Genomic DNA, 133,435 nt, shown 5'->3' with positions numbered 1-133,435 from the left:
ATACAGGTCACTTCTCATAATCCTATAACAGCAGAGAAACAGGAGGAAGAAATTCTTGGCCATGCTGGATCCCTGCTTTCCTTACATGTAGATCTTGGTCCCTCTATTCTAGAAGATGTGTTGCAGATAATGGAAAAGGTGTAGATAGTGCTCATTTGGCTCACTTGACTTCTTGTAACACAAACCTTTTAAATCAACAGAAGAATAAGAGAAGTGACTGTGAAGTAAACAAAGCTGCATTATAGAATGATGAATACTACCTATTAAAATGCAAAACTATATAATGCCAAATATCTATAATTTTCATAGTGAACACACTGTGCCTCCATATTGCTTAATTCTCCTTGTGAATTGCTGAAATGAAAACGTGTTTGCATCTATATAGAATGTGTGATGCACTCCTTCCATATAATGACCTGTAAATTGATTAATAGAAGCAAAACTATGCTATGCTAGTGCCTTCTATTGTTTGGAACCACTAGTTATGCCATTTTATCATATTTTTTTTATATATTTTTTTATTATCAAAATTTGTAAACTTTTCTTACGATAAAATATACAAAATATGATGTATTCTTAAACCCCCTTTTGTTTTATTTTGCGTGTTGATTAAGGTTGTGTTTATATATTCATGCAGCAAAACTAGAATTTCTAATCAATTCCTTGTTCTAAAGTTAACTTGCATCTCATCGCTCCACCATGACAAAGGTTACCTAAAACAATTAACAAACTGGAAGACATAAATGTGGGAGTCCTGGAGTTAAGATGACTATTCCAATATCATTTGGATTAAGGATGCATTGAAGATAATTGCTTATTGGTTAATGTTATGTGTACTGAAATGTAATATTCAGAATTTTGAAAAACACAATTCCATTTAGTTGTTTACGTCCAAGAAGTGGTAAAATGCATTGATTTCGCTTTTCCTCTCAGTCCTGTATCAAAGTTCTCTGTTAGACAAAATTATTGATTTAATCTTAAATTATTGGTAATAGGGTTGCAACAACTAATCACTAAAATCGATAATAATCGATAATGAAAATCGTTGCCAATGAATTTCATTATCGATTAGTTGAATCGATTTTTATCGATTATAAAACAAGGGTTTTTTCAGAGCAAATGCTTAAGGTGCAGTTAGAGGTCAAACTAAGGGGAATCTAAATCCTGGAGGCAGTGAAGATTTACAGGGTTACTGTATTTATAAGAGTATTGTGTCTGAACAAGTCTGCAAATCTGTGAGTGCACTATGGCATATCAGGGGGTATACGGCATACCGGGGTATATAAGGCATATGTGGGGAGGGCAGTGTGGCATGTGTGGGAGGGCAGTGTGGCAAGCTTGGGCTCAATTTTGCATAACTGGGGGGCAGGGTGGGAAATAAAAACAAGAAATGCAAAAAGTTTTTTATTCTGCCGTTTGTTTTTAACATCCTACGTTACTTTATTAAATTATTTTAAATAAAAATTCAAAATAATCGAAAAAATAATCGACCAACTAATCGATTATGAAAATAATCGTTAGTTACAGCCCTAATTGCTAATATAGCCCCTGTAGTGCATGTGGCTGATTCTACTACAATAAAGTGTAGTATGTAAGTCAATTTATTAAATCTAGCTATAGTTTGTGCTTTTTTTTTTTCTTTTCATTTATGGAATTATTAGAGATATTTATGAGTCGTCAAATAAAGCTCTTTTACAGAAGGATACATTAAAGATTTTACTTCCTGGTTTCTCAGGTTGATTTGCTTTGAAGTTGTTTATGTTGCAGCTTTTTTGAGATGCTAAAATGTCAGGCCATGGGCTGTGCATAACTGACTTCATCCCACTTATGGTCAAAGAATTTGGGCACTTAAATTGATGTTAAAGGAAACCCAGTGGCAGGTTGAAATGCATTTGTTTACGGTTACCGGTAGTTACTTGCTGCCATGCACAATATGGCAAATGTATGTCTGTCTGACAATAAGAGCAACTTTAAAATCTCCCAGTAACTTATCCATGCATTTCACAAAGGCAGCTTTCCCCCCTGCTGTAGAAGATGTTGTCACTGTCACTTGCACAATTGTGTTTGTAAATGTATACTTTAGGTAAGTAAACACACAGTACTTAGCAAGTTGGACTGCTCTATGGCAGAATGCCAAAAAGGTGAGGGTTTTCTTCTATTTTTTTTTTATGTCGATGAATGGAAATCAGCACTACTGGTACTGCTAAAAAGATAAATTTTATGGCAGGCAGGAGGCTCCTCTTATGTATCTTTCTTTACTTTCAACAGCAGCAAAGGTAACATACAAGTTCGTTTTCAGAGAAAAACAAATGAACAGGTAGGTGTAACCAAATATGCATAGGTAGTCCATTAGCCAATCAGGTCTGGTAGACGGGTATAGTGGCAGTTGAACCTTATAGCTCCTCCTCTTTCTATGCTGCTGTTTGGAGTACAATTACTGTACTCGCCTTCATTGTTGTATATTTATGAGATATTACACTGATTATTCCTACATTTATTCACTATACGTTTAAATATCATTTATTATTGTATTCTCCTATTTTTATATATGAAGTTTTATTTTCATATAATTTATTTCTCTTACGCCCTGGGGCGCCTCGGGCATCGGCGCGACGCATCTCTCATTTCTATATTAGCTTCTAGGAGTTAATTTCACTTTGTCTCCCTTTCTTGTTTGCGACTGCGGTAGAAGTGTCCATTCGGATATTTCTGCCGCTCGCAAACGCCATATTGATCGCACCATTCCCCCTTTTTGTTTTCCCACCCATAATTTACATATTATCGTGGCAAGAAGGGCAAGCCCACTCAGCTGGTGATCAGCTGCTTTGCGTCCCCGCCCATCTTCCTCACAGTACCTCAGCAAGATAAACAGGTTCACCTGTAGCAATTTGCTCCAGATACTAGCAATTTGTTTCTATTTACCTAGCTTTCTCTACAGACTACCCATACTTTACAATTAATATATACGGGTTTTTTTGGCTCCTTATCACCATTATGGCCAATAAGGAAATAGGCAAAAAGACTTCTATTGACACTGTTCATTCTGCACATACTATTGACAGTGACAAATTATCTGAGTCACTTACTAAATCTGTTTCCTCTGCTTTTATACGGCCATGTCGTCCATGAAGGAAACATCAAAATCTACGGCAGATGCCATATCTGTGTCCCTTCATAGGGAAAGGTCATTTCACACTCCTGCTACCCCAGAAAGTTTCTGGTCTGCAGAGGAGTCATCCAAAGACTTGGCTAAAGGTTTTAAGAAACCTGACAAAGCCTCAAAAAACAGGAAACACTGCTCTGACGATCCTATCCATCCCACAAAGCTCACTAAACACCAAAACAAGGATAGAGAGCAAGATACAAATTAACCTCAGACCCATGGGTCCTAGAGACTGTCACCGGCTACAAAATAGACTTTTTCAAAACACCAATACAGATGTCTCTACCCTTTTCTCTAAAATTCTCTCTAGCAGAGGAAAATCCAATTCGTTTGGAGATTCTCGACCTAATTCAGAAACAGGCCATCACTCAGGTTCCCCTTTCTTCCCCTGGTTTTCTGAGCCACCTTTTTCTTGTGAAAAAGAAAGATGGCAGTCAATCTCTATTACGGTGTCAGGTACACGAGGTGGATCCAACAATGCAGGTAAGCACAGCTTAGAGAAAGTCCGGTACACAGTCCGAGGTCGAGGGCAACAGCAGGCAGCGAGGTCAAAAACAATCCGAGGTCAGGGCAGGTAGATCAGGTGCAAAACGGTACATAGGTCCGGGTTCATAGGCAGCCAGAGAAGAGTCGTGGTCGTTTAAACAGGCAAGAGGTCGGTACACAAGGCAGAGATTAAGCAGAATGAGAAACAGCACACCCAAAGCTATATAACGCTTAGAACGGGCAAAGACATGGAATAATAATGGAGTTTAAATAGGAGAGAGGTACTCACGTCATAGGCCGCGCCATTGCGTGCGTCGGGCGCAAACAGGAGCGTCGCGGCTGGCATCTCTACTCAACGGCGACGTACCCGCGGCGCGGGCAAGTGTACGTGCTCGAGGGGGCAGGATCGCAAGCCCTGTGAGTGGCAGCAGCAGTGGAGCCGCCGGCGCCCGGCGAGCCAGTGTGAGCGGGCGAGGAGAGAGCAGCGGCAGCGCGCGTGACCCAACGTTGACGCGCGTGCGGGACGGAGGTGGAGCTGACGGTTCCAATTCATCCTTCACATCAACATTTTCTTCAATTCATATGGGAAGGTAAAAAATGGCAATTCAATTGCCTTCCCTTCGGCCTTTCTTTAGCACCATGATGCTTTACAAAAATCTTGAAACCTGTCATAGCCCTCCTAAGAAGTCGAGGAGTGAGACTTATCTATCTAGACAATATCCTTCTAATGTCTCAAGACCTTCATACCATTCACCTCCATATGAATTGGACAATGTCATTATTGGCAAACCTGGGTTTCCTCATGAATGAGAAAAAAATCAGTTTTGACCCCTTCAAGGGAAGTAGAATTCTTAGGGTCCATCATCAATTCTCAGGAAGTGAATCTAAGTCTACCCTCAAAGAAATTAGAAACCATTCGGAAAGAAATCAGATCTATTCTCAACAAGGAGATAATCTCCCTAAGATCTGTGGCAAGGATTGTGGGTCTCGCTGCTTTTTTTCTCTAACTAACTTCTATATTACCTTTGCTGCTGTTGAAAGTAAAGAAAGATATAAGCATAATAGTCGCCTCCTGTCTTTAATAAAATCTATATTTTCGGACGTCCAGACGAGGAAAATCTGGAATTGTAGCCCCAATGTGACTATAAGAACGTAATGGAGCCATTTAATCCTAACTATAATAATTTCTCTGCTGAGCTGTTGCCTCCCACATGAATGTCAGTGAGTACACCCCTCATATTTTTGTGAATATTTCATTATCTTTTCATGTGACAACACTGAAAAAATTACACTCTGCTATAATGTAAACTAGTGAGTGTACAGCCTGTATAACAGTGTAAATTTGCTACCCCCTCAAAATAACTCAACACACAGCCGTTAATGTCTAAACCTTGGCAACAAAAGTGACTACGCCCCTAAGTGGAAATGTCCAAATTGGGCCCAAAGTGTCAATATTTTGTGTGGCAACCGTTATTTTCCAGCACTGCCATAACCCTCTTGGGCATGGAGTTAACCAGAGTTTTACAGGTTGCCACTAGAGTCCTCTTCCACTCCTCCATGATGACATCATGGAGCTGGTGGATGTTAGAGACCTTACGCTCTCCCACCTTCCATTTGAGGATGCCCCACAGATGCTCAATAGGGTTTAAGTCCGGAGACATACTTGGCCAGTCCATCACCTTTAAACTCAGCTTCTATAGCAAGGCAGCGGTCGTCTTGGAGGTGTTCTTGGGGTCATTATCATGTTGGAATACTGCCCTGCGGCCCAGTCTTGGAAGGGAGGGGATCATGCTCTGCTTCAGTATGTCACACTACATGTTGGCATTCCCCCAATGAACTGTAGCGCCCCATTGCCGGCAGCACTCATGCAAGCCCAGACGATGACACTCCCACCACCGCGCTTAACTGTAGGCAACACAAACTGGTCTTTGTACTCCTCACCTGGTAGCCGCCACACATGCTTGACACCATCTGAACCAAATAAGTTTATCTTGGTCTCATCGGATCACAGGACATGGTTCCAGTAATCCATGTCCTTAGTCTGCTTATCATCAGCAAACTGTTTGCGGGCTTTCTTCTGCATCATCGTTAGAAGAGGCTTCTTTCTGGGACGACAGTCACGCAGACCAATTTGATGCAGTGTATGGCGTATGGTCTGAGCACTGACAGGCTGACCCCCCTCAACCTCTGTAGCACTCATACGTCTATTTCGCAAAGACAACCTCTGAAACGGGGTTATTTTTCGGGTAGGGCTACACGACTATCCCCTTTACCTTCTGGTATCTTACGGATGTTTCATATAACTACTCCTGTCTCTTTGAAACCCCTGAGGGACTTGGTACATATACCTGTGCCTATGGCCCAGGATATTTTTTTCTACCACCAGTTAGTATACTTTGTATCTTCCCTGACACCTCAAGATGGTTACCGTAGACCCCTGACCGAATTTGAATTGCTATGCTCTACCAAGGGAGAGACTGCACACCTTTATACGCCATATTACTAGATCTACGTATTGTCTCAAAACCATACTTTTTAGCTTTGTGGGAAGCGATCTTCCTTTCTTATCCATCTTCCTTTCTTATCCATCTTCCTATGTATAAGATAATTTGTTCCATACATAAGGGGGCTGTAGCGAGTAAAATTCAAGAAGTGTCCTATAAACTCCTTGTCCGTTGGTATCGTGTTCACATGTTCTCCACCACTTTTTGCCTCACGTTCTTGATCTCTGCTGGCGATTCTTGGTGGGACCTGGCACATTCCTGCATATCTGGTGGGCGTGTTCTATGGTTGTGCCTTTTTGGAAGGTGATCGAGAAGGTCATTAGAGAAATAGCATAGCCAGATTATGTGTTAACCCTGGAAGCTGCTATCTTACATTACAGTATTCTCCCACCTAATCAGTATAAGAATTCTGTCATCTACCACGTATTGACTGCAGCGAAAGCGGTCATTCCCTGTTTCTGGAATATTAATATGGTGATTTGGGTATAATGATTCTGGTTTGATATGTGAATAATGTTGGGAGTATGATGATGGTCAGGGACAGCTCTACACTAACACACTATACATACATACATAAACACTCACTGCCCACTTTATTAGGTACGCCTTGCTGGTACCGGGTTGGACCCCCTTTTGCCTTCACTCTTCGTTGCATACTATCTACAAGGTGCTGAAAACATTCCTCAGAGATTTTGGTACATATTGACATGCTGCAGATTTGTCAGCTGCACATCCATGATGTGAATCTCCCATTCTACCACATCTAGTGCTCTATTGGATTGAGATCTGGCGACTGTGTGTAAGGACTTACCTGCCTCTCCGGTCCCGCTCTGTGGCCAGTCCCGCAACGCTTCCTCCTCAGACGGCTTCCCGGGCAGCGAGTACCACCGCTACCCGGTTGGTGTCTTCACCGCGTGGTCGGCCAACAGGTAGCACGACACCCCCGTGTGGTCAAAACATCTGTACATCTGTAACGTGTTCTTATAACCTCGGGTGACCTCTTAATGCAGGACACACCTCCACCTTTCCTTATTTAAACCTGGACTTCCTCTTCTGGGTCACCCTTGGTTGGTGTATTCTGCTGTTTTCCTGTGCGAGTTACTGTGACTATTTCTTCTTCTGACCCGGCTTGCTGACTTTGCTCCTGTTTTCTGATTTGGCTCCTGTTTTCTGATCATTGGTATTGACTCGGCTTGTTTGACTTCTCTTCTGGATTTGATTCGGCTTCCTGCTTTACTGGTTACCAGACCTGATTCTCGGTTCCAGCTCTCCTGGCTACTCCTGGTTCCTGTTAGCCTGGCTTACTCCGCCATCCGGGGTCCTCCTCATCCAATCGTTACACGGTGGAGGCCATTGGAGTATACTAAACTTATTGTAATGCTCAAGAAACCTGTTTGAGATGATGTGAGCTTTGTGACATGGTGGCCGCTTTATTGGCATTATCCTGCCGGAGGTAGCCACCAGAATATGGGTACACTGTGGTCATAAAGGGATGGACATGGTCAGCAACAATACTCAGGTAGGGCGTTTAAACAATGCTCAGTGTGGTCTTCTGCTGCTGTAGCGCCATCTGCTTCAAGGTCCGACATGTTGTGCATTTAGACATGGTATTCTGCATCCCTTGGTTGTAACAAGTGGTTATTTGAGTTACTGATGTCTTTCTGTCATACTGAACCAGTCTGCCCATTCTCCTCTGACCTCAACAAGGCATTTTCGTCCGCACTACTGCCGCTCACTGGATATTTTCTCTTTTTTGGACCGTTCTCTGTAAACCCTAGAGATGGTTGTGCGTGAAAATCCTAGGAGATCAGTAGTTTCTGAAATACTCAGACCAGCTCACCTGGCACCAACAACCATGCCATGTTCAAAGTCACTTAAATCCCCATTCTGATGCTCGGTTTGAACTTCAAATGCATTGAGTGAGTGAGTGTATATAAGAAAGTTGATGCACTTAACGGGTCTTCTTTTTCTTTCACTGCTGCACAGTGAAATTATACTGTTAGAGTAAAAGACTCCACCTGAGCAGCTTGTTGTTGTTTCCTGCTACCCTAGCTAGCCAATGCAGAGAATTATGATCCGTTATGACAGTGAAATCACGTCCATATAAATAGGGCTGTAGCTTCTGCAAGGCCCATACCACTGCTGGATATTCCTTCTCCACCACAGCATGCTACTTCCCTAGGTAACAGTTTTCTGCTTAGGTACATAATGGGGGTGCTCCTCACCTTTGGTATTAACCTGGCTGAGCACAGCCCCCAGCCCATAGTTAGAAGTATCCGTCTGTACCACAAACCTTCTGCTAAAGTCAGGGGCCTGAAGCACAGGGGAACTAGCTAAGGCCGCCTTGAGTTTGGTAAAAGCCTGATCGCATTGTGCAGTCCAGTCTACATGCTAAGAAGCTTTTTCTTGGTCAGGTCTGTGAGAGGTTTAGCTATGGTACTATAATCTGGGACAAATTTTCTATAGTACCCTGCAGTCCTCAAAAAGGACATAACCTGCTTCTTGGTCTTAGGAGTTGGCCAGGTATTGATTGCCTCTATCTTATCTGGCTTAGGGCATACGGCAACGGCTTCAGGATAACCAGTAGCAAAATCCACTACGGTAAGGATATACTGTTTCCTTGAGCCGCTAGGTATAGCGCTAGGCCCTTAGCCCAACCAGGTCTACTGCCACCCACTCAAATGGCTCTGCTATGATAGGTAAGGGCACTAGAGGGGCACGGGCAACATCCCCAGCCTTCCCTACTCTCTGACACACTGGACAGGAACAACAGAAGTTTGCTACATCGGTGCCCTTGGCAGGGCATCTTGGAGTGCATAAAACAAAATCCAGGCTGGCTCACAACTTTAACTGGCCCGGCATGGGCCAGCTTAAGCAAGTCTTTCTGGACTACAAGCTGTCTTTCTACTTCCCATGGTCTTTGTGGATCTCGAGCAAGGAGTTCCCGATATAAGATCCCCTCATCCCAGTACACCCTCTGTACATCGCTTTCAGTTACAGGCCGTTCTGCACGTTGTCTCATGCCTTCCAAGGACGGTTCAGTGCTCAGAGCAGCCAGGTAAGCCTTATTACCTCCCTCTACCCCAGATACTTCCAGAGGAGGCTTTGACTTCAAGTGTATTTCCAAGGGAGTGGTAGTTGGCATGGCTCACTGTAGGGGAGTTAATCCATTATCTGCTGATGGAGGCGTTAAGTTAGGATCATTTTCATAATTCCTTACTCCTCCACACTCCCTTGCTGCCTCCTAGGCAGCTTGTAAACGGGTCACTACAGCTATGGTAGGGGTACAGCCGGCTGCAACACTTTTATCTAGGGTACCAGACTGCTTGGGGGCATAATCTGATAAATCCACTCCCCCATCACCATGGGAAGACATTTCTGGTTTTGATACATTCAGGAGGCTATGTAACCCCTGCACCCCCACATAGCCACTACATTTCCCAGTATCCCCCAAAGTTTCACACAGTACCTCTGTTGGTTCAGGATTCCTCGGTACCCCTCCTGGGTCACAGGCGTTGTCCTCTGGGGCATAATGACAAAGCATTCAGCCCAAATCACTACCTAACAATACATTTACAGGAATATCCTCAGAGATTCCCGCAAACCTTTTCTCGCACCCCAATAGGGGTACACCCCGGCCATAGGCACTGTGGGGCACACTCCACCAATTCCTTTAATAGTCATAGTTTTCCCAGGGATAATACCCTCCTTGTTCACAACTTCTGGACGAACCAAAGTGCAGGAAGCTCCAGTGTCCAACTGTCACACTGCAAGTTGTCCCCTTGTGCCTCCTTTGGTCTAGCCACAAACAAAACAGGGGCAGCTCCCCCAGCTGCACCTCCATTTCCATTTATCCGTGGAGATGGCCTTTTAGAAGGGCAGGTGACACTGGTTACACCGATAACACCAGCAGGTATCCCCCTGGCCTAATGTGGCCCCTGCTCTGTTGGCTAGAAAAGGTGTTGGTGATGGTCTCCCTGCTGGCTTAGGAGTTGGTGGCTGGTAGGCTGCTCCTTTCCAGGTAGATGGTCCCTGTGATGCTTGTACCCGCTTGGTTGTTGGAGTACGGTTGTTGGCATAATTGTTAGACAGATCTGCCGCCTCTGCCGTGGTCTTAGGTTTTCTGTCCAGAATCAACTCTCGGGCCTCCGGACTTTGTGTCCTCAGGAACTGCTCCAAAATCATCACATCCTCTAGGGCCTCATCTGTAGTAACTTGTAGGCCTCCAGTCCATTGCCAGAAAACAGTCTGAAGCTGTCCCGCATATTCGGTACAACTTTCAGGGGTGAGATTAAAACTTTTTAACAAGGCAGATTTTGTAGTCCTGATCAACTTCCACTGGTAAGGAAGCAAACGCATCCAGGGCTTTCCCCTTCAGATGTGGAGTTAAATACTTTCCCCACTCTTCCTTGGGCAGCTGGTACTGCCGGCACACTTTCTCAAATCCTCTCAAAAACACATCCAAGTCAGTGTCCTTTTCCAGCATTGGAAAGTGTTCCAGGCGGGGTCTGTTTGCATGTCCATCCCCGTTAATGCTTTGGGGAGACTGACTATATTGTTTTAACCATAGAAGTTCCAGCTGATACTTTCGCTCAGCCTCTCGTTCAGCAGCTGCCCGCTTCGCAGCTCTCTCAGCAGCCTCCCTCTCTCAGCAGTCTTGTGCTGCAGAATCAGGTCAAGCCTTAGCTGAGGATCCACGCTCCCCAGATGTTTTAGTGCCACTTGTAACTCAAGGGGTTAACTTTATCAGGAAAGCATCAGTGATCCACAGGCCCTTCCAAAATCACATCTGCACCAATGACCTGCTCTGCACGGAGTTTATCATGTTCCAGGAGATCCAAAATCAGCTGCTCTTTGTTTTTGCCAAAAATTTGTATATTCCTTTCTTGACAAACCAGCTCCAGAGATTCTTTTGGCTGTCTTCGATATGCCTCCATAATGCAGTATGGTAGAGAAAAACAAAAGGGAGAGGAACAAACTGTTTTGCACTGTATGTCTGTAATTAGGCACTGAGTAATTTCTTTTAGTACTAAAATCACCAAAACGGGCAATAGAAATAGCACTAAAAAACGGACTACTTGCCAAGCCGTGACTGTGTGGAGGGCGTGGGCATGAAGGGGTTTATAGCGCCAGGCCTCTGGATTTACTAACTTCACCCCTTAATAAGGCATAAGCTACACCAAATTAACCCCCAAATCCTGCCTGTATCCCCCCAGGTAGTCTGCCACCACTCACGATTTTTATACCGGATTCGTGAGAAATCCAAATTAGAATATAATATATATATTACTGCTTCAGTTACCAGGCACCAGGCAGAGTAATTAAGGTTGGTGTGCAATTGTGCACTTTGGACTTTATACATATACATATATATATATATATATATATATATATATATATATATATATATCCCGTAGAACTTAATAACAATATGGTAACGTGTTATATCAATACTAGAGCCCGAGCTACATATCAAAAAGACTCACAACAAAAACATACATACAAGGTATGACAAAAGCTCAAAGAAAGAAATACAAAACACATCATAGATACACCTAAACATAATTGATAATGTTTAGCCTAATAAAAAAATATTTCCATAATAATCCATCATTTAAATCTCATAGGTGGAGAAATGAGAACAACAAAAATAGACAATTATAAAAGCTGCTACTTGGGGTCATAGGGGCATGTGTTCCTACCTTTAGATACTCAATATTCTATATTATCCTATCAAGAATGTGTAACGGTCAATACTTTCAGGCATCCAGGTTATTTCCCCCAAAGGGCAAAGAGAGAGAGAGAGAGGAAAAAAAACAACTGAGAAAATATAGAATACATATTTAAAAAAATAATCTATTCTAAAGCTATTTCTAGTTTTTCTAACCAGGAATCCCATACCGCTGATTTCTTTGCAGAATAGAAATATATTTTGTATAGTTGTTTTTTCCATTTTGATCTGAAATTTCAACTGTGAAATAACCCTATCCCATGGAATAGATTTTGTTTCCAAAGGCGGACAATCATTAATTTTACGGCAATAAAACAATGGATAATAAATTGTTTCTCCTTAACACTAAAATTTGGCCATTCCAGAAGTAATAAAGCAGTAACAGGGGATCGCTTAATAGTCTTAGATGTTAAAGTAAAGATAAGGTCATATATCTTAGAACACAGGCTTTTTACACCAGTTCCACCAAATGTGGACAAAATGTCCCTTTTCCAAGTTGCATCTCCAGCAAATAACAGAACAATTGGTGTACATCTTATTGAGCCTTGTAGGGACCAGGAACCAATTATTTTAAATTTTAAATTTAATTTCTGCCAAAGACAACAAATGAATAGTTATCGTAACATCAAACAGAGATTTGTACCAATTGTCCGGATCGATCTTAATATTTAATTCTGTTTCCCAAATGGGGATGGCAGGAGGAATTTTCGCTATCGCAGAATAAGCAAAATTAATTAAGTCCAGACTTTTAGTTAGCACTCTATTAACGGTGTTGCCTGTAAAGATTTCTGGGTACGTGAAAGAAACTTGTGATTAGATTTTATTGACCATTATCTATCTAAGATAAACTTTCCTCAGATCTCCCTAGAACAGAGAGCTGCTTTAAATGAAGAAATAAAGTCAGGTTAGCAATTTCTAAATTAAACAAATATAAAACTCCAGGTCCAGACAGCTTTACGAATTTGTTTTTTAAGACATTTAGCCAACAAATCCAGGAACCATTGACTACAGGCAAATTTCCTAATGAAATGATCAGAGCCAACACCCCCCTATCCTTAAACAAGGTAAAAAATCTACAGATATCCCTATGGCTAGGTTTCCACTTGGTTTTTTTTTAGCTAAAAACGCCCATAAAAACGCCAATAGCGCCACCTGGCGTTTTTTTTAGTGAAAAAACGCAGCAGCCAGATGTTAGCTGTTCTTCAATAGGAAATCGCAGAATGCCATATCCACTTGGCGTTTTTTTGTTTGGCGTTTTTTCAGTCCTCTTTGGCGTTTTTCTGCTTTTTTGGGCTCTGTGGCAGTTTTTCAAAATCGCAGCATGTTGACACTCTGGCGTTTTTTGCAAGGAAATCTTGGTGTTTTTCTCCAATAGAAGTCTATGGGAGAGAAAAAACGCCATGAAAAAGCCATGTGGGTTTATTGCCTTGGCGTTTTTTATGGCGTTTTTTCCACAGTTACAATGCAGAGGATGGACCCAGTATCGGTGTGTCCTACGAGAAATAGGCTGGAAACAAACAGTTTCACACAAAACAAAGTTCATATTGAATTTTACACCATTTGGAACAAACATGCCATTACAAACAAACATACGCGACGCATCAACTGGATCCTGCGTGCCAAAAGCAACAGCAAACAATTTGCACCATCATTTGGGGCCAATCTTCCTAGAGGAGCAGACATTCGGAATAAAGCAGGCCTTACAAACCACAGAAAAGTGACAAAAGGGTCCGCCGGGGCGTAGAACTCTACCAAGTAAATGACATCAGGTGGCAGATACTTGCCATTTATCCTAATCCCTTTTAGCTGGGTGAAACTTCTAACTTGTAAAGGCTGGAAAAACTGCCTAAGGTCAAAAAAAGCAATTTCCACAGAAAGGCTAAAACGCCAGAAAAAACTCCAGAAAAAAACGCCAAAACGCAGGAAAATGCAGTGGCAGTTTTCTTGGCGTTTTTCATCAAGAAAAAAAACGCAGGACAAAAACCCAAGTGGAAACCTAGCCTAAGAATCTTTTTGATCAAAATGTTGAGGGCTTTAATTTTGCACAGCTTGTTGCTTGTTATATTTTCTATTGCTTTTAGGGGGCACATGGCATTATCATTGAAATGTAAAAACCTGCAAAGGCTTTCATGAATCTGGGAATAGTAATAGTGAAATTATATTTGTGGAATGCCAGAACTCACTGTAGCATGAGCCTGAGTGAGTTGCCATATGTTGTAAGGGATACCTATTTATCACCAATATTTATAGAACACTCATAAGGGAAGTAGAAGGAAGAAATAAAGTGAAATGTGGGAATCTCAGTGATCACCAATCTTGGTGGTACTCAAGAACACGATCAGTGAATGCCATTATAGAAGGCAGCAAGAGGGCAACAGGTGCATTGCTCGAAGTATCAGACCATGATTGCATGGTCCTCAGATGTTATAGGGTGGGTTCATCTACCGGAGAGGTACAACGTTCAAAAGGCAGGATTACTAAAAAAAAAAAATAAACATTTTTGTTTTTAAGCTTTAAAATATTTCACAAAAAATTAAAACACTACACTGTCCCCAATTTTCCATTTCCCACAAAACACATTAAAACCCTAAACACTACCCCCTATTGTTCTGCAACTTGAAGTCCTCTTGAACATGGGCAATACAATGTATAACAATACCCTGTAAACATTTACCTTGCTACATGTGATCACTGCGATTGGTGACCACAATGAACATGTGCCTTTGATATTTAAAGCAATGCATTAGCTTACCCTACACCTTGAGCTGGTGGGTAACATTTACACAGTAGGGCACCTTCTGTAGGCTGTATCAGATAAGGGAGTGTAAAAAAGGGGTTCTGCAAGTGGAGGACATGAGCCAGGAGCAGTTAACACCCACCTATACTAAGACAGCCTTTTCTGCTATTTGTGGCAATAAGTCACCAAAGTAGAGAAATAATTCCTTGGTTTCTAGAGACGCATAAGCACATATGTTCTTAGCGAGAGAGTGGGAGTCGTTAAACAGCTTCAATGTTTTAGCCATAATGTTTAAGTTTTTAGAAAATCTCTGAGGTACATGTCTGTTTTAAGGAAAAAGTATTAATTTTGACTGATGCAATGCACTTATTGTGCCGATTATTAGAACCTGATTTGAGTGTTTCCTTAATGCAGAGTCAGTGGTTCAGCTTCCAACACTGAAGTAGGGACACTGCATGGTCTGTACAGATGCTGCTGGGGTGCCCCCCCCTTCCCTTCACAGGCCAGATCATTTTTTTTCATAACTCACCATAGAGCTATATTAAAGCACAGTTGTTAGGAGACCGTCTGACAGATCTCTTAACAAAATAAAGAGGCACCAGGAGAATTTGCAAGAGTTGTAGTTTGAGTTCATTGATGTTTAAACAGAGGTGTGGTTCTAACTCTACTCATTGTAAAGGGGCCAATACTGGGAGTTTTCTCCAGCTAGAACGTCTGAGCTTTCCCTGTATAATGTACAGTTCAATGTTCAGAAATCAAGTTGATTTCAGGACACATTTTACATGACCATCCAAGCTCTACCTGCAGAAGCAGTTAACTGTATACTTAATACTCTCTCTTTAGTAAATAAACCTCCTTGACTTCAGTATTTATTACGCAGGTCAAAGCCCAATGAGCCATCTCTCCTCCTCCTGTGTTCACTGGATACGGGGTACTGCGCTGTTATATTGTACTTTTGTTACTTTCGGCTGTTCATTTCACTTTGCTACTTACATCTAAGCTACAATGAATGTCCTCATGTAATCCTTACGTGGTAATGTACCGCACATACCTTCCATACATCTGGATATGTTTGTGATACATCTCTGAATGTACTTTGTTGTACAACTGTGACTATATTTCATTGTACTATTATGAATAAAAAAGACTTGAACAAAATTAAAGCCCAATGAGCCACTACATAAACTATACATGTGATGGGAGCACACCTCTCCCATTAGATATAAAGTCCTCACGCAATTTTCCTCTCCAGTGTGGTATCACCCCCTAAGACAGTAAATCACATCATTATTTTGTCCAAAGGTGGGTCCAATGCAGCAGGTTTTATTCCAATAAGAAACTCCTGGTTAAGACAGGGTGTACTTAAGAATTGTACCGTTGTAATCCAAGGTTCAAATATGGACACATACAAAGAAAAATTTAATAGTTGGGGTATCTGGTAGTTAACCTCTTTAGCTGTAATTTCCTTCTCTCATTTACTGTACCCACACAAATTAGTCCTGAATTTTTTTCAGGACAAAAGGGGTTTATTACATACTATTATTTTGATCATATCTAATATAGTATGAAACACATATGGTGAAAAATTGAAAATAATTTTTTTTTTCTATTTGAAAAATATTTTATTCATCTACAAAAGCTAACAAAAACAGTTCTTACAGAGAGCTTCTTTTTTATGTTGATACCTGGTGACACCTGGAGATAGACTCCTCCTCCATACCAAAGACAGGGCAGGGAACTGAGAAGGATCATATCTGCATATTCTCTCCAGACCAGTCTGGGACAACCAGAGTAACTAAAGCTCTTTTATTTCTGATCTTCTAGACGACCCTAGAAATGAGAGTAAAGGGAGAAGAAAAAAAAAACGTAAAATTCACTTGGGAGAGGGCATCTACAGCCAGATGATGATTTTCAGGATTCAGAAAAAAGAAGACAGGAACTTGCAAACCGTGTCTGGATGCCATGATGCCTTCTTTGCACAATCTGAACCCCTTCATCGCAAGGTTTTTCTTCTCTTTCTCCTGGATGCATGGACGCTCTGCTGAAAAAATCTGTTTGATTGTTCCTGATTCCACTGATGTGAGTTGCAGAGAGGGGAAACTGAGTCATTTTTTGCCCATAGACATATCCAACATACATCTAACGAGACGCTGATGTATGCTACTACTTTTTTTTTTTTGTTTAGAGCCCGAGGTGCGTGCTCCTTTGGTGCCGCATTCCGTGCATTTTAAGGCAGCAGAAGCCTGATAAACTATTCTAGATCTCCCCGAAGGGAGAATCCAGACAAAATTCCTTCCCCCCGAAGGGTAAGACCCCTTTGAACTTCAGGTCAATCCCCGAGAGTAGAGACCCCTTTATGGATAGAGGGAAGGGGCCATAAGGCTCCCTACACCTCCACCAACTAGCTCAAACTTTCACTGCGGGTGCGGTGTCCAAAAACGTGGTGCCAAATCAAAATCCAAGTGATGACCTCGCCATGATTCAATAACGTGAATTCAGATTCAATTCATAGGCACTCGTGGAAAAACATAGTGAATAAATAAGTGCCCAGCCATTCCTGGCCGTAATAAAAAAAAAATAAAAAAAAAATAGTGCTAATCCACAAGCCCATAAGGGTCAGGGGGAAAAGCGTGCATAGTAACAAAGCTTTTGGTGCAAATCGTGCACTCACAATATTTCACAGTGACATGCAAGCTGTGGGAAAAAAAAGCCACTCCAGCATACACCGGGGCAAATAAGCACCTCGGGCTCCCTGCTACCTCGACCCTAAGGCCAGAGGATCAAGTGTTTCCCCCCTTCCCATAGGGTACTACACTTGATCTGCTTGATTGTCCGAGTTTAGCAGAATGCCTTTAGTATGAACTTCCTTGGTAGTAGGAATCCCAAAATCAAAAGACTGTTTCACTAGTGGAGAGACAATTTACTGGAGCAGGGAGCTGAACCTGATGGTCTAAAGATGATATCTTCTTCCCAAAACTGAAGAATGAACTGCTAAAGATGTCTCATGTGCACCAGAGATCAGGCATATCTTGTGCTGTAATCTTCCCTATGGAAAATGTGTGATAAATTTAAATGAGGAAGCCCTGTTGGTGAAACACTTCTGGTGGACTGAATTACTCTGAACATTGTGACGTACAGACCAAGACCTGCTGCTGAGTGTGTGAGCTGGACTTGAGCTGGTGAGAGGCTGTTCATTTGTTGGACATGCCGGCCTGGTAAACTGCTCTGCAGTGTGTACCAACAAGCTCGGACATACACGTGGACGTGCCAGCCTGGAGCGCCATTATAAGTGCGGCTACACACATGCAAGTCAGGACCACATTAGCAAGGAGTCTTATACCCAATATAATTACTCCATATACATTCAAATGGAGCCCATCTTGTGAGTAATCATGTTAATCATGTAATAAATATATTTTAAGCATACAGATTGTGCCTATTGTATGTTCCTTTTGTTTTCTTCCTTCATTTTCTTCCTGAAGCCATTAACCCTAAGAGCGAAACATCAATTGAATCTCCCTATTTGAACGTTCGTTGATCTTTTTGGATGAATTATTTTGGATGGTTTTCGTGAACTGAGTAGTATTAGATTGGACGTTGCTAAACTTAAGTATTCATTTATTTATCTATTTTTTGAGTTGTTGATTTATTTAAATATATCACACATTTTGCACATGAGCATCTAGGAGATTATATGATTTGTTTTTTCATTTTGATATATATTGATATAGTAACAATTTTTTTGCACATATTCATAACTTATTTACTGTCATATATTTGTAGTAAAATATATATTTTTAGTACATAAATTTTTAGTAGTTGACTTTTACTTTAACTTGTTTGTTGCTACTTTTTTTTTTCTACATTTCTGAGATATGACTGCTCAGGGGAGAGACTGTTCTTGCTTGTATAAGCCAGTTCTCCAGACAATGAATGACTGAGATAGCCTGAAGTCATAAATGGGCAGCCACCACAAGCAGCTTCATAAATATTCTTGGAGTTGAAGCGAGACCAAGCAGAAGAGGCTGGAATTGCAGATTGAGAACGTCTGGACCCCAAGGGATGGCAATCCTGATAAAACATTGATAAGCAGGGTGAATAAGGACATGCAGATAAGCATCCTTGAGCTCTACTGATGCCATAAAATCCATTATCTCTAGAGTGGATTTCACAGTCTCTATTTTAAACCTTACATGCTTGAAGTGGCTGTTCAGGAATCTCAAGCCTATAATGAGAGGAAATCCCTGAGGACTTTGGAACTAGAAAATACAGAATAAACTCCCAAACCACTGTCTTGAAAGGGAACTAGAATGAGAGCCTTCAACTGAAGTAATTGTTAGATAGCGAGCAGGGCCAGATTAACCTAGGGGCTGATGAAGCTGCAGCTCCAGGCCCCTATCTGAAAATAGGCCCAGTGAGGGCTGGACTGACTGGGCCGATACGACCGCCAGGAAGGTCTAAGGGAGGGCAAAAGGGGCAGCTGCCTTGAGCTCGCAGCAACCATGGCTGCGGGCGACCCCGAGATCACTTCCGCAGGGGCCTGCTACAGTGTGCAAATAACGTCTCGAACTGCCAGGGATGAAGGAACCCAGCGGAGTCATGTACATCATGTACATCACATGACCCTGCTGCGCGTCTTCTTCCCAGTGGCGTCACTACAGGGGGGGCAATTGCCCCCCCAGGTTATTCCTTGCCCCCGCCGAATTTGGAAGCACCTGTGCTGCCTTAAATGTAGGGTGACCACACGTCTTGGATTCCCCGGGACAGTCCCGGAATGGGACTACATGTCCTGCGTCCCAGGCAGTTTCAATCCTGGACAATGCATTGTCCCGGATTGAGAGCTCTCCTTAGATGTGGATCTCCGTCAAACTGGCTCCACCCACCTCACTGAACGGGGCTGGCATTGCCCACGAAGGTCATTGAGCCACGCTGGCCAGCTGACTCAATTCTATTTCTATTTAAGAAGCCGCCCCCATCGATTCGAAATTCAATTGAGTCAGCCGGTGCCAGCGTGACTCAATGAACTTTGTGGGCGGTGCCAGCCCCTTTCAGTGAGGTGGATGGAGCAAGTTTGGCAGCGGGAACCCAGCAGAGTGCACTGTTTGGGCGCGTGTCTTCAGTCAGGTAAGTTGACAAAACTGGGGGCATGGTTGGCTGGGACAAAGATGGCTATGGGAAACTGGTGAGAAATTCTGTACCCAGTTTCCTATAGGCAGCTTTGTCACTAAATAGCTTCCCATAGTCCCATATTTAGTGACAACGATGCCTATAAGAAACTGGGGGCAAACTCTGTGCCCAGTTTCGTATACGCATCTTTGTTGCTAAATAGCTTCCCATAATCTTATGTCTGTATATCAGGTATCCTCAAGAACTCAATTATGCAACCATTGTGAATAATAAGATAATGTAGAATGAAGCTATTAACACAAACCATGTTGAATCCATTGCCAATCCAAAACCATTGTTGAATCCAGCTGAACTTTTTTTGTGTAATTGTTTTGTTGTGTTTTATTGTGTGAGCACTAAATATCAAGTGGTAGGGTGATGGCACACCAGCTATGTGATGGTAGTAACAGTATTTACTGACAAAGGTGGCTATGGGAAACTGGGGACAAAGATGACCACGGGAAGCTGTTTAGAGACAAAGATGTGTAATATAATGTGGGTGGGCTTTGGGGTGTGCATCCTGTGATCTATGCCTGTAATTTAGGGGGTTTTATATATATACCTAACCTGTAATGCTGTGGTTTTATGTGAATTTCAATTGATCTATACCCACAAAGCTGGGTTTTTGTGTTATTCTGTAGATCCATATCGGCTATGTTTCCATACATTATTTATGTATACCTACAAATACAGTCATATTTAATTGATCATTACCTGCAGTGCTGTTTCCATGCACTTATTTGATCTATACCCTCAGTGTTGAGTTTACATGTGATTTTCAGTTGATCTACACCTGCAATGCTATGTTTCCATACATTTTAATTGTATAACACCAGAAGGTAAAGAAATAAACACGAGATAGTGAACGTGAAAATGAAATAATAAAAAGGTACTTCCTCACAGTACTGCAGCGGCCCAGAATAACACTCCTCTTAGTGTTCAACAGAAAACAACGCAAGTATAGGCGCGCATGTACATGTGTGGGAAAAAAATAAAGAATAATAGTGCAATAAGGTTAAAGGATAAAAACTATAATATATATGTGTAGTGGGTGCACTCACAAAAGTACAGGTGGTCAAGGCTCTTTAGAAAAACATTTTTCTTTATTTCTTCTTCTTTCTAAAGGGTTAATATAAAAAGAGAAAAGGCCAATGGTGCAGTATTTTCCTGTGGTTGTTATAGGAAAGTTAGATTGCACTTACAAGATGGTTGATTGTATCAGGCACTTCAACTCAAAGTCCGGGGTTTAAAAGCAAAAATCCAAAGGAAAGTAGTCCTCGTAGGTAGTCCTCAACGCGTTTCGCCTCTCGGCTTCCTCAGGAGAACAATAATCGTTTCAGCTTTTTGTCAGCAATGAAAGTTTTGTGGTGTTCGTGGGGATTAAGCGTCTATTTATATGTCTAATGTCCGTGTTCCGTTCCGTTCCGTCCGTCGTCTGGCTTCCGGGTGTGTCGTCAGCACGCTTTCTCAGTCGTTGCCAGGCAACCAAGACGCTTTCGCGGTTCCTCCCTCCTGTGTCTCCGGCGTCTCCAAGCAACCGGGACGCTGCGTCTATTCAGTTTCTAGCTCCTCCCGATTGACGTACATTGGTCAATGTATAATGTGTATGTATAGAGAGATACATGTGGAGATGTTTAGGTCTATCTATAGAGAGACATGTATGTTATATAGGGATATTCATTAAGGTCAATATGTAGAGAGACGTGTATTATATTTTATGTAGTAGTTAGATAATTTAATTAATCATTTATAAAAAAATATTTATAAAAAAACATTAAGCAAAAAACCATAAGCAAAAATTGAGCCAAAAATAGATAAAAATAGAGATATTATTATGACAGGAGAAAAAAATAATATATCCTAATATTCTTTTGAATATGGCCTGAGATTAAATTATTATGAAATGATGAGATATTAAAAGATTTGAAACCTTACATCTTTAAAACCTTATTTAAAATATTATATTCATTTGAAAAATTTATGTATATAATTGAATCTTACTTTAAAATGGGTAAAAAAATTAATTAAAAATTATTTAAAAAAATTTTAAATTAATAAAAAAAAAAAGGGTTAAAAATCCGATAAATTAATGATACAATTATATATTAATGATCAATTTAATTATAAATGTAATAAAAAATTCATGGATTATAAATTAATAATAAAAAAATAATAAATTTATGGATTAAAAATTAAAATAAAATTATATATAAAATTGTAAAAGTCAGTATATCTAGATCAGTATTTAGACCACCCTTTTTATATGTTTTATATGTCGGAGACACAGGAGGGAGGAACCGCGAAAGCGTCTTGGTTGCCTGGCAACGACAGAGAAAGCGTGCTGACGACACACCCGGAAGCCAGACGACGGACGGAATGGAACATTAGACATATAAATAGACGCTTAATCCCCATGAACACCACAAAACTTTCATCGCTGACAAAAAGCTGAAACGATTATTGTTCTCCTGAGGAAGCCAAGAGGCGAAAACGCGTTGAGGACTACCTACGAGGACTACTTACCTTTGGATTTTTGCTTTTAAACCCCGGACTTTGAGTTGAAGTGCCTCTATACAATCAACCATCTTGTAAGTGCAATCTAACTTTCCTATAACAACCACAGGAAAATACTGCACCATTGGCCTTTTCTCTTTTTATATTAACCCTTTCGACAGAAGAAATAAAGAAAAATGTTTTTCTAAAGAGCCTTGACCACCTGTACTTTTGTGAGTGCACCCACTACACATATATATTATAGTTTTTATCCTTTAACCTTATTGCACTATTATTCTTAATTTTTTTCCCACACATGTACATGCGCGCCTATACTTGCGTCATTATAATTGTATACCTGCAGGATTTGTATGTCTGATTCTGCTTATTTGATCTATACCCTCAATGCTGAGTTCACAAGTGAATTTCAATTGATATATACATGCAAAGCTGGGCTTGTGTGTTAATGTGTTGATCTATACCTGCTATAGGCAGAAGGGTCTAATGATATATATATATATATATATATATATATAAATAATTGGCGGCAGGGGCTAATAGATATGGGCAGCAGGGTCTAATAATAGATATATATTGACAGCAGGGTCTAATATTAAAGAAACTGCCAGTTCAGCTGTTATTTTGAAGTCATATTTCAATTTGAAGTGATAAGTACTTATTATGTAGTTAAAAATGCATGTCTAACGCATATATGTGATGGGGCCATCACATAAATCAATAATAAAGGGAGGGGCTCGCTGAAGGCATTAATACAAATAGTGCTGGCTGAGGCATGAATACACAAGGGGCAAAAACCACTATGGGTGGTATCAACAACAATGGAGTGTGGAAATTCCTGGTGTGTGTGTGTGTTTGGTCATGTTTCCTGGCACTTAATTTAACAGTAGGGACTATTTCATTTTTACTTATCCAAAGATAAAACACCTTCCTGAATTTGTAATGACTTCAGGGGGCAAAACTTTCAAGGCCCAGAAATCATTTAGTGGAAAAGTTAAGGTATTGTGTTATTTACTCTATAATATTTATATCAAGGATTAGTCACACTAAATTGTGGCTTCACGCTTCCAATGTTGAATGACCAAGTATTATGTTAGTCTAATAACCAAAGTATAATTCCATAGCACATTGTTTTTGGGAAAAAAACATTTTTCACTGGTATGATTTTATGGTTGAAATTATGTTTCCCCCCCTATATATTGTTTCTAGAGTTTTCGCCACTGCTGCTTCCCCATGGCAGTAAAACAGAGGTTGTTAGCACAGAATGCGAGCAACACAGAAGGAAGCTGGGGGCCCCTGTGGAAGTCTGTGAGCGGCAGACACATCTGCAGTTCAGGTAAGGGGGTGTGGGAGGCTGTATGAATGAGTATCTGAAGGAATGACTGAGTATATGTGAATAAATATGTGTGATAGCATGGATGTGTAAGTGGGGGCATGGCACAGGCACGCTGTTTTTTGGGCAAGGATGCCACAAGCAGGATGTTTTTTGGGCAAGGATGCCACAGGCAGGCTGTTTTGGGGGCAAAAATACCATAGGGAGGCAAAGATGTCAAGTCCTATGCTTCCGATCTGGATGCCAGGGCTGATTTGATAATAAAGGGGGGCTGGCTAGGAGCAATAAGCAAGGGTGTGGGGGCATTAATTCACAAGGGGTGCTGGCTGGGGCATCACAAACTTTAACTAAAGGGGGCTGTCTGGTGGGATAAATATACAATGCGGGGCTGGCTGGGGGCATAGATACACAATGGGGGGGGGCTCGCTGGAGTGCATAAATACACATGGGGCTGGCGGCATCAATACACAAGGTGGCAGCTGGGGCCATTACACAAATCAATACAAAAGGGAGGGGCAGGCTGGGGGCAAAAATTCACATAGGACTGGCCAGGGGCGATATACAAGGGGGCAAAAACACAAGACATAAGCAGCGTAGAAAAAAATATATATATTTTTTAGCTTAGCCCATCTGGATGCAGGTGTCAGTGTGGCAGAGCCTGTCCTGGTGTGTGTGTTTGTGTGTCCATCTGGCAGTGCCTGTCCTGGTGTGTTTGGGTGTCGGCGTGGCAGAGCCTGTCTTGGTATGTTTGGGTGTCGGCGTGGCAGAGCCTGTCTTGGTATGTTTGGGTGTCGGCGTGGCAGAGCCTGTCTTGGTATGTTTGGGTGTCGGCGTGGCAGAGCCTGTCTTGGTGTGTGTGCTTGGTTGTCGGCGTGGCAGCGCCTGTCCTGGTGTGTGCTTGGTTGCTGGCGTGGCAGAGCCTGTCCTGGTGTGTGTTTGGTTGTCGGCGTGGCAGAGCCTATCCTGGTGTGTGTCTGGGTGTCAGCGTGGCAGAGCCTGTCCTGATGTGTGTGTTTGGGTGTCGGTGTGGCAGAGCCCATCCTAATGTGTGTGTGTTTGGGTGTAGGTGTGGCAGAGCCCGTCCTGGTGTGTGTTTGGGTGTAGGTGTGGCAGAGCCCGTCCTGGTGTGTGTTTGGGTGTAGGTGTGGCAGAGCCCGTCCTGGTGCGTGTTTGGGTGTCGGAGCCCGTCCTGGTGCGTGTTTGGGTGTCAGAGCCCGTCCTGGTGCGTGTATGTTTGGGCATCTGTGTGGCAGAGTCTGTCCTGGTGCGCGCGCGCGTTTGGGTATTGGTGCGGCAGAGCCTGTCCTGGATCAGTGGCAGTAAATTGCGGCTTCAGGAATCCCGTGTATGATGACAGTGTACTGATTACTCCTAATCCCATCATATACGATTCTATCTTGTATTATCTGCCGAGCTCTGATGTCATTTTTATCCAGTACACGTCTATTTTATTTATTTCCATTAAATGGCCACCAAAATCCTCAGCAGCAGGCCCATGATGCTCTTAATCCGGCCCTGCCTCCAGTGTGCATCAGTCAGCTTGTACCTACAGTGTGCTCTAGCCTTGTGCAGTTTTATTTGGCTAAACTTGTTTTAAATGGTTTGTGGACTGACACTGTTTTACTGTTTAGTAATTTAGTATTGACAGAATGACATATAAAAGTTGATTAAAAAAAATTTCCATTGCTTTTTTCATTATCAACAAATTAGCTTTTGCAGTAACGTTGAACCATAATTCTCGAGAAGTAATACTGTGAACCCATGAGTTGGATTGGATAAAAACCGCTGCGTTTGGAAGAGACGGAGCCTGCCTACCACTGGAATAATTGCGTTGAAATGACACAGGCTTGACGTCTTGTTGCTCTTTAGGGAAGGTATCTTCACTCTGCATGGGCATAATAAATTGAGTCTCTATTCTTAGGGCTCATAACTAATTTTCCCTACGGCCCTTCTTTTTTAGCACTTATCCCCAGTAGTCTTCTCAAGCAGGCATTGTAATCTTCTCCAAATATAGATTTGCCACAACCGGAATATTAAGATTTGAAAGTTGGTTTCTGAATGCATTATCCACAGCCCATGTTTTAAGTCACAACACATGTTTGGCTGCCACAAATAAAGTCAAAGCTCTTAAGACGTGAATAGACTTAATAGAGGCATCAAATAGATAGTTCACTGTAGTCTACAAGTCTAATGTAGTATTCTTAGACACTCTCATAACAGCCACGTCTACTTTAGGAGTGCTCCATAACCGAGTAAGGTCTTCGTCGAAAGGGAAAGGATATCTAGTTCTCATAGAGAGATTGATTCTGTTATCTGAATGGTTCCACTCCTGAGTAATAATGTAAGACAGGACTGGAAAATAAATTAGTATTTAAACTTTAACTTGATCCAGAAAATCCAGCTCAGAATCAGAATCCTGCATAGTGAGGCAGATCAGGAAAAGTAGCAAAGGAGTGAGAACTGTCTAAAGAAACAGAGACCACGGGAGTCATTTTCTACCCCCAGCGGGTTTGGAGTCTGCCGCAGCCTTAAGACGTGAAGAACGCAATTTTCTTCTGGCATCCTCCAGAACATTATGGCAACCAGAACATTATGGCAACCAGAACAGAGCATAGCACATGTTTAATCTTCATGGGAGACACTTGGGGCTGAACATTAAGTGATGCAACAGAACCAAACACACCAACACAACTTACATGAGCCGTCGGAGACATATTAAATAGGGAGGCAAATACAAAAAAAATACAATGTGCAAGCAATCAATAAGCTGCAAAAGCTGTGTGAAAGAGGACCATAGCTGGATAGAACACAAAAATTAGGCTTGGATCGCACAGATGGGAGACTGGTAAGTCGACTACCCTTCACCGGGGGTTGTCCAAGGAACCAGACCCTCCCTAAGCTAGTTTGAGCAGGGCCCTCCTCACCTGTTGTCTCAGTTAGTCAATTTGTTATGTTACATACTACTTGGTGTATCCTGTCTACCCACTGTACAGCGCTACAGAATTTGATGGCGCTATATAAAACAATAAATAATAATAGAGCCAAAGAAGAAAAAAAAAAAAAAAGGGGCAGAGAAAAAACAAACAAAAAAACACAAGTTATTCAAGAGGGTAGGGGTTTTTATGTTAGAGACCTGCCCTATCTCAGGTATGGAGGAGGAGTCTATGTCCAGGTATCACCAGTGATTGCAGGTAAAACCTGCTTAAATAAATTTTAACATTTGTCTTGAGTTTAGAAATACATAAAAAAACATTGGGTAGGTTATAAGGCAAAAGTACATATTGCTATTTAAAAAACAATTATTTTTCAAAACTGGTAATTCCTCCCCCATGTCCTATTTGGGGCATTGTTGAAGCCAATTTACCCCAACAAACCATATGTTTGAAAACAAGGCACCCCAGGGTATTTCAGGTGCTAGTATTTTAACTCTTTTCATGCACTTCTACCAGCCTTTGTCAAACTTTGTGATGGTGATTGTTTGGTATTTCTCAAACACCCCCATATGTGTTTAATACAAAGAAAAAGCTCAGATTATTGTGCCTGGAGTACCCCTAAAGATTGGAAGACTACAGCAATGACTTCTCACACAATATAGCATGCAAGGTCATAGCATAAATAAAGATTCTGCCAATGGTGTCAATAAGTGTGAAGACACAGTCAAAATGCGGCCTTATTTCCAACAATATGACACTCAGGGCATCTAACATCATCAGTGGATATCATCACCATATTTGGTTCAATGTTTGGCTGGGAGACGCAACGCTGGAGTGCTGTTAAGAAAGAAAACACAGCAGCCTGTGCACATGGAAGTAACCAGGAAGAAACAACAAAAGGAGTGGGGGCAGTGAACCAACCAGTGGATCACATGTTGTACTTCTGCAAGGACCAAAAGTTTATTAGACCAAAGTTCCAAAGGCTTACACCATTGACATTACACATAATTTAAATAAACTGTTAGTTTACTCCTGCCCACAGCAGGTTGCTGCAGGTTAGTAACAGAGTTCCCATCTCTGCTGATCAGTATATGCCAATAACTTTTCTACAGTTTTGAAAAGCACTGTGAAGATGCCTGAAGATGCTGGGGCCACAGCAAAATTGTTTGTTTTTCCTTTGCGTGTATATAACTAACGTTTCAATAACAGGAAAGCAAAGGTAAAGTTCTGACAATAGGTGGAAACTAAGAATTGAAGTGCTACCTCAAAGCAAAGTAGTAGCTCTTTCCTACCTCAAAGGCAGCTCATATAATTTTAGCAATATATGTGATCCTTAAGAGTTGAATTTCCCACAAACCCGATGCAAATTTCTATTGCATTCCCACCTCAATATTCCTACTGGAGTGGAGTGCATACAAATCCCACTGCTGTAACAGAATCTAGCTAGAAGAGAAAAGGTTTAAAACAGTCAAATGTTAAACTGCTAGATTTAGAAAACAACCCACTACTCTTACTTTTATAGAAAAACAGATTTGTGAGGTTTGGGGGGAAAAAAAGCATGAACACACTTCTATGCATATAACTGAAACAACTGATCAACACCCTGTCCCTCACATGTGGTAACATATATATGTGTGTTTACTATAAACCATTTTTAATGAAAACAAGGGATTTTGAACTGGGAGTTTGTCCCATGTTAAGTTGCAGCCCCTATAAGCTTTTCAGTAAATAAATGTTCTGTAACATGGCTCATTTATATTGATAACCTCCATGTTTCTTCTGGGTCAATCTTCTATTTTATCTACCAGTTTCTGTGGTTATGATTGGCCGCAACAGAAAAAGAACGTGAAATCTACAAACGTTCAGGTTTAATTTGCAAAATGTTGTCTGAGACCAGTAATACATGTTTTTTTTTTTTTAAAGCAGCGGGCTTTGTAATGTTGAAAGAATTCAAGAACCAATCATGACAGATGCGTGTGTATGTATTATATATTGTATGTATATATATATATATATATATATATATATATATATATATACACATACATACATACACACACACACACAAAAACGCTTGAACTAAATTTCAATGTGGAGCAGTTAGCACAGAAACCAGTGGAAGATTCCTGCTGATCATGCTGCCTTCTTGCGCTTGATTTTAAAAAGGAACTGTCACATCTGAGAACACCATAATATACAAGAAAATGCCAATTGCATTTTTAATGTTCTGTTTCTGAAACAGATGTAAATACCCCAGCTGACATCACATTTGCCTCCACAAAACGACAACATTTCACATGATCCCTTAGCAATCTGTGTGAACTCTTACTTTCAAGCGAGTATGAACATTTAACACACTGTTTGTTCAACAAGCATTGCATCGGATGATAATGCACATACCTCCTACACAAGAGATTCACAACATTGTGAGAATAGCAGTGAGGAACCACAATTACTTGAGAAGAAAATAATTAACATGTAACTTCAGAAAGATGGCAAATCTCACAGCACAGAAAAATAGCCATAACTTTAAACTGGTATTAAAATGAGAAAATCTTGTTAACAGGTGAACCAATTAGAACGGAGGATAATCTAGAATGCGGCAGTTCCTTTTTAAATAAAACCCAATCAGTTCCTACCAAGTTCTCTTTACGACTGGTCACAGGTTACTGCACGCTCATGAAAACACAACAGCTACAGGAGATAGCTGGGATTTACTTAGGTCTGCTCATTATATATATTTATATGACATAAGAACAGACTTTCTAAACCATCGGTAGTGACAGAAGGGCACAAACAAATATGTGATTCAATGAACGGAGCATGAGTTTTGCGGCTCTTACACTCTTCAGTACATGGATTAATAAGTATGCTGTTATTTAGAAAAAAAAAACTATTCTGAAGGTTTGTTTTTTTTAAATCAAAAATAAACGAAGAAAGGAATATATTAATGTGTCGCTTAGATAATTGTGGTTGTTGGGAAAAAATAGCAGTTTGCTTTTAAGTTTTTAAAAACTGGCATAAAAACACCATTTGGAGTGAATATTACACTTGTTTTCTTAGCATGTGCGTTATTTCATGCATTTTGATATTTCAAGTGTAAACAGAATGCTAAACCTCATCGTAAACCATCAGATCGGCATGGGTATCGAAAAAGAAAAAACTACACAACACATCAATAAGTCAGAATATTGTGGCAAAATTAAGAATGTCGCTTTTTCAAACACCAATGACATCATTCACACACAAACAAAAGTAACTTTTGAGTGGTCAGTAACGGACACACAAACACAGCTTTCCCTGCAGGTGAGGTGGTGGTAAGATGCCATTTACCAGAACATATTTTCTACAAACTGGTAATCCCCTAGTAAAAGGACTTCTCAACTAAAGTAAATTTTGATTCCTCATGGCACAGAATTATTCTTAAATTCAAGAACACATTGTTACAGACTTCATAGCTGGTATGGTTACTACATTATCCAGAAAGAGTTGCGTATGCCAGATATTGTGGCACAGCTACTCATTGCCCAATGTCTTGCAAAAAATATGGAAACTTTGAAATTGTAGGAGGAAGTCTCAAGGGGTTGTGTGACAGTAACATTCTAGTGAGGGGTATGAGGCATTCAAGTCTCCAACTGCATATTCAAAAAGTCATAGGTGAATTTGTGTGGTTAGTAGGAAATCCAGTGTAAAATGACCTGTGTACTTGAATAAGTAATTCTGTACATACTACACTGAACCAGATGCATCAAATGCATTGATATTTACTGTGGGAATAAATAAATAATAAAAATAAACCTACATTTATATTTATTTATAAAACAATTTTCCTGCCAGGTTTCCTCCATACAAATTCAGCCATCTGCACAATCTTTCTCCACACATGTGCGTCTGCCTGTACCTGTATATTGAGAGCACCCTGAGCTATTATTTCAGTGTCTAAGACATGATTTTAAACTTTCTGTACAATATGACTTGAAACTTGCCTGTGGTCATTTAAGAGGGGGTGCAAAGTCCATCTGACCCCATGCCTGTCATATCATTAAGCAGATGATTGCTAATATGTACCAGAGAAAACTGCAGCACACAGCTGAAATACACAAAGATTTGTGGAGGGGTTTAATGTTCTATGTTTTATCCTTCCACCCCTGCCATATTATCTATTATATAATCTGAGTCCCATTCCCAATTGTTTAAAAAAAAAAAAAAAAATACAAATCTATTCCAAATAAAATACCCTCAAAACCTACAATGAAAGGAGATGTAATTTCAGCCATCTCAGTTGGTTTTCTTGTTCAATCCCTTATTCCTTTTAGAACATAGCACAAGAGTAGATGAGACATTTCTGTACTTTGTACAGAGTTTTGAAGGGCATTAAGGGTGGTGGCAAAGTGTCATGTTTCAGTCTAGTTTCTTCCTCAAAGAACGGAAGCCTTGTTAAAGCTTTAGCTCGTTGGCAATTTTTGTGGCAATGTTCTTAAATGCCATAGATGTGCCAGAGATCCGCTTAAAACGTACACCATTGAGTGAGAGGCGCGGAAGCTTGCACACTTCCATCTCCCATTGCACAAAGTTGTCGTTTCCAGGGGAGCCATGAACACAAAGCAGCATGTACTTTTCTTGCGGTTCATACTGGCAATTATTAGCATCCAGAACCTTGCGAATCTCATTCATCATCTCATTTGGCTCCATCGAGCTGGTGGTTTTCATGCTCCAGGTGAAGCGTAGAGAGCGTGGCTTTGAGTCTCGCAGGTCTTCTTTCTCCTTGTCAACTACTGTAAGCTGTGGCCTGCAGATGAAAATCAGGACATCACACATCTTGCAATCAAGTGTTTTATAACATAGTAGAAGAAAAAAAAAAAAATAAAAAAAAATTCTATTTCAATTAATAAATGTAATACTGACATTTTTACAGCAGATAAAAATACACTATACTAACCATATATTACAGAGCAGACAGTGGCAGAAATAAGATATTACCATTTTTATCTTTATTGGAATCATAACGTAGAAGAGAACTGTTTCAAGACATTAGTACAGTTAACCTGCCTCCACTGACAGAACATTTTTTTTTTTTTTTTTTTTTTTTTTTTTTTTTAAGAGGATAATATATTGGACTATTACATGTTACGGATTTGTTTTCTTATAATTGCAAAGATCGTACCCTGTAACATACGTACTAGATAAACCTACAGTTTTGCAATGGTAAAACAAAAAATCTGACCATAAAAATATAATTCAAGACAATTCTGTACAAGATAAGTTGGATGATACTGTTAGATGTTTGTCTACATTATATAGTTATTGTTAGTAAGTCTGAAGTAGTAGTATATTTGACTGTGTTGCTCTGCAGCAGTATAAGCTCACACAAAACGTAAGAGAAAGCAACAGTGAAAGCCCAGAGAATACTACTGAAATAAACAGGTGAAACAATGGTATGGGGTTGGAAAGAAACTAGAACAAAGAGCCCAATGAGAGGAAAGTGTCAAAGGTGAAAATTAATGAAAAGGTGGAAAGATCAGAAAAAAATATTGTAGGTGAAAAATCCAAAACACACATTTGGGGAAAAGACTAAAACAGAAGTTAATTGTGAAGGGAAATTTATGTACGAGCATTTTTTATTTTTATATAAATGGAATAGGGCTCTCTCACCTGGTGCTCTCCCCTCGATCTTTCCCTTCAGGGTCGTTTGGGCTCCTCAAAAGAGAGAGGTAAAAAAATTCAGTGTGAACTATAAACTCTGCAGAGTCTGGAATGTCTTTTGCAGAATCCCTCACATAGAGCAAGAGCATAAAGTCAAATTATGACAAGACTGTACTTCTAAATATATTAGATATAAAATCTCTAATCAGATTTACTGCAGACATGATTTGGGATAAGTTGAACACAAGTCAAATATAACTATAAATGCAGTCTAAATATAATTACAACAAATCAGGCATTCAAAGGTTAACAGAGTATCTTAATTTTGGCATTTTCTATCAACCAGATTTGCATATAATACGTTCCACAGTCAGCAATGCATGCTGAAAGTTGAGTATGTGTAAATATAATGTGTCATGTGTGTCCCATGATTTCAATGGGAGCACTTTTCTACACTCCTGCACACCGGTGTCTCGAGTATATGTTAATTTCCCCTCTTTAAATAAGTAATCCAATAAAAGCACTTTGTAACTATTTCATATGGATTGGACACCAGAGTGTCCCCTTAACGACCAGGCTTATTTTTTCTTTTTGTACCCTTTGGGACCGAGGCTGTTTTAACACTTTTGCAGTGCTTGTGTTCAGCTGTAATTTTCACCCATTTAGTGTACCCACACATTACATTTTTTTTCCCGGACAAGATGGGCTTTCTTCAGATACCATTTTGATCATATCTTATTTACTATAAAAAAAAAAAACATGGTGAAATTTTGTAAGTTATAGGGCAATAAGCACAAGTAGCGTTTTATGATTTTCAAACCTTTTTTCCCAAATCTGGTCATTCTGCCTCTATCTCCTCTTTGGAACATCTTTGAAGCCAGTTAACGCAATTTATGGCCATTAAACCATATCGTTTTTGAAAACTAGACACCCCAGGGTATTTCAAACTGTAACCCTTTCCATGCACTAATTATACAACCACGCGTCGTCAAACTTTGTAATAGTAATTTAAAACAAAAAAACCACAAATTGTAATTTAGTTATAAATATACAGGTCCTGGTATAGGTCACTGTCAAACAACACCCCAATATGTGTTCAGCAACATCTCCTGAATATGGTGGTACCCCAACATGCATAGATTTGTCAGATTATTTGGCTGGTAAAAGGCTACACAGACTTTTAGCATTTGGTCATTCTGCCTCTCTCTCCTTTTTGGAACATCTTTGAAGCCGGTTAACTCAATTTATCCCCATGAAACCTTATATTTTTGAAAAGTAGACACCCCAAGGTATTTCAAATCATGGTATTTTAACCCTTTTCATGCATGATATTCTACCACCAGCCTTTGCCAAAGTTTGTGGTAGTATTTTTTTTTCCACACAAATTGTAATTCATGAATTCATAGCTCCTGGTATGCGTCACTAGCAACGCCCCCCCAATATGTGTTCAGCAACATCTCCCCAAATGCATGGGTTTGTCGGGTTGTTTGTGATTTAAAATGCCACATTTGAGAAGTGCGCTTTTTTTCCCCTCCATTTTGGTCAGTCTGTGCCTATGCCTTATCTTTGAGCCTGGCTACTCCAATTTACTCCATCAAACCATTCATTTTTTATTAAATTATACACCCCTTGGGTATTTGAAATGCTTTTATTTTAACTATGTTGGGATTTTTGACAGTGGCGTCGGCAGGGGGGGGCCAGAGGGGGCCATGGCCCCCCCTACATCATGCTGTGCCCCCCGGTGTGCCCCCCCAATTGAAACCGTCTTTTTTTTTTTTTTTTAATAGACCCGGAGGAGAGAGTGAGAGGCGCCGAGCGGTTGCTGAGGAATAAGTTCTCAGCAACCGTTCGGCGCCTCTCACTCTTCTCCGTGACCGAGAGGCCTCTTCCTGGTTCGCAGTGCCGGCATTTCAAGCCGAGCGCCGGTATATGTCGTCATATCCGGCGCCCAGCAGTGAAGCCGGCAGAACCAGGGATACAGAGACCTCGCGATCTCACCGCTGGACAAGCCCAAGGTAAGTGAACTTCAAAGGGGGGGTTAGAAAGTTAGGAGGGGGTTAGAGAGTCAGAAGAGGTAGATAGGAAGTGAGAAGGGGTAGATAAGGATAGATTGGGAGGGAGAGGGGGTAGATGGGATAGATTGGGAGGGAGAGGGGGTAGATTGGGAGGGAGATGGGATACATTGGGAGGGAGAGGGGATAGTTAGGATTGATTGGGAGGGAGAGGGGGTAGATAGGATAGATTGGGAGGGAGAGGGGGGTAGATAGGATAGATTGGGAGGGAGAGGGGGGTAGATAGGATAGATTGGGAGGGAGAGGGGGGTAGATAGGATAGATTGGGAGGGAGAGGGGGGTAGATAGGATAGATTGGGAGGGAGAGGTCTTTATGGGACAAAAACGGCGTACGTTCAGCTGTTTGGGGACAAAGTTGACATAATGTGTAATTTGGGTGCTGGTCAGGTTCTATGTGGGCAGTGTGGACACCAGGGTTGGCTTTGGGGTGTGTGACCAGTGATCTATGCCTGTAATTTAGGGGGTTTTATCTATACCTTTAACGCAGAGTTTATATGTAATTTCCAATTGATTTATATCTGCAAAGCTGGGTTTTGTGGCATTCTGTTCATCTGTATCGGCTATATTTCCATACATTATTAATGTTTACCTGCAAATATAGGATTTGCATGTCTTATTCAGTTGATCAATACACATGGAAACAGCACATGCAACTGAATGAGATTAAAAAAAACCTTGTATTTGCAGGTATACATAAATAATGTATGGAAACATAGCATTGCAGGTATAAACCAACAGAACACACAAACCCAGCATTGCAGGTATATATCAACTGGAAATCACATGTACACTCAGCACTGAAGGTTTCCATGTGTTGATTATTTGATCTAAACCTTCAGTGCTGAGTGTACATGTGATTTCCAGTTGATATATACCTGCAATGCTGGGTTTGTGTGTTCTGTTGGTTTATACCTGCAATGCTATGTTTCCATACATTATTTATGTATACCTGCAAATACAAGGTTTTTTTTAATCTCATTCAGTTGCATGTGCTGTTTCCATGTGTTGTTTATTTGATCTATACCTGAACTACAGGGTGTAAGTAAAAGAGCGCTATGGTTTAGTGAATGAGGGGACAAAGGGACTCTGGGGATGAGGACCTCTCAATGTCACGGTGCAGTCAGAAGGAGGGAACACTGCACTGACTCTCACTGTCTTCCCCTGATCTGCAGTCAGTGTGGCAAATATATTGGCAGCAGGGTCTAATATTAATATATATTGGCTGCAGGGGCTAATATTAATATATATCGGAAGCTGGGACTAATGTTTATATATATCGGCAGCAGGGGCTAATAATATATATTGGCTGCAGGGCCTATTATCAATAAATATTGGCTGCAGGGGCTAATATTTATATATATTGGCTGCAGGGACTAATACTATATATCGGCAGTAGGGGCTAATATTAATATACGTTGGCAGCAGGGTATAATTTCTATGTATATCGGCAGCAGGGTATAATATAAGTATGTATCCACAGCAGGGGCTAATAATATATATCCGCAGCAGGGGTTAATATTAATATATATCGGAAGCAGGGTGTAATATTTCTATATATCTGCAGCAGGGTCTAATATTTATATATATTGTCAGCAGGGGCTAATATTAAAGAATGAAAAATAACTGTCACTTTAGCTGTTATTTTGAAATCGTATTTTAATCACAGTCTTTACTTCAAAGAGATAAGTGCATATTATGTAGTTAAAAATGCACGTCTAACGTGTGTGTGTGTGTATATATATATATATATATATATATATATATATATATATATATATGTGTATATGTACCGTTTTATAATTGGCCCCCCTACTTTGGTCCCTGGCCCCCCATGTGCCCCCCCTAAATATGAAACCTGGAGATGCCACTGATTTTTGAGAAGATAAAGCGCTAATTTTAGCACTTGCTCAAAATAATAAACTATTTTTTGTTTCAGTTATTTTATTTTTATTTTTTTACATTTTGCTGGTACTGGATGATTCCTCTGGTGACATCACTGCATAATTATTTTAGCACATTTTTTTTTCAGCAATTTTTTTTTTATATTTTACTGATCACATTGTGATTAGAAAGCTGGGCTCCATTGACTTGCATGGTTGAATGCAGTACCTGTATTCAACCTACAAGTGGAGCCAGATTCTCAGGATGGTATGGAGAGAACCGCCTGAGGACTCGTTTCAATTTTTTTTTTTTAAAGGGCCCCGCCATCTTGTGAGTGGCAAAATCACTCGCAGCGGCGTTTGTGACCACTCTCCGGAGCGGTCACGACACATCCTGGGGTGGGTGTTTGGTGTCGCTAAATGCCTCGATATCATTTCAGCGACATCATTGAAGTTTAGGAGGTGATCGTTGCCTCCTAAACAGATCTACACGCTGCCCGGACTAAGCACCGGGGACTCAGATGCAGGGGACCTGGATCCTCCTGTGTTACCCCCCCCCCCCCCCCCCCACTTACCGGTGCTTCTGAGTCCCCGGTGCTTAGTCCGGGCAGCGCGTAGAGCTCTACGCGATTCACGTAGACAACTTCTGCTCAAGCGCGTAGAGCTCTACATGCTGCCCGGACTAAGCACCAGGGACTCAGAAGCACCGGTAAGTTTGGAGGAGAGAGAGGGAGGGAGTGTTAAATGGACGGGGGGGGGGGGGGGGGGGGGGGAATGATCCTCTGTCAGCCGGTGGGGGTCTGCACGATGCGCACATACAGCCTCCGTTACTGCCCTTCACTTACACTGAGGCTTCTATGAAGCTGCAGTGAAAGTGCCTGTCAGTAACGGAGTCGGGAGAGAGTCAGAGGGGTGTATGGGAGGGGGAGACGGAAGTGAGAGACCGGCCGACAGTGAGGGGAATCCAGGTCCCCTGCAGCGTTGCAGGGGATCTGGATTCTAGTGTTATAATCCGATCTCTGTTTGAGGTCGGATTATATAAGGAGACAAGTTTTTCCAGAGCATTTGCTCGGAAAAAAACCTCTTTTCATAATCGATAAAAATCGATTCGATTAATCGATTTTATCGATTAGTTTCAGCCCTATTTTAAAGAACAGCTAATTTTGCCCAAATAACATGAAATGGCTCAGAAACAGTACAGGCATTCTTAACTGATTACCGTAGCTCTAATATGTGATTTTTAATGGAATATCTTCATAGGTGCACTGAGGCTCTTTATAAGCAACCATCACTCCTGTGTTCTAATGACACCCTGTGTTCGCTAATCCAAATTTAAACTTAAAAGGCTAACTGATCATTAGAAAACCGTTTGCAATTATATTACACAGTTCACCTTTAAACGATGGTGCATTTACATAATGCGCGCGCGCACACACGCCTATTCTTTAAATGGTGCTTCAGCCCATCAAGTTCAACCTTTCAGACATACCTACCTAAAAATAACTAAAATATGATAACCAATAATTTTAAATAAATTGCTTCAAAAGTGCATATAAAAACTCCCCCACAAATAAATACGCAATAGTGTAAGTGTCAAGCAATAGAAAAGAAAGTGTTCCTCTAACTTAGCGCTTTATATAATATAGAATCCACAAGAGAAAATAAAATATACTTGCACTTCTTATGAAATGGGTTTGAAAAACAGTGTGTTGCTGCATTTTAAAAACAAACAAGTGCAATCCCAAGGGCTCAACCTTTTTAGCCTTGACAAAGGTAAAGTTAAACAAAAGAGAGGGGATTTTAATAAGACCCTTGGGAAGGAGGAAATGCGCTTCATATACAATTTTAACACACTTCAACCTTCTGGACTAAATGCGGACTTTGAGTTGTGCCATTTTATTTGATAATGTATTTAATATACAATTTCTCCTGGTCTAATATTTTATTTAATTTGTGTTTTCAAATATTCTTAATCTTTGACCTTTTAAATATATTACTTTTAAACTGCCCTCTAGCATATCATAAGGCCTTTTAGATATATTAGGTTCTTTGGTACATTACTTCATTTTTATACTATTACTTAAATTTCTATTTAATATAACATTGCGCAATACAGGAAACAGTATGCCCATATATGGACAGAGGAAACAAAAAACAACAGCTGTGGACCATTGAGAATCTGGCTCCACTTGTAATAACATTAAAAATTATGATGCAATATGGTCTCCATGGCATAGATGGATCTCTGTAAATGGCTAAACATATAAAAACATTTACACAACCCTGGCAATTACTATATTATATTACTATTCTAATATGTTTATAAGTGCTATCATTATCTCTCTCTTCTCTCCTCCCTCGACAACCTAGGTAATAACTTGGTCATGTTACCATCTTGTATTTGAATGCTATAAAATTATTTTAGCCATATTATCTGTATGATGTAAGAATCAAAGGTTTTATGTATCATGTATATGTTGGTATTGTTATCTTTATATAATCAATAAAAAAAAAAAAAAAGTAAAAGTTTAGACTGCATTTTAGTATAAAAAGGCAATATTGATGATGGAAGCTCATTGTTTTTTATATTCTGTGTGGTATTTGCATTTGAGAGATGTCAATTGAGAACGCTGAACAACCCGTACCGTTCTATTGCTTGACATACCTACCATAAAGCTCTAAAGTTGATCCAATAGAAGGCAAAAAAAAAAAAAAAAAAAAAAACTACTTGAGGCAATTACCAATTATGCCACAACAGGGAAAAAATCATTCTTGATTGCATAGTGGCAATCAGATTACTCCCTTGATCAACTACTTTTTAACAGTTGTAGCCATTATTTATGGTATGCTTAACCAGAAAAACATCACAAATATGACTCAATGCTATACTTAAGTATTTTATATTTTCAATATTTTCTTAACATATCTATATATCTATCTTTACCTAAATATCAATGTCAAGTATATTCCTCAAGGAATATTAAAATATAAGAGCAAAAAAAAAAAAACAAAAAAAAAACCCATAATGCAATCTATACAATTCCCCTAACAATGCAGTCAAACTTACTAAAAAGCCACAAATTACTCAACAAATAGAGCTTTTTAATAGCAATTCAGGATGGCCTTGCAGCTGCTCATTAGCTTGCTGTTCACGTCCTTCAGTAACATGGAGTTAATAGATTTCCAGATTCCTCTAATAGGTCAGTGTCACACACATCATACCAAGTAATGATGTGCACCAGCAGCCAATAGGACAGCACATTTCACCTGGACAGCAGCGTAATCAAGGAGCAGAGAGCCCTCCTCTTCAATAAGTCTCCAACATTTAATCAGTGTACTGAAAACATTTAACCCCTAGCAGATCAATATATAATATGATCTAGGATATGTATAGAAGTATTTTTTGTGCACAATATTTTTTCACAGCATGTACGGTATATCATTGGGTTGCATTTGTTGGCACAATTGAGCGATACTCTGCTCAATCACTTTATTCACATTTTATCAAGTTTCATTTACTGTTTAATGTAGAATTAGATTGTAAGCTGGTTTGAGCAGGGCCCTCCCAACCTGTTGTCTCTGTAAGTCAATTTGTTATGTTACATACTACTAGTTATGTCCTGTCTACACATTGTACAGCGCTACGGAATTTGATGGCACTATATAAAACAAATAAGGGGGGAATGACAAGACTATTTTGATTGGCAGCATCCCTGTAGTATTAGTAAAAATCTATTTATATGCTGTACTGGCAATATATACAGGTAGAATAATGCCGTCAGCATGCATTCCCAGAACACAATGAAAGCAGAGGTTATCAGACGGTGGACCCCTGTGCCAGTTTCCCCCTTCCTCCTGCCTGACCAATTTTATTTGTTCTGATGGCAGGATTGTGTAAATTGGTGTGCTTTTCTAGCTAATTTGCATATGATCTGCATATTGTTTTGCATATGGTGTGTTTTATCGAATGCTGGTCATAACTCACCGCCAGCCTTTTGAAAGGCTCTTGGAGGCGGGTGGTGATTGTTTCCTCAATAAAGTTAGTTCCTGTTTTACCTCAATACGAGCCCTGTCGTGTTATTGGGGTAAGCCTCGGTACTGCCCTTGTCAGGGAGGTAAAGCACTGTATTGCTAAGCTTCTGTATACTACAGTGCCGCCAAGGTTCCCAAAGAGTTATGTTTCCTGCTGCCTTCGACGCTAGACCTGCCTGGCGGTTGAAGTTTTGTGTTCCCGGTGGTCATGGGGAGAAAGAAGGATCATCTGGCGGGTGCACCCAGTTGTGGTACAGGTCGTTCTCGTCACATGCACATCCTCTTTACAGACACAATGAAACGTAATGTTTCCAAAACAGAAACTGATATTCTTCAATTAGGGAGCCGCATTTCCTGATATATTCATGTCTATTGTTTCAACTATACCATAAACTCCAAAGTGCTAAATAAATCTGTTGGCTCTAAATACTACACACATGCAAAAATATACATAGAAATACGTTCTCACAAATTGCCTAGCCCATAGCATAAATAAAATGTTTCACATTGATACAGTTTTAGGGCAGGTTTACTTTCCAATCCAGTGATTTACATTGAGCAGTATAATCTTCCACTCTACCTCAACAAAATACATATTAAAGTATTTAGTATGTAATTTAACATTCATTTTATAGTTCCTGAAAAAGTGTAATTCCCCATGTATTTGCACAGGAAAAATGTTAATTTAGCAAAAAATTGTCCAGCATATGCATAAAATATTACATAATGCTTGGAGAGTCCCTTTAAAAATGCAGAGCTCTGCCTTACATTCTCTCTATGGTCCTTGTACAAGAAAGCAGTAGCACACACATCCAATGCCTTCTGAATGTAAAATATGACATGTTACCATTCAGAGAACTATACAATAATGCAAGCGTGTGCTTAATATCTGGGTTGACATGTAGACAGCAAATTTGAAAGCTTTACATGTAATCATGGTACCTTACAACATTACACAGCATACAAGTCTGCACATACAGTTCTAACCAGACATATATGCTGTATATCGAGTCTCTGAACAGACTAGCAATGCATTGCTTTATATACATTGTAACCAAATTTAAATACTTACATGCAATTACACACTGATCAGCATCTTATGCCCACCCACACATGTAGATCTTCACCATACAGTCCCCTTTAAGTCCCACAAAAAAAAGCATTTAAAGAAATGCTCCAACTCAAACTATCCACTAATCTATGTTGGTTCTAGAGTTTATTAAGATGCCAAGTAATGCCTCCAATGTTCTGTCCTGTTACACTGGCTTTGCTTTTACAAACATGTGTCAGTAAAATGGCTGGTACATGGTGTTGCTGATAAAGCCCTCTATCAGTCTCCGATGCAGAAAGTAGGTGGCTGTGCATGAGCAGGTGACGTCTCTATTCATACACCCAGAGCGATTCTGCAAGTGTCCAGATGACAGACAACAAGGACACAGGGATATGGGATGGGAGCGATGAAGCATGAGGAGGGGGGGGGGGGAGAGAAAACACACCCACATACACACGCAGCCACTCTGTGTTCCCTGAAAGCTGGCAGAGAGTGCCAAGCACCACAAGTGAAAATGCCTTAGAACACTGCAGTAGTTGAGCTACCTTCAATTATGTTTGTTACATTTTTCTTATTCCTATACACTATTACAAACTGTGGTCATATTTACATCTGTACACAATGAACTATATATTATGGACACATACACTAATCAGAATGTCTCTTGTGCAGTAGCACTGTATGTCTATTAGTATGTATTAGACATACTAACCACCGCATATCTAGAATGCAGGGTTTGTAGAGCTATGGGTCAGCCTTGTTCAGGTACTAGACAAATCTATGGAGTTTCAAACAAGGTGAGGACAAGAAAAAAAAAAAAAACATTTTGTTTTGTGACAATCATATAATACACTGAATATACAGAATAGTGCCTTTATATCAGAACTTTAACAAGGCATGTATAAGGTAACACACAAAAAGGGATTTGCCCAGAACAACTTGAAAACTGCAGTGTGCAAAGGGAAGTAACCAAAGAGATAGAAATATCTACCAGGTGGCAAAGTACAGTTACTGAAATCAAATTGCTACACCCATGAAAAGAAAGCACAAGACATGTGGCAGTATGTAGTGCACCAATGCACACGTCATTTTGGATCCAGAGTCTGCCACAGTTCTCAGCACTGCACTACAAACAAGCACACTAACCCAAAAAGATAGTGGAACACAAGTATTATAAGTAGTTAGTAGACAGTAGATACACAAGGGCACAGAAAAATGGAGCAGGTGGGAAGAAGGAATAAGGAGGGGAATCCATGCCTACCTTCTTGGAAATCTGAAAGACAGATTTCTAGACAGAGGGTGGGAGGAAAACAGAAAAAAGTTAAGTAAGGGGAGGAAAACATGTCTAATATGGCACATATACTTGTTTTTCAAATAAATTCCCATTAATGACTGATTGTTGAAATCTGTAAACACTATATTAGTACACATATCTTACTAATTCATATCCAATACCAAAGTTATACATGTAGGGAAACTCTCCTCCATAACCTACCAGGGTACTTTAAAAAAAACACAAAAAAAACAACTTTTTGTATTGGCAATAACAAAGTAATCATGCATCACCTAATTAGACAATTTACAAATATTGACTATAGCTTCAGACAAAGTATAGTTGTGTCCATCAAACGCAATTACCTCTACTTTGTTAATGCTCTTAGTCTCTTGCTCACCTGCGTACAAACTTGGATGTGAACTTGCTGAAGATGCTCCCTGTGGCTCCTCGCCGGCTGTTTCCAGAAGGAGAGGCAGGTGTGACTCCGCCAAATGGAAGATTTTGCTGGTCCCGAGCCTGGCGGAGTTGACCTGCATGAAAAGTGCTGCGGCTAGTGACACCACGATTAAAGTTGGCCCTCTCAGGGGCAGCACTACTGATGTTATGAGCTGATGGGGATGCCACAGGTACTCTCTGAGAGGATGCACTGTAAAAAGACAGAAAGAAAAAGGTTTTGTCTAGCCCAGCATCACGTGACAGACATGAAAAAGAAATATTTAAAGCTTATTTTACAAAACCTTGCAAACAAACAGTAAAGGATGCTTTTACAGTAACCTAAACTAAATAAAACTATGAATACTCCACGCATAATTTATGGTGCACAACATGTGTAGGATACCAGAAAGGGTAGCATTCCAGTGTAACCTAATTAAAACAGAGGTTACGATGTTTGGCAAAAGTAGTACATTAATAACTTTACTTGAATACTTCGCCTCTCTCTTTACCAATCTATGCACTTCTGGCAGAAAAGGCTCAGCTGCCAAAGCACAATGATAAAGAATAAATTATTTGAGGAAATAATATTGCAGATTGAGATATTATAAAATGTCCCATACTGTTAGTTTCAGAAACTTTTTTTTCAAAGGTTCCCTAACATAAATACGTAAAAAAAAATATGCTTAGGAGCTTCTCTGTTTTTTCCATAATACTGCAACCAGTTGGTACTTCAAAATGCAGATCGCTTCTCGGCCTTTTGGCTAAGATCAAGTGTAGTACCCTTATGGGAAGAGGGGGGAAACACTGATCCTCTGGCCTTAGGGCCGGGAAAGCATGGAGCCCAAGGTGCTTAATTGCCCTGGCAGAAATGCCGGAGTCACCGTGCGCACGGTGAGTGCACTGGTGGCCTTCCTGCACTCTTCTCCTTGCACCATACGGGCTTGGAGTTGAATTTATTTTTGAATCTGGCTGGGCCAGAAATGTGTGCCTATTAATTTGGTTTTTTGATATCCACGGTTTTTTGACTCACTTGCGAGGCCATGACCACTCTTGATTTTCGTTTTGGACACTTGGTTTTTGGATCACTGTTTTTTTTGCCAGTGAAGCCTAAAGTGGGCTACTCCCTTGCGGGAGTGCCCTAAGGCAAAAGGGGTCTCACCTTTTGGGGTGAGACTCGAAGATCCGGCCTGGAATTTGTCTGGGTTCCCCCTTGAGGGAACCCAGTATCGTATACTGGGCTTCTGTTGCCTCTTCGGAGCACAGAACAGCACCCAGGGAGCACGCACCTCGGTGCAGACTGCATTTTAGCAAATGTATGTGTTTGGAAGTTGTTAGAGGAAATTTTCAGTAGGATTTGTTTTTCCTGTTAGGATGCTGCTGCTGAATGCCTGTGTCTTTAAGTAAGACAGTATCTTCAGCAATTTCATGTTGTAAATAACATTTAAGGATATTTTCTATTTGTTTCCTGCTTTGTTCACTTCCTTGAAACTTAGCCTACAATTTAGAATATTTTATGCATTGACCAAAAACACATCATTAATACAAGTTTTGAGAGTAATCCCATGATATCCATAAAATTGATCAATTTGCGTATTGTGGAATCTGCCTGATTCCAAGAAATTCCAATAGTTGATGCAGAACATAAAGGCAACCTATGAAAAAGATACACTAGAAAATCAGCATGCAGATGCAAAGTGGTTAAACAAATGCGATATTTTATGCTAGGTTAGCAACATGTTATTGTGTTTGCAGATTAAAACAAATTTCACTGTCCAAGTGACTTACATTCCTGTGTAATTAATGTTAAATAAGCCTATTTGTCCTGGTAGTTTCAGAAGGTTAAGTGAGCAGTCTTAAATACACCTCAAATACAGATCTACTTTTAAACAAAAATGTCAGAACAGCATATGTGAAAGAGCTACGGTTTTGTTCATCATTTCGTGACTATTACAATACTAATCTATTCCCTTGCCTGGATTACTGCAGCTCCCTGGAAACTGGCCACTTCTCTCCTGTCTGATAACCAAGCTGAAAACCTCTTTCAAGGTAATTTTTTAGCCCATTTATTTCTTGCCCAACTACGTCCCTCTATTGGCTCCCCACATGCTACAATAAATCCCTTGAGAATGTAGGCTGTACTATTACACTGAGGACATAATGGCATGGCCAGCATCTCAATCTTCTCCAGTGTTGCTCTACTGTGATCTTTGGCAGGATGACTGCTGGACACTGAAAGTCCAGTTTCAGCTCATTTACAGTCCCTCTGCGCATGACAAAATTATGTTTATTTAGGAAGTTAGTTTATTTGGTTTGGCAAGTTAACCTTTAGTGAGGGTATTTTGTGCCCAAAAACCAGAGACTTCTTTGGCATTTTTACATCGTTTGCTTAACTAGGATTCTGCTATTTAATGTTTCGTGCACCCACACAAATTATAGTTTGTTCAAGGACAGATACAGCTTTCTTTTGGCATCATTCTTAGATGTACATCCCACATTTTAGTATGAATAATACATTACCATGAAAAATAAAGATTTTACTATGAAATAGGTCCCCAAACCAATTCAACGGACCAAATACCGCAATATAATTTTGTGTTGGGGTCCTGAACCCAACATGCATAAGTTGGCCCTACTTATTTTACATGAATGGAGCATTGCGTTTTCCAAGAAAGATCATCAGAATGACCAAATCGATAAAATGCATAAAAATGTATATGCCCCCTCCAAAAAACATTGTCTAATCAGTAATCAGCCCCTTGAAGCTGGTACCGGCATGAGTAAAATACCGGCAATGCAAAGCTGGTATTTTTTTTGTGACAAGGGGAGCACGGAGCGGACTTCCTCAAAAAAGGTGACACTTTCTATTCAGCTACAAGTATCAATAGACAGAGAGGTGAGAGACTCTTTTTCCCCAAGCCACTCCCCCCCAAGTGTGTTTTGACAGGCCATTTATTTTCCATGCTGCTTCCTCTGGTCTGGCCCACCCCACCCCATTTTGCATCTGCTCAAGGCAAGAGGGAGGAGAGAGTGAGTTGGGAGCGAGGTATAATTTGTGATGGCTGGGTATGATATGAGTGGTGTGTGATTGGAATGAGGTATTATTGGAGTGAGTTGACATAAGAGTAAGATGTTATAGGTGTGATGGAGGTAACGTATGACAAATATGAGGAAATAAGTTGCAATGTATAAAGGAAGAAGGAAAGCACAAAAGAGGAATAGAATTAACGGAAAAAGAGGGAAAGAGAAAGAAGAATGAAAGATAAGAATAAAGTTTATATGATGGGTACTGAACAGACATGAGAAGAAAAACAGACAGAAGAGGAAGATAGCACAAAAAAGGAGGATAGTGAAAGAAAGGGAAATAGAAGATGGATGCGGTGGACGTAATGGTTGTTATGGTGTTATGGCTGGTAAGGCTGCCACTGGCTCGGAAAGAAGATAGAAATCCTAACGAAAGACAGAAGAGGCAAAAGAAGAAACTGAGCTGTGGAAAGCGAGAGAGAGACATCAAGTGGTTGGCAAGATGGTAGGAAGACATCGAGAGAAAGCACTTTGAGAGTGAGTGCGTGAGAATGAGTAAGAGTGAGAGAGAGAGAGAGCTAAGTGTGAGGGTAAAAGTGACAAAATGCACACAAAAATGACACTATCACCATCAATGTCTGGCTCAATACCTAGTAGTGTCTGGATCACTATATAGTAATAGGAGTTATGCTGTACCTCTATTAGTGTCTGGATCACTATATTATAATAGGAGTCATGCTGTACCACTGTGTCTGGCTAAGTATGTAATGATAGGGGTTGTGATGTGCCACTGTCAAGGAGTAGCTCTTAATCTCGTAGGGTCATATGCAACATTGAGTGTGTCTGCTCCTTTTGTGGCTCCACCCTCGAGGACCCACAACCACGGCCGGTATCTCCCCTCACAACTGTGCACATATCAAAAAGTCAAGGGTGACAAGACCTCCTGGCACTCAGACTCTGAGAAGAGCCCCAAGACACAGAGTAATCTGGGTGCTGGGTAAACCCTGTGGATGCAATCCAGCCTAATCCTGCGTCCGTGTAAACTGGGTGCTTGTACAAGTCTTGTGGGTGATATCTGGGTTCCAGGGCTGGCCTTGTGACCTGCGATACCTGCCTGTAATTTAGGGTTTCCATGCATTAATTTATTTGACCCTTACCTTCAATGCTGAGTTTGGTTGTGATTTTTCAGTTGATCTATACCTGCAACACTGTGTTTTCATGTGTTTATTTGATCTATACCTGAACTACATGGGGGGAGGAAAAAAGATTTGGCAGAGTGAAGAAAGAGACAAAGGCACTCTAAGGGGGTTGATGGGGTCACAGAGCATTGCGACCCAGATTGCGACTCACAGGTCCGTTTCTGGTGACTTGCTGGACCCACACCATTCTTTTGTTTTTCTGTGTGTTGGGATGGAGGCCGTGATTGCATGCTACAGCACGGAGGCCCAAGTAAATGCTTGCACAAGGTCCAATCAATAAAGACGTCCCTGCCAGTAGTGTCCCATAAGCAGGCCAAACCTATACATGCAAGACATTTTTAAACGCAAGTTGTTGCCAAACTCAAATTGTGAGGTTATTTTTGTATGTGCACATAGCTTCCACAAAACATGCCAAACATATGCATGTGGTGCATCGCTATACTCGAAGAATGTTACAGAACACATTGTTTCTGCAGGTCAAGTAATGCAAAGCACCGTTACTAAGTTTGTGCATAAAACTGATCTTGGTTTTTACCAATGATTTTGGATAAGGTTGGTGGGAAAATAAATGCACTAAATGTGTCAAAATTATACTGGAATACCCTGGCTGTCTACTTTTATGTGGCAGTTTTGAGCACCATAAAAATTGCATTGTTTTTTTTCTCTCTCATTTGGACTGTACAGTTTATAAGAGGTAATACTGTAGAAAAGCAAACCATATTAACTTTTTTCTTTTCCTTTATGTTTGCACATTCTAATTCATTATTTGTGCAATGTATACTTTGTTGTGATATGAAAATAGCTTAATAAAAAAAAATGGTCATGTTAAAATATATGGCTCACGTTAGTACACTAAATCACAACTGAACAAAAATGCTAAAAATTGTATACAGAGAATATTCCCTCCTAACAACCTCAACCTGCATCCTGATGAAGCCATCCATCCTCCTCAACTTTGAGATCTTCACACCACTGACTTTTCCACGTCACCCTTGCTACAAAGAAATGATCCTCACCCAAGATTCCCTCACTTTGTCTTATAATCCATCAAAACAGATATCAAAATAGATACAAGACCCTTCTCCTTTTGTACCAGTAAGCCATTATAGTAATAGCACTGTGGAAACTCCTGGCACTCTATAAAACAAATATAATTTAAAATGAAATGTTATTATAAATTTAAAAGAAAAGAGCCACCTTGTTAATCACAAGGTTACTACCCTTAACACTTGCCTGGATCTTTGTGAGTCACAGTTGACCTCCAAAGAATGAGCAGGTTTGGAGGGGTGCATGGAGGTGGACATGGATTTCTGGTGCTGGCGTGTCCGGGCAGAGGTGGCTGGGGCAGATGCAGTAGAAGCACGGGAACCAGGTGTGGAGAAGCTGAAGGGAATGGACGATGATGGGGATGGAGATACAAAACAGAAGATGATGAGGGCACATACCAACAAAAAGGAGAGCAAACAAAGGACAGAAGTGATGCAGGTGAGCGCCACTATACAGGATGACATATTGGTGCAAACAGAACAATTATGACCTTAGGAAAACACAATAAATGAATATTTATCCAAATAAAATGTTAAACCTAGAGGGTGCATAGACATAGGGCTTCTGATATATTAATTTTACAGAACACCAAAACAGAAAACCGCGCACAACATAAATCAATTTTGTACCATGTTTTGTATTGTTTAGGACAAAAGAAAGAATATGCTTGTAAGAGTTGACAGAGATCTCTTACCTGTCCTTGCCATTCTGAACAGAATTGGGTCCTAAGTTGGCTCTATCCAACATGGGGGAGTTCCGGCTACGATTTGTGCCAGTAGAAAGAATACTGTTCTGTACAGGAGAAAACGATGCATAAAGCTTAACAGCAACTTAAAAACCGGAAGGGATCTGTATTGATGTCTTACAAATTTCAACCATACATATCTGCAGGATTTTGTTATTGGTCTAAATGAATACAGTACAAAAGGAACATGTCAGGAGAGCCATCAGAAGATATTTAATCCACTAACAAATATATCAGTGTATTAATACATACATACATACAGTAACAAAAAGGGAAGAGCAGTTCTTACCGTAGATGGAGTTGGGGTGGTCCTCTTCCTCTCTAGCCCAGAGAGTGGGCTGGGAGGAACTCTGACAGTGCTACTGGATTTGCGTCCACTGTCATCCTCGGGTCGTTTATTTTCTGCATTGTTACTAAGGGTTTTCTTAGAGTAGGAATTGGAGGTTGGGATGGCTGGTCCAGCTGCAATGAATACAACCAGAAAAAGAAAATCTGTATAACTACATTATCTACAATACATATATACACACGTTTATACATACATATGCACTCACTGGCCACTTTATTAGGTACACCTGTTCAATTGCTTAACACAAATAGCTAATCAGCCAATCATAAGGCAGCAACTCAATGCATTTAGGCATGTGGACGTGTAGAAGACAATTTGCTGAAGTTTAAACCGAGCATCAGAATGGGGAAGAAAGGGGATTTAAGTGACTGAACGTGGCATGGTTGTTGGTGCCAGATAGGCTGGTCTGAGTATCTCAGAAACGGCTGACCTTCTGGGATTTTCACGAACAACTATCTCTAAGGTTTACAGAGAACAGTCCAAAAAGGAAAAAATATCCAGTGAGCAGCAGTTGTGTGGACAAAAAAGGCCTTGTTGATGTCAGAAGGAGAACGGGCACACTGGTTTGAGACGACAGAAAGGCTACAGTAACTCAAATAACCACAACCAAGGTATGCAGAATACCATCTCTGAACGCACAATTCGAACCTTGAAGCAGGTGGGCTACAGCAGCAGAAGACCACACCAGGTGCCACTCCTGTCCTGAGGCTACAATTTGCACTGGCTCACCTAAATTGGACAATGGAAGACTGGAAGAAAGTTGCCTTGATGAGTCTCGATTCCAGCTGCGACATTCAGATGGCAGGGTCAGACTTTGGTGTAAACAACCATCCTTCCTTGTATCAACGGTTCAGGCTGGTGGTGTGGTGGAGATTTTCTTGTAACACTTTGGATCCCTTAGTACAATTGAGCATCGTTTAAACGCAACAGCCTACCGGAGTATTGTTGCTGACCATGTCCATCCTAGTGTACCCATCGTCTGAAGGCTACTTCCAGCAGGATAACGCACCGTGTCACGAAGCTCACATCTCTAACTGGTTTCTTGAACATTACAATGAGTTCACTGTACTCCAATGGCCTCCACTGTCACCAGATCTCAATCCAACAGAGCACCATTGGGATGTGGCTGAATGGGAATGCATCATGGATGTGCAGCCGCCAAATCTGCAATCACTTTGTGATGCCATCATGTCCATATCGACCAAAATCTAATGTTTCCAGCACCTTGTAGAAAGTATGCCACAACGAATAAAGACAGTTCTGAAGACAAAAGAGGGTCCCAACCCGGTACTAGCAAGGTGTACCAAATAAAGTGGTGAGTGTGTGTGTATATACACGGTTTTTTTTTGTTTGTTTTTTTTTTTTAAAGAAAAACAGCAATATGGGTTTTCTTTGTTTAGCTTGACATTACATTCAGCCATAGACACAACAAAATTGTATGAGGAACCTATTTTAACCACCTTTTCTTCACAATCAAGTCATTACAGCGACGCTACTTACATTGGTCACTGAGTCTTCTCTGCTTCGGGTTGGCTGACACACTTCGTTGCACCTTGTGAGCAGGAGATGGAGCTGTGCTGGTTGTGACATCTTGAGGGGGCCTGGGCTTAAGGGTCAGGTTGTCGCTGTCCAGCTGAGATAATAAAGCACTAGATTAGGTTTGCAAAATCATCCTTTAGAACAAACTGAATTCAAATGTAGGAGTGTGAGCATTTCATGTAAGGCAAAATACACCATTAACAAAACGCATATACTTAATTTGGTTTTAACTACTGAGGAAACATACACAGGAAGGACTGGAGAGCGCCAGTGGTAGAATTAGTGCATGGAAACTGTTAGAATACCATCATTTAAATACCCTGGGGTGTCTAGTTTTCCCCAACATATGTCTTGATGGGGGTAAATTAAACTGGACCAAATAGGACATGGGTACAAGATAAGATCTGGAAAAAATGGTATTGAAATAGCAATATGCTACTTGTACTTATTGCCCTGTAAAAAAAAAAAAAAAGAAAAAAAAAAAAAAGAAGGAAGACAAAAATGGACATTCTAAAGTACAGTATGAGAGATTTCACTCAAAAATATTTTTCCTGTTTAAGCTGCACATTGTCACCACTGCATTCTCTTATTTCCCTTCCTGATCACCAGCTTGAATGTACAAATCCTAGTACAGAGTCCCTAGGAGCCCCCAAACGCTAAATAAAACAAATTGTCTCTATCATCACTCGCGGGCATGGAGGTAGGGGTAAACAAGTTAAAACATCTCAAAGGACGAAGGTGAGCCTGAATATTTAAGAAAGGAAAGGTGAGGTTTTGGCTTTCTTATGAGAATATCTATATGTGCACAATTATTGGGCAACAATTAGTGTGCAGACTTATGCAACTAAATGAAAAAGAATTTTCCTATCTTACGTGTTTAGTGAGAATACTAAACAACTCAACGTTTACAAATAAACATGTGATATTTCCAAAAACAAATCAATGACCAATATAGCCACCCTTCTTTTCAATAGTCATAAGCCTTCCATTCATGGAGTCCGTCAGTTTCTTGATCTGTTAACGATCAACTTTTTGTGCAGCAGCAACCACAGCCTCCCAGACACTCTTCAGAGAGGTGTACGCGTTATCTTCAGCGTAAATTTGCCTTTTAAGGGCCCGTAAGTTCTCAATATGGTTAAGGTCAGGTGAGGAAAGGGCCATGTCATTTTTTCATCTTAAAGGCGTTTTACAGGCTAGCCACGTAGTGGAGTACTTCGATGCGATGGAAAATTGTCCTGCATAAAAATCATGGTTTTCTTGAAAGATGCAGACTTTTTCATGTATCACTGCTTGAAGAAAATGTCTTCCAAAAACTGGAAGTAGGCTTGGGAGTTAAGTTTGACACCGAAAAGGTCCAACTAACTAATCTTTGATAATTCCAAAGTAACCCTCCTCCACCTTGCTGGCATCGAAGTGGAGCTCTGTTCCTGTTACTGATCCAGCCACGGGCCCATCCACCTGGACCGTCAAGAGTCACTCATCTCATCAGTCCATAAAACCGGTCTTCAGATATTTCTTGGCCCAATCTTGATGTTTCAACTTATGTGTCTTGTTCAGTGGTGGTCAGGTTTCAGCCTTCCATACAGTGGCCATGTGTCTGAGCACTGAACATGTACTTCTGGACACTCCAGGTAGGTTGCCGTTCTGGAATTTTTGACCTTTCAGAGTCAGCTTAAACTCTTTTGGCCTTTTTTCCTGAGAAAATGAAGCTGCCTAATAATTATGCACACCTTGACATATGGTGTTCATCTTAGTCCGCACCCTCCCTCCATCAGAACAAAAAGAAAATAAATAAAAAAAGGAGGAAAAATGAAAACAAAATAGTGCTCTATTAGAATGTTATCATGCCACGACCAAAACAGGACAAGTCATCGGGAGAACCATATGGTAATCTGATACAGAAGAGAGAAAGGACCGGGCACAATCACACAGAAAAACCGCAACAATCATCCCTGCCACAGTGGGGAAAGCTGGACCTGCGTCCAAGGAGCCCACACCTTATCAAACAAAGGCATTCGTTGATCGTTATGGAATGACAATTTTTCTAGGAGGTGCGTGTGTTCCAGATGATGGAGTATATCAACGAGTTTCGGGAGTGTGGCCGACTTCCAATTACGGGCTATCATCAATTTTAAAGTTAAAAAGAAATTAATCACCAATTTCTTAACACAAACAGAAATGTCATCTGGAAACATGTGGAATAACACTAATTGTGGTGTAAAGGGGAGGCATATTTGCAGTGTGGATTCCAAAAGATGTATCAATCGTCTCCAAAGTTGAGAAACAGGGGGACACAGCCACCACACATGAAGCATGGTGCCCCTGTCCAGGCAACCACGCCAACAGAAAGGCGAGCAGGACGGAAACATATGTGACAGTCGAGCCGGGGTGAGGTACCACCTACAAACTATTTTCTTTTGTAGCTCAATATGGTTGCTACAGTGTGATACACCACGCATCGCCTTCTGTGAGTCAAGCCACATCTCAAGAGGGAAGGTGACACTTAACTCACATTCCCATGTTAGCATATGTGGTAATTTATCGTCCCATAGATGGGTTAGGAGCGAACTGTAACAAATAGAAATCACACCTCGAGGGGGGGGAGGACCTTGAACATAAATGAACGATTGGATCAGATGAGAACACGTCAATGGTTAACGAGGACGTTCGAGATTGCAGCAGGTGTCTGACCTGCAGATACTTGTAAAACTCGGAGGAGGAAAGCTCGTAAGTTGAACTAAGATCTAAAAAGGTCCGGAAAGAACCTTTATCAAAGAGGTCTCCCACTGTGAAGGAGCGGGCAGTATACCAACGGGCTAGATTCAAGTGTGGATTTAATAACTCAAGGGAGGAGAGCGGAGTAGCTTTAGTAATGTGCACTAAAGCCGAATTACGTTTAGCCAGGTGGGACCAAATGTGAAGCGTACATAATGTGGTGGGAGGGAGTGACGGAAGTGACGGGCGATAAGGAGGAGGCAACCAAATAAGGATGGACATTGGCGTTTTCAAGGGCTACCCATTGAGGCAGATTACCTCGATAGTGAAATAGAGTCGATTGCGCCAGGATAGTTGCATGGTAGTAGGATAGAATATCTGGTGCTCCCAGACCCCCCTTGAACCTGGGAGAATAGAACGCCTGTCTGGAGATGCGGGAGTGACCTTTAAAATTAATAAAAGAATTCAGAACCACTTGTATTTGATGTAAAAATTTACGAGGGACAGTGGTCGGGACTGCTCTAAAGGTGTATAAAAGCCGCGGCGAAAGCATCATTTTAACAGAAGATATACGCCCTAACCAGGATAGATCAAAGGAACGCCATCTGTCGAGGTCATGGAGAACCTGCTTCCAAATTGAACAAATGTTAAATTCATTCAGCTTAGATAGTAGGCGAGAAAGTTTAATCCCTAAGTACAGGAGATAATCTCTCCTCCAATCAAAGGCATAGGATTCGCGGAGCAGGCGTAATGCCAAACTCGGTAAATTTAGAGCTAAAGCTTGCGTTTTGTGTACATTAATTTTATGATAGGAAACCTGAGCATATTGGTGGAATTGAGAAATCAACGCAGGTAAGGAAGTTAAAGGGTGAGTGATGGAAGCCAAAACGTCGTCCGCAAAGAGACCTAGCGTAACATCTGCACCACTTGAAGTAGGGAAACCCGTGATCGACGGGTCAGAACAAATCCGTTGCGCCAAGGGCTCTAGAGCCAATATGTACAATAGGGGAGAAAGTGGACAGCCCTGTCGCGTCCCGTTAGAGATGTGAAATGGGGAAGAAATGAATCCCGAAAAGAAAACAGAAGCAGAGTACAGCGCCATTATTGACCTAATCAGGGAGGGCGGAAAAGCAAACTTAGAGAGAACGGACGTCAGGAAGGACCAATGGAGGCGATCAAACGCCTTTTCAGCGTCAAAAGAAATCAAAACAGACTGAGTGTTATTTTTGGAGGCTTCCCACAAAACATTAAGAAATTTGCGCGTGTTATCATTGGCTTGTCTGTTTTTCACAAATCCCACCTGGTCAGAATGTAAGAGAGAGGGAAGAAGCAGAGAAAGTCTGCTGGCTATAATTTTTGCATATAACTTGACATCATTTAAAAGGGATATGGGCCGATAATGCTCACATTTGTCAGTAAGTTTACCAGGTTTAGGGATTGTAACAACATGGGCATATAAATTTTCAGGCGGCATGCGACCAGTGGACATGAAGGAACAGAATAAAGAAAGAAGGTGAGGGCCCAGCACCGGGAAAAAAGTCTTATAATAAAAACTGGTCAAACCGTCAGGGCCGGGAACAGAATAATTTTTTAATTGAGTAATCGTGGACTGAAGTTCATCTAGCTCCAAAGGGGCTTCTAACTGTGTGACCATCTCCTCAGTGAGAGTAGGTAGCACCACAGAGTCGAGATAGGTATTGATAGAATCTATCGTGGGTTGAGAAGTTGAGGAATCAGTACAGAGATTATAAAGCGAGGAATAGTAAGATGCAAATCTATCGGCAATGTGAGAGGGATTCCGCAATGAAACCCCCTGTGAGGAAAGAACAAATTGAGGACGCGACAGGGCCGTGGCGTGGCGGAGTTTATTCGCTAACATAGTGTCAGCCTTGTTGCCTTTGGAATAGAATCGATGGCGGAGACGAAGTCTCATCGGGGCTGTGCGTTCGGCTTGAATCTCAGCTATTCTAAGTTTGATACGGGCCATTTCTGCAATGAACTGATCTGACGGATTTTGTTTATTCAGGGCTTCCAAGTCATATAAACGTAAAAGTAAGGAATCTAAATCAGAATTGTTAGCTGTTTCCTTAAATAAGAGGCAATACTGATGAATTTGCCTCTGACCACCGCCTTATGGGCATTCCACAATGTCTCTATAGATGTTTGTGGATGTGTGTTTTCGCGAAAATATAATTCTAAGTGGGATTGAACCTGGGACTTGATGGAGTCATCTGAAAGCAAGGAATTATTAAGCCTCCAGGAACCCCGACCAATAAAGGAGTGAGCAACTGACAGAGACAGAAAGACCGGCACATGGTCAGTCCAAGTAATGACACCAATAGAGCAGCCCCGCACCATCTGCAAAGTAAGCTTATCAACAAAAAGAAAATCAATTCTGGTGTATGACTTGTGTAACGCGGAAAAAAGAGTAATCCCTGTCTAGAGGGTGACGGAGGCGCCACACATCATATAACTGGAAGGAATGGAAGGAATGAGCAAGGGAGGTAGCCAATGATTTCACCCGTGTACCATATGTGCCCCCCAGGGAGGCCGAAGTATACAACAAAGGATCAAGGAGCGCATTGAGATCCCCGGCTAGGATGAGGTGACCTTTCTTGAGGGAATCTATTTTAGAAAGCAGAGCCCTAGCAAAGTGTAATTGGGATGTGTTGGGTGCATAAAAAGAAACTAACGTGTATTCCATGGAATTCAAAATACATTGAAGGATCAAAAACCTGCCCCGGGGGTCGGTCACCAAGCGAAATAATTGAAACGACAAATGTCTAGAAATAAAAATGGAAACACCAGCCTTGCAGGTGGTGGCCATAGAGTGAAATTGCCAAGGATAATCTTTTAAGAAGCACCGAGGCTGTTTGGAGTGTTTAAAGTGAGTTTCCTGAACACAAACTATGTGCGCATGAGCTTTCTTAGCATCTGTGTAAAGCATCCTGCGCTTGTGTGGTGTATTTAATCCATTCACATTAATAGACATTAAATTAATAGAGGCCATATTGAAAGTAGCAAAGAACATTGATTAACTGGCTCATCAAAAAAAAATAAAAAAATGTCCCACAGTGTAGAGTGAGGTGAGAGAGAGTGACCGATGCCCCCGGGGAAGACCACACACACACATGACATTGAGAATCGCGCCCGGTCCTTGTACAAGCAGTAGCTCATAAAAAGTAAACACAGTCCAGTGAGCAGAAAGGATATTGAATCAGAGCACTTTAAACAAAATAAACAATGTAAAGAGCAAGGTCGTAGTGGACAATCGGAGTAATAAGAAAGGCAGAGTACATAAAAATAAAATACCGGTGACACGAAGGAGCTAAAGAGGGAATAACTCGGAGGAAAAACCCCCAAACATAGAGTGAAACTCCCAACATGCAGTCTCTGAAAAAAATGACCGCGTGAGGGGGAGGCAGTAACAAGACCTTGTGTTCTCCAACAAGGAGAAACACAAGGAAAATAAGTTTTGTATGGTGGAATAGACAAATTCAAAGAGTGGGAGGGAGACCTCCAGCATGTGTAAAACAAAAAAAAACAAAACAAAAAAAGAAAGACACGGCGAGAAAACAAAACGACTGCGGAAGGAACCAAAATGTGTATGTAGTGTAGTGGATAGAGCGGGCACACAGAGCCCTGAGATGGAAATGTAAGGGTGATCCAGCTTCATAAAAGAAGCCGAAACCAGACATAGCATCAAGTGTGGTGAGAGTGTAAGGAATCATGTAAAAATCAACAGAACCCTCATCGCACACACAAAAAAAAAAAAAAATAAAAAAAAAACCCAAACAGAAAAATCAACAATAAGAAAAAGCAATAAAAAGTCTCACTCAGACTCCTAACCGTAGGTCAATGAGACCGGAACAACCAGGAGGTTGGTTCACCAACGTTCCATCCGGACACCGATCCCACAGGCATAGAGCGATGCAGTCCCTGCAGAAACGAAGAAACGTGGCCAGAACTCAGATGTCGAACCACAGCTCACGAAGACTGGAACAATCAGGAAGCTGGTCACCGGCGTGCCATCCAAACGTAGAGCGATGGAGTCCCCACAGAACCGGAAAAGCGGGGCCAGGCCTTTCAAAATCCGAACAGGGCATGCACGGGAACCAATAGTTGACGGTAAGTCAGGAGAACAAAAAAAAATAAAAAAAATAAAAAAAAATATTTGTGGTGGAGAGGATGTCATCCGTGAAGCAGGCAATTAAGTATGAAGAGGCGAGCGATGAGTAGGAACCACAGACCATTCCCGGGCCAACCGTTTAGGAGAGGATGCCAATGATGGTGTTGTGACAGGAGCAGGTGAGTGACGAGGTTGGACAATGTCCAAGCCCCAGGCCGTCAGTAAAGCAATACCTTCCTTAGGCGACCTAATCGAATGGAACAGTCCATCTCTCGTGATCAGCAAACGAGTGGGGAAGCCCCATTTGTAAAGGATTTTATGAGATCGCAAAGTTGTAGTGATAACTGAAAGATCTCCGTTGCTGCAAGGTGTATTGAGATAAATCATTAAAAAATTGTAAATGAGTGTATTGGTTGGGAATATTACGAGCAAGCCTCACCTTTTACATAAGTTTTTCTTTGAGTTCATAAAAGTGGAGACAGAAAATGACATCTCGAGGAGGTGAACCCTGAAGTGCCTTAGGTCGAGGCAGGCGATGAATGCGATCAATAAGCTCTCAGGTGTTCCGGGGCAACGTCCTCCGGGATGCCTCGAATGCAGACGTTATTACGCCGAGAGCGGTCTTCCAGGTCGCTGAGCTTCAAACGGAGGGCTTCCACCTCCGATTGCAAAGCGTTACAGGTGTCCACCACAGTGTTGTGGGCCTCGGAGAAGTCCTCCATTTTAGACTCCAAGTGATGCGTACGGTCCCCCAAACCTTGTAAATCTTTATGGACGGTCGCAAGGGAATCCTCTATGTCTTGGCGAAATTTATGTCGCATGTCCTCGAGCAATAGTTTCATTGAAGAAATGGTGAGTGCTTGATCATCCGGGTCGTCCCCAGATGGAGCAGGAGAGCTTGGCGCGCAAGGTTCAGCCGGGAGCAACGTGGTGTCGCCATCTTCCTCAACACTGCGAGCGGGCAATAAAGCGCGGGAGGCCGCCTTCCTCTTTGGTTTTGGCTCAAAATAAGCAGGTAGGTTGTGCGTAGCTGGTTTAGATTTATGCGTGGACATCCTTGGAGCCAAGAGCGTCCAAAAAAAACAAACACAAATTCGGTTCCAAAATGCAATAAAAGCCGTGTAAATGTGTAAAAACTGGAGGAGCTCCACAGCCGTGCGTCCTATTCCTTCGCCATCCAAGCCACGCCCCTCCCTCCCATCATTCTTGTACAGGTTGATCTTAGTTACATCTGTCCAAAGAATGCTCTTCCTCACTTGGCTGGATGTTGTGAAAGGGCTTTTCTTAACCATGGAAAAGATTCTATGATCATCCTCCGTGGACGTTCACGCCTTTTTGCGTTGCAGAGCTCGCCAGCGTGCTTTTTCTCTCAGATTCTACCAAATGGTTCATTTGGCAACTCCTAATGTTCTTGCTATCTCTCTGATGGATTTTTTTTTTTTTTTTTATAGCCGAGGGATGGCCTGTTTCACTTGCATGTTGTGAGTTCACAGCAACAGCTTCCAAATGTGAATACCTCAAATCAACTCGACCTTTTACCTGCTTACTTGATGAAGACATAATGAACAGCCATTGAGTCAACTGCCTAATTATTTTTAGTTCCTTTTAAAAGAGGTACATTTTAAAGAGCTGTATTTCCTAAACCCTTCCTACGATCCGGATGTAAATAAACTCAAATTAAAGCAGAGAGACTGCACTTTAAGGCGATATTAATTTAATAACAAAGCCTGTGTCGGTATCCAAAAAGGGTTAAAATGGGTACAAGAATTAATAGGTCAACTAGCTATCAAACAGACAGGTGGTGTTTGGTATTTGTATTCTTGTAAGAACATGGGGGATGGGAAGTGCCTGTAAAGTGCCTGGGCCACACACTCCCCTTTACATGTGAATCACCCCCTTAATCTCACGGTGAGAGCCAGCAAGGTAGCAGGTAGTGGTGGCTGCTCCTGTTGCTGTGTGTAAGTGGCTTCCATGACAAACCTATTATAAATCAATAGGTTTTATGACCTATGCACCACACTTTCATTGTGTATGTTGCAGAGAACATAGGCATGCTTTTTATCTGTGTACCTGAAAGGTCAGAATTTCTTCATAGCACTTGTGCCATGCTTTTGTCTGGCACGGACTAATTACTGGGGGATACATTTTAGATTCTGCTCCTGTGTGCTATTTGGGGCATCTTTGAAGCCGGTCAAACCCCAGGGTATTTCAAATGCTAGTATTTTAACTCTTTCCATTTACAGCTCCTGGTATATTTCGCTTCCATACAACAACCCAATTTCTCAGGAGGGTCTGGAGAGACAGATGAAAGAGAAAGCCAGTGAAAAAGTGTGCTTTAACCCCTTAAGGACCGGGCTTATTTTTCTTTTTGTACCCTTTGGGACCGAGGTGGTTTTAACACTTTCGTGGTGCTTGTGTTTAGCTGTAAATTTCTCCTCACCCATTTAGTGTACACACAAGTTATATCTTGTTTTGTTCAGGACAAGATGGGCTTTCTTCAGATACCATTATTTTGATCATATCATCTTATCTACTATTTAAAAAAAAACATGGTGGAAATTTGAAGAAAAAAACAAAACAAAAAACTTATGACTTTTCTTTGAAAAATCGATTACATACAAAAGGAAGTAAAAAAAACTAGCTAAATAGATTCTATTTGTTTTTTTGCTGTTTTTTGTAAGTTATAGGGCAATAAGTACAAGTAGCGTTTTATGATTTCCAAACATTTTTTTTTCCAAATCTGGTCATTCTGCCTCTCCTCTTTGGAACATATTTGAAGCCGGCTACTTCAATTTACCCCATCAAACCATATATTTTTGAAAACTAGACACCCCAAAGTATTTCAAATGTTTTATTTCAAAAGTTTAATTCTGTATTTTTTTTCACACAAATTGTACTTCAGGAATGAATTCATAGCTCCTGGTATGCATCACTATCAAACACCCCAATATGTGTTCAGCAACATCTCCCGAGTTCAGTGATACCCCACATGCATGAGTTTGTCGGGTTGTTTGGGATTTAAAATGCCACATTTGGGAAGTGCGCTTTTCTCTCCATTTTGGTCAGTCTGTGCCTATGCCCTATCTTTGAGCCCGGCCACTCCAATTTACCCCATCAAACCATTCATTTTTCATTAAATTAGACACCCCCCTTGGGTATTTGAAATGCTTTTATTTTAACGCTTTCTATGTTGAGATTTTTGAGAAGATAAAGCGCTAATTTTTTAATTGTATTTTGGGGGTTTTTGTTTTTTACATTTTGCTGTTACTGGATGGTTCCTGTGGTGACATCACTGCATAATTATTTTTAAATGTTAGCACATTTTTTTTTTCAAAGTTTTTATATTTCACTAATCACATTGTGATTAGAAAGCTGGGCTCCATTGACTTGCATGGTTGAATGCAGTACCTGCAAGTGGAGCCAGATCCTCAGGTCACCTCGCGTCCTGAGGTGGGTGTTTGGTGTAGCTGAATGCCTCGTGATTGAGGCATTCCAGCGACACCATTGAAGTTTAGGAGGTGATCGTTTATCGCCTTTTAAAACGGGCGTCCGCCGCGATGTTGACGACCCGAGGAGGGGCCAGACATGGCACCTGATACCGATATCAGCATTACTGAATGCCTCGACATCGAGGCATTACAGCAACGCCGTTTAAGCGAGGAAAGTGATCGTTGATCACTTTCTAAGCTTATTTAATTTAGTGACGGTTCAGGACCGTCAAAGGTCGTTAAGTGACTGTTTTTGCGTGACGGCCCTGAACCGTCAAAGGTTGCTAAGGGGTTGAAAGTCATATTGATGTAACTCATCACGGTAACCACATGACTATTGGCTGTTGATTGGTTCTCTGGACTGGCTTGGTTGCAGGGCAGTCGCTTGCAACAAGAACCAGCAGGTTGTGGTACACATGGGAGTCTGTCGCGGTAATTTCTATTGAATTTACCAGTACATCTAAAGGGGGCAGCTTGCTTCACCTTTTATGGACTTACTAGAATGTCGGTCGCAAACATGTTTAAAAAGTAGAACGTAAAATAGGAAAGCATGAGAACAAGGGTGTTTGCCGTACCTCATTTGCCTTATGTCCAAGAAGTAGATAAGTAGCCATGACCTCATTATATTTCTGGTTAATGAGGGACTCCTGTATCTCCTCCCGAGAGTAACCCATGGACACCATTGTCTCTGTGTAGAAAATAAAAGATAACCTTTTCCTGTCAGTTTGCATTACTGTGAGAGACATACTTACAGTCCGGCTTTAGTCACATAGAGGTTAATAGGCAATTACAACTGCCCTAAAAAAAAAATATGTATTTTCTGGCTGCATTTCTACTGTAAATGTTAATAGTTGAATATTTTTAAGAACAAAAATGCACCATCACCTGCTAAGTACACATCATCTCTGATGTACAGTTATGAAAATATCCATGACTCCTGTGACAGAATGACCTATACATCTTCTGAATCGGACATTCACAGGAGTCTTTACATCCACCATACATACTGCCCTTCATAAAAAGAGGCAATATAAAAATATTACTTATACAAACCTGTTCTTTTAGGATCTTTGTAATCTGGGGTTGGCTCCACATATGGCTTCAGCTCATCATCTTCATAGCCCACATTCATCCAACGATCCCTCATGATTTGCTAAGATCAGAAGTTGTTTTTTTAAAACATGGGAATGATACATAGACAGAAAACAGAAAAGGGAGTAGATTCCTAATACAAAAAGAATGCCTATATTGATGATGACACACTATTCTCAGCCAAATGTTATATCTTATACATGCGCTATTCAGTGGCTGTAGTGATACAAATTAAATCCCTACTGGTTGGTTATATCCTTGCAACACAAGTTCTTTTAAAACATTTCTTATTGTCTTGTCCCCTCTTTCACGTGTCAAAAAGTAAAAAAGCAAAATTATATGACAATATATCACGTACAATAAAGAGAGTGGTGTATTTTCCTTTCATTCTCACTCCAAGTGGGACAAGGTATAGAGAAACGAGTCCTGTATACTTTGCATATTTGGCACATCAAGGTGTACCTAACACCTGCCACATCCCCCATGTTCACAGCACCTGCCCAACACAATATTCAAATTCAGAAAAACAACAAAAGTTAAATGGACAAAAGAAAACGGTACCAAGTACTCCAATACACAATATTGAGCCATAGCATTCCAAAACCAAATCTACAACATAATGCTTGCTGTCTATCTAAAATATATATTTTTGTTTATCCAAATGGCATAATATGGAGGATTACTGCAGTACATTACATTTATAAAGCGCCGGCAGATTCCGCAGTGCTATTGCAGTCAGTAGAATGATTTAGAAACACATACATTAAATTGATGCAAAGGAGAAGAGGGCCCTGCTCTTGCGAGCTTACAATCTAGTCGTAGGGGGAAATGAGACAATAGGAGAGGACTGCTTGGATGGGGATGAGTTGATCTGGTTCCAATGATGTGTTGAAGCTGTTGATTGTTCAGATGGCTTGATTATGATGGTGGTGGGAAGGAATGCTGTACGCTTCCCTTAACAGGTGGGTTTTCAGAGAGGTTATGAAAGTTGTGTATGAGGCAGAAAGTCTGATGGAACGGGGAAGGGAATTCCACAGGAGGGGTGCGGCACGGGTGAAATCCAGAATATGGGAGTGGGAAGGGGTAACAGTAGAAGAAAGCCGCAGGTCGTGAGAGGAGTGAAGGGGGCGGGTAAGGTTGTATTTGGATAGGAGGATAGAGATGTAAGGGGGTGCAGAGTTGTTGACGGCTCTATAGGCCAGGGTCAGAAATGTAAATTATGAAGGGTATGGGGAGCCAATGAAGCGATTGGCATAGAGAACGGCAGCAGAGAAAAGGTAATCTAGCTGCAGTGTTGAGGATGAATTGAAGCGGTGAGAGGGGGAGACCGATTAGCAGGGAGTTGCAATAATCCAGGCGGGATATCACAAGGGAGTGGATTAGTAATTTGGTGGTTTCTTGTGTGAGGAAAGGGCGGATTCGGGAGATGTTTTCCAGGTGGAGGATGCAGGATTTGGAGAGGGACTGGATGTGACGGATGAAGGAGAGAGCAGAGTCAAGGGTGACACCAAGGCAGCAAACCTGGTCTTTTGGTTGGATAGTGGAGTTGTCAACGGTAATAGAGATGTCAGGAAACGTGGACAGAGCAGATGAGTTCGGTTTTAGAGATGTTGAACTTTAGGTAATGGGACGGCATCCATGCCGCAATTCCTGATGACAGGCGAGTTAGAAGAGAAGGGGAAAGGTCAGGAGCAGAAATATAGATTAGAGTATTATCTGCATATAGGCAGTACTGGAAACCAAAGGAAGAAATAAGGTGTCCGAGGGAAGAAGCGTGGATGGAGAATAGCAGAGGCCCAAGAACTGAGCCTTGAAGAACACCAATAGATAGCGGTAGGGGAGAGGAGCAAGTTCCAGCGAATGACACAAAGTATGGTTAGAAAGGTAGGATTTAAGCCATGAAAGCTGTGTCACGGATGCCATGAGCATGGAGGGTTTGTAGGAGGAGGGGGGGAGGTCGACTGTGTCAAAGGCTGCTGAGAGGTCCAAAAGTATAACCAGTGAGATTTGGCCTTTTGTTTTAGCTGCAAGGAGGTCATTAACCCCTTCGCGACCTTTGACGGTCCTGAACCGTCACTAAATTAAATAAGCTTGGAAAGGGATCAAGTGATCAACGCTTAAACGGCGTTGCTGTAATGCCTCGATGTCGAGGCATTCAGTAACGCCGAGATCGGCATCGGGGGTCATGTCTGGCCCCTCCCCGGGGCGTCAACATCCGCCATACACTGTATGGCGGCGGACGCCCGTTTTAAAAGCGTTTAGGAGGCGATCAACGATCACCTCCTAAACTTAAATGGTGTCACTGGAATGCCTCGATCAGGAGGCATTCAGCGACACCAAATACTTACCCCAGGACAGGCTGTGGCCGCTTCGAAGAGCGGTCACAGCCGCCACTGCCAGTGATCTTCGCCATCCACAAGATGGCGGCCGCCCTGTGTAAAAAACAAAAAAAAAAAAGTTTGACGAAGTGTGGTTGATTAGTGCATGGAAAGGGTTCAAATACCAACATTTGAAGTACCCTGGGGTGTCTCTTTTTAAAAAATATATGGTTTGATGGGGATTAATTGAGTTAACCGGCTTCAAAGATGGAGATGGAGGCAGAATGACCAGATTTGGAAAAAAGGTTTGGAAATCATAAAACTTATTGCCCAATAACTTCCAAAAAACAGAAAAAAAAAACAAAAAAAAAACATTGGGTATTTCTAAACTCAAGGCAAAGAGTTTAATCTACTTAGATAGTTTTTTTACTTCCTTTTGTAGGTGAGTAAAAGATTTTTCAAAGAAAAGTCATAAAAGGTGTTTTTCTTCAAATTTTCACCATGTTTTATAGTAAATAAGATGATATGATCAAAACATATGGCCATCTTGTCCTGAAAAAAGACAATATATAACATGTGTTGAACACAAGCACCGCAAAAGTGTTAAAACAGCCTCGGTCCCATTGGGTACAAGAAGAAAAAATGAGCCCGGTCCTTAAGGGGTTAATAATTTTAGTGACTGCAATCTATGTTGAATGCAGTGGACGGAGTAGGTATGGTCAAGTCCTATGAGCAGGAGAAAAACATCCAAGCAGCACATTTTGTTCACAACTTTCTCAAACTGGAAAGCTCCCCCCCTTTCCAGTTTTTTGCTATTTAGCATCTGGGACACAGGCAGGTCCAGTTCGCCAGTTACTCCTTTAGTGTGCAGCAGGAACCAGGTCGGCAAAGTGGTCCCTGTGGAAATCACTGCCAACGTCTTCATGATCTAAGCTGGCAACGAGTACATGAGGTACGCTCCTCTGGTGAAAATCTTCCAAGAACTGTCCCACCAGCCACAAAACACCACACTAGTCAGGATGCGAAGTAACACTTTATCAGGGTAAACAATGGTAACTCTGGGTATGTACCTGGAAGCACAAAATGAATGCCTCCACCATTATCTACAGCGACTGAGGCTGCAAGCGTTGGGCGAGGGCTTATTCAGCAGAAGCAAACAGTTGAAACACAACTCAAGAACCCACTAGGAAAAGCTGGAACATCCACTTGAAAGGAGAATGTAACAGTGCAAGGACTGGGTCCTGTTACATATATGAGAACGGGGACTCCCAATACAGCCATAAAATGGTGGCGTGTAATTAAGGTTTTGAACATGTCCAAAAGTAACTGAAGTACCCTCTCCTATAGCTACATAACTATGTTGCATGTCCCAGTACATGCAGGTTGTCATCCAGATGTCCGCGCCCCTTAGCACTTCTACCTGAGGACATTTAATTTTTAATGTTACACATTAGGTGCAGGTTGAAATTAAGACTATATATACAGTGTTTCATTTTATTTTCGTCAAATAATCCTTTCACATTGGAAAAAATGGCTTTTATGTTAAGGATTTCCTAACATTGTAACATATTTTATTTGAGTATTCGATAAATGTTGAAACATTTCCGTATTATTGATATTCATTAAGTATATGTGGTGGTATGCAATACTATGTGCCATTAGGAAAAATAAAAATATATAAAAACAAAACTGTAAAACCATTTAACTTTAGACAGCAAGCACTATGTTGAAGATTGGTTGGAATGCAATGGTTCAATATTGGAGTCTATTGGAGACCTTGGTACCATTCATTTTGTTTTGCTCAATTAACTTGTGTGCAAGGATATAACAAGTTGCTATTTAGTTTGTATTTAATTTTGTGTTGAACATTGTAGTGTTTCAGAAATATTCGCTCACCTCAAGTGTACCCCTTTTGCTAGGGTTCAAGATGAGGAACTTCTTAAGGAGGTTTTCACAGTCTGTGGACATATAGAAAGGAATACGATATTTTCCCCGTAATACTCGTTCTCTCAGCTCCTAGAAGTGGGAAGATGGAATTCGATGAGCTTTTTTTTTTTTTTTATACCACTGATACCATTCTATATGCCAATGTTTTATCCTCATATTACACATGACAATTGTAGCTATTAGGTTATATTCTTCACACACACAAAACAGTTATGGTCAATTATTTCACCCTAACATTAAAAGCTCAATGTCCTGTTTGTGGCATACTTGCCTTCAGATTTTGTCCATCAAAAGGCAGGGAACCGCTGACCAACGTGTAAAGAATAACGCCCAGACTCCACACATCCACTTCAGGCCCATCATATTTCTTCCCTTGAAAAAGCTCTGGAGCTGCATATGGGGGACTTCCACAGAAAGTGTCTAGCTTATTCCCAAATGTGAACTCATTGCTGAATCCAAAATCAGCAATCTTTATGTTCATGTCGGAATCTAAAAGCAAGTTCTCAGCCTAAATAAAAGAAAGTTTTAAAGTATTGAAAGGAAACAATTTATGAAAGGGCTGACTTTAAACAAGATAATAATTTTGTAATATGGGTATATCCTTTGTAAAAACGAAACAAAAATACAAATCGGGATGTTCTTCACTTCTCCTAAAAATTGCTGTTTGAAATTTCCTCAGATATAAATAGTTATCACAACTCTAAAACTTACCATTTTTTCCCCTTGACTTTCACTTTAGGTATATGGTTGAATTAATATACTTTAAGAGTGTGAAATGTAGTTACATTTTACAACTAACAAGGACAAAAATTAAAAGCAAACAAAAACAAAAAAAAACACAGGAGGAACCTGAGAAGAAATGTTATTCATCTTTTAGTGCTGAAGCTCACTGGTGCTATATGTATCACGTGTCAGAAAAGGAGTTTGGATGAAGGGTAAAGGGGGATTCTGTAGAGACCACCCAGCTAGTAGCCTGTCCCTTTAAGTGTATTTTAAGATGAAATGTAGTGCAATGACAATTCACTGTAAACTTAGTTTACTGTAAGTTAACATAGGGGAACATACATCAAAACTGTCTGAGCCGCCAAATTCATCAAGAGTAGTTAAATAGGTGAAAGTATGGGAGAACACTAAATTTCCATGCAGGAGTATTGATGTTTCCAAACTCCTTAGCTTAGAGCAGCCATTATATCCAGGTTTGTCGGTGGACAGGGAGAGAAGGGAAACAAATCAACACCACCCAAAGGGTAAAAAGTGCAATAAAAATGGTAGGAGGCGGCTTGGAAAATTATGGTGTTTTTCTATTAAAAATAATTTTTTTTTTAAAATTAAAAAATTGTCCAGTGAGTGCTTTTAGCAAATGTATATATCCAGGGTATAGGGGATTCACAAAACATCTTGCATGTATACCAGAAAATGTAACTTCCTTTACAGTAGACCTTACCATAAAGTCAGTAAACATGAAGATTACTGCCAGTTGGCTTCAGCAGTAGCTCGTCGAAGGTTGTAGGGGTCTAATGAGGCCTTTCGCATGTGGTAAAAGTATCCTCACTGAATTCAATGGGAGCAACTTTGCTGTCCCAGCCAATCAGTGGTAGAAAATGTCAAGACACAAAATTAGCTGGAAAGCTGCAACTTGTCCTAAAGAAAAGTTCATTTCTTTAAAGCATTTTAAAGAATGCATTTTATAATACGTGCATTAATAAGTATTATTTGTTATTATAAAGGCATCCAGGACACTACTGTCCCTTTACAAGGATCAAACTGCCTGAGCAACACACTCCCCTAAAACACAACACCAAAAGGACGATTTCCTTAAGACAAAATGTTCCTATAAAAATGGGTTTCAGGAATAACAAAATGAAGTAAAGATTTTGTGTGCTTTAATATCCATGTCTTAAGCAATTTTTATTTAGAAAGTTGTGTGACAATGTTACACAATGTTCTGTTTAAGCGTTGTAATTTTGAACGCTGAATCAAGTAGGGAGTGGATTAACCTTGTTTTGCTATCGTATATACCTATTTAGTAAAATGACAGACTTGCTAAAAGACTTTTTGGATGATTTAATGAACAATTTCTGAAACCCTGATTGGGACAGTTACAGGCAACGATTTAAAACTTACAGAATACATCTGATTAAATTAATTTCAAGATTTATATTCACAAAATACACACGTCTTAGATATGGAGAGCCTATACTGAAACTACAAATTCAAGGAATTTGAGGGGGGGTTTTTTTGTTTGTTTTTTTTTTTACAGATGATTCTCTCATTTTGGAGACTGTACTCTATTGGCATGATAAATAGGTGTCTGGCTGCAGAGTACACAAGGTAGAATAAGTTGTGAGGTGTAGCATTTTTTATTTTAACAATGTAAGCAACTGCAGTTAAAGATGCTTAGCAATGTGTAAAAGGCCTTTTTGAGTAACTATAGAAACTAGAGATATGACTGCTTGTGTGGGAGTACTATACAGATATAGAGAACAAGAGAAATAATCACGCTGTGATCACTAGGATGATAAAACAAAACTGCATTGTAAAGTAAGCTAATAGTTACATGATTCTATAGTTCTTGATGCTTGATTACAATGGAATAGGTATATATAGATTTTAATAGATTTTAATCCACGGACAAACCAGCAAGCATTTATGCATTAAATGGTAAAATTCTATTTGAAGTGCTCAAGGTTTTTTTTTTTTATGTAATTTCTAATCATGATGTATTTTCAATTAAAGAATGCCTTTCTGTAGCTTATTTTGATTCGGTTTATTACCGAAACAACGATTTATCTTTTCATCTATCTTTTCACAATAAGATAACCACTTAAGGTTAGAGAATGAAATATTACAGCGAAACCCGCTGTTAATGCTGCAAGGCATATATCACGCCTCAGCTGTCGCACAAGACATCAGGGTGTCTTGATGATGCCAATAGTGCAAGCTCCTTTCAATAGAAATAATGCCATTACAACCCAAATTGGTCAGTTATATCGATAATTGACAGGAGAACTGTGATTTCAACTTGATGACTTAGCTATTCATTATGAAGCCTTAAACCCAGTGAGCTTCTCCCACAGTAAGTGCTTGGCTGCCCCTGTATAACGAAAATACCTAAAATCAATTAGTTATTCAACTTCTTCGCCCATTGAACTATGCAGGGTGAGTTCAGTCCTTCTTTCTAGAGAAACCTGTCAATGTCTGCCCCTCATAATAAATAATGAAGCTAAGGGGAACCGAAACTGGAATTCTCCTGCCAACTCCCTCTTTAGTGAATAAACAAGAAAAGCAGGCCTGCATGGCATATCCTTTGAGGTTCAATACACTGACTACACAGCAAAAATCCAGCAGATGGCAGTACCCTTAGTGACCATATGCCCTTTACAATATATTGAGAACACAAACTAATTTAGGTGACAATTGCACAGAACTTTGTCCTGACGGTGTACTAATACCTTAGATATAAAAACTCAATCCTTGGAAAAAAAATTCTTAGAGGTAACAATATGCTTTTTATGATGGTATTTATGATTATGTCACATCATATTAACCCCTACCCTGCAGTAAAAGTCTTTCAGCAGCTAGATTTGCCAAGTGTGGAAGATGGGGGCAGAAAGTAGAGAGCCAAACCTTGATTCAGCAAGTCTGCTCTTACAGGGAGCCAGAATTGAACAGCCGACAAATTAAACTGGTTTTGATAGCAAATTCTTCTCTGGGAGTCTGGAGCCACTAAAAAGACCAGTGTACAACTCTCCTTGATCTTTCTAAGCATGCTTGCCTGGAGTGGAAATGGGCCAGGCCAGTATCATACTTACTTTTGTAAACAGACACAAATAACAACCTCCCTGATGTCCGCAAAGCTGACATCTTGGTAATCTTCACCTCTCCACAAAAGTAAACAAACACTTCTCAGCGTAAACTGCACTCTTCATCAGACACGGTAACCCTGTACACCATTGTTATAGAGCAGCCCTTTATATGTTAACGGACACGATCTGGGACAAATGTCTCTTTACATGAGAACAGTTCACGAGAGAAGATCCAGCTTCTGACTTTGTGCACGTGTTTGTTTAAGCAAGCAACTACAATTTTTCATTTGCATATAAGGACACAGAGCTTAAAATGTTATTTCCTACTACTACAAGATAGCCACAACAGCTAAAGCGGTCAATGTCCCCTGTAGCAGTCAGACCACCCAACTAGGCAGGGTGGAATCTGAAGAAAATGTTGCCCACCTAGGAGACTACCAAGATGCACGGATTCAGGTGGTATAGGGTGACTAGGTAGTCTTGGTAGGAAACCATTGCCTGCAAAGAAGATAACTCTCCATGACAATTCAGTTTGTGTATTCCTAAGGAGTCTCAACAGGAACAATGAAGACCAGAGCATAAACTCCTTTTTTCACTGGGACAGATATCTGCTTGTAGAGAAATCCATGAATCTCTGATATTATGTACATACAAGCATTAGAAGATCAAGGAAGTTTGGAGCTCAAAAGCCTTCTTGGGGGCAGCTCCTTTGGCTGGTGTAAACGTGAAACAAAAAGGTTCATTATTCTAAACACATTTGGGATGAAAAGAAATGGGTCTAAACCTTGGCCACTCTTTCCTTTGTGGAGACACTAACCATTTTTTGGGAAGCAGTGTTCAGAATGCAGTGTTCCAGCCATAATTCTTTTCTTGCTACAGTAGAGAGTTCATGCCTTAACTGCCACACGTACTGTACATTCAATGGAGGCATTGCAAAAGAATCTGAACGGGTGCCCTTACAACTACAATATTTCGAATCTCTGATCATGAAGTTGTCAACAAGTTGTCCACCTTAGTTTGAGCCTACGTATGTAATGTGGGATTCGTTTCAGGTTGTGATTTTACGGTTAGGTGATTCTGACATGACACTTTGAAGGAATATACGCACATAAATAAGGTAATATCTGATTTTGAAGACCCATCAAGACAACACTTATTCAGCCCAAACACCTTAGGAAGTCTGCTTAAACTGTGTCAAATACATCACTGGCACACACAGGAAAGGTCTGGTTGCCATGTTCCCCACAAACAAACATGCCATTCAGGTCTACAGTGTAGAACACTCTCCTGTGTTTTGTTGAAGGTCCCAGAGCCATAACCAAAAACAATGCAGTGTGCAGCATTATGAAAGGCACCCTACCGCAGGCATGGAACATATCATCAGAATGAAAACAAGGCAATGTTTAATGTTTGTGTGCAGCAGAGCTAAGCAGATGCCAATATGGGCCAAAGATCCCTGCTGATCTCTAATCTTTCCGGGGATTTACCATAGACCTCACTACCTCATAGACCTCCAGGCAGTAAAAAAGTGGATCTACAAATCTCCCAACACAATTACACTAACCAAAAAAAGTGGCTTTACAATTGCAAAACCCTGTGGAGTTTCTCTTTAACCATCACAAAATCCCACACTGCTCTAGCTGTATACAATTAGGGCTGCAACTAACGATTATTTTAATAATCGATTAGTTGGCCGATTATTTTTTCGATTAATCGGATAAAAAAATGCAATTTTTTTTCAATTTAAAATAATGTAATAAACGTACAATTTACACTTTCATCTCTTTATTGCAATGGCCTCTCTATTCACCTTCTTATTTTACTGACATAATAATAAAAGCTACAAGAACCCAAACAGTGTTTCTCAAACTAGGTTTTAATACAAAGTTATTAGTAAACATTAATTCATATGCTATTTTTCATATTTAATAAAAACTATGAGAAAAAAGCCTTGTTTATATTTTCTTTTATTTACCAAACTGCCCCCCCAGTTATGCACATCTGACCCCCAGCTTGCCACTCTGCCCCATATATGCCTTATACCTCTTATATGCCAGATGCCACTGTGCCCCCGATATGCCTTATACTCCTTATATGCCAGTGATATGCAACTGAGACCCCTGATATATCTTTTACCCCCAGATATGTTTTTTTCCCCGCTGATATGCCTAATATCGATATGCCTTATACCCCCTATATGCCCTGAAATTCATAATACCCCCCATACACCACTATAACTCACCCATACAGCACTCTGGCTCCTCCCCCTCCCATACAGCACTCTGGCTCCTCCCCCTCCCATACACCACTCTGGCTCCTCCCCCTCCCATACACCACTGTGGCTCCTCCCCCTCCCAGACACCACTGTGGCTCCTCCCCCTCCCAGACACCACTGTGGCTCCTCCCCCTCCCAGACACCACTGTGGCTCCTCCCCTCCCATAGACCACATTGGCTCCTCCCCCTCCCATACTCCACTCTGCCTCCTCCCCCCCTCCTATACTCCACTCTGCCTCCTCCCCCCTCCCATACTCCACTCTGCCTCCTGTCAGCAACGGAGGTTCAAAGGACACCAGGGAGCCGGGTAGAGAGGCAGAGTGGGAGGGGGAGGAGCCAGAGTGGTGTATGGGAGGGTGGCTCCCATACACCCCTCTGACTCCTCCTCCCTCCCATACACCGCTCTGCCTCTCTACCCAGCTCCGTTGCTGACAGGCACTTTCACTGCAGCTTCATAGAAGCCTCAGCGTAAGTGAAGGGAAGCTGTCTGTGCAATGCAGACCCCACCAGCTGACAGACAGGATGATTCTCTGTCAACCGGTGGGGATCTGCGCGATGCGCACAGACAGCCTCCGTTACTGCCCTTTACTTACCCTGAGGCTTCTATGAAGCTGCAGTGAAAGTGCCTGTCAGTAACGGAGGTTCAAAGCACCAGGGAGTCGGGAGAGAGGGAGAGCAGTGTATGGGAGGGGGAGGAGGCAGAGCAGTGTATGGGAGGGGGAGGAGGCAGAGCAGTGTATGGGAGGGGGGAGAGAGACAGAAGTGAGAGACCGGCCGACAGTGAGGGGAATCCAGGTCCCCTGCAGCGTTGCGGGGGATCTGGATTCTGGTGTTATAATCCGATCTCTGTTTGAGGTCGGATTATAGAAGGAGAGGATTTTTTCCAGAGCATTTGCTCTGAAAAAAACCTCTCTTTTAATAATCGATAAAAATCGATTCGACTAATCGATAATGAACATCGTTGACTATTTTCATTATCGATTATATCGATTAGTTGTTTCAGCCCTATATACAATTATACCTATGTTTCCCTCCACGACAAATGTATTGTGTGAACAGCAGTCTCCACATTAACAGTTCATAAACACCATCTTTATGATGCTTACCTTCAAGTCTCTGTGTACAATAAACTTTTGATGACAATACTGAACAGCAGAAACAATCTGAAAGGAAAACACAAGATCACGTATGTTGTCAAAGCGATACCACACCATCTAACACACCTAAACAAAATAGTGGGCAAAACATGCGATATGAAGGAAAACACTTCAATATATTTAATAAACATGAGTTATAGAAAGTGAATTACTTTATATAATTAATATGTATACACCTTACTTACTCAAATTTGGGGGAGGAGGACAGCTTGTCTTGGCATTTGCAGGCTAAGACTATAGGCTTCGGGTGTTGATGCGTGATTCACATGCCAGTGACAATCGTCACTTTGTTTCGGCACCCATTTTTTGGCTTTCCTGGATAGCCTCACCTGTGAGGCTTCCAGGAAAGTTGCGATGCCACTAGGGCTGAAACAACGAATCGATAAAATCGATAATAATCGATAACGGAAATTGTCGTCAACGATCGACTCGTGGTTGCAGCACTCGGCTTGCTTTACCTCCTCCGCTGAGCCCCAGATGTGATGCGCTTCAATTAAGAAATGGTGTTGGTCTGCTGTATAAAATTTTAAATACTTGAAGGTTGGAAAGAGTGCATAGCTGAGGCAAGTGAGTGTGTATGGGAGACTGGGTGCAGGGCAAGGAGCTGGGGCAAAGTGTGGAGTAAAACTTTTTTTGGTATTAAAACTTAGTTTGAGAAATAATGTGTTTTGGGTTCTTGTACCTTTAAAATTTAGCTTTAACTATGTCAGTAAAATAAGGCGGATAGAGAAATGCCATTGTGATAAAGAGATAAGTGTTAATGACACATCTTAATGTAAATTATACGTTTTTATTTGAAATAAACGAAAAATTAGCATATTGATTATTTTTATCCGATAAATCGAAAAAATAATCAGCCAACTAATCTATTATGAAAATAATAGTTAGTTGCAGCCTTAGATGCCACCTACTGTGGCGATTTTAAAGCAGCCTGTACATGTACACAAATTGTCATACATGTAGTTTAATTGCACTAGGAACATGTACCATGATCAAAACAGGACAAATTGCAAAACATGGTATTAGTGGTTTCGGAATTTGTTTTTCATTTCTGACTTTTGAAGCACTGATTGGAGTAGTTTTTGCACAAAACTGAAGCTGTCGTTCTAGATACTAACCTGCCGGAATTTGGCACGAGCCTCTTTCTCTTTCATTCGACCATGAGCTACCAGATAGTCAAACACTTCGCCTAGGAGAAGGCATAAGATGACAGTATAAAAACAAGATAATATCAAATAAGCATCAAGACTAAACCGACAAAAACTGAATGGAGCACTATTTGGTGAACAACAATAAATCACGAGCCTATGAAGTACAAAAGAAGTGTGTAAAAAGACTAGCGATAGATAAGGCGTATGGGACAGAGGATGAGTAGGGGCATAGACATGAAAAATAGAGATAAGAACACAAGGGCATGCTATATAAACTTATCTTGAATACAGTATTGGTGCATTAGACAAGTTTCAGTGAAAAATTGGAAACATACCTCCACTGGCATACTCCATAACCAGATACAATGTCTTCTCTGTTTCTATAACCTCAAATAACTTAACTGAAAAAGATAAAATGAGACATGAAACATCTGTATGAAATCAAAAGTGGAGCACAGTTTAGGAGTGACAAAAGTGAAAACAAGAACTCTTACCAATATTGGGGTGATTCAAAACCTTCATAATCCTCACTTCTCTGAATAGCTGGTAAAAGAAAAGATTGAGCAGAAAAAGAAAGATTGAATCTTGCTGGAGGCTCCCTCCCAGCAGCTGGTCCACAAATCCCAACACAGAAACAGAACTGTCACTGCAAACTAAGGACACTGATCTTGTCCAGTAGTCATACACCGAGTTATTGCCACTACATCTCCTCTATTCACTAGGATCATCTAACACAAGAGAAAGACTTGAATGTCCATACACAGTAATACAACCAAAAAAAACCCCAAAATACTGTTTTGAGAGTTATATGGATTCATTCAACATTTCTGATGGAACCTGAATTAAATCATTCTCATAACTACTAAAGCTGCATAAATCCCTTATAATATTAATTACCTTTTGCAGACTAGAAGAATTCAACTGAGTTTTGTCGATAATTTTTACAGCAACCTAAAAAAAGAAAAAGTATTACACACACGTTATACAGACATAATTTAACGATTGCTATTATGCACTCTGCTTGAATATCTAGTCCCAAAGAACATACATAATTCTTAAACTGCCCTTTTGTAGAGAAAACCAAAGCATTGCATGTGACATAGTATAGCCTAGCTGCATATTGTACATTAAATTACATAGTTTATGGTTATGCAAAATAAATTACGTAGTTTATGGTTATGTGAAGGATCTGTGATGGAGCCCAACATTTTTCAACCACACAAATGTACTGAAATTTGACTTCTTAAAATTATGAAATTATGTGAACATGGACCAAAGAAATGTCCAAACAAAAGGAGTGTTGCCAGTTCTGGTGTTACTAATTTCAGTTAATTACATGTGTATAAGCCAACAGACTTCACCATCCTTCCTTCTCACCTCTTTTCCAGTCAGCACATGGCGAGCAAGCTTGACCTTGGCAAAGTTGCCTTTTCCAATAGTTTTTAGGAGTCTATAATTTCCAATGTGGGGTTGCTCATCAGCAGTAGTCGCAACTGAGGTACGCCCTCGCAGCATGTTGGGTTTACCACTACTTCCCCCACTATTAGACTTGGAGTCACTGTGACCCAAAGTTGGCTGCAACAGAAAGGAGATTGGGAGGTTAAGGTGTGGTAAACCTGTCAGAGCAGATTAACAAACTCAGCAAGTGAACAATACAGAAGGGAAACAATTAAGAGTTACATACACTGGAAAATCTAACGCCTAACTAAACAGTAAAAAAGAGCTGCTGCATATATATATACACACACACACACACATTTATACACACACACACACACGTACTTGTATAACTAGAGCATATATAATAAAACAAAAAAGATTAAAATAAACTACCACAGAAATACATAATAATTGTATTTAACCAACGGTTATTTTGTCCACCCTGCTCCCCTAACATCACATTATTTAATTTTGGTGTATATTGCCACTTTTTTTTTTTTTAGCCAAACAAAAACCCATGTGCACTAAGGATGGGCTTGACAACTATGCTCTATACACAGAGCCAGCCACAAAACGCAGCACTCAGGAGCTGCTCTTTTACTGCAAGGTCTTAACCACGGCACCCACCAGTACACAGGAAGAAAACCATCTCCGCATAAATTAGGTTTGTGTGACCAGCAGGTAAAAGCCAAGGCATCAGGTTGCATTTGCTAGTCGCCCTGGACTAAGAACTGCATGCTCTCAAGTGCAAAGGTTCTTAGGGAACTGGCAGAAAATGACTTTCAACACATTCTATATAAGCTACTAGAACCCCGATGGCTACATTAGAAACTGCATTGCAATAACAGGGATTCTTCAAAATATCACAAAAATAGCACAAATACCGCTCTGTATCACCAAGCAATAAAAAGTAAGGGGACATGGTAAGACATTGAGGTACAGCTTTGTGGATAATAGTTAGGGCTTTCATTCATTTTCACACCTCAATCTGATGGCATTTCGCCCCAAAATATATACATATATTTTTATTTATTTTTTTAAAGAAAAATGAAAAAGTGTTCCACAAGAGTTCCTGTGTAACATACGTGACTAAAATCTCTAAGCCTTTGAAACATTACATGGATCTATGATCTATCCATCCAAAATGCATTAATAAAGTTAACATGTTGTAATGTTTGCTTCTTTTCTGTTGCCGCTCAGAATACCTTTACTTTGAGGAATTTCAAGCCTAACTTCAGGTGTACAAGGGCATTGCAAAGCTTATTATTCATCAGCTCTGCCAAACCGTAAATTATAGAAAGCTTTAATTAGTCCAAGGAATAAAAGGGGGAGGGGGAACCTACACACTTTTATGCGTAATTGGTAGCCCTCATACAAAGGCGTTTATGTCCTTTAGTGTTCAAGTTGCAATTTCCGCTGTTGAAAATCACTCATAACTTGTTTTTTGGTTAATACGACAAATACATTTTTACTTTATATTCAATAAAAAACTCTTAAACGGTAAACCCTTCCTTTACCTCAGACATATGCGCTGTCATAGTTTAAGCATAAAGGGACCTTAAGGGTCTCGATCCACAAATTCATATGAATTCAAATGCTACCAAGGTGGGGTGGCACATTAGTGTATTAACCCCTTAACGACAGAGCTGGGTTTTTTTTTTGTTTGTTTTTTTAAAACATTTCTTTGGTGCCCATATTTAGCTGTAATTTGTCTTGTCATTTTCGGTTCCCGCTCAGGTTATGCATTTTTTCAGAAGTGTTTTCTTCAGACAATTTTAACCCTTTCCATGCACAAATTCTACCACTAGGTTTTGTCAAACTTTGTGGTAGTAATATTTTTGCTTTTATTTTTCACACAGATTTTACTAGGTATGAATTTACAGCTCCTGGTATATGTCACTGTCAAACACTCCAAATATGTGTTGAGCAACATCTCTTGAGTACAGCGTTTGAATGTACATGCCCCAAATATGGCCTATCATCCCCCAGTTTTTCAACTTGGAATTTTGAAATGTGGAAAATTCTGCCCTCCTGTCGTATTTGGGACATCTTTGAGCCCAGCCAATTCAATTTACCCAATAAAATCAAACAAGATTGTTTAGGCTTAGGAGGTGATTGGGATATTTATCCGTAACATGCTTTTTAAGTCTGTTGTCAGTGGGTTCATGAAATTAGGTCCTCCACCAAGGCATTTACATAGTTCAACAGCTAAGAAAACAGAAGACTGAATTAATTGGAGGTTCACAGATATAAGTAGGACATACAACTAAATTTGTGAGCTGACCAATCATTATTTTAGCTCTCACCTTTGGCATTTTAGTTATTTAATAAAATAAATGCCAAAGGTGAGAGCTTTGGGAGAGCTAATGTAACATCGTGAGATTCCACTGCACAGAAATTCACAGTCTAACTACAGCAAAATAATTACTGTTTCAAATGAGGACTAAACAGCAACGCGCTGAAAAAAAGCTAGTTAGTCATGTAAAGCTGTAAGAGACAAGCCTAAGCAAGAAGGATTACATATCTGCAGATCACATACAAACATGACTGATTGCAAATTGCAAAGGGAAAAGCAGAAGGGGCTGTGGGAGAACAGACAGTCATTAGTACACTCACTCACTATTCAAAGCAGTGAGTGGGCTGAGCAAAAACAAAAGATGTGTGAGGAATTTGAGCATTGGTCATATATGAAGAAATGCATTAATCACCTTTATCCTCTAACACCTGAGACCTATTATTGTGCATCACTTACCTGTACATGAAATTTCATAGTCCATAAGGTAAAGACTGTGCAAATGCTGCAACCCTGAATAAGGAAAGCAGGTACTTACAGGGCAGGGCTGTACCAGTTAAGCGAGGCCCAGCTGACATCACCAAATTATAGCCAGAGATCCCAAAACCTGTTAGTGACCACCAGAGGCTGCAAGTAGACATGCAGGGTGAAACTGATATCTTCCTAAAACATAACTTTTCTCAATCTCATACATTATTCCAACCTGGAAGCCTTTGGGAAATCAGAAAAAGTCCTATGCAACATAGTCACATAAATACTGGTGAAGTAAATGACTTCCCACAACTTTACACACTACGTTGTGTAAAATGTGTGTTACATTACAAGTCGGCTAAGACTGGTACCACCTCTTCAAGTCCAGCTAAGGAACTAAGCAACTATTGAACACCGCTGAATAAAATTAAATATCCCTGGTCTTCTTCTTTAGGTAAATTACAAAACTACTTATATATATATATTTAGAGTTAGTGGGTATGTGTTAGTGTATGTTGTTGGATAGTGTGCACATGTATATAAAAGTGGTATTAGCGTGTGCATGTAGTGTTTACTGTGTTACTGTATGGCATTAGCATTACTCTGTAAGGTTGTGCATGTGATAGCGTGTGTGTACGGTGTAAGTATGAGTGTTATATATATATATATATTATATTATATTAGCATTTGTGTGTGGGTGCTAGCATATGATGTTGTCTTGAGTTTGTGTGTCAGCGTATGGTGTTGGAATGTCAGGGGTGAGCATAGGGTTATTAGCGCCTGGGAGGAGCTGGAGAAAGAGTGTGTGTCTAAGTATACAGTGGTAGAGTGAATGTTAAATCGAGTTTGCGTGGGCCTTAAAGATATTCTGCGCCTTGGCGCCCCAAACTCTAGGCTTGCCCCTGTTCTTATAAAGGTGTGGTTATGGAAAGATCTTAAGGTTGAGTGGTGGTGTAGCAATGGGTGGGACAGTGGGATGGACATGGGGCCCTACGCGTTATGGATTTTGGATGAAGGCCCTGCAGATATATATTATATATATATGTATATGAAGATGTTTCTTTGGAAGTTGTGTTGTGTTTCTAGGCTGCATGGACGCAGTGAAATAGAAGTTAGTTCTTAATATAATCTATAAACATTTCTTAAAGCAAATGTGAATAAAAGCACATTTAAAATCACATCACCACATGGTATTTAATCAATGTCAAGAGTGATGCTACTATTACAACACATACACAGCCTTGTATATATAAGCAAAACATGATACATACACTAAATATTTCCTAGTTTATCAGAATTTCTTAAACCACTATAAATTAACAACCATAACAGCCAGCAAAAAAACTAAGGTATAACAAACACACTAACCCTTATAAAACCCTGACACCATTCTTCTGAACCACAGTAGGAGAATGCATTCTATGTTATGCATATGCCCCACTGTTAAATGCATAATAAGATGGTCCCGTTAACTTCCAATTCTTAAAAGAACATCATTTGAGAAGAGCTTGCATGTAAAAGCAATCTGAAGTGCCAGTTTGGGGCATTTTTCCTAGCACAAAAATATATTTTTTTTTTGCAGCCATGGAAACCAAATTACCATCTGTGCACCTTTGTTAGTGGGAGTGTTAGGGAGGGAACACTTCTTTATAAAGAAGCAGCCTCCACAATATTTTTGTTTTTAAATGAATGGTTCCCAACAGTCTTTTGGATCAGGCTTCTGAGGTGCCGCTATTTACTGTGGATAGTACCCAGATTGAGACTTCCGTTCAAGGGTCTGATGCTTTCCAAAAAAACGTAATTTTAAATTACTATACTCTAAACAAAAAACACGCAATATATATGCAATGTATAGTTCTTATGCGAATACCATGGTGGAAACGAAAGGTTTTTTATTTTTTTTTCTAATGATCTGCGCAATCAATTGGTGTCCAGAAGAAACGTTTTGACTAATGCAGCAGAACACCGCATTAACCCCTTCGGTCCCAGGGGTTTTTGGTACCTCAAAGCCCGGAGCAATTTTGCGGTATGTCGGTTCAGCGATTCTCCTTCCCTGCGAATCATGTACCCTTGTAATCTATATACTGTATTTGCTTGATTATAAGACAAGGTTTTTTTCAGAGCAAATGCTCTGAAAAATACCCCTCGTCTTATAATCGGGGTCGTCTTCTTATCAGACCTCATTGAAGGGAGTAACAAATGCAGATGGAGCTCTAGCTGACTGCATGAATACTTTACTGCTTTTACAGAGGATGATGAGCAGAAGGGAACTTAGGAAAGGAATTGGAAGCTGACAATTGTAGTACCACTTTAATAAGTTGTGTGTTCAGAGATGGTATTCTGCATACCTTGGTTGTAATGAATGGTTATTTGAGTTACCGTTGCCTTCCTGTCATCTCGAGCCAGTCCATTCTCCTATGACCTGTTATCAACAAGGCATTTTCATCCACACAACTGCCGCTCACTGGATATTTTCGACCACTCTCTCTAAACCCTAGAGATGATTTCTGAAATACTCAGACCAGCCTGTCTGGCACCAACAACCATGCCATGTTCAAAGTCACTTAAATCCCCTTTCTTCCCCATTCTAAAGCTCGGTTTAAACTTCAGCAAGTTGTCTGTCGGAAATGGGATATATTTGGGAAAAGGGGACTCCAGGTGCAGACACACCTTCGTCTAGGGGTATTAATGCTCCCTAAGGTGTCTAACAATCTGCATGCTACCTCCACAGTCTTGACCACATCTACATGCCTAAATGCATTGAGAGTTGCTTGCTGCCATGTGATTGACCGATACACCTATATGTTAACATAAATAGCTTATCTAATAAAGTGGCAAGTGAATGTTTAAAAAGTGTATTTGTATGAAAAATGCACACTTCCCAAATGCGGCGGGCGGGGTGGGGGTGGGGGGCTATCACTGTACTCAAGAGATGCTGCTGAACACATATTAGGTTGTTGTTTGACAGTGACCTATACCAGGAGCTGTACAGCCAAAAAATGCTACTGCAGACCTTGATGAAGGCTGGTGGTAAAATACCAGCATTTGAAATACCCTGGGGTGTCTAGTTTTCAAAAATATGTGATTTGATGGGGTAAATTGAACTGACCAGCTTTAACGATGTTACAAATACCACATAAGGGGGCAGAATTACATGGTGTATTTTTAAACTCAGTAGAATCTATTTAGCACGTTTTTGTTTTTGTTTTTTTTTACAGATGAGTAAAAGAATTTAAGTAAAAGTCAGTCCTTTTTTCCCCCTCAATTTCTCACCATATTTTATATACAATTAAAGTGACATTTAAAGAAAGCCCTTCTTGTCCGGAAAAAAAAAAAAACAATATATAACTTGTGTGGGTTCAGTAAATGGGAAAGAATAAAGTTACAGCTAAACACAAAAAATAGTCAGCCATTGTCAGGAAGGGTTTAATATTCAACTTAAATTCAAACTATCAACTTCTCATTCGCAGTAATAACTTACTCTCAATCATATACAGTATAAAGAAAAAACGACAACACTTCTACACAGAAATCTCTACCAGGGGCATTTGATAGGGGTGGTTTGTAGCATGAAAGATAGCAATATACACCTCTAAATATCAGACCGTGATCTCAGCATCTGTCAATAACACCTCAACTTAATTAAATTAGAAATACCACAAAAAATATTTTTTTAAACGAAACTGAGGTATATTATGCTCTTTAATGCACATATGGTACCTTTACATTTGTGTGGGGGAAGCTATAAAATACTTCCAAAATGATTTACCCTTTTGCCCACCACCCAAGCATAGGAAATGTGTTTGTCGAAGTCAGCTCCACCATCGGACTAGGATAACACTGTAGACAGACCCCCCCTGTGCACACACATTTAAAGTGCTTCCATTCATTTCGATAAGACCTCTCTCCTGCCACTAAATGGTTGCTTCAAGAAGCCAATTGTCAAGAAATATCAGTAAACTAAGGCTAAATAACATTTGAAAATCAGTCATAACTCTGTTTTGTGAAAAATAATAAAATTCCTTATGATTACGTAATTGTCATTTGATGAAAATAAATGTCTAATACTAGCATATACAGGATTGATATTTTTAATTCACACTAAGTAGACTCCCTGTAATGATAAATATTGAGCTAATGAACGCAAAGCCAGATTAGTTTAGACATGTTCTGACAAGGAAAACATTTTTTTTCTATCAGTTAGCAACTAAATTCATTAATATGATGATGTCAAGCACAGGCTTGCAACAAATAAAACACACGCAAGGACATTTGTAAGTAAAAATCTACTTTTTAAACCACTTACTCCAATATTAGAGATAGCTAACTTAAGATAATGCTTGTAATAACAGCAACACACAGTGTCAAGAAAAACTTAATGAACCCTAATTGTTCATAAAATGTGATCTGGTCTACATCTAAGTCACAAACGTGTTTAAGATAACACACTGAAGGGAGCCCTAGGGAGGGCACCAGGTAATTACAGGTGGAGACCGGTATGCAGGTATAAGACAGAAGTACCGGAGCCGAGCCTGGTACACAAAGGGTCAATCTCAGAATAGCCAGGTCTGGTACATGAAGGGTCAATACACGAATAAAGGAGCAAGACACGAAGTTCCAAACAGCACAATAACCGAGCACTGAATGGGTCTCAGTGCTCAGTTTTTGAATTGCCCGCCAGTGGACGCCATGCCTACATGCGTGACAACACTCGGGCGCGTTCCCCGCTGTCCTGATACAATAATAAACTTGGGAATGAATTGTCTCCTAGACGATGGCAAGCTGTCCAGACCCAGAGACAGCAAAGCAGCTCTAAATCTCGATGCTCTCTCCATCACACTTCACCACCGACATGACTTTTCATTTTGCTATGCTGTGTTCTCTTTAAGACATACATTGTGTTGCTTGTTCTTGCCGAAAAATTCAACCTTAGTTTTATCAGTTGACAAAATATTTACCCCATAGTGTTGTGGAGTGTCGAGGTGCTCTTTGGCAGACTTCAGGCGTACAGCGAGGCTCACATTGGAGAGCACTAGCTTCCTCTGTGGTTTCCTGCCTTGGACTCCATGCCTGTTCAATGTTTTGCAATTTGTAGACTTATGAACAGATGTTAATCAGTTCAAATTATTCCTTCAGGCCTTTAGCTGTTATTCGAGGGTTCTTTTTTACCTCACTGATCATTCTGGATTGTGCCCTTTGATTCATCTTGGCTGGGTACCCACTTCCAAGGACAGTAGCCACATTACTAAATCATCTCCATTTATAAGTTTGTGTACTGAAGAATATGTAAACTCTGAAATTATTTTTAACCCTTTCCATCTTTATGCAAAATCAACAATTCTTGATTGTAGGTCTTCTGAGATTTCTTTTGTGTGAGGCATGGTTCACATCAGTAGATGCTTCTTGGGCAGCAAAATCAAATCAAATTTTTTATGTAAAAAATAGCTCTAAAAACACTTCCAATCGCGCTTCATTGATTGAACTCCAGTTTTGCTAAATCCTGCCTAACTAGCTTTTATTCAAGTGATTAGCCTTCGGGTTCCCATACTTTTTCCAACCCGCACTATGAGCGTTTGAACGATGTATTCAATAGGGTCAATAACAGTAAGTGTGGTTAACAGAGTTGCGTTTGTTCATTATTGTACCTTAGATGAAGAGCATCTAATATGTATACAAACATGCTGGTAATTCCAAAAGGGTTAGTTTTTCTTGCCACTGTGTATAACATACATGTCGTGAGGTGGGGTCTCCATGGATGCATCCTGGTGCGTTTGTTCTCCAGGTAAGCGATTGCACACGCTCCTGGCCATTCATGTGATGTAAAAGAAAATGTGATTCATCAGACCAGCTTTAAGACCATTGCACTTTTGGCAGGGCACAGGGGTCAGCATGGGCACCCTGACTGGTCTGCAGCTATGCAACAAACTTCGATGCACTACCTTTTCTGACACCTTTACATCAGAACCAGTTAAAACCTTTTCAGCAATATTAGCTACGGTAGATAGTTTGGTGGATTTGACTACACAGACCAGCCTTCAACCCCCCCACATGCATCAACATTGAGGACGAAATATTAATTTACTGCCTTACCCACCAACAAGATTATCTGTTATTCTCTTCACCTGTCAGTGGTCATAATGTGTTGGCCGATCGGTGTGCATACCGACATTTGGTTTGAAGCCATTTTTTCTTTTTCAATCATGTTTTTATTTTCCTGGCGCCCAGGGTTTTCTCGAGCCTTGCCATACACTAACATACATATACACATCCCTTACTGTACCCAATACAGTAAGACACACGCTAACATCTTATGCGTACAAACACTAACCTTACAGTAAGACATGTGCTAATGTTCTATGCTCATGTACACACATGCTAATACCATATACACTAATTATATGTTAATGCCATACTGTAACTAAAGACCATACATGCTAGCACTACATACACTACACATTATGGACAAAATTACACACTGACACCATGGACACATGCACATTGTCTGGCACTATACATTTACACGCACACCGACTCCAACACACAACTGACAAACACACAAACTGACACTACCTACTACATACACACTTCCTACATATATAAATATGTAAAACATGCATCTCGGAGGTCTACTCATCTACAATGCACCGATCTCTGAAACAAAAGGCAAAAGTGAAATAAAAAAAACAAAGGTAAAAGTGTGTGTGTGGGGTGGGTCTAAAAATAAGGTCTAAAATAAAGTGTACCCCTTCAAGATGATAAAATAAATTAGAAAATCTATTTTCTGCCAAACACAACCCAAAAGAAAAATGCTAGGGATGTGCAAAAAAAATTAGATGAGATTAGTAGACACCAACTCCATGAAAAGTAGTGAATCTTGTAGTGAATCTGTTAAAGCTTTTAAACCCAACAAACCTCCTTGAATAAAATAAACATTTTGCAAAAAGTAATACATCATGTAAAACCTCCAAGTAGGAGCCAAACAAAGCATATAAAGGTGCCACCCTGAATCTGGTGTCCCAAAGTTGTAAACATACAGCTGTATAAAATATTGTTATAATACGGTTTTTCACTGGAACCAAGGGGCCTAATCCAAACTAGGGCTGCAACTAACGATTATTTTCATAATCGATTAGTTGCCCGATTATTTTTTCAATTAATCGTATAAAAAATGTAAATTTTTCATTTATTTAAAATTTAATAAAGTAACATAGGATGGTAAAAACAAATGGCAGAATAAAAAAAAACTTAACTCATAAAAATGCATTTCTTGTTTTTATTTCCCAACGACCCACCAGTTACGCACATTTGAGTCCCAGGCTTGCCACACTGCCATCCCCACATATGCCTTTTACCCCCCCTGATATGTCACTCCATCCTCCCCAGGTATGCCATACACCCCCCTGATATGCCATAGTGCAGACTTGTTCACAGACACAATACTTTCATAAATTACCGTATTTGCTCGATTATAAGACGACCCTGATTATAAGATGACCCCCCAAAATCTGAATATTAACTTAGGAAAAAAAGAAAAAGCCTGAATATAATATGACCCTAAAGGAAAAAAGTTTTACCAGTAAATGTTTATTCATCTAAACTATTTTTTTTAAATAAAAGCTATGATTGAGTTACGCACATCTGCCCCCAGGCTTGCCACACCAATATGCCACTGTGCCCCATGATATGCCTTTTAACCCTCTAAATGCCACTGTGCCCCATGATATGCCTTTTAACCCCCTAGGTGCCACTCTGCCTCCAGAAATGCCTTATACCCCTATATGCCACTCTGGCATTTAGAGGGCATATAGGGAGGTTTAAGGCATTCAGGAGGCAGTGGCGTATAGAGGGTTAAAAAGGCATTTCTGGAGGCAGAGTGGCATCAAGGGGGTTAAAAGGCATTTCACAGAGCACTCTGCCTCCAGAAATGCCTTATGGCCCCCATTTAACACTCCCCCGCCAACTTACCGGTGCTTCTGACTTCCCTGTCATGTAGCCGGGGCAGCGTGTAGATCCCACGCACTTACGCCGCAGCCGAAAGGAGGTGTGGCTAGCAGAGGGGGTTGTCTGCGCCCATCGCGCAGACCTTCCCCGACTGTCAGAGATCAGAGTTCCCCGCACCGGCGATCTCTGACAGCCCCAGCACTGCCCCAGCTACACCGGGGACTCAGAAGTACTGGTAAGAGTGTGTGTGTGTGTGTGTGTGTGGGGGTGTCTGATTATAAGACGACCCCGATTATAAGACGAGGGGTATTTTTCAGAGCATTTGCTCTGAAAAAAAACCTTGTCTTATAATCGAGCAAATACGGTAGCTTACATGGATACACTTTTTGCAGGAAAGAAGAATAATCGCTGAACCGACATACCGCAAAAACTGCAAAATTGCTCCAGGTCTTGAGGTACCAAAAGGGGGTTAAAAAAAAAACAAAAAACAGTGACTTTGGATATCTATTTGGATTTGGGGGGGATGCCTTTTTATCCAATGTAATGTCAAGGGATTATTTCTTCATTGTGACTTTTGCTTCACAACTCATTAAGCAAAATGATACCGTTGTTGCCATAGTAACTGAATACTGTCAATTCTTTCTATTCTTTCACACAAGCACTTACAGGGACAGCTGAAACCACTCCACAAAGACTGATCATATTGTCACTTTATTTAACCCGTAATGACCAAAAAAGTGGTTAAACAAGCTTAGAAATTGATCAACAATTGCTTTTGTTGCTCAGTGTTGCTCCAATGACTCGAGATCGGGCCTTTTAGCTCAATAAACCTGTACATGGATGGCGAGATGTTGTCGAGTACATATTGTTTGGTAGTGATTTACCGTATTTGCTCGATTATAAGACTACCCCCAAAATATTGAATATTAATTTAGGAAAAAAAGAAAAAGCCTGAATATAATTACCCTATGAGAAAAGTTTAACTAGTAAATATGAATTCTACTGTGCCCATATTTGAGGTTTAAAAATCTCAAATATGGGCACAGGATGACCAGAAACTGAAATTTGCATGTACCAAAAGTGGCCTTTTTTTTGGCCCCCAAACACCCTGCTAAACTTATGCATCAGGAGATGTTGCTGAACATATATTTGGTGTTTCTTAGCAACCCTTTATATTTTTAGTTTATACCTGAATCACAATCTGTGCGAGAAAAAAAATTGCTGCATGAAAAATGTCAAAATACATCAAGTTGAATACCCTGGGTTGGTTACTTTTGAAAATTATTAGGGGGTGATAAAGGAATTCATGACAGATCAGTGTTACAAAGTCACCATGACTTATTTTGATTTTGTTTTTAATCTATTTTGAAATAGGTACTTATTATAGCTAATTAAATTAAAAAGAAAATCATAGCTAAACCTTAAGTGGTTAATATACGGTTTCTGGGCCACAAAGACAAAACTTAATTCATTAACAAGGTATTTTATTTGAATTTTTTGTCTGGCGTTCGCAGTGCTAAACATTCCATCTCCCAGATAACCCTATACATTATGCAGAGCAAACCACAGTGAGCTTATTTTGCAAGAAGGGCTGAGCTGGTCCTGTATAATCCGCCCATGCGCACATACATTTCTGATGAAGTGGCCCACTGCAGGAAAAAAAAAAAAAAAAAAAAAAAAAACTTGCCCTGGGCTATGCTATAAAGATTTATCTTTCAATTGACAGATTAGGAGCAACACTTCTCTGGGCTGGGGAGGTGGAGTTCATGTTTACTAGATAATTACATGCTATTTCAGAGGTTCGTTTCTTTATATAGAAACGACAGAAAGGGTGAGGAATGGCCCTATATGTGAAAAATAACAAAATGTAACTTAAGTTGGTGTTACATGACAATTTGGCAAAAGTAAAGTAACTCGTGTAGGTGTGATTTATAGACCACCAGGACAAGTAGAAGAACTAGATAATCTACTAGTGGAGGAAATAGCTAAAAAGGGGGATGTTATAATCATGGGTGACTTTAATCTCCCTGATGTGAACTGGAAAACCAAAGTAGCTGGTTGTGCCCGGAGTGCAGATATTCTGAACTCCCTACTGGGATATCTTTAAAAACAAATAGTTGAGGAACCAACTCGTAAGGAGGCCATATTGGATTTAGTGTTCACAAATAGAGATTTGTTAACAGATATTTCTGTAGGTGAAAGTTGTGTTTAATATACGAACAGTGACCGAGTCACACAACACAAAAACAAAAAAAGTTTTAGATTTTAGAAAAGCTGGACTTTTCTAAAATGAGAATATGTGTAGGAGTAACTATCAGACTGGGGCAATTTAAATGGAGTCCAGGAGAAGTGGGATTATTTAAAAGTTGTACGCGATTCGCGTAGACAACTTTCGCTGCAGCCGGAAGGAGGTGCGGTTTAGCAGCGGGGGGTGTCTGCGTCCATCACGCAGATCTTCCCCGGCTGTCAGCGAGGAGAGTTCCGGTGCGGGGAATTCTCACTCACAGCCGGGGAAGGTCTGCGAATCGCGTAGACGTCTACACGCTGCCCGGACAACATACCGGGGAATCAGAAGCACTGGTAAGTTTGGGGAGAGGGAGTGTTAAATGGGGGCATAAGGCATTTCTGTAGGCAGAGTGCTTTATGAAATGCCTTTTAACCCCCTTAATGCCACTCTCCCTCCAGAAATGCCTTATACCTCCCTATATGCCACACTGCCCCATAATATGCCTTTTAACCCCCTAAATGCCAGAGTGGCATATAGGGGTATAAGGCATTTCTGGAGGCAGAGGGGCACATAGGGGGTCAAAAGGCATATCATGGGGAACAATGGCATATAGAGGGTTAAAAGGCATATCATGGGGAACAATGGCATATAGGGGGTATGAGGCATTTCTGGGGCAGAGTGGCAAGCCTGGGGGCAGGTTGGAAAATAAAAGGAAATAAAAACAAAATCTTTTTCTCAATCATAGCTTTTATTTAAAAAAAAAATAGTTTACATCAACATTTACTGGTAAAACCTTTTTCCTATAGGGTCGTCTTATATTCAGGCTTTTTTCCTAAATTAATATTCAGATTTTTGGGGGGGTTATCTTATAATTTAGCAAATACGGTACTCTTTAAACTACGTTTTGGCTGAATAAGAAATCTTTCAAAAGAAAGGGATTTTTCGAGTACCTCTGGACATTTAAATATGGAGAGTTTATGTTTAACACACCGAGATAAAGTATATTTTAATGGGTATCTGTGGTAAGATCCTGCAAACAAAGCAATGTTTTGAGTTTTTGAAGCCTCTCACCGCTTTGTACCCGAGTTCTGCAGTAAATCCAGCTGACCACCAGACAACTGCTAATGGGCCTGCGGTACTAGCGTCAAACGGCAGTGGGTTTCTTTCTGTAGCAAACAAAGCCTATCCAGGTAGGGCAGAAAATAATAAAACCCTTCCATAAGCCGTGACAAGAGCGCACTCCTGCAGGAAGACGCTCTGCATCTATCCTACAGGAGTATTTCTGGTCTCATGTTTTTCTTGCAGCAGTGCTCTCCTGGCTTTGCAGGGCAGAATTTTCTCTGTCTCTAGAGCATCGAAATCTCGAACAATCTAGAAATCTAAAAGCAGGGGTAGAAGAATCCGGAGCACAAATGGGTTCCAGTAGAAACATGGGAGATATTTTCTTTTGGGTAAATACTCTGCTCCTTCTAGAAAAAACCTTCGCCTAACAGGTATTTTCCTACAAATGGAATGCCACGCAGAGAGACATCTGCAGACCATGTTTTGAGCCACAATGCCCTTGAAGCCACCACAGATAAAACCGAAGCTCTGGTCCCCATTCCAAAAAACCCCACAGCTGGATCGCATCAGAAATAAATCACTCCCTTAAGGTCTGTAATACACACCAGGATCTCTTCTTCTCTGGCATCCTAAGCCACATCATCTTCCAGCTGTTGTAACCAGATTCTGACTGGTATTGAAGCTGAATGCATGGCTTAAAAATAGCTCTAGCTCCTTTAAAAAAAATCTATTTCCTGCACCTCCTGCTTTTCCATCCATAAGATCAGGACAGCAAGAAGTCTTCTAGAGGGGTAACTTACTTTCCTAGTTGCCCTACATAACCAATCAAGTCATCCTTCTAAAAAAGTTAGCCTATTCTCTGGGTTTTTTCACTACTCAAAAAAAATAAGGACTTGGTGGGCCTCATGTATGAGAATTTTTCCCATTCCCATTGAAGCATAACTTCCTCCATCTCAAAGGATGCTCCGAATGCACCAATGAGTTTATTAACTTCTATTTTAAAAACCTTCTTCTGATACCTTTCTTTAATAGACAGCTGCAAGGAAACGCATTGACCAGATATTGGCAAAGCTGCTTAAAACGTTCAGCAGCTGAAAAGAGGATCATGACTTTTTACTGGGGTCATTTAAAGTCCCTTTACAATTTCTTTGGTGCAATAGAAGAAAAAGGCCAAGAGAAAAACAAAGAAATAAAGGACAAACTCTGCCCAGTAGATAACCCTCCTTGAGCAAAAATGTAGTCAACATAAAGCTAACATTAAGAGCACCCAGAACCTAGAGAAACAGCAAGCAGCACATAATCTGTTTCTTAGCAGGTCTAAAAAATTAGGTAAATACGACTCAGATGAACACATGACATATGAACAACACATATTACACCTTATGATTTATTCAACAAAAAATAACTCTAATTAAGGTGCTGCTAATCAAATGTCCTTGATTGATAATCAGCAAGTGTGACCACCTCTATAAAAGCCTAAGTTTTAGCAATGCTCTTAGAGAAGCAAGATTGTTGCTGCCTATCAGTCTGGTAAGGGTTATAAGGCCATTTCAAAACAATTTAAAGTCCATTCTACAGTAAGAACGATTATTCAAAAGTGGAATAGTGGACATTCCAGCAAATTCACCCCAAAGTCAGACAGCGCAATGCTCAGAGAAATTGTAGAGACTCTACAGGCCTCAGTTAGCATGTTAAATATTAAAGTATAATGTATAGACTGGGATGGATTGTTCTCTGGACTAAACACAGAGGATAAATGGAATACCTTTAAGCACATATTGCAAAATTACACATCCCAATATATACCTATGGGAAACAAATACAAAAGAAGCAAATCAAAACCAGTGTGGTTTACCAGGAAAGTAAAACAGGAAATAAGGCACAAACAATTGGCATTTAAGCATTATAAAAGCGAGGGATCGGTAGCATCATTTATGGCATACAAAGATGCCAACAAAGCCTGCAAAAAAGGCGACAAACGGCTAAATTGGAAAATGAGAAACTAATTGCCAAGGAGTGTAAAACCATTTTGTAAATGGAAAAAAGTTAGATTGAGAATTTTGGTCATTTATCTGAAACCAGAAACTTGGTTAGCGAGGACAGAGAGAAAGCAGACATCTTAAATACTTTTCTTCTGTTTATACCAAGGAAGAACCAATGACGGAGCCCCTGCTGGCTAATTTTAAGGAACCATTACAGCAAACATGGGATTGGCTGATGCAAGAAAAGTGCTCAAGCAATTAAATACTGTTAAGGTAGACAAGGCCCCTGGACCGGATGGTATACACCCAAGGGTACTTAAGGAGCTAAGCCTGATTCTGGCCCAACCATTACTGATCTTTAGGGATTCTTTCAGTTCAGGCATAGTTCCAATAGATTGGCGCAAGGCAGATGGTGTGCCCATATTTAAAAAGGGATCAAAATCTCAACTGGGCAATTACAGGCCAATAAGTTTAACATCGGTATTGGGGAAATTATTTGAAGGGTTGCTAAAAACTTATACATTCAAGAACATATCTTGATCCAGAATCCAATTAGTAGAAGGCTACTCTACAAATCAACAGAAATAGGCTTAGGGGCAAATGTCTGTATTTGGATCGGAAACTGGCTAAAAGATAGAATGCAGAGAGCTCTTGTGAATGAGGTTTCTCAGACTGTATGCAGGTATTAAGTGGAGTGCCTCAGGGGTCTGTCCCGGGTCCGCTTTTTAATTTATTTATAAATGATCTCCCAAGCTGCATTGAGAGCCATGTGACAGTTTTTGCTGATGACACAAAATTTGGCCGGGTAATTCAGACACTGGATGTTTCTTCTTTGCAGGAGGATTTAGACAGAGTTGGGGATTGAGCGTGCAAGTGGCAGATGAGGTTCAACAGACAAATGCAAAATTATGCATTATGGTAGAAATAGTAAAAATGCAACGTATACTATAAATGGAAAATCCTTGGGGGAAACTACCAATGACTTAAGTCTATTGTCTACCATTATTCCTAACCGTGCCCAATGCCAGCAAGCAGCTGCAAGGGCCAATAAGGTTTTGGCATGCATAAAAAAAGGTATTGATTCATGGGAGGAGGATATTATCTTGCCTCTTTACAGGCCAATAGTAAGACCTCACCTTGAATATGCAGTACAATTCTGGGCAGAAAAAGTACAAAGGAGGGCTACAAAATTAATAAGGGAAATGGGATATACTAAAAAAGCAATTATACACACTGGGGGAAAAAAAAAAAAAAAAAGTGTCTTAGAGGGAACATGGGAACCTTGAAGTTATTGAGTCAACCATCAACACACCTCTGTATACCAAAGTACCCTAGAGTCACACGTGAGGCCATCTGTCCGATAACTAAAGCTTGGCCGAAATTGGGTCATGCAACAGGACAACTCTACAACAGCATGGCCGAAAAAGAAAAAAAATCAAGGTGTTGCAATAGACCATTCAAAAACCAGACCTCAATCCTATTGAAATGCTGTGGTGGGACCTTGGGAGCTGTACATAAACAAAAGTCTGCAAACCTCAATGAACCAAGGCAACATTGTAAAGTAGAGCGGGCCAAAATTCCTCCACAATGATGTAAGAGAAAGTCATGCAGAATATGATTACTTCAAGTTATTGCTGGTAAAGGTGGTTCTACAAGCTACTGAATCATAAGGTGTATTTACTTTTTCACACATGGCTTCTCCATTTTGGTTTTATTTTTGTTTAATAAATCATGACACTGTGTAATAAGTCGTGTGTTGTTCGAAATGAATGAGGCTGTATTTACCTAATTAGTAGACCTGCTAAGGAACGGGTGTGTATATGCATGTGTTATACACTCACTGGCCACTTTATTAGTTACACCTGTTCAATTGCTTAACATAAATAGCTAATCAGCCAATCACATGGCAGCAACTCAATGTATTTAGGCATGTGGACGTGGTCAAGTCAACTTGCTGAAGTTCAAACCGAGCATCATAATGGGGAAGAAAGGGGATTTAAGTGACTTTGAACGTGGCATGGTTGTTGGTACCAGACAGGCTGGTCTGAGTATCTCTGAGGAATGTTTCCAGCACCTTGTAGAAAGTATGCCACAAAGACTGAAGGCAGTTCTGAAGGCAAAAGGGAGTCCAACCCACTACTAGCAAGGTGCACCTAATGTGGCCAGTGAGTGTGTCTATAAAAAATGGTGAAAATCTATGACCTTTTATTTGAAAAATCTTTTGCTCAGCTACAAAAGCTAGTGAAAAAAATGCTATACTGTTATAATTATTGTCCTGAGTTTAGAAATAATTTTCTGACAATATATTTCGGCCACGAATATATCGGTGCATCCCTAATTTTAACTCATTCAGTGCCCAGATTTTTGTGAAGATATAGTGCTAATTTTAGTACTTGCTCATAACAAAACTTCATACATTTTTTTTTTTTTTTTTACAGTTGGAATTGGACGGTTCCCCTGATGGCAACATGATTGGGAAACTGTTTTGAAATGTTACCACATTATTTATTTTACTAATCACAATTTGTAAACTCCGCTCCATGAATGTTATGATTCGATGCAGTACCTGTATTCAACCTGTAGTGGGAGCTCAGAATACTCTGGAGGTTGGGAACTTTTTAATTTTAATGGGCGCTGCCATCCTGTGAGAGGCAAAATTCCTTTATTCCTTTCTATTGCACTTGTGACTGCTCCCTGGAGAGCGATATCGGGGCATTTCAGCAACACCATTTAAGCTTAGGAGGCGATCTCCTAACTTCTGTTAAATTAGGTGGCCATTCCCCTATTTTAATACGACGCACGTTGATGCTCCACGGCAATCAGACTGTTGCAGTTTTCAGTGTTGCCGTATGCCTCATCAAGTGGGAGAAGAAAGCGATCTTAGATCCTGTTTAACCTCATGCCATGCATGTCAATTGTTTAGGGGTTAAGGTCCTGCGCTTTTCAGTATGACCCATTCTACCATCATTTGTGTCTATTGAGATGGTTGCCTATGTGCTTGATTTTTTTTAAACCTGTTAGCAATGGATGTTGCTAATATATATATATAAACTCAATTATGTCCAGAGTGTCCACATATTTTTGGACAAAATGAAAAGGAGAATTCCCACCAATATTTTTTCCCCATTTAGAGATTTTTTTTGTTTCGAACAGATTATATACTTTGAGTTTGTGATTTTGCATTTCTTCTCTAGAATATTTTCAGATTTGAGGGTGGAAAAAAAAAAAAATCTGAGCACATTTTTAAAACGTCAGACAAATAAAATTATACTGGGGAAACCGTAATACTGCCTGGTTTGCAAAACCTGTTTGTCTTCATTTTCATTAAGCAGCTGTTCTTGAAACTGGTCTTATCTAGTTTGCAGACACATTGTAGAGTTCATATTTATTTGTATTGCTGGAAGAATGGATAAACAATCCCTGAGGCCCACTTCAGTGACCTGTCATTTACCCACCCTAAACAGTCATAAGTACCAGTTTTACATTTTCAATAGGTTGCTAAACTGATTATAACTCAACATTATAAATTCAATTATAAAAAATATTAGCTATTTACATATAGCTTTTTAAACAGACCGTCCTCCACCAACTTCCTTTGTATCTTGTTAACGTTCATACCAATATTGTATTCTCTCCTGTTGAGAACGTGCTACATATTCTGCCCGATAAAGTGCAATACATATAAATCTATATAATGCAGTATACATAGTCTATTCATTTATATATGCATGTTCTGTATATCATTGTGGAATTTTGTTCTCCATTTTTATCTCTACTTGATACAGTCAGGTCTATGAATATTTGGAGAGTGACAATTTTCCTAATTTTGGCTGTACCACACCACAATAGGGCACAGTGGACAGCTGCATTAAGGATCTGGCAAAGTATCACTACAGAAGAAGCCCAGAATTTGGTGTGGGTTCCATGGTTCAGGCAATCACCCACTGCAAAGGATTTTCAACCAAGTAATAAGAATGATCATTTTGCTTGTCTGCCCAATTACTTTTCAGCCCCTGAAAACAGGGGGGGGGGGGGGGGGGGAATTGGTAAAATGTCCTATGTAAATGTAAATCCCCTCAAATAAAAGTTGAAGTCTGCCCCTTCAACCATTGGCTGCTCTATTTCAAATCCATTGTCGTGGCACACAGAGTCGGTTATAAAAACGGTGTTAGCGTCCAAAATTTTTATGGACCTGATGGTATATAATGTGTGTCTACACACTTCAGTCCACATTAGCAAAGCAGAACATAGATGAGATACTTAATCCAGATGGGAAATATGTTGGGGAAGACAGATGTGTATTACATATATCCATCCATATATCCATCCATCTAGCTATCTATATATATATATATATATATATATGCATTTAAACATGGAAGCATTATTAGTAATTTTCCAATGTCTTGGTTCCATAATACTTTCCCCTTTTCACAATTAGATTACATTTTTCCCATGTAGTGGATTCATAAAAATATTTATAAGCACATTCAAGTATTTTGAGTTTGGAAAAATTTCCCTCGTCTTTGGCATCACCTGCAGTAAAGCGTAGTTGTATTCACACATTTACAAAAAGCAGGACTGTCATGCAAAATGTCGATGTTTAAGCGTTAATAAGGCATCTTGCATTAAGAAGATTTTTTTTTTTTTTTCTTAGGCCACATCCTGCCAGGAATCCTGGCCAGACCCCAACATAAAGTTAGCGGATAATGAAGAGCATCCACGCGGTGCTTCTTTAAAGGATGCCATAAAATCCTTGAGGGGCCGCATTATCTAGCATTGTCAGAGTTATGATCATAACATGAAGATGTTTGTGCGCTCAGTGTGACCTCTAAAAGGATATGACATTACAGGACGAGTTTAAACAGGGCCTAAGAAATAACAGGTCATCTAGCTATCGGGTAGATGGGGGCGTTTATTGCACCTAAACGCTTGTAACAACATGAGGGACGCAATCCCCCCCAGTGTGTTATCGTACAAGGTACCATAACATCAAAAGTAGTATTAAAATTTCAGTTTGCCGACGGGTTTTATGACTCAGCTCATTAGTGGTGTCGTAAGAGTCTGGTTACACGCACGCTGCCTTCCCTCTGTGACACCAAATGGGTGAATAAGAGTGGAAACCTGAGAATAGGAATCTGAATTTCCTGGAACATCATTCTGACAAGGGATTAGGTTATTTTACTTTTGGTTTACTTTTGATTTCTGATTAAATATAAATTAAGCAGTACTGTCATTGTGCTCTAAATTTTAACTTATAGCTTTAGGGGATAGCCGGTGTTTACACGTTCTAATTTGGTTAGTTTTATTTTTACTAAATTGGGTTTTTATAGAATTTGAGCAGATCAGGGGGTTACCGAAGCCTTCTTAGGTACTTTTAAAAGAGCTTAAACCGAACTTGGTGGAATTGAAGAAAACAGATTTGGGGTTAACCCCTTGGCTGCTAAGCCATTTCCCACCCTGGTGCTAAGCTGATTTCGGCATTTTGGTGCATCTCACGATTAAACGCGTTTATAAGTAAATTTCTTGGGAATAAACTATACAAACCATATTGTTTTTTTCAGCACACCCAGCAGATTCCAAATATACAATTTTTATATGTGTATGTCTCATCAGGTTTGTAAAATATAGCCAAAAAATGGGGAAAAAGTGTCATTTTTCACTTCCGCTTCAATAAAAACTAGTTTGTAATTTTATTTTTCTAAACTCTAATATCAAAAGCTGTGGTGCTAAATATTTGTAGTAGGTAACCGGTCTAAAATAAACAAAAATTGAGAACAGTAGACTGTGTTTTTCTAATATTTTATTGCTAAAAGTTAAATTTATTAGACCACAAAAGACATCTATAAATTTAATGCATGGCTGGCGTCAATTAAACAGCTCTAGCTGCCCGGGATGTTAAAATATGCCAACAAAACTATATATTTTTAGAAACTACACCCCCAGCCGCAGCAAATGAGGTCTTATTTGTATTTGTATCACAAATTTGACGTGCACAACAAATAAATGAATATCACACTTATAAAAATAAAAAAAAAATTAAGTTAAAAGCGCCATGTTCATTTATGTCTTGCGCACTCCAGTCTTGTGCTACGAATACATGCAGCCCCTCATTTGATGCGCCAAGGGGTGTAGTTTCTGAAAATGTATACTTTATGTACCATAATTTAACTTTCCAGCTGTCTAATTGCAGGCATCACCCCTAAATGTTTTAAGACAATTTTTGACAAGATTCTCCAATCTGCCATATCCGAAGTTAAAGTGGTCTAGACATCTGGGAAGTTAAATTAGGGTACATAAAGTACACATTTCAAGAAACTACACCCCTTGGAGCTTCAAATGAGGGGCTACATGTATTTCTAGGACAAAAGTTGAGTGCATAAATAATGATGGAATATGTCGCTTTGGCTGGAAAATATGTTTTTTCTAACCATAACGACATGTTCATTTGTGTCTTGCGCACTCCAGGTTTGTACTAGAAACACATGCAGCCCCTCACTTGATGTGCCAAGGGGTGTAGTTTTTACAAATATGTACTTTTTGTGCCATAATTTAACTTCTTACGTGAGCAGTAATTCAATAGGCTTCAACCCTAATTACTGACCATTCACACGCCTTTCATATCTCCATTCACTCGCAGAAGTACACACCATTCTTTCCATACATTTACTCACAGTAGCACACACCATTCTTTCCCCTTACAATCCCAAAGAAATGATGGTAAAGGGAGGAAAAAAAAATCACTTTTACAGCAAAAATAAGTTTTGCAGTAAAAATGCAAGGAGCTCCAGGGATGAGATGGTTACTCACGTACCGCACAGGCTAAATAGCTGATCTTAATATTTGCAGTTCATCAGGATTTCAAAAATTGTCTCCCTCTACCATTGGCTAAATTTAACCCCATGATCAAAGAGATCATGGGGTTAAAATTTAGTATCAGCCATTTTTAAAAAGGGAATGTGACTTTTCATAGCTATATGATCACTGTGGTAACATTGGCTACCACAGTGATTATTTAGCTAGAATACTTACTTTTTTTTTTTAAAGTTAAATTATCTAAACATAAACTAGTTTAATTTGCGGGTCTCTAGGCAATTTTGATCTTTATTTATCTGTCTTTAGAGACCCCCAAATCCTTTTTTTTTTTAACTTTTTTTTTTAAACTTTTTTTGTACATTTTTTTTTTTTTTTTTTTTACTTAATATTTATTCTTTTTTTACAAGCATTATACCATTGGAAAGGTGAGGCGATTACCTTTCCAATGGTATATGTTGCTGCTTAGATGCCTGAGATACAGGCATCTAAGCAGCATGCCCCCATACCGCTTTAACTGACAATTGTCAGTTATTAATAAAGTTGCGCAGTGACGTCATCACGTCATTGCGCGTGCCGTCACCGGCCGGATCGGGTGGCCCCGGTGATGCCCTTCAGTGTGAGGGGCAGATCGCCGGGGTAGGTGGTGATGGAGGTCCACAGACCTCCATCAAGGTAGGAGAGTGCTAGCGACGGCATGGTGCCGTCGTTAGCACCTGACTGGGACTGCTAGCGACGGCACCATGCCGTCGTTAGCAGTCAAGGGGTTAAGGTGTAGGTGCTCCTGGCCCAGCAGGGATAGTGGCGAGTGAGCATGCGGCTGGTCTTTACCATTCATTCTTTCACACCCACCCTTAACATCACGGTGAGAACCAATAAATCCCGTGGCTGTGTGGGACTTCTGTGACACAGACTATGCTGGGCTTTTGCACAGGGTCTTCCATGTTTTACGCAACCAGTGCCCCCCACACCCCAGCAACCTCATCTAAACTATGTGGTAAGAATAAAAAAATCATATACCCTTAATATATATCAAAACACTTAGTTTTTTTTCTTTATATGTATATTTTAGTTTTTATTGTTTTGTTTTTTATATTTTCACGGCTGTATTAGAGGTCAGCGCACTATACATTAAGATCCAGCTTGGGGGCTTTTATGACCACAGGGATCCATATTAACACATCACCTGTCAGGGTTCCCCAGCACAGCAGTCAGGGGGTTCTCCAGTGGTGTCCCCCTCTACAGCAATCAGGGGAATCATGTGGGGGGGCCCTCTGCTAGCTGAGTGCAGCTCTATGACAACTCTGTCAGAGCTGCATCATACCTGCACACAGGCTGACTGATCACATATTGTATTGTGAAATACTATTGGAGGAAACTCTATTGGGGTCTCCACAGACCCCACAAGTCCTTCCTGTATCAAGATGATTCCCTGGCGAAGTAAATGCCCAAATTTCCGTTCGCCATTTAAATCCATTCAGAATGTAACAACTCTGAATTAGACCTGCCACATTGGATCGGACCACCCAGGGAGGGGGGTCCAGGGTAGGGTTAAGGATTTATGACATATCCCCTAAGTCACAGTCGTTAAAGCACGTATAAAGTTTAAAATGTTAATAAAATGGTCCATTTAATTTTCAAATATTTTACCGGTAAGGTGAAACAGAAAAGCCATCGTAGCCACGTTTCACTCTTCACCAGTTCGCTGGCTTGACAACCGGGCGGGGGGGGGGTGCTTTGGCATAAAGATGCAATATTTCAGTCCTTGGTCTAGCCTTAGTTTCAGTATAGCCATAGGCTTCGTTTTCATCCTGCAAACCAGTTTTAGTAGCCATACCGCTAAACTCTCAAAAATATCAATATTCTTTTAGAGACGTGGCCACTGTGTGAACTGCACACAATATTCTATGTAACTGATGTCTGTACATAGATCTGTAAATTGCTAGAATGATCTCCTTTCTGCTACTAATGCCTCTCACTATAAACCCCAGCACCCGGCCAATATTGACTGGTTTCCCCTTTTCCTTAGATGCGTATAATTAAGAGCCTTAGAAGTAGGGAAAGATTCTTGCTTTTGAGAAAGAAAAAGATCTAATTACTGAGACATAACTCAGGGGTTAATAAAAATTCAGGGGTTAATAGTTTTCTTACTATGATAAATATTGTCTCAAACATTTTACAGCTCAGTCTGAATCACTACCTCCCACATCTTAGATTTTTCAGCCCTGCCAACTAATACAGGAATAGAGCACAGAAGATGCTTGAAGGGAGACCAATGTGTTTTCTTTTGAACCCCAAGGTTCGTGATTCTCGGTCATCCGCTGTAGGGCAACAGTGGCAACTAAGTCTCCAATTTTCATCTTTTAGGCAAAGCCTAGGGAGAGCCAGATCTTCTAGGATTCTCCACAAAAGGAAAAGGCACTTAAGTGTTAAAAATGGTAGTGATCAAGAGGCACCCTCCCCTCAGGTCCAGTAACACTAAGATACATATGTTACACAAAAAAAGTGCTCTGTGAAACACGGAAGTCCATTGCTGGTATTTTAAAAACCAAAACAAAAAAACACTCACCACCACCATTCATAGGTCGGGGCATATTAAAGCAGGGCTACAACACGAATCGATAACAGCGATAAATCGATAATGAAAATAGTTGTCAACGAGTTTCATTATTGATTAGTTGAATCGATTTTATCGAATATAAGATGAGGATTGTTTCAGAGCAAATGCTCTGAAAGATACCCTGTGTCTAATAATCCGACCTCAAATAGAGGTCGGATAACACCACTAATATCCAAATCCCCTGCAGCGCTACAGGAGACCCGGATCCTTCTCTCTGACAGCCGGCAGGCGTCTGTAATGGAGCACCAGCGTGACGTGGCCTTCTGGTGCTCCACCATAGAAGCCCTGGCGGAAGTTCCAGCAGTGGCGGAGGTTGTCTGCGCGCAATGCACAAGGTTCACCGGCTGCTAAAGAGGTGGACCCCCCCCCCCCCCTCTGGCAGCCGGTTGGTGTCTGCACAATGCGCGCAGACAATCACCGCTACTCGAGCGAAAGTGCCAGCCAGCAGCAGAGGTTTGTCTGTGCGTATCGCGCAGATGTTCACCGACTGCCCCTACTAGACACCAAGGAATTTGGGGGGCAGAGTGGCATATCAGTGGTATAAGATATCAGAGGGCACATCTGGGGAGGGCAGAGCAGCATATTTGGAGGTATAGGGCACACAGGAGGGGCAGGCTGGGAAATAAAAAAAAAAAAAAAAAAAAAAAAAAAAACAAGAAATAAATCTCAAATTATTTTTTTTTCCCAGCTGTTTTTAACATCCAGTTCTTTCATTAAATTTTAAATAAACGAAACATTTATTTTTTTTCCGATTAATCGAAAAATAAAGCAGCCCTATATTAAAGTTCGGTTGAGAAAAAAATAAAGTGCAGCAACGGGTTAGAGGTGCAAAAGACTTGCAATTGTGCCCCCACACAGTAAGTGCCCTGTCACACATGACCAGGGAACATCTGGCAGTACCTCTGGCTTCCAGTACTTACTCAATCTTGAGGCCAGGAGAGCCAGCTTTCCATCTCACAGGTACTCACCTGATCTTAGGACAAGCGAGGAGAGACCGGTATTGAAGAGGACTGCAACCCAGCAATCACAATTCAATACAATCTGTCTAGCATTAACACAAATGACTGAATTCACAAAAAAATATATATATATAAAAAGGTCTCAATTTTACATTAACTTTACATGAATTTGTGCAGATTAAACTATACATTACACAGGGCAAACAAAGCTCTTCCTGTACCAGAATCTCATTGGGGTTGGACCTCTACAGTTAAGGCAATGATCTGAAAAACATTTAGAAACTCTTAGCAAATACATAAAAATACTACATACAAAAAACCCTCAGTCTCATAATCCCTCTGATCTGTGTCCCAACAAGTCTGTGTTCTCCTAAACTATTCCAAGTCTGTGACCCACCATGCATTTTCCAGTGGCCTTTCCCTATAGATGTATCTTCCAAATCCATTTGCTCAGTTGTACTGGTTACTTGTTTGTGCATTTTTAACACACAAATTTAAGGTCACCACGAATGTTCCATCTAATTTTTCTTAGTTGGCGCGCACAACTTAGAGGGAACACTGGTCACCTTCAGATTGCTTAGGTCTGAGGTTGGACCGTCACAATGTACAAAGTCAAGGCGTTAAAAATCACAGCTCTCCTGCAAGCTCTATACATGCTCCCTTTTTCAATCAGACCCCCCTCTGTACGCTTCATTTATCCCGATAGGCAAACATTTAAGTTTACAACTTCTGCCATGCAGGTAGAAGAAAAGGCAGACATCCTCAGCCTCCTTGGGCAATGTGGAGCCACAAGATCACCAAACCTTCCTTGAAGATCTGTACCTCCAGGATCAGAGAAGACAGTGTGGTTCCAAAGATAGGAATACACACCCACATTCTTGTGGGTCAACATTAGAACCAATTCTTGATAACAGTAATCGGCATATCAATGTAATTTAGGCTCATGTCTACCATTTTATTCAAAATTATATATTCAGTTAATATTCCATAGAAGACTCCCCAGAAAAATCCACACTCTATAAACTCTGTTCTCTCATGAACATCCTCCTTTGCCCTGGTGCAAGTTAAAAAGAGTAACCTCCTTGAAAAGTTGCTTTTGTAAAACCATGTGCTTTGTTTTTCCATGTGGCTATTCTGTCCTCTGAGGCTCTTCGGAGGCCTTCTGGCTAGCTAACATCTGGGGCAGGAATAAGCAAAATGCTCCAGTAGGCTATTACTAGCATCACAGCAAACAATATCCAGCAAAGGGCAATGAGAAGCTTACATGGTAACTTGCTTTTTAAATCTGGCACTAAGGGTTCCCTGACACAGCACAATGTATACCTTTTACCTTTGCCAAGCACTCCTCCTTCACCTTGGCAGTCATGGGCGTTATGCTCCTGCCTCCCTTCATCCACCTGAAACTTTGGGACAGATTTAAGAGCCATATATAGCCACATCTGGCTACATTTCCATAATTCAGCTGGCACCTGTGTGCTCTTGCTGAAGGTGACCATCTCTGCTAACCTATTGCCAGCATCAGAGAATCAGCTTTACCAATTCCTTTCCAGGATCACAGATAGGGCTATAGTCTCTTCCCTAATCCACTAGGTTGTATCATTGCCTTCTGTTACATACTCAACAGGAAGTGTATGATGCGTAGTAAGGGACGTAACAGTCCACACGCAGGTACATAAATAGGGCCAGGCCTTTCCACCCTAACTGGCTGGGCAGGAAAAACACTGAATCACTTTACCTAAGAATATTCCCACCCTCCTGACACATCCCATCTTTAAAGGCTCAGATGTTTTTAGATGCACATTTGAACCAAACAATTATTACCACACACTATGAAAAACATCTATATGCAAAAAAATCTATAGGCAAGGAATCTTGCATGTATACCAGGAAAAAAAAAAAACAAAAAAAAAAAACACACAAAACCTTACAACAGATCCCACTATGTTCTGTAGGAACCTGGCCAGGCCCCTTTCGTAATGTTTTATAAACATGAACATAAGCATAAAGTCATACAGGCATAGGTACATCTTAAAATATAAAGCAGGAGTTTGCAGTGAGGATTTACAGCTTATTGAAAGGCCATCAAACACTTTATTGCATATAACTGTGTTGTCACTTTTACATTTTCACGTATGTTTTGCAAATTACCACCCCTTCCATATTAATTTGCCCATTTCTATACCACCAACCTAAACGGCATGCACAAAATGTGTTTAGTTAACATTTAGACCGTCCCTTCAAGAGCATCAAAGTCCCTGGGCTATATTCTCACACGTGACACCAAATGGGCATCACCTGGAGACAAAGAAAGGCAATTCCTATAAAAATGCCACGTATTTTACTTTGGTAGAGTATAGTTCTGTGTTTAAGGCTTGTTTTCTTTAATACCGTTTTGAATGTTTGTCTTTTGACCATCATGTTGGGACCATTTTACTCAGATCAAATATAAAATTCATCACTTTGTGCCCAAATTCCAAAGTCAACCTTCTGAGATTCTGGCTGTCATGTTACCATTTTTTTCTAATTAGGACATTACACCTTTTTGGCTAAATGGCTTTGTTCTATAATTTGAGATCAGGGGGTTGCCGAAGCCTAGAACTTGGTGGTGACCGAGTACATTTATGGTGTCAGGCGGTGAACAGGTTTGGTTTAAATGGTGTAACCCTGTGGGGGGAAAACCCACACCACCATTACAGGACTGGCCTATAGTTGAATGATCACAATTGATCGATTAATGTAAGACTGGGCAACTGTCAATACAAATTGAGTTAGTTCTTCATTATTTGATCAATTCAGAAAAATCCCAGGTATAGCTATAGCAGGCATAAGATTAATTGTAGATAATTGAACTGATGATTAGGGATCTGCAGCTTCATCTCCTCAAAACGGTGGAAAAGACGAAAAACAATTACACATCCTCACAATGTTACATGGGGGGTATGCCCATCAAGATATGTTCCGTGTGGAGAAACAAACCCGTCTGACTATATGATAATACATTTCTGTACAGTGAAGAAAGTGTTTATTCATGGTCGGTGTTTTTTAACCACAACCTCTCAAAATGTTTCCTAATGTTCTCGCCCATTGGAATGACCCCACTTATGTCTGATTGTAATTGATACCCTAATAAGAGAACAAATCATGCTATTCTTCTGACATGTAAATGGATTGGTTCTAACATATAGAACATATAACATATATATAAGATATGCTGACAGATACCAAAAATGTTAAAATACATTTATGCCTGTTCATTAGATAAAATACTGTTTTACCGTTCCACTGTGTATTTTTTCTTTAAAAAATGTTTCTTTAAAATAGCACCAAACTTTAAGGGTGCGGCCTTTCTTCGTGTGCAGCCTATATTTGAGCCGATACGGTATATTTCAGTAGTCTTGTCCCTGTTTAAATGTTAAGTGAAATATCCTACATGGATCTAAGAGTCAATCTGTAAATTGCACAAATAATTTTTTTGGAGACAAAACAAAAGCGTAACTTTTTTGCATCGTTCTCAAGAAGAGAAGCGGTGTAGCTTCACTAAAGATCCGATATGGTGATGGTGATCTAGGGGTAACGTCCTCATGAGAGGCCTAGAGGTGATTCCTTCTGCATAGTGCTCATTATATTTTTGTAGGAAACTTTAACCTATTACGTTCTTCAGAATTAAGGGGTTTAGTGTAACATCAAATTCAAATAGAAACCATTTCTACTTAACACAGTCACACCACTAAAGCAGATTTAAATAAAGCTTGCAGGATTTCTTAAGTGACATATCTGCGTCCATCACAAACAGAAATAAAATGACTTTATTGGACTGTTGTAAACAAAATTAAAATATACTTCACTGCTGTAGTCCACTTTACCAGCACATCTGTGGTTTTAATGGTCATTTCAATTCGATTGATATAGTGAGGGGAAGAAGAAGAAAAAACAAAAAAAACACACCACCTGATCTCACATATAATAAAACAAATAAAAGTACATGAGGAAGTGGGATGTGTTCAACCAAACACAAGCCAGGAACAGCAAAGGTTAAGTGGGTAAGGTAAACAGATAAGGTTGCCGTTTGCAATAGGATCATGTAATAAGAAAGGGCTGGGGAGACACCACACCCACAACACTTACTGAACTGCTTTGGTGAGGTTATTTTTCAAGGTAGAAGGCGGAAACAGTTTATACTTTAAAACAGGAGAAATAAGTATTCACTTTCACATTTGCAAACAAACGCTTTGACCAGACAGCGATAAACACCTCGGTAAAAATGTAAAAAGTGGACCAACACAGGCAGGACTATTTCTTTTATGAAAAATAGCTAACAAAATACCACAATGTGCAATTAGCCAATTTGTGCAAGACAGGCAAGGTGGAACACAGCTCAAGAGGTATGGAGAAAGAAGGTGAGATTAAATATAAGAGAAGTATTAACTGGCAGACTAGTAAGCAGTGTGTCAAAGGCTGTCTAATTAGATTCCTCCTGGGTTGAGGTGGAAACGGTACAGTAACATAGCCTGTAAGGAAGGTGCAGCGGCTTTGCACGTAGCTTTACATGGTTAATACCTCATGACTTAAGGTACCTGGCAGAATCCCGCACAAAAAAAACAGCAAGGCAATCACAGCGTTGCAAACAGTAACTACAAGTTCAAAAATGTACCTTTGACCTTCATGTTGCTACCAAGAAAGAAAATGGTGCCCAAATTCCCTAACACTAATGGAAACATTATAATTCATTAGAAAAGGTAAACGTTCCAAATATATTCTGCTTATAAAACCATACATGTGCAACATTACAAGACAGACCAAATTTAGTTGGGGGGGGTGGGGGGGGGACAGAATAGCTAGCCACACTTATTTACGGTTTTATAAACATATTCCATAATGCTGTACAATGAGTAAAACAGAACGTAAGTAACATAACATAATTTAGCTTAAAGAAACAGGTAAGGAGGGCCCCGCTCACAGGAGCTTACAATCTTCTCTACACATACAAATTTAAATGTATTAGAGAAATTTACTACCCAATTGAACAAGTTTATAACAACAACATTATGCAGGTGTATGCAGACTAGAACAATTTGTTTTCTAGCATCTACTTTAATATGTAATTGTTCATACTGGGATTAACAGGAGTTTAATAAAACAAAAGTATGTAAATTAGGTTAGAAGTGTGCTTAATGCGTTCACATGTAAAAATATAAGAAAACTTAAGTATAGAGAAGCAATAAGAAAAAGAAAAGAAAAAAAACTCAGGCCAAACAGGTACTAAGCAATTCAAAGCATTCATTTCCTTCTCTTCACCAAACAGCAAATTTCATTACTAGTTACAGACCTCACAAGCAATCAAGGGGTTTGTTGAGGAGTCGGTGAGCTCACGACGCTTGGCTGCCAAATCCTCCAACATCTCTTTCCAAGCAGCAGATACCAATCAAGTAGATAAAACTGATAAAAGCCAGAATCTGTTTCCCCTTTCTCTTTACTCCATCAGTAAATACTTTCTGGTTAAGAGGGATTATACACACAACTACCTTGCCTGCTCTTGTTCCTTCCTTTACTAAACTCAAAAGCAGGAAGTTACCACCCTGAACTATCACTCAACAAGGGAGGAGAACCTGTCCCCTCCTCACTAGGGCAGGTAGAGTTGGCAAGGCAGTCGCTGACATCACAGTATTTGGAAAGACTGTACGGCAGCCGAGAGCAAGCAGCTCTCTACCCTGCTTCAGAATGAGAGAAGGTTAATTCTCGTTTCCCCAACCCCCTCAACTAAGCCAGTTCTGCTCCTCCTCTTCCTACAACAAGACAGAGTGAAGCTTTGACTGCTGCTTCTTGTGCAATAGAGTACAAGGAGAGGGAACACTGAATAAGACCTTATAATTTACAATTTATTATGCTCCCCAAAGCAATCACCACAGTGACTTGTGCTTTGCAACCACATAATGCTATGTCACCAACATATATTGCAGTACTGTAACACATTAAATAGCCAGATCTTTAGGGCTCAGGTATTTTCACAGTAAATCAAATGCATGGCATGAAAACTGAACTTCAATAAACAGATGCTTACTGGTTATAACAAAATATAATGTTTACTAGGAGCAACTAACAAAAACTTTTCCTGGTGCTTAGTGAGGGAAGGTAAGAGTAGTAGCCCTGTTCATAACAAAATTAAATATTTTACATACATCCTGACTTGCCAAAACACATTTTTGTTTCAACAGGCTAACAGGACAAAACACAAAAGGCAGCAATCCCAAGTATACCCCCTACCCCCACACCTCTAAAAAGGCAGAAAGAATGTTGGATTGAAAATTTCCCTGCCCCCAGACAGAGATCACTACAAGAGAAACCAGTTTTCCAGATAATCTCCTAGGAGGGACATCATGAAACACTGTTGAAAGTATCAGTGCTCTTGAAAGGTCTAACACCTCACAACTTTCTATATAAAGAACCTTCACTAAAAGCCACATAGCAAGGTAAAAGTACCATGGTTTGGTGAGTTAAGTTTAATTTACAAACACCAATTTCATGCAAAGTCTTAACACTGATCTTATTTAAAACCCAGCAGCTATTATAAATTGTCATTGGTATGAATCAAGTTTTTTATCTATATACTGCCATTATCTTCCGATGTACAATGTGACATAAGTAGTCCATCACATAATCTGTGCTTACAAAAGGTAAGGAGGGTCCTGCTGAAACAAGTTTACAAACTATTTAAAACCAGCAAGAGGTCAAAATCCACCGGAAAAAAGGGGGGGGGCAGTATTTTAATTGTAAAATATCTATAGATAACGTCAACTACAGCATTCTAGAGGTACTGGTTTATTCAGCATATTGTATTTTATTAAGTATCGTGGGAACAAATTTCCACATATTTTAAACCAAAAAGTAAGAATTTTCTTTTTTTAAAAACCCAACCCATAGTAAACGTATCCAATAGATGGTAGTTGTACATAGGCTGCGCATGCAGCACTGGACTCAATAGAGTGCTGGGTAGGCACACATAGGAACGGTTATACTCAGTAAAGGCAGAAACTTGTAGACAACACATATTTAATGACAAATGCCCACGTTTAAGAGTTAACACGATAACATATATAGAGGAGAAAAAAAATAATGCAGTCTTTTCCTTAGACCACAACCTCCCCTAATTGTTATCTGGAATCCTGGCAAGATCCCTCCATAAAGTTTGTGTTACATGGAGAACCAAAGCAGTCCTTCTGATGCCAGATATCCTGCCCTGGGTGCCATAAAATCTTACAGGGGACTAGGCACTGGGGTCACAGAGGGGATGCAGCACCTGGCATCTTCAGAGTTATGATTTAAGAAATATGGTTTGACAGTCTAGTCAAAGCCACTTTGGTGCTAGTTGACATTTACAGTTAGTGTAGTGCACAGGGTTCTTTTTCCAATGGAATTTGATGAAGGCATTCTGTAATATCTATGTTTTCATTTAGCTCAAGCTCCCCCCCAGTGGTTAATTCTATGCTTCAACCCCCTAGTGCAGCCGGACTGGGTCTGGTGCAGAGAACCACACTGCACGCGTGACAGGGAACTAACTTTTCATGGAATTGTGGAGTGGGGGCCCTGCCAGTGCAGCACTCTGCCCGATGACATCGCTAGGGAAACAGGAAATCCAATTCAAATGAATTGGAGGATTTATTTTGGTTCCTGCTGCATTCTGCAACAGCTGCCAAACCTTGCAAAGTTTTTTTAGCAATGCAAGATATGCATTTTAAAGTACTTATTATATTCATTAACATTTGTACAATGCATTTTGGGCACCAGACCTTTCCTTGTGCAAACAGTGTGACATCCAGAATAACAAGAAACATGGGAGGAGGGGTTACACAGGGCCTAAGAAAAAAAAAACAACGGGCGACCTAGCTGACAGGTAGATAGGGGGCGTTAGGTACCTGTACAGTTGTAATAACATGAGGAATGCGATACTCCAGAGTTATTAATTTACAAGGTAATTATAACAGCTTATTAATGGTGACACTCCCCTGATACCCAGAGACAAAGGGAGATTCCTGGGAATTTTAGAATAAAACTTTGAATGTCTTTATATTTTGTACAAGGGCCGGTAACATCAAGAGATTCCCACCGATTATTTATTCATTTGTGCAAGTTGTGTTTTATCTCTGTGTATAAGGACTGTGAATTATGTTTTGGGGTCATGGGGGTTAAGGTGTATTTGCTCTGGGCTCTGCAGGAGAGCAGTGAGTCTGCAGGCTGTTTTTCCATTAACTCTTTCACACCCATGTTCCCCTAAAGGTCACAACAGGTAGTTGTTCCACCTGTTTTTTTGGGGGGTTCCGTGACAACACATACGCCCACAAATATGCCAACCCTCTTTCACTTCTGGCCTACCTGTGTTTAAGGAATATCTATCCCTTCACTCCTCGGCATTCTTATAGAGAGCTATAGGAGTTGAACGCAAAATCTTCAGTTTTTTTGTGTTTATTTAGTACATTTTCTTGCAGCATGGTGGCACTTTAAACCTCTGCATCCCATAGGCATTTTGTTACCATGGTAGCAAGCTGGCTGCTCCATGGTCTGGTCACTGCCTACAGTCAGCAATAAAATGTATTTTTTTTATTGTCCGAACTTCATTATTCTCTTCTATTTAAGGAAGGCTAGAGTTTACATATAAGTATGTATCCACAATCCTCCTCCTACCACAGCAGATTTCTAATAAAAATTACACTTATGTGAAACAAAGAAATGGCAAATACCCTCTTCCTGCTACGGAAGTCACATTTTAATATGTTTTAATATTGTTTCATTGATGTTTAATAATTTACCAAATTTAGTTAAGGAACATTAAATTGATCTCCAATTATTGTACTTCACAATTTAGTATTGATGGCAAACAAAGTTTAATTATTAAACAGCTTGTTAAATGGATTGAGGTGTTCAGATCTATCAATTCTTTAGGAAACTGATCATTACTATATACCGTATTTGCTTGATTATATTCGAGGTCGTCTTCTAATCAGACCTCAAATAGAGGTCCGACTACAAGACTAAGATCCAGATGCACCGCAGCGCTGCAGGGAAGCTGCATCCTCCTCTGGCAGCCGGTGGAGGTGGCACTTCTGCTGGGGCTTCTATGACGGAGCGCCAGTGTCACATGACCTTCCAGTGCTCATTCATAGAAGCCCCGGCAGCAGCGGAGATTGTCTGTGCACATCACACAGACCTTCACCGGCTGCCCCATTAGACACGAAGGAATCTGCAGCACAGGGAGAAGTCTAGGGAAGCATTGGTAAGTCTGGGGGTGGGTAAGAGTGGGATATGGTGGGGTTTAAGGGCTGGAGTCAGAATAGCATATAGTTGTTTAAAAAAGAATATCAGGGAGGCAGAGTGGCATATAGGTGGTTAAAAGGAATAAAAAAGGCTCTTTTTCCAAATATTAAAAATTTGGTGGGTCTTCTTTAGGGCTACAACCAACGATTATTTTAATAATAGATTAATTGGCCGATTTTTCGATTAATCGGATTAAAAAAAATGAATTTTTATTTTTTTTATTTAAAATAACGTAATAAAACAAAAAAAAAAAAAAAAAAACTTACAATTTACACATTCATCTCTTTATCACAATGGCATTTCTCTATTCGCCTTCTTATTTACTGACATAATAAAAGTTACAAGAACCCAAACAGTGTTTCTCAAACTAGGTTTTAATACAAAGTTATTAGTAAATATGAATTCATATGTTAACTATTTTTCATATTTAATAAAAACTATGAGAAAAAAAAAAAGCCTTGTTTATATTTTCTTTTATTTACCAAACTGCCCCCAGATATGCCTTATATCTCCTATATGCCAGAGATTCCACTGTGCCCCCGATATGCCTTTTACCCGCAGATATGTCTTATTCCCCCCTGATATGCCTTATACCCCTATATGCCACTGTGCCCCCTGATATGCCTAACTTCCAATATGCCACTCGCCCCCATTTATGCCTTATACCTCCCTATATGCCACTCCGCCCCCCATAAATGCCCTGCACCACCCTGAAATCCATTATACCCCCATACACCACTCTACCTAACCCCAATACACCACTCTAGTTCCCCCAGATATACCACTCTGCTACCCTGAAATTCAATATACCCCCCATTACACCTCTCCCCCCCCTCCCATTACACCACTCTGCCTCTCCCCCCTCCCATTACACCACTCTGCCTCTCCCCCCTCCCATTACACCACTCTGCCTCTCCCCCCTCCCATTACACCACTCTGCCTCTCTAGCCCCTCCCATACACCACTCTGCCTCTCTAGCCGACTCCCTGGTGTTTTGTGAACCTCCGTTGCCGACAGGCACTTTCACTGGAGCTTCATAGAAGCCCCAGCGGAAGTGAAGGGGCGTAACGGAGGCTGTCTTTGCGCATCGCACAGACACCCACCAGCTGACTGAGAGGATGAGCCTCTGCAGGAGAACTCTATTCTCTGTCAGCTGGTGGGGGTCTGCACGATGCACACAGACAGCCTCCGTTACTCCCCTTCACTTCCGCTGGGGCTTCTACATCATGTGATGCTGGCGCTGCATCGTAGAAGCCCCAGCGGAAGTGGAGGGGAGTAACGGAAGTTGTCAACGATTTTCATTATCGATTATATCGATTAGTTGTTGCAGCCCTAGTCTTCTTATAATCAAGCAAATACGGTACTTCCCAAATATGTCACGTATTGACTCATGCTTTGTGGAAAACTGTCTATTATATTCCATTGTACAGCGCTACATATAGATGTCTATATAAAAATATATTTTTAGATATCTTTAGAATAGGACATATATGTATTAAATAGGAATTATGATGGGGGTGTATCAACTTAAAGGAGAGGGCCAATATGATAGAAATTTTAAATATATAAAAATGTAAAACATGATTGGGCAGGGGAAAAAACTGGCTCAGAGATCCAAACCAAATTTGCCTTCCCCAGCCTTAACGGACAGCCAGGAGGTTGGTGGCAGGGCCGGACTGGGACTGAAAAGCAGCCCTGGAAAAATTTGGAGACCAGCCCCATATAGTTTATCTCACGGTGAAGCTCTTATACCCACACGCACCCCTTATACACACCCGAGTCACACTATGTGCCATTCTTTTTATCTCATTATTTGTATTAAAATGCCAGAAAGCAAAAGTGTTAAAAGGCCCTAATAAATGAAATACATTACACATAATGGGATCAAAACATTTACTACTGCGAACATTTTTAGATGAAAGAGTTCCATTTTATTTAGTGGAACAAAACACTGATCACATTATTCTTCACGATATTCTGGTAAGAAACTTTTATTTCTTTATTAATTCATGTAGACTATTTTTTCCATATTTAATAAAAGCTATGATTGAGACATGTTTGGTTTTTATTTCCTTTCATTTGACAACCTACCCCCGAGTTATGCACCTCTGCCCCCAGGCTTGCCACTTTGCCCCCCTGATATGCCTTCTAACCCCTATATGCCACTCTGCCTCCAGAAATGCCTTATACCCCCTATATGCCACTCTGTCCCATGATATGCCTTCTAACCCCCTATATGCCACTCTGCCATATAGGGGGTTAAAAGGCATATCATGGGGCACTCTGCCTCCAGAAAAGCCTTATGCCCCACTATATGCCACTCTGCCTCCCTGATATGCTTTATACCCTCTCTTTATACCCTCACTCTGCATCCAGAAATGCCTTATACCCCTATATGCCACTCTGTCCCATGATATGCCTTCTAACCCCCTATATGCCACTCTGCCATATAGGAGGTTAAAAGGCATATCATGGGACATTTTTGTTTACTTTATATGGCAAGCCGATCCAGCTTGCCATATTAAATAAAAAATAATATATGCCACTCTGCCATATAGGGGGTTAAAAGGCATATCATGGGACAGAGTGGCATATAGGGGGTATAAGGCATTTCTGGAGGCAGAGTGGCATGAAGGGGGTTAAAAGGCATATCATGGGGCACTCTGCCTCCAGAAAAGCCTTATGCCCCCTATATACCACTCTGCATCCAGAAATGCCTTATACCCCTATATGCAACTCTGGCATATAGGGGGTTAAAAGGCATATCATGGGACAGAGTGGCATATAGGGGGGTATAAGGCATTTCTGGAGGCAGAGTGGCATATAGGGGGACACACTTACATACACACACATGCCGATTTTTTTTGTTTTTAACAAATACAAAAAACATTATACAGTACAAAAAATACATTATTTTACTCACCTTCTACTTCTCTTGACTTCCTGGTAGCTGCACACTGTTCTCCTCTATGCTGACACCACTGACCTGACATCCGGTGCTGCAGCAGTCTGAGTGCGAGGGGGCGGAGCTTCCACCTCACGCTGCTCCCATCACTATGCAGCCATCAGACTGCTGGGAATGTAATCTAAACGGCCGGTGCGTGCTGATGCCGCCGGCCGGAGCTACTTTAACACTTTTTTTTTTATTTATATGGTAAGCTGGATCGGCTTGCCATATAAAGTAAAAAAAAGTATTAAAGCAGAGGCGGCCGGCGGCATCAGCACGCATCAGCCGTTCAGATTACATTCCCAGAAATCTGATGGCCGCATAGTGATTGGAGCAGCGTGAGGGGTGAAAGGTCAGTGTGAGGGGGCGGAGCTTTCACCCCTCACACTGCTCCCATCACTAGACGGCCACCGCACACGGCTGCTGGGTGCTGATGCCGGCCGGCCGCATCAGCACCCAGCGGCCGCTTTGATTAGATTTCGGGAAGCCTGGGGGGCAATTGTCCCCCTGCCCAGCCCGCCCCTGGCACCGAGGGAGGCGTTCATTGCCATTTGCAGCCGCTCAGCGGCTGTCTTCATGGTAAGTCTTCCGGCCGCCCAGCCCACGGACCTTCCGGCCCACCGGGAAATTTCCCGGTATCCCGGTGGGCCAGTCCGGCCCTGGTTGGTGGACCCAACTGTTTACGCTCAATATCAACTGGAGAGGACTGAACAACTTTGTTCACCATGACATTTCTATTTCCGCAGTATAGCTTTACTCTATATTGACACTAGCTGTAAACACTGAAATAACTTCAGGTTATCCAAATGTACCAACTTTACCTCAAACAATATAAAAAAAAACATAACTACATAATAGGAAGAGTGACTCAACCGCCAATTATACATATCAGATTCATACAAGACCATCGGATAATCAAGAGTGCAGTGTAGGCCTTGCAGCCCAGGACAATAAATGGAACCATTACAAAATGTAATGCAATGTGGTGTATGTAATATATTTACTGAAGACAAAACGATCATAACCATAGCAGAGAAAACGTTTTTACGTTATTGTGTAGAGCAAAACAAATGACACCATGGTCTATTCACTAAACAGTGTTCGCAGAAGAGTTGAACATTTCAACTGCTCTCTCTGTACATCAATGGCACTCAATTATTTTCTTTAAGGACTGAGTAAGCTCTGCATGATGCACAAGTAATATGGGATTTCTTAAAATCCTATAACTGTACATTATACAGTATCTTACATTGCTGTGCTTTGCACTTGATAATGTATCTGGACACCATGGAGTGGAAATGTTCAACTCTCCCATAAACTCTCTGTAGCGAACAGATTGCAGTATGAATACGTAGCTAGAAATAAAATAAAAATACACAATTAAACAAAAGCTTTAACTATGTAAGTTGGAGCAAATGTTGATATTCTGGCAGGTCAGTGAGACATTTCTAGGGATGCCAAAACATATCGGGGGCGAAAATAGCATTATCGGCAAAATGCTGTGGAAAAAAAAAAATGGCCGAAAATAATCGTCCAAGGGCCCTGCTTACCTCTGCAGTGTCTCTTGTACCCCTGGGGGGGGGGGGGGGGTACAAGAGAAGTTGTTCGCACAGAAAGCGAGCAACACAGGGGGAAGCAGCAGGGCCATTGCGGAAGTCTGCGAGTAAAAGATCTGCAGTTCAGGTAAGGGGGTGGGGGAAGCTGTATGAATGAGTATGCGTGATTGAGGGAACTAATGAATGAATGAATGAGTATATATTTGTGTGTGTGTGATAGCATGGCTGTGTAAGTGTGTGTGTGTGATAGCATGGCTGTGTAAGTGTGTGTGTGTGTGTGGGGGGGGGGGGGAGCATGACACAGGAAAACTAATGTGCAGACCCCATACTCCAGGCAGCATCAATACACAAGGAGGGCAGCTAGCCAGGTTTCAGCATGTACTGGCTGAGTTGGCATGATAGGAGTGTGATTGCTAATAGCAATCACATTCCTATCATGCCCAGGTTCCAACATGTACTGGTTGCCTGGGCATGATAGGACTGATTGCCGTTGACACACACCGACGCAGCACAAAAATGGCAAAATTGCTCTGGGACTTGAGGTACCAAAAACCCCTGGGATTCAAGGGGTTAAACAGCATTGAATGGTTTAGTAAAATATTAGAGTTGTTTGGTAACAGAGTCCTGACATTCTTCCAAAGCTCTTCTATATGTATTACATCAGATCAGAGCAGAGCAGAGTGACCTCCGACAAACATAATATAGCCTTTGCAGATACTACTTGTAAGCCAAATTTAAAAATGTCAAACCTTATATTCAATGTACAAGCAAATCCTGTTATACCACATTCCAAGAGTAAGACCTGTAAGTAATAGTGAAATAAATTATAGTATAAAAATATGCCAGACGCCGCTGATGCAACCTTCAGAGATAAGTTGCGGTGTGCACGTGTTTTGTATTGTTTCCTACATATCACCTCTATGCCAATATTTTTACCTTGAAAATCCTGTTCAGCAATAACACTATTTGTGCGCAGTGTGGTGTTTAAGCGCAAACATATGCATCATACGTTAACCACTTGACATCTTTAGGACATACTATTATATCCTGTAAAAGTAGTCATCTTGATTTTCACATTGGGAGGCAGAGCGCCCTGCAGATTCACAGATGATCAGGCTGACAGCTTTGTGTCCCCTCTATCAGCAGTATCCAATGGCTTGTACAAATAAAAGTTATGTTAAGAGTGAATGCGTGAACAAATGAACAAACGTTAGGCAGTTTCCTGTAAGCGGAAACTAGAGAGTAGTAGAGACCTTTCAGATTCTGCCTTGTCTGATGAGCCCCTCCCTGTTTCTGATCACACATTGTTTGAGCAAAGAACTAAGTGAGATGAGCCTAGATGAAGATAAGTGAAGATAAATTTTTCAAAACAGTGCTGGTCATCTAAAGCTGTGGCAACTGCGAAAAAATATCACAAGCAAAACTGGGAGAGAAAAAAAAAAAAATGTATACAGCAGAGACTTGCAGGTGCTGCACATAAGCACTGTACAGCACAACATGAGTACTTCTAAAGCTACAGTCATCCTGATCAATTCCACAAAGAGGTACCACATATGTGTTTGTCTAGACATACTATACCTTTCTATGCGACTACCATTCTGTCAAGATCCACTAATGACTTTCCTTTTCTTAGTCTAAATACTTAGTTTGTTTTTTTATCCTGTCTGAGTTTTTGGTACTTTCTTAACCCCTTCGTGACAAAGGCTGATTTTACTTTTTGTACCCTTCGTGACAATGGCCGTTTCAACATTTCTGCGCTGCTCGTGTTTAGCTGTAATTTTCTTCTTTCCCGTTTACTGAACCCACACACATTATTAGGGCTGAAACAACTAATCGATAAAATCGATAATAATCGATAATGAAAATCATTGTCAACGATTTTCATTATCGATCAATCGAATCGATTTTTACTGACAGCCTCAGCGTAAGTGAAGGGCAGTAACGGAGGAGGCAGAGTGGTATATGGGAGGGGAGGAGGCAAAGTGGTGTATGGGTGAGTTATAGTGGTGTATGGGGGGGGGTATTATGAATTTCAGGGCATATAGGGGGTATAAGGCATATCGATATTAGGCATATCAGGGGGGCATTAAACATATCTGGGGGTAAAAGGTATATCAGGGGGGCTCAGTTGCATATCACTGGCATATAAGAGGTATAAGGCATATATGGGGGCAGAGTGGCAAGCTGGGGGTCAGATGTGCATAACCGGGGGCAGTTTGGTAAATAGTTTTTATTAAATATGAAAAATAGTTAACATGAATTAATATTTACTAATAACTTTGTATTAAAACTTAGTTTGAGAAACAGTGTTTGGGTTCTTGTAGCTTTTATTATTATGTCAGTAAAATAAGAAGGTGAATAGAGAGAGGCCATTGAAAGTGTAAATTGTAAGTTTTTTATCCGATTAATGGAAAAAATAATCGGCCAACTAATCGATTATTAAAATAATCGTTAGTTGCAGCCCTACACATTATATATTTTTTTTAGGACAAGGGCTTTCTTAAGATAACATTGTTTTGATTGCGTCATATTATTTACTATTAAAAAAAGTATAAAATATGGTGAAAGATTTTGAAAAAAATTACTGTTTCTAACTTTTAGTTTTACTCATCAATAAAAGGTAATGAAAAAACCTGCTAAATAGATTCTACTATTTGTCCTGAGTTTAGAAATACCCAATGTTTTTATGTTTTTTTGCTTTTTTCTACACATTATGGGGCAATAAGTACAGGTAGCGTCTTGCTATTTCAAAGCCATTTTTTCCAGATCTGGTAATTCTTCCCCCCATGTGCCATTTCGGGTATCTTTGAACCCGGCCAATGCAATTTACCCAATCAAATCATATATTTTTGAAAACTAGACACCCCAAGGTATTTCAAATGCTAGAATTTTAACTCTTTCCATGCACTAATTCTACCATCAGCCTTTGTCAAACTTTATGGTAGTAATTTTTTTTGCATTTGTTTTTTCACACACATTTTACTTCAGGTATGAATAAACAGGTTCTGGTATATGTCAGTATCATAAAACACCCCGATATGTGTTTAGCAACATCTCCTGAGTACAGCGATACCTCACATGAATGATTTTGCCTGGCTGTTTGGGGGCAAAAGGGTCACATTTGTGGCATGCGCATTTTCAATGTTGAACTTTGGCGCTTGGCGATCAACTGCCCATGCCCTATTTGGTACATCTTTGAGCTGGGCCATTTCAGTATGCCCAACAAAACCATATATTTTTGAAAACTAGACACCCCAGGGTATTTTAAATGCACACATTTTACCACCAGAATTTTTTCAAAGTTTGCAGTAGTATTCTTTTGTGTGTGTTTTTCCCCCACACACCTATGTAATGTATGAATTTACAGCTCCTGGTATATGCCGCTGTCACACGACACCCCAATATGTGTTCAGCAACATCTCCTGAGTGCAGTGATACCCCACATGCATGGGTTTGTCATTTTTGGGGGGAACTAAAAGGCCACATTTGGTACGTGTGCATTTTTCTAATTGGAAATTAGATGTGTGGCCATCCTTCCCCCTGTGTTAATTGGGACATTGTTGAACCCGGCCAATTCAATTTACCCCATCAAATCATACATTTTTTTAAAAAGTAGACACCCCATGGGCATTTAATATGCCAATATTTTAACTCTTTCCATGCGAGAATTGTTTTAAGCTAATTTTAGGACTTGCTCACAAAAATATATTTTTTATATATATATATTATTTTTTTGCTATTTTTTTTCAACTTGAAGGTTCCCCTGTGATTAGAAAGCTGGGCTCCATTGACTTGCATGGTTGAATGCAGTACCTGTATTCAACCTGCAAGTGGAGCCAGAGTTCTCTAGAGGGTCTGGAGACCGTCTAGCGAACATTTTCATCTTTATTTTTTTTTTTTTTCCGGGCCGCTGCCATCTTGCTGATGGCGGTTGTTGACGCCCCGGGGAGGGGCCAGAGGTGGCCCCTGGTGCCGATCGTGGCGTTGCTGAATGCCTCGAGGTCGAGGCATTACAGCAACGTCGTTTGGGTGCAGAAAGCGAGCGTAGATCGCTTTCTGCACCCGTTTAAAGACGTGCCGGTTCTGGCACGTCATTTGTCGTAAACGACTTTCCGTGTCGTGCCAGAACCGGCAATTGTCATTAAGGGGTTAAAGTCAACCACATAAAAGTCTCCAAAACACACATTTTAGCATTTCACTATGTCATGCTTTTCAAATACTTATTTACAGATTAACAGTCACCCTTGTACCTTTTTTTTTATAAAGTCTGTATATTAATTCCATACTAAATTGCGCTGTATGTTGTCCACACATTAATGGAGGACAAGTCTAGTTGAAAGGTGCTATGAAAGGTTGAATGCATCTATATAAATGTACCTAGCCATGTACAAGTATACTGGTAATTATCAAAGCATACTGACAAACAGGAAAATGTATTTTAAAAAGACAATATAACGTACGTGACACCCCCACTACATTGTGAATTGTGCATTCTTTCAAAACAAAAAGCTTCTGCAGCAAACCCGGAAAGGGTTAATGGGGGGAAAAGCCCACAGTCCCCAAAACTTTATTCGCTGCCACCAAGCTCTGTTTAAAGTCTATAAAAATACCTACGGAGACTTCTATAACCCTCAACTGCTCAAACGCTATAAAAACCCAACCGTAACATGAACACCCATTTGGAGCCAGATCGTAAAACCGGTCGGCAAACTCCTGCTTGATATGTTGATGTCATATTCTGATCTTATGGTACCTTGTACGTTAACTCTGGGGTGATCAAATCCCCCATGTCATTACAAGGGTACAGGTACCAAACACTCCCCTTATCTACCTGATAGATTACTATTTAACCCTATCCTGGAGGTCATACGGTCAGCACACATCTACATGTTATGATTCTGTTATGGAAGCTTAACCATATATCTCAAATCACAACTCCGAAAATGCTAGGTGCACGTCCAGGACTGCCATCTGCCATCCTTTGAAGATGCCCCGCTCGGATGTTCTTCATGTTCTACTCACTTTATGGTGGGATCTGGCCAGGATTCCAAATAACATTTATGGCAAAAAACTATTTTCTAGACTTGTGCATTCATTTTCACACAAACTTTATTTTTAAGGAATATTGCCGTTTTTCAATGTTTTAGTTTCGTCAGACATCGCCTTCGCTTTCTTTGATTCATACCAATGCACAAGTGACACAAATTTGTTTATACATTAGATTAGGTACATTAGATTCTTGCCAAGTGTAACCGCCATTATAAACCATTTTGGCTCTCCTTGATGAGGTAAAGTAGGAGGGGCTGTGTGCGAGGGTACATATGAATAACCGATAGGTAGACGTAGCCAAAAAATGGGGGTTGTCTCATTGATTGTTATGGCTGTGATTTGTGTGTCCAACAACCTGCGGGAGTTTTTCTTACCTTTTTTCTCCACTCTGGCCAATCAGCATTTACAAGAAGGGACAAGAATTAGATACATGCGCTGACACCATTTTAAATTCTCAGTAGCAGCAGTTAATGGGAATTTGAGTGTGTGACAGTGAAAGCTTAGCAAAGGCTGATGCTCATTACTTACCTATCATAACTTAACTGTTTATTCTGGTGCAGAAAGTGTACCATTGTGGGGCAGATTGGAGAAGCTGTAGTGACTACTGAAGTGTATTACAGAGACTGCAGCAGGTGTTATTCCCCGTTCCTGAGTAGAGCTGCCCATTTATGCTAGCAGCCAATTTGTGGACTTTTTTTTAACCCCTTCAGTCCCAGGGGTATTTGGTACCTCAAAGCCCGGAGCAATTTTGCCATTTTTTTTATTTTTTTTTTTTATTTAAAATAATGTAATAAAAATCTTACAATTTACACTTTCATCTCTTTATTGCAATGGCCTCTCTATTCACCTTATTTTACCGACATAAAAGCTACAAGAACCCAAACACAGTGTTTCTCAAACTAGGTTTTAATACAAAGTTATTACTAAATATTAATTCATATGTTAACTATTTCATATTTAATAAAAACTGAGAAAAAAGCCTTGTTTATATTTTCTTTCATTTACCAAACTGCCCACAGTTATGCACATCTGACCCCCAGCTTGCCACTCTGCCCCCATATATGCCTTTTACCTCTTATATGCCAGAGATTCCACTGTGCCCCCTGATATGCCACTGTGCCCCCGATATGCCTTATACTCCTTATATGCAACTGAGTCCCGATATACCTTTTACACCCAGATATGCCTAATATCGATATGCCTTATACCCCGATATGCCTTATAACTTCCAATATGCCACTCGCCCCCATTTATGCCTTATACCTCCCTATATGCCACTGTGCACCCTGATATGCCACTCCGCTCCCCATAAATGCCTTGCACCACCCTGAAATTCATTATACTCCGATTCACCACTCTGAAATTCATTATACTCCCATACACCACTCTGCTACCCTGAAATTCATTATACCCCCCATACACCACTATAACTCACCTATACACCACTCTGGCCCCTCCCATACTCCACTATGGCTCCTCCCCCTCCCATACTCCGCAACGGAGGTTCACAAGACACCAGGGAGCCGGGTAGAGAGGCAGAGTGGCGTATGGGAGGGGGAGGAGCCAGAGTGGTGTATGGGAGGGTGGCTCCCATACACCCCTCTGACCCCCCCCTCCCTGGTGTTTTGTGAACCTCCGTTGCTGACAGGCACTTTCACTGCAGCTTCATAGAAGCCTCAGCGTAAGTGAAGGTGAGTGACGGAGGCCGTCTGTGCGCATCGGGCAGACCCCCGCCGGCTGACAGAGAATCGAGGTCTCTTGCAGAGGATCATCCTCTCTGTCAGCTGGTGGGGGTCTGCATTGCACAGACAGCCTCCGTCACTGCCCTTCACTTACGCTGAGGCTTCTATGAAGCTGCAGTGAAAGTGCCTGTCAGCAACGGAGGTTCACAAAACACCAGGGAGTCGGGAGAGAGGCAGAGTGGTGTGTGGGAGGGGGGAGGAGCCAGAGGGGTGTATGGAAGTGGAGGGGAGAGGCGGAAGTTGTCTGTGCGCATCGCACGGACACCCACCGGCCGACAGTGAGGGGAATCCAGGTCCCCTGCAGCGTTGCGGGGGATCTGGATTCTAGTGTTATAATCCGATCTCTGTTTGAGGTCGGATTATATAAGGAGAGAAGTTTTTCAGAGCAACCTTTTTATAATCGATAGAAATCGATTTGACTAATCGATAATGAAGCCCTAGTTCAGCGATTCTTCTCCTTTCCTGTGAATAGTGTACCCATGTAAACTATATTTTTTTTTCTTCTAAAGAAAGATAGCTTTCTTTTGGATACCATAGTTAGCTGAAACTTTAGGATGAGAAATGCAGTAAAAACTAGCGAAAATTAGAAAAAAAAAAAATGATATATACATATTTTCCCCTCTGAATCCTCACAAAATTAGGTAAAGCGACAGAAAATCCCCTCCAAGTTTATCAATGCAGGTGTCCTGATTTCAGAAATACCTAATTTATATAGAATTTCCATACCTTCCCAGCACTTATAGGGAACATACTATAGGGTGTACATTATTCGTAGAATTTTTATGCTTATGGCTTAACGGGTTTGGGGGTTGTGAACGGGGGCAGGAGGGTTATACCTTTGAGATGTTGTGTTAGGGCAATGAGATGTAAGGGTTTTTAATTTTTTTTTTTTAATTATCTTTATAATTGTATTTTTTGTATTTTTTTTTTTTTTTTAAATTGCACTGATATCAGTGCAGTATGGTTAGCGGGCCTCTTGAACATGTTAATGCATGCCACAATGACATCACTATTGTTTTTCTTTTATTATTTATTGTATTTTAGACATTTTTTTTCTTTTTTGGCATGGAAGAGTCAGCAACATGGTTTCTCACTCTCCTCCCTGTGATCCCCTACATCGGGCACACTGTGATCAGTGCCTCATCGGAGTGATCGGATATCCCAGCAGGGTCAGAAGTGACGCGACCCGGTTTAAAACAACAGTTTTCCGTACTGAAGGGGTTAGTTATCTTTTTATCATATTCTTCATTGATAAATATTGGTGACAAAACCAGGCATTACAATATATAATATTGGGGAAACCCAGGTCTGCTCCACAGAACTGCATGTGACTACGATGTGCAAGTCTCTGCCTGCCAAGGCCCAGTGCACTACTACTACACCTGCACCTTATTACTCTGGGGGACTTTTTTTTCTTTTACATTTCTATAATGAAAGGCGAGTCCAGGTGTGAGTGACTTCCCTTTTGGGAACGCCCCTGTATGTCGTTTCGAATCAAAAAAGAGCTCCTAAACCTTGCGACCAGGGCTCTCTCCACCTAATGTATAGATTTATCTTAGTCTGTCAATTCTTGTCTTGTCATACCCCTTGAATTTATGTAGTGTATTAAGCGATGCGTAAACTGTTGGCGCTATATAAATAAAAGATAACAGCCAGGAAACAAAGTTTGTTGGCCGAAAACAAACGTGACAAAAATGAAACAAAAAAGGTGTCCAAAGCGATTTTGCTTGCTGCGCATATGTCTACTTATTTTCTTTTCATGCCAAACATAGGCATTTTTCACGATACAGATCTCAGTAAGATACCAGAGATCTTGCTGCCCCATACCTCTAGTCTAGAACTATCTTCAACCAAACCTGCAGCTTTCACTCTCCCCATCAATACTTATGAAAACTGAAAACCCATTTCTTCAGAAGCACACAATCTTTGAAGATACAACTCCTGAATCCAGTGCACAACATCCCCCTCTTTCTCCTCGCCCCATTCCCTCTAGATTGTAAGCCTGCAGGCAGGGTCCTCTTTAACTAATGTATTTGTTTTTCTTAGAGTATAACCAAACTAACCAAAGTTGACAGACTTTGACTATGTAGTGTAAGAAATGCTGTGTAAATTGTTGGTGCTAGATAGAGAGCATTTCACCAAGTACCCAAAGGTCAACATGAAGCAGGTTCAGTATTGAACTGTGCCACAACTTCTCCATGGCACTATTTGAAGTACAGCCTATGATGCCAGTCCATGGAAGGGTGAAGAAAGTCACTCCAAGCAGTTTGAAATCCTTGCAATTACACAATTCCTTACTTAACACAATGGCACTGGTTTGCAGTTGGCTTACGATAAACATGTCACAAATATACATTGTGTATCAATTTCATACGAAGATGTTAAAAATGAGTCAGTAGTTTAATGTAATCATACAACCCAATTGCACATGTCTATGGACAGACAAAATATGTAAAAAAAAAATAAAAAAAAATCTTAAGTCACAAGTCTACACATTGAGATGCTCCAACAATCAGGAGGTTCCGAAGCTTGCAAGATATGCATTCGGCCACTACTAGCCAGCCCAGCCCCCTGGACAAGCAATCAAAAGTGGGTTGAATATTCAGATTATGTAGGAGTGGTGTGCTAAAGCTCTGAAGCTGCACCTTTTCCAAAAGGTGCATTAATCATTGGTGGAGCTGTATGGGACACTAAACTATCTTTAAATTATTGCTATATCAATGCAACACTACACTTAATCAATGGATCGACCCCAGAGTACATAAAAATATTTACTAGAGACATCCCACAGGCAGTAGCCATAGGTCCTAAACATCACAGCAGGCAACTACATTTTTGTGAAACCCTATAATGTTCCCAAAAAGAAGGAATGGCACCAAAAATAAACAAAATTGTTGTCCTAAATATACAGATTTGTCCAGCCTTGCAATTCAGTACTTATTACAAAGTCAAAAGATAATATGCACACATAATAAAACATATTCCAATGCAACTCAACACATGGAATGTCATAATCTAAAGGCATCTATCAAAAGTTTTTGCTGGCACTTACCTGGTCTGAGTCTCGCTCATTCACAGTTGGTAATGGCATCCTTGTGGACATGTTTAGTCTAAATTTATATCCGTGTTAAGGAAAGCATTGGATAAGACTGTAAAAGTGTAATTAGCTTTATTTTTTCTCTTTTTGGAGCGCAAAAATTAGACGATTTATATTATTCCAAAAGGCCCAAAAATAATGTAGATGCACACGGCTAGTTATACATTAAGATACCCTGTTTGTGTTGTAAATATATATATTTATAGGTATCTAAACAAAAGTGTAAGGGAAAACGTACTATGACAATTAGCTGCACCCAGAGTTCAGAAGGTACCTATGCATGTATCACAGCATTACTGTTGATTGAAAAATATAAATGATGCGTATGCATGCAAATACCCAAACCGGGGTGCCGAAAAATATCCTAGATGACACCCAACCTAGGCCTCAGGGACTATACAAACATAAGCTCCCACAGGAATGGTGCAGGCCAAACTGGTAGCGTATAATTAAAACTCCATTCTCCATGCCCAGATAGGCCCCAGGTGGATACTAAGCTTAATACAGATCACACTTGCCTCAACTACCACTCAGCAAAGAAGCACACAGGTGGCAGCAACCCAGTATCGATTGTATACCACCCCGCGTTAAAAAACCTGCCCCCCTCCTCACAGTGTTAGAAAGGGGGAGGGCAGGGAAAAGACCGGATCTACCGCGTCACACCCTCCCTTTCACAATCAGGTAACCACAAATAATTCCTAAACGTATCCTTCTCCCCCACCCCTTTTCTATGTTGGCCTCTTAAATGCGTGTGCTCGTGCAATCCTTCATACAACTATCGCCTTCCTCTACGACTCTCTTGCCCTCTCTTTCAATTAATTATTAACGACGACACAACCCCCTGAAGCTACCGGGATAGACCTGTGTAAGGTATGAAGTTCTTGCGGCTGTGGGGGAGGGGATAGCAGCAGGTTAGTTTCCCGCGCAGGTCTCGCGCTCCTTCCCACCCTTACACAGCGCGCGCAGTTGATATCTCGCTTGTCCAGGTGTGTGACCGGCGCGCGCCGGGCGTCCTAGGAAGCCTGCTTGTTCCTCCTCTCTACAGGAGGGGAGGAGCCCGCGCGCTCACGCATGACCCAACGTCCCCTGACTGCAGTAGTTTGGTGGGAGAGATGGAAAGTCGTCGCGCGCTTGCGGCGTACTCGAGACCACCCCTATTGGCGGGATTTGGCACGGCCTCCTTCGTGACTGCGTTGTCCGAAATCTTAAATCTGGTTCCTGGAGCCACACGCGCGTTATAAACGCCTATCGATACCGCAGAGACATAGCACGTTTACGAAGGAGGCGTAACTGCCGAAAATAATTATAGGGGCGTAGAACAAAAGGAGCCCTAACTAAAGGTTTTCAACTTGCAGAGCTTGGCCGGCAGGCAAATTGGTGCACTTTTGGAAGTGGAATCTAAATAGTCTTCTAGAACGCTCAAACCGACAAGTGTGCCGTGTTAAGCAAAACCGTCTTAATTTTAAGGCACTGTCCTGACAAGCTGCCCCACTGTCCATTTTTTTATGGGGATCATTGTCCATTTAAGGACGCCAGAAGAGCGTCCCTGGTATGCTCACAAAGCAGTTAATTGAATCCTGTGTTTTTGCAGAAAAGATGCCATCTGCACAATATCATAACCCCCAGCATTTCATGTGCCCACACTGGATCTTTGTTGGTGTGTGACTTGAAAAAACTGTGAAGAGAGTGACAGTACTAATAGTGCAAAGGAATAAATAATCTAAACACTACTTCCACAGCTGCAACCTTACAACACCACTCTCCAAATGTTGCTATCCGAAATAGTATCCACCTAGGGGCGCTCGTGTAAGCCAGTAAAGAACGGGGCAAAAACAAAACAATAACTGTAGCAGAAAAAACAATATTTGTATGTTATGCGTAAATCATTGCGCTCACAGTATATCTATATATATTCAAGCCTTTTGAGGGAAGGGTCTAATCACTGAAAGGGAGAGTTTTCTGGAGAGGTGTTTTTCAGTCTATGTGTCATGAAATTATGCTTTATGGAGAGCCACCTCAGCCTAGAAACTGGCTAGTATTGGCCTTTCTTGATGTATAGTGAAGTGATGCAGCTGGAACCACTAGTCTCCAGCAAACTCTCCTTTCAGAGAATAGACCCCAAAGAGCCACCGCATAGCACACAGCTTCAGACCATCCCTTTTATAGCTCCCTGGGCTTGTCACGGCATCAGAAGGTCTACCCTGACGATCATGATCCCCACTGTCCACCAAAGTAGGAGAGTTTCGCTGGACAATGTCTGTAAGTCTCAGAAAACAGGAAATGTTGATGGGTATGCAACTACCCTTTTGTAAGTGTGTCAACTATATGTGGTTGCAGATAGTAAGAGCAAAGCAGGGTTTCTTTTCTTCTTTTGTACCAGTATGTTCAATGCCTGTTAATGATACTTAATTTTTTTTCATTGTACCCTACTGTAACAGTGCCATAGGCATCACTACAGGGGGGCAGTTGCCCCTCCTAGATTATTCCTCTTGCCCCCCCATGAATTTGGGACAAGAAAAAAACAGCTGGAGGACCAATATGCACAGTGCCTAAATGTATGAACACACCTGTGTTCTGAGGGCCCTGTGGCGAGCAGCAATATGGTTCACCACAAAGCTCCTAAAACAGTAGCGTGTCTATGGGGGAGGGGGTGAGCGGAGAGGCCACCTCCCCTAGGCCCGTCTTCAAGACTGCACCAAGACAGATATAAGATTGTGCTGAGCAGGGATGGTTGGGGAGATCACAATCTCCCTCTAACCAGCCCAACATTTTGGAGAGCGAAGTCTGTCCTTTCAGACCTCGGCTTCCATGCTCCCTAATCACTATGTGCCAGCAATTGATGCCAACATATGACGTCATACCCCCGCGATCTGCATTAATAGCCGGCACAGTGATGAGGGAGCACTAAAGCAGAGGTCTGAAATGAAAGGCGCTCCTATGACAGGATGGAGGGTGAAGTGAGAAAGGTAAGAGATGGGGAGACAAGGGGTGTAAAAGCAGTGTATGTGTATATATGTTAATGTTTGCAAGCTGGTGTGTGTATGTGTGTTTAAATGAAGGGGTGTACGAGTGCAGTGTATGTGTATACATGTGTGTATATGGACAGGCTTGTGTAAGAGCACTGTATGTGTATATGTGTGTTTATGGGCAAGTGTATGTAAGGGCAGTGTAAGTGTATATGTGTGTTAATAGGCAGGTATGTGTAAAGGCAGCATGTATGGGCAGTCGTGTGTAAGAGCAGTGTATGTGTATACTGTATGTGTGTTTATGGCCAGGCGTGTGTCAATAAAATAATCTCTGTACAAAAAAAATAGCTGAAGGGGCTAGTTTCAGCTCTGCTAACAACCACCAGGCAGTGCGAGAGCCTGCCACTCTGTCTCTGAACTTATTTGTAAGCTATGAAGAAAAGCTTTCAATAGTTTTCCTCTCTTTCTTAGGTCTGAAGCAATACCTGAGGAAGAGGGGAAAATTTTTGAAAGCTTGTCTTTTAAGTATTATGTTAATCCACTAAAAAGGTATCATTGCATACTGCAATACTCTGGTGCTTTGCTATCTCATTTATATATATTTATTTAGTTTTTTCAGTGGCATGATTTAGTGGTGGAACTTGTTAGTGCCCCCAGTTTTAATTGTGGTATATATTGTTCCTAGAGTCACCACTGAACAGCGCTAAAGAATCTGCTGGCGCTGTATAAGTTACTGTAATGTTGTACAACTGATCACATGCGTGGTGGCAATATACATTCTCAATTCTTTTACTTCAAACAGCTATGTTGTTCCTTATTTCTAAATGAACTCTTCGCATGAGCACAGATGGAATTATACCGGGGTTAAACTGAAGGAAAACTTGAAAAAAGAAAATCCCCTTTGACACTCTACAGGCATTCTGTGGTTTTAGTTCCTATCACACTTTTTGCCTCTTCTTCTCCTCTCCTTTAATATACTGTTTCCCCCTTCTCTTATAATAACCCCGCTTTAATACACTTGAATTATTTTTTTCTCATCTCACTTTAAGTCTTTTCCTTCTGAACACCTTTGATGTTTTTTAAAGGGGGTGTTCTTTTTACTTATATATTATGCTCTTGCTTTTAGTTCTCCCACTGTTTTTCTCTATATTTCCCTTTTTATCTTCTTCTTTTTAATTTAACAGTGCATCATTTCTTCTTGAGGGAAGGCTACACCTTTCTTTTTTTCTTATGGTCTCTTTATACTACCTTTGATTCTGCATTAAGTCAATGTTTTGTGTATGTTTTTTCCTTTATAGAATTCTGTACATTTTTTAACTGCTTTAAAATGTTAATATTTTATAAATGTTCTTCCTGCTTTTTGCTGCTTTTCTCGTTTTTACATATTTCATTATATTTCATTACATATGAGATGTGGGTTTCTGAGACCAACTGCTAAGTCTGTATTGACCAGTACACTATGAAAGTTCAGCAGATAGTCTTAACTCAGCAAAACTGACATGTAGTGCAGTGAAGTTTAAATCTTCAGGCTGATAAACTAGAATTTTAACCCAAGGGAAATTATGAATGTAACATTTGCTACATAGCCTTGATCTGAAAAGGTGTTTATCCATCTATCTCTCCAGAACAGAGCAATGGTGTTTGTCTCTTAACTTCTTCACTTGTCGTTCAGGAACTACCAAATGCCGCTACACCGCCCAACAAACTATTGCCCATTGGATTTATCAAGCTATTAGAACTGCATATTTATCTGCAGGACAAACACCACCTTGGGGATTAAGGCTCACTCCACCAGAGCAATTTCTATGTCTTGGGCAGAGAGCTGTCTAACTTGGCAAAAAATTTGTAGGGTGGCAACATGGTAGAGTCTTCACCCATTCGCTAAGCATTATCGGCTAGATAAGCTAGCTTCCAAAGAACTTTTAGAAGAAAGTTGTTGATGGCTGCTGCTACTGAATTTACTTTATGGTGTGTGCCCCCCTCCCCTTTTTTTTCTCTGCTACATCCAGCAGTGGGGGTTGACGGCATTGTGCACCGGCTGCCAGAGAGGAGGATCCAGTGCTGCGGGTGACCTGGATCCTGACCCTGCTGCTTGTCACCAGCAAGGCTAAATGAAAAAGATTAAAAGAAAAAAACACACCTGCCCGGCACCCGGAACTGCATGTCCTGGGTGTCGGGCGATACGAATTGCGCATCCCTGCGCTAAACCCTGATTATAGGCCGCACCCCCACTTTAAAGACCTAAAGTGTGAGGGGGAAGTGCATAAGGTACCACATTGGGCCAATACAGTACCTTTTCATTTAGAGTCCTGCCTACCCAAGAGGGAGGAGTCTCTCTCTCACGTATGTGCCACCAATAATAGCAGGGAAAAAAAAATTATCTGTGTTTGTGGTGTAGGATTTGCAGGACGCGCCAAATTTTAGAAAATGTTTGGATTGGTCACTCTAGGAAGATTTCTTTCCTGCTTTGGCTTTTTTTGTACAAATTTTAAACTGCCATTTGAACAAGGTGAATGGCTATCTTTTTGTATCAGGTATTTATCTCTAACAGCTTACTGACTGAGTCAGGTTGAGTGGATGATTTAAAACAGCTCGTACATTGTGAATAAATAAAAGGCATAGACGAATTGGGATTTCACCTGTCTGGCACAATAATGCTAGCGGTTGGTTGTTTTCTTTCTGGGAACCTTACATTGGGGTTACATTGATTTTTTTTATTCCTTTGGGAACTTAAGGCCAATTTTAATTATCTGTTGTTAAATTTTAAGTTAAGAGGACATACACTTTTCCTTGCACACTGCTCTTCTGCTTCCCCACTGCGAATTCCCCCTCTGGCTCCCTATTACCTTAACAAATAAGGCCCTCCTCCATACATTTGTGCCCTCATAAAACCATACTTCACTACTCGATCTTTACATTCTTCACATGGGCTAAGGCTCACTTCTCACTTATCACCTCTTCCTTTTCCCATATTTAAGATTTCACTCGTTCTGCCCCATACCTCTGGAACCTACTTCCACCGAACCTTCAACTTTTACCCACCCAACTTTTTCAGAGAAGCATACCATCTTAGTTGCTAGATCTTTACTGCCACAACCCCCACACTACCTCTCACCTTTCTTTGATCCTTATGTTTGTTCTCATCCCATTCCCTCAAGATTGTAAGCTTGCGAGTAGGGCCCTTTTCACCTAATATATCGGTTTGTCTTAGTCTGTTAATCCTAGTCTTGTCATACCTCTTGAATATATGTATTGTAAGAAGCACTGCATAAATTGTTGGCGCTATATAAATAAATAAATAAATAAATAAATAATAAAAGCCTTAAAAATATTTCAAAATATTTTTTTTTGGGGGGGGGGGGGGGGCGGAACAATCACCACACTGTGATCATCAGTGAATTACCAGTGGCTCGCTTCCCCCTTCTTATGAAATGAGGGAATTACACAGCAGGAACAGTCCTTCCAAGGAGTCCTTGGAAGAACAGGGGAAAATTTGTGTTTGGTGAAACTATGGAAACAATGATTGCTGATTGTCTGCATCCATCGCGCAGACCTTACTCGGCTGTCAGTGAGAATTCTCTGACAGCTGGGGAAGATCTGCACGATGGACGCAGAAAACCCCCGCTGCTAACCGCACCTCCTTCCGGCTGCAGCAGACGTTGTCTACGCAAATCTCGTACACGTCTACACGCTGCCCCAGCTGCACACCGGGGAGTCAGATGCACCGGTAAGTTGAGGGGCGGGGGGGGACAGGAGGATCCAGGTCCCCTGCAGCGCTGTGGGGGATCTGGATCTTAGTCTCATAGTCAGACCTATTTGAGGTCTGATTATAAGACGACCCCGATTCAGAGTATTTGCTCTGGAAAAAACCTTGTCTTATAATCGAGCAAATACGGTACTATTATATATTAATTTTTAGGAAGCTGTGGAAACCATGTTGAGTTCAGATTTAATATACATACAATCATATAGACATGAGTAGATTCAGAATGTTAGCCCCTCCATTACCAGGCATGAGCAGATTCAGAGAATT

The 133,435-nt window shown here is 40.6% G+C and overlaps 2 protein-coding genes across 2 annotated transcripts in view; one reads left to right on the top strand and one right to left on the bottom strand.

Moving 5' to 3' along the window:
* The window catches only part of LOC149281742 (cdc42 effector protein 2-like), a 552-nt gene extending 408 nt beyond the window's left edge, over positions 1 to 144 (top strand). Inside the window, exon 1 of the mRNA XM_089499043.1 lies at positions 1 to 144. This exon is cut by the window's left edge and continues 408 nt beyond it. Within this exon, the coding sequence (XP_089355169.1) occupies positions 1 to 144 (144 nt within the window).
* Positions 145 to 31,001: 30,857 nt separating this feature from the next.
* On the bottom strand, positions 31,002 to 76,446 carry LOC149281741 (serine/threonine-protein kinase MARK2-like). The gene is made up of 17 exons (XM_089499019.1): positions 76,309 to 76,446; positions 75,829 to 75,882; positions 75,426 to 75,474; positions 75,267 to 75,332; positions 74,899 to 74,969; positions 73,730 to 73,786; positions 66,814 to 67,050; positions 66,492 to 66,611; positions 62,239 to 62,338; positions 61,761 to 61,873; positions 50,815 to 50,947; positions 49,255 to 49,427; positions 48,915 to 49,012; positions 48,407 to 48,556; positions 42,916 to 43,164; positions 32,217 to 32,261; positions 31,002 to 31,353 (listed from the first exon to the last, which is right to left on the bottom strand). The coding sequence occupies exons 1-17, from the start codon at positions 76,444 to 76,446 to the stop codon at positions 31,002 to 31,004; spliced, it is 2,205 nt and encodes a 734-aa protein (XP_089355145.1).
* Positions 76,447 to 133,435: the final 56,989 nt, after the last annotated feature.

This window comes from Sceloporus occidentalis, unplaced genomic scaffold (genome assembly GCF_023333645.1).
Source record: "Sceloporus occidentalis isolate IW3139 unplaced genomic scaffold, rSceOcc1.0.p SCAF_128, whole genome shotgun sequence".
In the NCBI taxonomy this organism is placed as follows: Eukaryota; Metazoa; Chordata; class Lepidosauria; order Squamata; family Phrynosomatidae; genus Sceloporus; species Sceloporus occidentalis.
Note: the sequence above shows the minus strand (reverse complement) of the source record. Positions and strands in the feature narration are given on the sequence as shown.

What these genes read in the sequence shown, in the direction of transcription:
- LOC149281741 (XM_089499019.1), bottom strand. Translation starts at nt 76,446, where the DNA reads ATGCTGCGAGGGCGTACCTCAGTTGCGACTACTGCTGATGAGCAACCC. An exon ending in TTTGAATCACCCCAATATTG is followed by an intron (nt 75,333 to 75,425) that starts GTAAGAGTTCTT and finishes TATCTTTTTCAG; the next exon opens with TTAAGTTATTTGAGGTTATA. An exon ending in CCACCCCAACTCCATCTACG is followed by an intron (nt 49,013 to 49,254) that starts GTAAGAACTGCT and finishes TCTCCTGTACAG; the next exon opens with AACAGTATTCTTTCTACTGG.